This window comes from Triturus cristatus, chromosome 10 (genome assembly GCF_964204655.1).
Source record: "Triturus cristatus chromosome 10, aTriCri1.1, whole genome shotgun sequence".
In the NCBI taxonomy this organism is placed as follows: domain Eukaryota; kingdom Metazoa; phylum Chordata; class Amphibia; order Caudata; family Salamandridae; genus Triturus; species Triturus cristatus.
In genome coordinates, this window is record NC_140593.1 from 440,860,155 (window position 1) to 441,004,333 (window position 144,179).

Here is a 144,179-nt window from a genome sequence, read left to right on the forward strand (position 1 = left end):
ACTTGCAGTTAATAACTTGTCCCAAGACTCCTCTTTCAGCTGGGCTTTGCGATCCTTGAAAGCCTTTCTAAACGCAGCCCTGGTCCTTTTGACCTTGAAGAAGGTTCCAGAGGACCTTGTGGGTTTTAGAACACGGTCTGTCAAACCATCTTTCTACCTGTATTATGGGGGATGAGGCATTTCTATAAAGTGCGGATTTGATAAACCTGCTAAAGTTAGAAAATGATGCCAGGATTCTTTGTGGTGACTCTACTTTAGACAAACACGCGCGATAATTAGATTGACAAGAAATAATCACGTTTTGGACAAATACCTGAGGCAACAATACTAGTCCACCTCACCCTTCGGCCCTGATCAGTCAATGTGATGGGCTCCTTATATAGGTGCTCAGCTCCCGGAAATGTTTTGTCCCAATAGAATAAGGCTGTTAAAGGATAATGGTCGCTCAGGTTGTGTCTTAAAATCTAAAAGTGCAGAAAAGAAACAACAGGAAACAAAAATATAATCAATAACAGTGCAGTGTCCTCCTACCTTAAATGTGAGTATTCTCTCACTCAAGGTATCCTGATTCCTAGCCATTAGGTTCATTAAATTAAACTCAATGATAAGGCTATTTGCAGCGTTACCTTGGCGAGTGTGTTTAAAATGCGCCTGGTTGTCAAATAAATACTCAGAATCTGAATCTCTATACATTGCGCAGGAGTAACAGGGATGCAAGTTAAAATCCCCAGCTACCAAGATTATGGTAAAAGGGGGTTCAGATTTGTAAAAATCGTCAATAAATACTTTAAGACTGGTAACAGCGTCGTGCTCATTTTTCACTGTAACTGCATTATAAAAATTGACAAGAAGCAGTCTGCACTTGTTGGGTAATCATAAAAGGGTACCCGGAATAGTCTTTAAGTTAGACTTCAGAGCCTCTACTTTACAATTGTTCTCTCGTTTTATTAGAGTTGTAAGGCCACCACTTGCACTTCCACTAGCGGAGCAGGTTGCTGGGACTGAGAACAAGGAGAAGCCGTCTAAATGTAAACAACCCTCTATATCCTACATATACTGTATACAAATAAAGTCAAAGTTCATCAGCATACGTGGCCAACCAGCAGCTGGCTCTGTAACCCGGCGATGTTCCAACTGAGAACCGCAATTGATTCTAGACTTTTGGTCTTGGGTTCCTGGTTCAAAGTGTCAGAATTCAGAGTGTTAATGGTTGGAGTAGGGACCAGTCAGTCCGGCTCTTCCAACTCACTCAGGGATAGAAAACGGTTGCTTAGTTGTAAGGTAGTGGTATCAGTTAAGGCGGGGGTTGGTTAGCTCAAGGCGTGGCTTTTTCTGAATCACATGCCAGCCTCTCCTGACCGGGAACTTAGAGTTTAATAGTGAGTAGAAAAAGCCCAAAGACAGAACAGATATGCAGTCCATTAATGCACCTTTTTCCCCAAGGACATGAAGGATAGAGCCAGCTCGTACAGGGTTGGTAAAATGCAATCACCCAGAGATGTTTTATGGGACAGGCCTATCCAGCCCACCCTTTGGGCCATTATAATTTCTTCTGCCAATATCTGGGTGGGGGGCTGGTGAACGTTCACCCTGGTTGCCAGGCAATGGACTACTTTATTCTTCAGTTGAGCATAGCTAGCCTGTGTATCCTTCCTCAAGGGAGGTACATCCACCAACACAGCAATATAAGGGGTGACCGCCGGAGGCAGTTGGATGGTAACGTTAGAGGGGTGATTCACTAGAGGGGCGATTTGGGATGTGCCAAGAGTGACTGATACTGAGGAGGGTAACCACCCCTTTGCACTTTACTAGTTTAGAGGTTGCTTCTGTTCTTAAGTTAATCCCGAGAGGTAGGGCCCATGGACCAGATTGCATACCGGCAGACCTGTTTTTGCATGACAAAGATTCATGGGTAACATATATCCAAGTGCTTGCAAATGCAATAGCAGCCAGTGCACCACTCCCAAATACTTGGTCAGGTGCAGATATCCTTCCGATATTTAAAAAGGGTGATTGTTCCCTACCAGGCAACTACAGGCCGATAAGCCTTATTGATTCCATTAAAAAATTGTTGCTAGACTAGTGTTGGGCAGAATCAAGTCTTGGATTGACGATATGAACATCTTGTCCCCATTACAAGTGGGGTTCCGCTCACACACCAGTACCATAGATCAAGTTTTTTGATTTATGCTTATCTATTGGAGGGTTGTTATTATTGGAGGGGGTACAATCTACGTAGCGTTCATAGATCGTAAATCTGCTTTTGATTTGGTCCCTCAAACCAAAATGTGGAGTGCATTTGTGGACATGGGAATGCCATCGGAAATATTCGCTATCTTAGTCAAGTTACACAATTGTAATTATGCACAGGTTCGCTGGGGTATGCAGGGGAATGTCACGGACAGGTTACCGGTTTTAAAGGGGGTAAGACAAGGGTGCGTGCTGGCCCCCACCCTGTTCTCTTTATTTATCAACAGGGCATTTCAGTATTTTTCTACTTATCACACGGATGCCCCTACACTGGCTGGTATGAAGATTCCCCTGCTCATGTTTGCGGACGATACTTTGATATTGTCAAAAACCCAAATAGGGCTACAGTCCGCCCTATCTCGCTTCGAGGTATTTTGCCATGACAATGAGCTAGAGCCGTGGTTCCCAAACTGTGCGCCGCGGCACCCCGGTGCGCCGTTATGAGTTGCCAGGGGCGCCGCGGCATAATGTGGGATATTGCAGCCGCAGCGCTAGAAATGTAAAAATGCCACCTGCATAATCTTGGAAAATGGTTTGGCGCAAAAGCGCTCTGCCGTCATACGTGCGTACGTACGTGCTTTCAGAGGCGTAGTCTCCGTATTAATGGCATACATACGCCATACGCCGCTCTGACCATTGTTTGAGGAGCGTTATTGCATACTTGCCAACATTTCAGAAGAGCAAAGTGGGAGATTTAAAAAAAAAAAAAAATCGGGAGAATGGGGCCTTGAATCGGGTTACTGTCATGTATGGGCTTTGGAAGTGTGCTGCTGCAGAATCGAACATTTGAAACGCAAATGCACGTTTTTGTCTTACATTTGAGAAGCATGGAGCGCAATGGCAAGCAGAGAGAGGGTGATGCAAGTGTTGTGGACTGGCCTGGCAGGTTGCTGGCAGTGCATACACCCCCCCCCCCCCGTGAGTGGCATCCCGGGCTTAAACAGCTTCCCGGGCACATTCGCTTGTTAATGGGGCTTTGTTGGTTTTTCACCCCTTCTAGAACCCCAGCATCCCCACTCAGACTATTCCTGAGAGAATTAGCACGTTACACAATACCAAGCCCTGTCAGCTGAAACCCCCGAGGAATCGGGTTTGTGCTTGCAGGAATCGGGAGGCGGGAGACTAGCCTTGAAATCGGGAGGGTTGGCATGTCTGTTATTGCTGCTGCACCTCGTGGGGCCCGCTTCGCAAGGAAATAGGTAAGTAACAAAGTGAAGTCCGTTTTAAGTAACACTAGGGCCGCTGGAGTGTTGGTACTGGGATGGGAGGGATTCCTGTGTGGGGGGGGGTATTCCTGTGTGGTCCATAAAACAGTACGGGAGTAGAATGTTGGAAGCCCCAGCATAAAAGCAAGAAGGCCAAGATCGAAGCTCAGGCCACTTACTGAGCAGTTTTCAGCTCCTCGACCTCTGCGATGATGCGACCGCTTTAGTCTGTGACTGTACTTGCTGAGTTGCAATCCGCCCCTTTAAATTAATAATATTGGGAACACGTTATTCATTTTTGAATGTTCCAGATACATGGCGTTTTTATTTTATGAGTCTGAAATAATTATTAGTGCTGCTTTAAATTCAGCTGCTGCACAGTTCTTGATGGCGCTAAACAAGATGAGGCAACTTTCATAGCTACAATGCTCGGACACAAATGTACACAATTTTGAAGAATTTTGGTGAAAGTCATTCGGGGCCAGCTCACAACCACAAGCATTTGCGAGAGTTTAATAGGGTGTATTACATGAATTTCAGCGTGCGTGTTTGCCTGTTGGGTGCATTTTTCCTCCAGTATGCAATGATAACACCGAGTGGCTCCGTCTTAACTAGGTGGAATTTGACTCCAGTTTAACCGAGAGTTCTACTGGCTATGGTCTAGAATAGATTAGAAAAACAAGCATTTGCAATGCAATAGGTCTCGCATTTACGCGAGTTTGAGCTATTGGCATTGTAAATGACAATGCCTTTTATTTATGTTTTGGTTTTTAAAACATAAATAAAAGGCATTGTCTATTACAATGCCAATAGCTTAAACTCGCGTGAATGCCAGATCTATTGCATTGCAAATGCTTGTTCTCTATGACATGGGTTAAGTGTTGACCGCATAGGTTCTAAAAGTAAATGAAGAAAGAAAAGGTGTAATAAAGACACCAAAACCACTCTACTTGTCAAAGTGGTTTTTTTAAATGCATTAATCTAAAGCGCACGCCCAAACAAATGTTCTGTTCCACCGGATCATATGTACAAGCACTCTTACCAATGGTGTCTGTACATATGTTTATCATTTGCAGACGGCGCTTGCTATAATTACATCATTTAGAATTAGTCATTCATTACATCTTGCTGGTGTGCTTTACTGACGTTGATGATGATTAGTTCCCCTTTGCAAACCTACATAGGGATTATCACGATTTCTAATCTCTCTTCGTCCTGATGATGTCGACCCTTATATAACTAATTTTATCGGGTTGAAATGTCGACAAGATACATGATTCAGTGTTGTTCAACAGCAATTGTGTCCATATCAGTCACAAGTTTTGTAGATATGTTTTTTGTATAGCACTTGCACACTTTAAATTCACCTATTTCACTTTCACTGTGAAGTGGTATATTTGGGAGCACCATATTACCATAAAGTGTATGGAAAGAAAACTTTAACTTTATTGTTTTTAAACTAACTGCATACATTTGATTTGATTATTGTTTAAACCAATCTATTGATGGTTATGTATGGTGGCCAATGAAGTTGAGGCTCAAACTTCCTCCTAAGGGACCATTGATGTATTTATACACTGATCAATACAACAATTGCATCTCAAAATGAATGACGGGTCACAAACTAATCTCTGTAGAACAGTTTGTGACCTTTGCTAAGTGCATCAAGCCCACTGTTTTTGTCTAGGCAGGGGACAGTCGATTGGTTGCTTCCATATGTATATTCGAGATGGTATGACAGAATACAGACACCAAAAATATCATGCTACAAACATATCATAGCCAGAATATCGATTACCAAAATATCATAAAGGTAAGAAGATACAGGTAAGTATAGATTTACTGGTTTTAATTCCACATCAAAGTACCTTGAAGGTATATGTATATTGTCTAGGTATCGATGTGGAGCTAAGTAACTCTATATTTACAATGTAAACTTACTTTCTCAATGTTTTTGTAGTTTATATTCAACCCTAATATTTTTATAGCCCGATATTTGGGACTCAATATTCTGGTAATATACCTTAGATGAAGGATGTGACACTCAGTTGGCCAGTCCGTTCACCACCCACTTCCCAAGGCACAGAAGACTTGAATGTTATTTCATGTCACATTATTTTGATTTGAAATGCCTAGAGCCAGAAGGAGCAGAACAGGCCTCTTTGACAATGTACAGACCAAAAGTACATGGCACTTCCTTCCTTGTAGAAGCTGTTTGTAGTTCATGCTTGGCCTGTGGCTTGCTAGAAGGCGCACAGCTATTGGCACTAGTTAATTTCTTCTGTATTAAGAGCCAGGGTACACTTACCGGACTAAAATGTAAGCAGTGGATTCATAAGTGCCCCCTGAGTTGGTAAGCATTTGCATGTGTGTTTATCACCGCAGCCTGTTCTCTATTACTACTCTGCAAAAGGATATGTTTTTGCCTTTTATGGGAGAATATCATAGATGTTTTCACAGGTTTGGAAATAATTTGTGAATACCAGCAAGCAAGGATGTTTGTGAGTGCTCCTATATGTTCATGGCATTCCCACCTTAGAAAGTCTACATGAGCACCTCTTTTAAGACTCAGACCACTCAAAATCTGCGTGTAAATCTTTTATAGGTGTAAATCCATGTGTTGTGAATAGCAAAATAAAAATTGTAAAAAAACAATGTTTAAAAAAAAGGCTACATGTGGTAGTAAGATGAAATCACTAGTGCAAACACCTTTGAGGAAACGCTCGATGAGGGAAATGTTTTGGAGTTAAATGTACTATTCACTGTAGGTGCCATAGGGTAACAGACTCTGCCCAAAAGCTAATGTTTCGTATTTCAAAGCAGTATTACCTGGCAAGTAATTACAGCACAAAATCGGCATTTGGAACTTCTCTGAAATGTGCAATTCTTTGTCACAAAGAAATGTGTTGAGTTATTTTATTTAGAAACCTGTCGTTGCTCATGCCTACCCGGTATGACGGCAGACGATCGTTTTTTCGGTCTGTTGTGCTGTTTCAGAGCCGTGGAGTAGTCACACTGCAGTATATCATGCTGAGTTAAAAGCTGCCACGACAAAACGCGTTAACACAATTCAATCTTACTTTATTTCGATTTTTGTTACAAATCATAAAAAGCGTACAATAAAAAGAATAGTTATTCATAAAAACAGAAACATTCATTAAAATTACCAATCTTAAAAGAGAACATGATTATTTACAAATTAAGAAGAAAATCTTTGATTTAAGAAAATTTTCTATAAACACAACAAAACCATGAAAGTTATCGCAATAGTAACATTAAGTGGACTCAGTAGCTCTTTGTTCTAAGTTCTTACGATAGCGAACAATAGATTTCAAGAAGCTAGCTACTGTAAATACCAACAGCTCTCCCTCCAACATCTGTAAGAAGAGTAAAGCTGGACGACATTGTCTGTGACCAGTGCGCCTCAAAAACGGAATAAGGAGTTTTTTCCTAGATTCCGTGAAAAATTTACAAAAAAAAACAGTGTGCAGAGTAGATTGTGGGGAAATAAGATCACAAGGGCAAACAGAAAGAGTTTTGGCCCAATTATTTTGCACTGGAAATGCGACTATTCGATGGAAAAAATTCATCCTAAATCTTACCAAAAGGTAGCGCTCATAGCTTGTGATATTAAAAGTAAGATAGGGCTGGATTGTGGGTACCAATTGTATCATTTGACTATGAGTGACAGACGGTTTGCCAACTTCACTCAGTAGTCTCATCTCCTCCAGATGGGCAAGAGCTTTGGTTTTTAAGATCTTTCTCATGACCTCACATATTGATGAGGGATTACGAAGGTATTTATCCCAGCCCAAATCATGAAGAAAAGTTGCAATGTACCGCAGCCACTTGGACCTATGAACGTTATCCATGGTTAAGCAGTCAGACAGGAGAGACTGGGAGAGGGTAGCTTTGTCTGATGACCATATTTTACGCTAGGTCCGCCACATGAGCAAGACCCAGCTCTGTGTGGCATGCAAAAGTGCCCGTACTCCCAGGAACTGAAAGAAGAAACCTCAAAAACGAATTTTCAACTTTCTGGATACTAGCCGTACTCACAAATCCCCAAAGGCCGGCCCCATATAAAGCCACAGATAAACATTTAGCTTTGTAAATCTGGATGGTTTCAGTTGGAGCTCTATTTCCCAGTTTCCTAGTGAAGTTGAGAAGGGCTGTTACTGTTCTTAGGAAGAGAAGTTTTCGAGTTTCTACGGCCGATTTCCAGGATAATTTGTGATCCATTGTTATGCCTAGATAAGAATATGTTTGAGTGGTAGCTATTTTCTCTTGATTCAGATAGATGCCCCTCATTTTAGTTATATTTTTGTGGCAAGAACTTGCCCTCATGACAAAAGTTTTACTTATATTTATCTTCAGGTCAAGACTTGCCATAAATGTGGAGTATCTATTCAAATTTTTTTGGGAGTTCACGGGGGGTACGAGCCAATATGACCGAGTCGTCTGCATAAAGTAATGCAGGTATTGGGCGCTTATTTACCATCGGGAGATCCTGGGATCCCATCATTATCTCTTTTTACAGGCCATTTGTGTACAATGTGAAAAGAAAAGGGGACACATCCTTGCCTAACCCCTTTTTCTACTGGAAAGGCGCCCGTCAACTCTCCCCCCACCCCATAGCGCACTCTTGCAGTGGCATTAGCGTAAAGTTCCCTGACAAACATAAGCAAGTTCGAGGGAGCCCCCATATCAGCCAGTATAGCCCAGAGTTTAGAGTGGGAGACACAATCAAACGCGGCCGATAAATCCACATAGACCATATACAGGTCTCCTTTTTTAATGTACACATACTTATCAATCAAAAGCGAAAGGTTTAGGGCCTGTTCGATGGTCCCCAGGCCCTGGCGGATTCCGTACTGTAAATCCTAAATAATCCTGCCATCGTCCGCCCAATCTTGTAACTGCTCTAAAATGACTCGACCTGCCATCTTGCCCAGTGAGACTAAAAGAGAGATTGGACGATAGCAGGATACTGAGTCCCGGTCACCTTTCTTAACGATGGGGACTAGTACGGATTTTGACCATGATGGTAATAGACCTATTTTGCAGGATGCATTCAGGACTCTGGTTAGAATAGGGGTCCAGAGGTCCGCTTGATTTTTAAATAAATCAATAGGCACACCGTCTGGGCCCGGTGCCTTCCCGTTCTTACTTGCATTCAGGGCCGAGGCGGTTTGTTCCAGAGAAAACTGTAGGTCAATGGGGTAGATGGTAACTACATTCGAGGGGTTAAGATTCAGATGGTCTAAGTCCTGCGATTCAAATGACTCCCTATCAGCTGAGAAAATCTTGGAAAAGTAAAGAATCCATTCCTTTTCTTCGATTGCTAGATCTAACTTAGCATGGTGTGTATTATCAGTTAGGAAAGGAGACTTTACCACTTGCCAAAAAGCTGCAATGTTTTTTTGGGAGCAGGTTTCATGCAATTGCTCCCAGAGCTGGTTTTTTAGTTCTTTTTTCCTAGTTCTTAATGCAGAGTTATAGGCTTTCCTTAATAATGATATCTCGTGTGGAACCCTAATCGTTTTTCTCAACACCTTTTTTAGATTTGAATATGCAACCGTGCAGTCATGATTAAACCAACCTTTCTGCCTTTTTGAGGTATGATTTATTTCCACCCACAGGACTTCATTGACCGCCCTGACAATCAATTCAAAGTTTGCTATGACCTCTGAGTGGGTGGTATGTGGATTAAGACATTTCATGATGGATGAATTAGCCCTCATAATCACTTGCTTGGTTGTCTCCGTAGGGTCTACTTTCCCCCATTTAAGTGCGTAACCATTCAATCTGCTAAGCACCAAATTATTTTGCGATAGGATGGTTCCCAGGCCTCTCTTCGGTTTATAGGTCAGAGAGAGGGAAATGTTGAGGGGTAAAACCAGCATCTTGGGTCCTCTCGCCATTTGAAACCAAAATGTAATCTGTAGTTGTCGAGTGTCCTCTCCCATGAAAAGCAGGAGCCGGAATTGGTTTCTTATCGTTCCGGGTGTTTGCCTGAGCCAGGTCTAGATCAAATAGGGTTTCATTTAGGTAATTACCTAGGACAGAGTGTCTAAAATGTGGAATTGGATTTCCAGATTCATCCAAAATGCCACAGGTGTTCTTATTGTTTATGAAATGACATGGACCCAGATTGAAATCCCCCCCCAGATAATTATCTCTTCGCTTGTTGTCGTCATGATTCTGGTTTTTAATATGAGCCGCATCTGAGATACCACAATGATTGCTTCAGCATCAGGGAGGTTATTGTAAAAATTCACTATAAAGAAGCTGTCCCTATTACTTAAGGTCATCCTAAGGATCTGGAGATTTGGGTCCAGGCTCATGGGGACTACTTTCTTTATATTAAGGAGGTTTGAAACATAAATTGTTAGACCTCCTTTCGCTCTACCTGAGATGGAGGGTTGGGCAGGTGAAAAATAGGTTTTAAAACCTTCCATGTGAATCGCATCAACAGCCCAGGTCTCTTGTAGTGCTAAAACATCAAATTTAGAACAAAAATCCCTCCATATATCATTGGTGACCTTTGAGCGTTGGCCTGTTATATTCCAGAATAATACTACAATTTGAGTTTTTATCCCCTCCCCTAAACATTTCTGCATGCCTAACTCATATCCCGTAATGGGATTAAAATTTGGATGCTGTTCTATAGACAAGATAGGTTCAGATTGATTTAAAACTATGGGCTTGGGTGGTAAATCAATGAATGACAAGTGATTCTGATTACGCTTTGAGTTAGAAACCTGAGAAATATGGGTAATGGAGTTAAAGTTAACTTCCATACTAGTGGGGGGCACCTTTTGAGATCTATCAATAGCATCTTTTTCTACTCCACATAAGTTCAGTCAATCCACTCCTTCCAAGTCTGTTAATTACGCATAACGGTTATAAAGAGATAAAAAATAGTCATCCTGGTGACAAAATGAAGGGCCAGGACGATACTCCTGATGCGGCAATAAAGGTCTGAAACGAACGTCCTGATGTTGGAATGAAAACCTTGGATGACCAGACTGATAGTGAATTGGAGTGGTGGAACAATCGGGCTGAGGGTAAAATTGTGATACAGAGCAATGTTTATGATTTTGAATAAGAGGCCTTATAGCTTTGTTCCTATGTTGATAGGAAGAATTATAATATTCTTTTTGGCCTAAGAAGGGGGGCCTAAAGCAGTGCTCCGGATATTGAGATATGTGAGTGACACGGTCAACTTGACGATTGTAGAAAAGCCTAGAGCGGGCGTCCTGATGTTGGAGTAAAAATCTATTGCGATCATCCTGGTTTTGGGTTAATAAGTTCAGGTTATTTTCAACAGAGGGATGTACTCTGGGATAGAAATAGGTCAGGTCACGTACCTCAATTGAATTGGAAGAATTAAAAGAATTGAGAGAAGACCAATTTAGGATGTGTCTCACTGCCCTTTTGTCTCTAAAATTAATTATTATGATATCACCCATGATATCTTTTGTCCTACTTCCTAACCAGGAAAGACGCCTAACAGATAGGATTTCTCCATTTATTTCTGGGGGAAGAGGACGATTCTGCCTAAGCCAAAATATGACTTTGTTTTTTAGTTGGCTGTGATCTTCTCTTTTTCTGTCCTCTAAAAGAGGAACTCCCGTGAGGACCACCACAAGAGGAACTGCTTCCGGGGGAAGATCTACATTAGGAATTTTAGGGACAGGTGTCCTTACAGGGTCTTCACTCTCAGTTCGTGTTATAGTGATTTGTCGAGGATTTAATTGAGTGTTTAATTTCCCACCCGCCTCCGCCTCTTTCTCTTTAAATTGAACATTTGTACGAGATTTTTGAGGAGAAATCACGTTCAGAGTTTTTGGTTTTACCTGGCTGCTGGCTCTAACGTTCAATCCCTCTTGATTAATGGTACTTAAAGTCGATACAATAGATGGAGGGACTGATGAAAACTTTGGTAACTCCTTGATTCCCTCCTTAATCTCCCCAATTGCCTGTTCTAGGTTCCTCAATTGTCGAGCTATTATTTTTAATTTTTCTGTTAATGGCAACGTGAAAGATCTAATCAATTTCTTAATGTTCTCCAATAAATTGGAATCTGGCGTTTCAGTTGAAAAAAGGTGTAAAGGAGTAGCCAATGTAGCTGGTGTAGACACTTTTGTTGTAGGGTTCTTTGAGTTGACAGATTTGATTTTTTTTTTTCCTTATCTTTCTTTACTAGAGTCCCCCTCTTCTTCCTTTTTTTCAATGGGGAGCCTTGTAATCGAGAGCTTTTCGGGACATTAATAATATTTTGTACAATCTGCACGGAAGATAATAAATCATCCGACAAAACATCCGCTTCAGATATGGTGTTACTCAAAAAAGGAGATAGGGTAACAATTTGCTCATTATCTGGATCAGGTGGAGGAGTAATGTCTCGGAGGAGTAAGGGCGTGCCGTCACCAAAGGAAGCATCATGACCGCCACTTCCACGAGACATACTAAGTTGTGATGACATCACTAGCTGCGAGGGGCCCAGGGATAGACGGCTGTTTTTTACATGCTCAACAGAGCGTCGTCTTTCGGCCCGTAGCTCATCAAGAACTATGTCCCTATCTATTCCTGTGATAGGTCTGATAACAAAATTGTCTAATGTCCCTCGATTAACAAATCCTCCCCCCCATGGTTTCTCTTTAGAGACAGGCAAACTCATAGTACAAGTTACAAACAATGCATCCACAAAAGCGAAATGCGCGTAGCGTTTATGATGAACAACAACCACATATAATTAAACAGTTGAGAATATACGTGACAGCCTGGTAAGGGGCAAGGGGCCTTGATCAAGTCAGCTTACTATTGTCACTCGCGGGCAAGTTGAAGTTGGCAACAGGGAACGGCCGCATAGGGGATTGGCCCGGTCCGGTCTCCTCAGGCCTCTGAGGGCCACAGAGGGCCCGCCCTTTGCCCGGGCTTAGCCCGCGCGCGGTCCCGCGACGCGAGGAGTGTAGATGCTTTTAAGGCGCCTCCAGGCGCGACTGCCGGTGTGACAACTTCCGGTATTGGGGGCAAAGGAGTCTGGGAGTTGTGGTCTCCCCTCCACACAGCGGCCGCGAGAGTAACAAGCGCGGCAGCGGGAGGGAGACCCGTCCAGCAGCAGAGCAGAAACGCCAGGAAAGGAGGGGGTCCTCAAGGTAAGGACATAGTTCTAATTTCGGCCCCAAGACACAAATGTTTTCAAGCGCCCGCTCCAACACAAATACAGAACTCGATGCAAAAAACAAGCGGCCGCGAAAGTGAAAGTAATCGCGGAAAAAGCACGGCGCGCGCCCGCGCACATGCACTGTGGCTCTAGGCTGGCCTGGTAGCACTTTTTGGAGCCCTCTCAATAAGTCTCGCCAGACCAGCGCAAGCGCTGGGTCAGGCGAGACCTAATGACAATGGCTGTCTGTAAACGCACATTTGAAGATGTTTTTTAAACAAAATATACTTTCTTTTTATTTCATTGTAAATGCATATTCCATATATTCAATCTGGAATATGCATTTACAATTATATAAAAAAAAGTGTATTTTGATTAAACAACATCTTCAAATGTGCGTTTACAGACAGGGCCATCGTCATTTTTCTAATCTATTCTAGACCAAACCCAATAGAACTCTCGGATGGTCCCTGAAAGGAGAATACATTCAAATATTACTGAAACATCAGTATGGTCACTTGCTTCAATACAGCCTTCCACACCTGAGTTCACGCCACATTTACATTATCGATGAGAGAATACGTATAAGCACATTAAACAAAAGTTTGTTTTTCCCCTTTTACAAAAAAGCTAGTACCGATTACAAATACATCTCTGTGCCCTTCAGCCACAAAATAAATCGGGGCTTCAGCATGCAAGGGGAGTGGGTGGTCAGAGCTCTGTGCCCCATATGGTTTGTTAGGAAACTAGTGCAAAACAGGAAAAGTGATGCAATTCACTCGCAAATATGATTAAATACCGTAATTGCATCCCAATTAATTTAAGGAAGACAACAGGAAGTACTCCAGAGGTCGGGCTTACATCCCCCCCCACCCGCCCACCGGTAAAAAAAATGGTGGGGAGCCACGGCCAACTGCAAAAAAGTTTGGGAACCACTGAGCTAGAGGTTAATGTGGAAAAAAACAAGTTTATGGTCCTCCACAAACATAAAGTAATTAAAGGGAGAGTTTTTTTGAATAATGTCCTCCTTGAGCAGACAGAAGTTTTCACATATCTGGGGATTACTCTAGGCCGGAGACTAAATTGGAAGCCTCAGGTAGATATGTTGGCCCGTAAACACGCCCAATTAGCAGATGCCCTTATCAAAGATTATCACAGACAGAGCCCATTGCCCCTGCCTAAAAGATTTATAATTCAAAAGTCAGCTCCTCGGTATTGTACGGTGCTGAGCTATGGGGCTTTGAGGATTTGTCATCCCTTACGGTTGCACAAAACAAATTTATGAGATCTTTAATAGGCCTTCCGCAATCAGCGCCATTATTGCCCTTATATCTGGATTTGGGTTGCCAAGCAATCGAGGACATAGCGCGATTTCGGCCGGTTGCTTTTTGGCGAAGGCTTTGGACTACCCCTGAGTTGTCCTTGTATGCTAATGCACTGCACGAAGTAAGGGGGGCAGACTGTTCACGTAGAATTACATGGCTATACAAGTTAAAAACCATCCTTATTGATATGGGGATGAGTAGCCTGTGGACGGATCCTGCCCATAACCCATTTCCACCTCAAAAAGTGTAGAAAGCGGTATACTGGCATATGGTTAAGATCAAGCGCTTTTCATCTCTAGGCGTTTTTTGGAAACTTAAACATGAGGCCGAGCTTGAAACTTACTGGGAGGTGATCACTAGACCCCATGATAGGAAGCGGTATCATCAATTTAGGGTGGGTTCCCTCCCGTTAAAAGAATTTAAAAAATGCTGGGACTCAAGGTTGGATGATAAATGCTCTACATGCCAAGCACAGACTGAAACAATAGCCCATATAATGTTTGTATGCCCTGCTTACAAGCATCCTAGGATAAAATGGCTCAAACCTGTTTGCCTCAAATGGGTACTAGATCAAGCATGGCGGCATTAAGGATTTTGAAGACTAATACGCAGGATTCAATCGTAATTGCAGTTGCCAAATTTCTGAGCTGGATGTGGGTTATCCACGCTAAAAATATGAGGGGCCATAACTCTAGTCAGGTTTTTTATTAATCATTATACTAAGAGTTTGGGCTTCAGACCAGCATAGTAGTATTATGTTTGCTTTGACACACATTTCTGTGTCTAATAGTGTGCTACTTAGTGTGTAAAGTATTTTGATATACGATTTTTGGTGGTCTTATGGCCACCATTGCTTTTATGTATATATATATGTATGTATATGTATATATAAATATATGTCTATGTATGTGTATATATGTATGTACTATTGTATATTTTCATATTCTTTAATTATTATGTGTTTTATTTACTGAGGGCTCTTTACTTCTAAACCTTGGTCGTTGACTTTTATATTCTTTTAAATCATGGAATTTTAATATGACCTGTTTTAAAAAAAGTTTTTGTAACTTTTTGTCTTTTATGATTGATACAATCGAAATAAAAACTTATGACTGACTGACTGACTGAGTAGGGTAATTTTTCTGAGTAATCAGCTGTCCTGTAACAGAAGCTGGCTGACCAGGATTGCCCTTGGTTATACAAGGTGGAGCAATTTGAGGATGAGTACAGGCATTCGAGGGTGGCTGTAATAAGGCTGTGGATAGAGCCTGAGCCTGGGGCTGAGGGGATGCTCTGGCTCCTAAGTTGCCATTGGCACCACTTAAGAGGGTTCTAGTACCTGTGTTCGGCATAGTTCTGGGAAAGTCATTGAGACATCTGCTAATGGTTGAGTGTAGGTTATCCACAGAGCCTTTTAACGATCCCACTATTTGCTCCAGTGCAGTTATCCAAGTATCAAAGGCGTTTAAAGCTGCAGAAATCTTTATTTCCAGGTTTTTAAAAAGTGCCACAAGGGAACCCTCAAATGTATCCTGCCCACAAGCTGTGGGATTGTTGAGTGTAGGTGTAACTAGAGTCTTCCTAGGACCAGTTATAACCTTCCTAGTTGGTTTAGCAGGGAAAGGCTGACCTGGAATAGATGTTTTGCGTCAGGCAATCGTTTTACGAAGTTTATCAGAACATTTCGGTGTGGTGTCACTGGATGTGGGCTGTGAAGCCTGGGTGCTAGAAGGGCCCATCAAAGGGGCTTCGGTGATAAAGGGAAACATAGGGGATGCATTGGTGATAAAGTTGATAAAGTCAGCACCCTCCTCAATTTGAGCCTCTGCATCTTGTGTTATGGCATGGTGGTTGACCGACAGCTCTATTTCGGCACTGGTGATCTCATCCGATAGCACCCCCATGGCCTGGTTCAAAAAGGACAATATAGATTTGCTGGCTCTCGGCCTTTAATCAGCCCCATTAGTGGTTTCCGCCTTTCTCTTCCCCATGCTCAAGAGTCTAATTGACACCAATCTACAGGTCAAAACTAGCAGGTTACATAGGGAATAACAGTTCCCAGAGTACTGGAGGGCCACAGGGTCAAGGAATATACCTCTGCAGCATGCCCACTTACAGGGTCCAGAGTCCAGAAGTAAGTGGGGTGGCCCAATCCAAACTCTACCAGGCAATATCAGTAGAACCGGGGAGCCTGGAGCTTGTGGTTTTCTCTCCTGGTGTGGTAGATTTTTGGCAAGCTTCCCCAAGAAAAAGCCAATGAAAACAAGAGAGTCATAGTGTTTTAAATGGCACTACTCCCTCAAGTGTCCTTGCAGATCTCCAAAAGCAAATATCAGCGGGGTGGCCCAGCCAGATGGGCCTTACTTGTTTTTATGGTGCTCAGGCACCTGTGCAAGTCATCACGGCCCCTCCTGCAGGCCGGCAAGGGAAGTAACAGCGGGTGCAGCGGCGGCAGGCGAGTGAAAGACACTTGTTCCCACATTCCCCCTGTGTGTATGCCATATGCTTCATCCTTTACTTTATTTATCTTATTGATCGTCTTATTTATGTTGTTGCTGCTATCTGGTATATAAGGGAAGCACGTTTGGTGGATGACCCAACACACCCCTCCTTCCTTGGCAAGAATGATGTCTAACGCAATGCAGTTGTGAATAACTACAACTCTCATTGCGGTAAGCTACTCAGTAATATTACCTAGAGCTGCTGTTGTTGAGCTTGCTAAATTCTCAATCATCCTTCCCAGCTGGTGTATTCGATATGTTGTGTATAGTATTCTTGCACAGGGTATCATTACTCCAATTCCTGTCATCAGTGTCTTCCCACTCTGCTGTCCTTTTTCTCCTTGCTGGGCGGTGACCCTGGTGTTGTATTTGTAATAGGTCAGTAAAATGGGTCCTCTATGACAGGGTAGAGGCAGGGTAACAACTGGCGTTTCATTCAGGGGGCAAATGGAAGTATGGCCACTCACTGCAGACGAAAAACAATCCCTTTTACTCCACTAAACCTGGTGATCGCTGAAGGCTCTTTCTCACTTTTGTCTTTCTTATAATGTGTGAGCACTTTCTCTCACCCACAAAAATAGCTGGACTGTCTGTGTCTGTTCCTATTCCTAGTGCCTCGTTGTTTCTTTTCTCGCACTCCTTCCGCCCTGCCAGGTCCTTGATGTTACACCCAAACATACATTTCTTCCATTCCTTCTTGCCTCCCACTAGTTGCTGTATTGTGCATGGGGCCTTTACAAGACCCTTCTTTGGCATTTTGTATGCAAGACAGGTAGTGATCTTTTGTTCTACTCTGTGTCTTGGTATTTTTAGTTCCTCCCCCTGCTGCTTCCCTGAGGGATTCCATCATGCTTTCTCCTCCCACTTCCCCTCTCCTTCTCTTGGTGTTTAGTCGAAAGCATCTAGACTCACCTGATCTTTCCTTGTTGGCTGCATGTTCATGCAGAGTAGTTTCTTTGGCCTAGGGGCTGTTGTTGCTTGCTCAGAAGAAACTGTGCTATCTTTCCTAGTGTGTCCTACCGCTATTGACATGTAGTGCCTGATAAGCATGTCTCTTACTAGAGCACATCCTACATATTTTGAAAATGTAACTAATCCTATCCCCTGTACCTGTTGGCAGATGTGTGCAGACACAGCATCCTGATATGTTCATTATATGCGCATACATTTTCAACATTTCTACATATTTGTTGACTTCATACTCATCCCAAAGTCCTTTTTCTTCTCTTCCTCCACCAGAACCTACCCATGTTGTCTTGCTCTGTCATGTTTAATTGGGGCTCTTCGTACAGTATCTTAGTATTGTTCATGCTGGCATCTTGTACATCAAGGAATGGTATGGCCATATGTTTTCCTTATACCAACACAAGTACAGTTATTATTCCTGGAGCATGGGTCAGTACTGCTGTCAACACTGCTGGCCACTTTCTTTCCTCTTTCCTTGTTCTCTGCATTGCCCTAGCCACTGATTTCAAATGTGAAATTGGAAACGTTGTCGTTCTTGGGTGGAGTCAGTAAATCTTTATAACTACCTAGCAGGTCCCATGCTCGTATTGAGGCAGGCATTAGCATCTTTTGTTGAATATGCATGAAAATGCTATTTCTTTAGCCGCTGGTACCCCCTTTGTGTAGCATCAGAGGTTAGCCAGCACTTAATACACACAGGATACTTGAAGAAACATGAAGATCCTTGAAAGGTAGGTATCCAGACACTGGGCCCGCTTGTATTCTTCTGATCCTGTGACAGTGTGCAGCACAGGTGGCCTTCTTTAGCTCCTACTTGCTGCTTTGTTGGAGCAGGGGTTGTATCTACAGGGTACAGCTGAAGCTGCTGGTAGTGCAGGTGGTGCTTGGCATTCTTCTTTCGGTCTGGCTGCTTTCTTGGCGTGGGAGCTGTGTATCCAGAAAGCCAGCCCCCCACAATTGATTGCAGTGGTGGATGCCAGGAGAACTTGGTAGAGGACTTTCCACCTTGGCTGGAGGCAGTGTTATCTGGTGTGGGCTTTTATCCAAACCCAATCTCCCGACTGAAGTCCATGCGCTTGTGGTGGGCCTGCCCCTAGGAGAGCCTGGATAACCTGACAATGAAGATAATGCAATGTATTTTTAATTTCTTACAGTAGTATAACAGAAATCATCTAATATTGACAGTGGCCCAATAGACATGTGTTCTGGAATGTTCATGGGTCAGCCAAGCAGAATCTTGCGTGGGCTCAATTTAGTCACTCTGTTAGGGGTGCTTTTCATTGCCAACAGAGCCAGTGGCAGTGCATCTACCCAGGATAGTTCAGTGGATGCACAAAGCCTCCCTATTTTGTTCTTTAGCATACCATTTTTTCTCTCCACTGCTCCTGCTGCTGGTAGGTGATACGCACAGTGCAACTTCTGTGTAACCCCAAGCCCTTTGCATATTCTCCTATCACGTGGGAAATTGCCGCAGGTCCATTGTCTGAGCTCAGAGGTGCTGGTTCTTTCAAAAGACATTTGGCAACAGTTTGTGCATCACAGTTTCTTGTGGGGTAGCCTCTGCCCACTTACTGAGCACACACACGATGACCAACACATACTTGTACTTTTGAGTGGGAGGCATCTTGATGAAGTCTAGCTGGAGGCTGTCAAAAGGCCCATGTGGAGGTGGAAAGCTGCCAGGTGCGGTGGGTATACCTTTCCCAGTGTTGTATTGTGCACAAACAGTGCACTGATTGCAGAGGCGTCCTGCTGTCTGACGGAACTTGGAGTTGCCCCAACATTGGGAAAACAAGCCGTTCATACCATCTCGACTAAGCCTGGGCGGTAAATTCTGTTCCGCTCGCGCAATTTGCAGAATTTGGGTAATTTCGCGTTCTGCGGAGAATGCGGAATTGCCCAAAATTCTGCGTTCTGTGGCTTCGTGGAATTTTTTGCTTGCTTGCGTTCTCAAAATGCGTGCTTGCGAGATATTTCCCCCCGATCACGCAAACAGCGTTCGAGAACAGGAAAAAAGCATCGCGAAAAAGCAATTCCGCGTGTTCGCTGAATTTCTGCGTGCTCGCAAAAATATTTTACCATTTCGCGGAGCTTTGTGTAGTGCGACTGCGCAAATTTCGCCCACCCCTAGTTATTTCACCCTCGGTGCACCCGCAATAGAAGTGGGAAAGGGCCTCTATCAAGTGAGAAAGGTATGTGCTAACATGAACAGTCTATTCATAACCGAAACAAAACCTAACATTTTCAGAAACAAAACTTAGTAAAAACCATTTCTCAAAAATAGAGGAGATCAGTTTCGAACAGCCTAAAATGGTGCCTGCAAAGAAAATGGTGTAGCGAATGCTAACTAAACCATGACATTGCATGAGCATTAACGGACCTAATCTAAAAAATCCTCCTTTGAGCATGAGCTAAAAACATTTTCTAAGAAGTAAAAAGGGAATAAAAGGACATATAGACAATAGTACTGTAGCAATATCAGCATATCAGAAAGTAATGAAACATCATAATCGAAATGTAAATGAGACGGAATTATGGGCGTTACTGACAATCGTCATTAGAAAGGGTTACAGCGAGAAGGGAGGAATCCTCAAATATTCCTTCATCAATATGCATTAAATCATCAATGTCAGTCTGCAACATCATAGCGGCATTTGTAACATGAGCTGATATTTTCTGTTTGGGCATAAAAACAGAGGCACAATAGGAACAACAGAAAGGAAGACATTGAATAAGGATGCAGCAAAACACCAACACCACTATGAGGTAAATCAGTTCCTTGAAAATCCAACCCCAACTACCAAACAGAGACTAACTCCAAATCCCACTTTCCATGCCCTTGATATTTTCAATGAGGCCCAGAATGTGCTGTGTTATGTTTTTCTCAAAATTTTCTATCCCCATAACACACTGATCACCAATTAAAGCGCAAACACCACCAGACTTGGCCAATATAAAATCTACTGCCTATCTAGTCTGTTCCAAATACACCAGCATACTTTCCAATTGGGTAGTAATATCTCTCAAAGCCGCCACTGTGGTATTGGAACTCTGAAAGTGGAAACTTGGCAAGACTAAGTTTCCATTACTTGGCCTGACATTTTTCTGATGTCTCTTCAACATGTCATTATCAGTTATCCAAAACCAAACTGTCCATCTATTTTCTAGTTTGACCGTTCTCATCCAGCTACTTGGTACAGTATATTGTGAAATTTGTGATACTTCTTGAATGTCTGGATATGATGTGCAATGGGAATAAAGGGCCAGGTTTCAATGCACACAGGTTTGTTGTTAAACAAATAAGGTTGTGCACAGCACCTTTGTGTATTCTCTCTTGGATGTTTGTTATTTGATTATTTAAAAAAATATAATAACACTGTGCATTATGCATTTGATGTTTAACTCCTGCAGCCTGATTTTTTTTAGTTAAAAAAATGCATTCATACCAGCAGGTCTGTAAGCACCCATTCTTTAGCATTTGATATGGTAGATGGAGTGAAGGAGCTTACTGAGTAACAAACTTTATACTTTTCTTCCTTGCACCTTGAAGGCTGATGACAACCATTATACTCCCAGGACACTGAAAAAACATGCATTTTTATTTGTAATGCTATGTTAGCCTTGGATGCAACACCTCTAAGAGAAAATAAATCTTGTGTTCCTTTCTGCGCACCTGTCTAGATCTACACGTGTAGTCCTTCACTTGCTTATACAGTTCCAAATCCATTGAGTTTGAGAACCATAAAATCAAGCATCTGTGTGATGGGTGTCAATAAACAGACTCTCAACTATTACTCATATCTAGGGATTGTAGTAAAAAATACATTACTTTGCAATTAGCTGAATGTAAGCTCAAACTATTACTCAAGTTTTCTGTAATAATACTCATTTTTTTCATTCCCCTTGATGTATCGCATTTTCACCACCCTACTTTTGGCTATCCTAAATCTCTTTCTGGCAAAAATATCTCTCTATCCGCATATCCCTAATCTTCCTTCCCTAGTCATACTTCTGCCATTCAATTGTAGATCTATATTCACTGCTCCCATAATAAAAGAAATTCAAATGTGTTTGCTCAGTAGTTCTGAATTTTTTGGCCCACTGCTTCAATCGTCTTCATTCAGAATGTAATTCCAACATTTTCTTTCACTTACATTCACAATTTTCTATTTTATCTTGGTCTTGGCTCTCCTAATAGCTTTCCCTCCATCTCTTTGGTTTTGCAAACTCTATTCTGTCCATCTCCAGCACAGATTCACTGAACTTCAGAAATAAATATGCTGCTTTTAAAGAACTATTGCCATGGTCATTTACAAACAGCCCTGTAAGTGAAGGAGCGTTGCCATGCATTTTCACGGTGTCCTAAATGTAAAATACATAGGCACGTAAACATACTTCCTGTATGTGAACCAGGCATCATTATGGCTATTTCCACAACTAATTGCTTGGTATGTAAGAGATTTTTGTAGTGCCATATTGCTCCTTGTACATGGTCCAGTATCCACTCACTCATTGGTAGCACAAGGCAGGAAAGGTTGGCAAACTGATTTCGGACTGAAAGGAGTCACCGTGACATGGTCACCTGGTTTAGGTAAACAGATGAAGAGCGAGCAAGAGGGCAGATGGACAGTGCGTAACTGCGCAAGTTTGAGCGAAAACGCTTTGCATATTGACACTGTTCTAAGCCCACACAACACGTCTTTCCCTACACAAAAGTAGCTTGTCAGTACCTAAGGCAAAGTCAGGTGAAAGCTACCTGAGCAGTGCTTTCTCCTGGACTGAAGCCTGCAGGCAGCAATAACATAAGTGCCAGTCTCTGAAAGCATGATTGCAGCTTGTGTGCCCCACTCGAAATTCTGTCATACCAAGGCTGCTGCCTGCTGAACAGTGATGTAATGAAGGCAGCTCCATGAAAGGTGCTTTGAGAATGACAGCGTCCCCCAGGATACTCCTGTCTTTGCCAATTGTCTAATGCCCCCCATGAGTCTGTATCCAGGAGAGTAGGTTTCAATTGTTCAGCAGGTGCAGTCCACCATGTCTCAGGAGTGCCACAGGGTACTATGCAAATGTCAATATCCTTACACATGCTTCTATCACACACCCTAGCGTCACTGTACATGAAACCTTTTAGAAAGCATTTTGCACCTTTATTTTTTATTGTATTCGCACGTGAGGGTTTCTCCCTGTTTTCATAGTGAGCCATAGGAGTAATAAAGTATTATTTCGACCGACAGGCTATGATCCCACAAACAAGGCCCTTCCACCATCAGCTCAGCTTTAACAGATGGCTAAGCAGTGACTGAAAGCCACCAGCTGAAAGAGAGAGTACACGCTGGGTAGAAAGTGCAGAAGCTGCATGATTTGTTAGGAGCAGCGTGTAAAATTTTGAAGAACACTAAAGGGCGAGGGGTTGGGGCTGTGTGACCGGTTTGGGGGAGGATGAGGTCTTCTATGTACATTTATTTTTGATGCAGCTGCGGTCCCGGCATGGCATTTGGGTGTGACCATGGCAGAAATCCTAAAAAAAAGAAGATGGGAACTAACTTAGGCAGTACGTAAATGACATCATGGCACATGACATCATAGTGTGTGGCATTAAGGGTCGACATTTAGCACGTGGCATCACCGGAACTGGCATCACAACCCCAAACCTCAAAGGAAGTGACATCACAGGAAGTGTCAAAAATTGGAAATGAGCTTAATTGGTTACAAAGTCTGCATTTTAAAATATCTTATGGGGTTAAGACACCTGCTGCAGAGATGTTTTTGTGCCCAGTAAATCTCAATGAATAATAATAATAATGGTAAGATAACTCTGGAGGTTAACATATTGGCTGGAGAGATCTGGGTTTTGTCTTGTCCCAGTTTTGAATTAGAGTAGCATGGAGAGTTAAGGTGTCTCCTGCAAAGCATATCGTGTAACGTGCAGATGACATTTTTATTTTAGGTAGATAGGTAAGTGAGTTACTGCCTTTGCCTTTTAACATATAGATTCTTTGTTACTTGAAGTTCATAAATTGTAATCCTTCTAATATAACACAGTGAGCTATGAAGGACATGTGACTCTTACTCCTTGTAACCCTCAGTGCCTGATGTAACACATCCTGTACATTGATTTACATATTTGTATGATGTATTTTCAATGTTGAATGTGTAAGAATGGTGTAAAGTGATGATGCGTGGGACCCCGCAAAGCCAAAACCTCCCCATACCTGCATCCAATCATTCCATGGCAATGTGATGTCTTTCACCCCACCCCACAAGAAGAGCACAAAATCCGATCTGTAGGTATTGCAAAAACCTCAAGCTCTTATTGTGTCTTCTTTGGTCTAGGTTAACCTTTCGTGCCAGATTCCTGGTACGGTCCCATGGGACACTCTGCTGCCCTGTGACCCCTGTGTCTACTTTTGAGGAGTTAAGAGGTGGGGTGTATCAGAACTGTTTCCAAAAGTTAGGCATTGACAGCCTGCAGAACGTGGATGCATGCAGTGTGTCTCTGACCTCTGCCTTCCTCCTTCATCTGACTGGATGCAGGTGAGAAAGGGTGTTTGATAACGTCAAGGAACTGTGAATAAGAATGATGCCAGGGTTGAAGAATACATAAGGTAATGGCAATTTTGCACATGGCTTTATTGTGGGAATATGGTCTTGCTGCAAAATGCGGAATTAAGAGCTGCTTTAACATATTCAAGCTTTTCAGTGGTTTCTGCAATGTATCCAGCGGACACTAGTCTCATAGCTTATGTCATATTTTAATTATCCTCATGCACCAAGGAAGAAGTCAGCAGGTAGTTTAATGACAGGCAGCAGATAGGAAATCAGCAGAAAGGTTTTCTACAAGCACCAGAGGAAGTCAGAGGATAATTTTCCAAGCACCTCCGAGGAAATCAGCAGATTGCTTATCAACGGGAATGATAGGCAACAGAGAGGAAGCCAGCAGAAAGGTTTTCTACAGGCACCAGAGGAAATCTGCAGAAAGATTGTCAAGCACCAGAGAGGGAATCAGCAGATAGCTTATAAACAGGAACGACAGGCATCAGAGAGGAAGCCAGCAGAAAGGTTTTCTACAGGCACCAGAGTTAATCAGCAGTTAGTTTAACAAGCACCTGGGAGGAAATCAGCTGATAGCTTATCAACAGGAACAAGAGAGGAACTCAGACGGAAGGTTGTTTCCAGGTTCTAGAGGAACTCAGCAGATAGTTTAACAGGAAGCACCATTTACTAAATCAGCTGAAAGTTCATCACCTATCGCTAAAAAGGAATTTGAGGTACAGCTGCAAGTCCAAATCACAAGTGATAGAAAAATAACAACTATCTACTGCTACTTGTGTGTACTTGATGACATTTCTTGTTAGTATATCTATGGTATTTAAAATAACATACATGGGTGTTTTCTCTTAGGTGATAAATCTATAATCTAGTTTAGGCTTTCTTTCTACTGTTTATTTTATTGTTTGCCTAAATAAACACACTCAACATTTTACTCACAACACCATTTTTGGCAATGACGCATGAAGATAAACTTTGGGTGAAAAGACTAGGACCTGATAAACCTGAAATTAACATTGAACAGTCTGTAAAAGACCGGGAGAAGGGTTACACACACAAGTTTATATGAACCTGGTTTGATACAATGGGGTGGTTAACTGCCAGCTCTTCTAAGAATGCCTTGTTCTGTTTCCCCTGCTTGTTCTTTGTGGGTGAAGCTAGCTGGACTACAACAGGAGTTAATGACCTTAAACATCTGGTAGAAAAATAAAGAGGCATGATTGCAGTGAATCCCACTTGACCAATGTATTAAAGTTATCTTTGTTTTAAAAATCAGACATTGAACTGCAGTTAAATTAAGCCTACCGCAAGGGAGCAATCAAATAATGAGGAGGTTGATAAGACCCGTTATATACTATCCAAATATATTGACTGTGTAAGATTTTGTGGAGCCTTTGACTTGACATTGCGGGGCCCCGATGAAATAGAAGACTCCCTAAATCCATGCGTCTTCAGAGGGCTGGCTAATTTTGTGTCCAGTATAGACAGTGCAATGGATGCACACTTGAAAAGTGAAGGCACTTCTAAAACAATCCAGAATGAGTTGCTTGTCTGTATGCTGGAGGTAACAAAAGAAACTATCATACAGCAATTAAGAAGCACTGATTACCTAGCTATCCAGGCCGATGATACAACTGATGTCCCTACCACAACGCATTCACTATTTTTTTTCTGCTACATTGCTGGGAATTCCAAGGTAGTGGGATGATTTTATTGCTTTCCAAATCTTAAAGAATTATCTGCAGATACAATTTAGCAGCTTTTCTTAGTGAACTTAACCTTATTTTCCCAGAGCAATGTGGTAAAGATAAGTCAATTGCTCAGAGCTATGATGGTGCCAGTGTCATGCGTGCCTCTGATAGTGTTAACAAAAAATCAGGGACAGCTACCCAAATGCACACTATGTCCATTGCTATTCCCACCAACTAAATCTAATCATGGGCAGGCTGCATCGAAAATATCCAGGGTCAGAATTGTCTTTAAAGTGTTGGGTAGTATTACTGCTCTTTTTTCTGCTTTCCAAAACAGGCTGAGGTTCTTGGACAGATAGTGGCAAAAAGAATACCGAAAGGGTCTGCAACTTACTGTAACTTCAATTTAGGAAGGTGGAATCTGACTAATGGTTGCCCCCAACTTTTTGCCTGGTATTTGAGTGGTTTTTGACTAGTCTGGCTGGGATCCTGCTATCCAGGACCCCAACCTATCTGCTTTCTCCTTAAAACTAATGTGGAGTACCCTAGGTACAAACCAATTGGATGCTGAGGGTGCCCTGACAGTCCCTTGTAGATGGTACCCTAGGTACCCAGGGCATGGGTCCCTCAGTAGGCCTACCAAGGCTGCAGCACTTATTGTGCCACCCTGGGACAGCCATACAAACTGACACCACCAGACCACTACTGTAGTCTGGGTAAGGTGGTTCTAGCACCCCTTACAGGGATATAGGTACCCTATATCCCACCCCATTACAACACATGTACTCTCATAGGTCACCCCTATAGCAGGCCTTGCTAATTCTACAGGGCAGGGTGCTGAGATATGTGTGAGGGGGGACCCCTACCTGAGTAGGGCCTCTCTGCTACCCTCGTAAAATCATTGCTGGGTTGTTTGTAGTGTAGCCATACCATATACTCTTAACCGCATTATAAGTCTATCGCGATAGCGTGATAACTTGGGAATGGCTACACAGAACCATATCGTGTTTGGTGTCAAACATGTAGGAATCCTACCCCCAGTCCAGTCATGGGCATGAGGGCACGATTCCCCCCTGCTAGAGGGGCGATATGGGAAAAGCGGCAGAATTCGGACACCAATTTAAAAGTGCACAAGTAGTACAAAATGGCTACTACCCGCCACCCACACAACTCTGGCTGGCTGTTGCTGGGGAAAACCCCAGCCTCGCTAGCTGGACAATAGGGCTCCTGTGGCAGGGAGGTGCTAGCATCTCCCCAGACAGGATATGTGGATTGGAACAGGGGGGGTGCACCAAATGTCCTTTCAGAGTTGCACGTAGGCAGCTGCAGTGCCTTCATTCTGCATACACCGCTTGGATCCGGTTCAGGGGCATCCTGCCCCTCGCCGAGGCGGGAAACACACAAAGGGGAGAGGGTGTAGCCACCCTTTCCCGCCTCACCACTCATTGGTGGACACTACTCTGGACACTCCCCTAATCTTGGGGATAAAGGTGAATAACGTGGCCCCAGAGCCTCAGATTAATCTTGGACTTTACAGACTTGACCTTCGACGAGCTGCTACCCAGCTGACTGAAGAAATCTCCCTTGGGATAAAGGAGTTATCCCCCTGCTTGGCAGGCACCTGAAACACTGCAAGTGACCTGGTTGGAACTTCGCTGCTCTCACGAACTTCGTCGACTTCCAGCACCCTTGAGGTGGGTTTCCTAAGTATCCCAGAGACCAGTGAGTGTGCACAGCAAACCTGTGTACCGTGGACCGCGTGGGTGCCGAGATTCCCAATACCCCAGGACACCGGCCACCTCTTGCGTAGCACACGACCCTGACCAGTGGGGAAGTTGTACTTTGGCCCATTATTGAGCCAACCACCAAGCAGCATCCGTGCCAAAGATCAGCACCCTAGCCCTCTCCGGTGGCCCGTGGACTCCCTTTTACGCACTCCATTTTGCTGCCTTCCGCAGTCCTTTTTCTATCGACTTGTGGGCCCGAGTGGAAGACAATCTCGACAACTAAGAGTTCCCCTAGTTGCTCCAGGCCTGCTCTACAGTCTCTTCAAAGGAGACCTCTCACAGACCTCGTGGGTCTGCACCAGTAGCTGATTTGTTCATCTTGCGTGGGTTGCGGTTGCCAAGGCTTAGTGAATCCAATCCGGACACTAACACCGCAGCGACCCACATCCAATGTGGGACAATCGCCCTCCTGAAACTGGCCTTCCTTGAAGCCTCCCGGAGCCCGTGGCTACAGATCCAAGCTACACCTCTTTCCACTTGAAGCACCCGACATTGAAGGGCTCTTTGCTTTGAGCTCCCTGGTCACTGTGCCTTGACCCAGACTCTGTCCCCTCTGCTTTCAGGTTCTTCTTTACAAGTTCTACAACTTCAATCTTCACGGCATCATCGACGCTTTTGGCTAGCAGCACTTTTGAATATTTCTCCATTGAAAATCAGCCCGCGACCCGACATCGAAAACGACCTATGCACCCGGCTTCCCTGGGGCAGGTAACAGTGGTACTTCAGTACTCTCGTGGTAGTGGGCTCTTCAAAAGCTTAACTCTAAAGTTTTAACTTTGTACTCCTGCTAGAAGTGACTTTAATCTGTTTAAATCTAACCGCGACATTCTCCATAGGCTGTAATAGAGATCCCGATAGCAGCTATTTCCACTGCACGCGCCTCCCGTGGGTCCCCTTCCTCATAACCTGGGGTGGGTTCTTAAGGGGCCAGCGATCCTAAATGCCCTAGGCATTGTCTGTAGAATTATCGTGGTTCTTATACCACTTTTTTAATATATGGTTTGGTCCCCCCCTGGACTAGTGCTATTTTATTGTATCTATCAATGCTTGTTTGAATTGTAACTTTGCCTCAGCCTCATAAAGAGACTTGTGGGATTCTGTTTAGAATAAATACATATATTTTATATATACCTGTGTGGACTACTCTTTCATTTGGTCATTCAAGAGGTTATCTATGGTAAAACAATAAGCTTAACACTCCTTCAAGACTTAGCCTGAAGGCTGCTCTCCACAGCTACCACTAGGATAGCTTTCTTTAAAGGTTGTCTTAAACCTATCATCAATAAGAGTCGAATTGGACTGGGGCAAGGTGTCCCTATAACTAGGAGACAGCATATGCCAGGCCAACTTCTCACATTCAACAACCAAGCTATCAATATAATGCACGATTATAGAGATGACTTGTAGAATGCATGACATCTATTACAGAAGACAGTACATTTGATTCTACTTCTATATGTGAAGCAAAGGACTTATCTAGAACTCTGGAAAACAAGGAGTTTATGTATTTTTTTCTACAGCATAAAGCCCCATGTCAATATTTTGTACAATCAATTACAAAAACAAGACATTGATACTGTATGTGCTCAAAGGGCCACTTCAGACTTTGTGATCATCAATAATAAAGTATGGAAATCCATTGACAATCTGGACTCTACATTGCCACATGAATCTCAATTTACAAACGACAAACTGCAGATAAGTACCTTGATTCAGGAGGGAAAAGAAGTATGTGACATTGTGGTGCATGACAGGATGTGCTTTGCATTTGCAAGCATCTCGTCAGTGCAACATTACTGCATAGTGACCTGTTTCAAAAACACAGCAAATGTTTTCCTACTACAGGTCTCAATGAAACAGTGGAAGCACATCCAATGCTAAAAGTCAAGATTGCACACTGAACTATCAATCCTGTATGTAAGGTAACAGGCGATGCCATAGCTTTATACATATTATTATGTCAAAACAACTTACAGAAATCATTTTCTGAGACTTTTAAGTTATTGAGAATTGTCATTACAACACCTATAACAACATCTGTAGCTGAAAGATGTTTTTTTCACACTGAAGAGGATACAAATATTTTTAAGAAACACAATGGTCAAAGTTCGACTAAATGCATTGGCCATGCTGCCAATGGAAAAGGAACTAATAATTCAAATTCCAGAATTCAACACAAGAACTATTAAAAAGTTTGTTCACATTAAGGACCGGCTTGCCAACTTTATGTATAAATAGAAACCATGGAAATGCACGTAGTGTTGCCAATCATTGGTCGTAGTGAATATAGTTTTGGTTAACATTGTATTGTATGTAACATTAAAGAATACTCTAGGAACCTTGGGGCAGATTTATGTTAACTGGCGCATCCCTGCATATCAGGAGGGATGCGCCAATTAATATGCGCCACAGCTGCGCCACCATGGATGCGCCGCATTTATAATGCGGCGCACCATGGGGCAAAAACGGCACAGATGCGTGACGCATCTGTGCCGTAAAAGTGGCGTATTGCTGGAGTTGCGTCGCAAGCGCGACGCAGCTCCAGCAATGTTCTGGGGGGCCCTATCTGTACAATGCTGCGTCAATCCTTACGCCTGCTTCAAGCAGGCGCAGGGTTTTGACGCAGCATGGGCCTAAAAGTGACTGAGTGAAATCTTGTAGATTTCACTCAGCCACTTTTAGGAGGCGTTCCTGCGCCGGAACGCCCCCACCTGCCCTGGAACGCCTACATGTGGTGCAGGGCTTTACAACGTGACGCATCTCCCAGATGCGTCACGTTGTAAATACCCCGCACCATGGCGCAGGATTTGCGCCGCTGCTGCGTCACAAAAGTGACGCAACGGCGGCGCAAAAGTGGCGCAAGTGCAACATAAATCTGCCCCCTTGTATGGAAGTAAATGCACCATGTATTCAATGTATGTTTCAGTATTTTGCATCACCTGAGAGGAATTCAGACTTACTTATCTGTACAAAGCCATATAAGCTTGATGTTGTTTCAAGGGATTAGTTAATGCACCTTTCTCTGAACCTTTTTTCAAAGTTCCCCAGCAAATATGGCCCAGTTTTGTATTATACGCTCTGGCAAGCTTTGGACTAACTTAAAACCACAGCCAGGCAGAATGTGACCATGTACCTTCAATGACATACTTAAAGATGGTGCATGCTGGGCAACAATCAGTCTTGCAAGAATCTACAGTATTATGTTTATCGGTCTCATCTTTCCTGAGGGTATTATAGTCTTGTTTTGCTAAGTTTAACTGTACAGAAATGTATTTTAGGAGAAGGGATGTTCTGCTGGCTATCTGTTTGATGAAGCTGCAGCTGTTCGCACTTTTCCTAATCGCAAAATTATAAATTATAATGTTTGCTGTGCTGGTAGAAACCTGTATAATCCTGGACATAGTTGTGGTTTTACCATATCAATGACTATGAGCATCATATGGACTGATACTGAGTGAATTTGTTAATAATATTACTTACTTTATAATGATTTACTTCATTTATGGATGGATATGGTTTAATATATACTCATACACTGAAGAGTAGAGTAGATTATTTGACACCATTGGAAATTTTTAGGTCCACACATGACGCAGTACCTCAAACTTGATTGCTTAACACAGAGGTCAAACAATTTTATAAGGGTGGCATCACTTCATGTTGATCAAGTGCATTTGTTCAGAAGAATCTTATTGGAATCGCCATCTGAAGTGATGCAAAAACTATAAGGGTGCACTTATATTTTCATGCCAGGCGTCTGAATGTTGACTCATTTAGGAATGATAAATGATGATATAACAATGTTTGATTGTATGTTGGCTCATGTAGAATTTTCTACAAGTAAGATTTTGTGATGGCTTTTTGGGTGTCAGATAATATAAACGTGTAAACCTATGCAACTTTGGGAAAGTTATTGTTCTTCTTTACATCAATACATATTTAATTTCATTATTTACATAGGTTTTCTAAAGTATTGGTTAACCAGAATCCTTATCAGAGATGTACAAAGTATTTAACCTTGAAATAGATACATTTACTTTTGAACTATTAAACCTTCCCTACACATACATTTTGGTCATCTTTCTCTTAAAAAAATATTTAAAAAAGAATGTAACCCTACTTGGGGCCTATTATACAAATGGCATATTTTCATTGTTTGCACCCGGCACAAACAATGAAATTGTGGCGTATTAACATGAATGCGCTCCCCCAGGGCAGCTGTAAACTCATGCTACCCTAGGGGCAGCGGATTCCTGTGAAAAACGGAGCAGCTGCTTTGAAGCCGCTCCGTGTTTTCACAGTACAGGCGGCAACCCGCCTGCACTTTGAAGGACTGCAGTGAGTGACTGCACCCGCCTGCAAGGGGATGTCTGGGGGGTCAATTGTACCCTCTTTTCCCCCTCCAGAGAGCAGCCATCAGAGGCACACTGACAGTGCACCACCTTTTAGGTGGCACACAGTCAGTGTGCCTCCTGACAGCCTCTTTGCCGCTGCACCCGAGTCTGTAATAAAGCTCAGGCACAGAGGCAAAGGGAACCCCTCATTTGCATTGGCCACGCCCCCATGCAAATGAGGGAAAGCCCTCTGAAGATAACGCTGGTGCTTTATGTGTGCCTGCGCTATCGGTATTACAGAAGGGGACGCACAAGCATCTGCGGCCCCTTCTGTGATACCAAAGTGCCCCGGGGGAACGCAAAGCGTGCTCAAACACCTGTTGTGCCCCCGGGCACTGCTATAATACAGCCCATGGATTTTTAAATGTAAAATATAAATAAAGTATTCTACAGTAATCGTTGACCAACTGGATTTGGGGGGATGGATATTTACTTTTTGTTATTTGTTGACTTTTTATACGATTAAAAACAAATCTTCGAATGCCTATTTCTTCTGTTTGTAGCCTACTATATAAATATTTCTTTCACCTCCTGTGTACTTGGCTTTGAACAAATGATTCATAAAAGAAACAGACATGCACTACAGGTAGGAAAAACATTTTATGTGTTGCATGTACATATTTTATTTCGGCATGTTTCTATGTGTTTTTAATTAATGCAAGTTGCCTTTAGGCATGATATTGAGTTTCAACATGTGAACACTAACCAATATATTATTCTATGGAATAAGTAGGGTTTTGACTCTGTTGGACAATCCTGAATGACAATTTTATCGCCTGCATGCACTAGCTCAGTAGACAGCTCCAACCTATGAATGCAACAGCACCAACATTACAATTGTGATTAGTAGCCCCTACCCATTTTAGTATCCTCAATATATCAGCCTGCAATGTATTCACATGAAGATAAGAGAACTAACTTTACAAACATGTTGTGAGGGAGATAACCCCGAAACTTCTTGAGCACTCTACACTACGCTAAAGAAAGAGGTCAGGCTTGTCTAACAACCCAGCCTATGTTTTTTTGATTTTAAAAAATTGGCTAAAAAAGACAGCTTTTTATCCCATTTTTGTTTAATAAGATTTGTACAGGAAATGGTGATTAACCTGTCGAAAAAATGCTGTGCCCCTGCACCCCCTGGCCCACACCCAGCCTCACCACTCACAAACCTCACCAGCTGCCACTGAATTGTCTACTTTGAACACAGAAAACTACAAGGCGTAGCTCAGGTCAGAAAGTTAGACTGTGGATTGATTATGTACTACTCACCAATCCGTAAAGTGTGACTAGGTACCTGCACCATCCACCTGCCCATAGAAACGGAATGGTAGCAGCAATATAGAAAGAACACTTATTTCTCCTGTGAACTTCCTCCAAGTTTTCTCCCAAACTGCCTGCTCTGAAAACCATTCTTTTGCCCATGGGGTGCCTCAGGGATCCAGGGATCCATCCTCAGCCCTTTATTATTTAATCTTTATGTAAGACCATTGGCTGAGATGGCTGAGAAATCCGGCTTATCCATGTTTTCCTATACCGATGATTCTCAAATTATTTTCTCCCTATCTTCACATAACACAACTATCCCCTCTACTCTAAAAATTGGCCTAAACAATATAGCATCATGGATGCAAAAGAATTTTTTGAAATTAAATGGAGAGAAAACGGTGTTGGGAAAACAGAAAGACCTCTGGAACCAGCAACATTGGCCGTGCAAAATGGGTGATCTCCCATCCCCCTCACCACAAGTCCGTAACTTAGGCATCATAATTGATGATGCACTTAGTGTGCATCCCCAATCAGTCAAAGTCGCAGCAACCTGCTTCACCATCATTAAATGGCTGCGGAAAATGTGTTGGATGCTACCAGAAGCGACTAGAAAAACCGTAGTCAACGCCTTAATTACATCAAGGCTTGACTACGGTAATGTGCTCTATGTGGGATCAAATAAATCGGTAATTCACAGACTACAGATGGCCCAAAATGCCGCAGGTAGACTTCTATGTGGAGTCCCTAAGACCATCCCCATCTCGACTTATCGACGCAAATTACACTGGCTGAAAATCGAGAGTTGAATAAAATTCAAGGCGCTTAACTATATGCACAAAATGAAATCCCGCAATGCTCTCAGCTACCTGCTGGCCCTGGCCAAGCCATAACTTCCTTTTCGCAATCTTCGATCAGCCACCCAAGGAAGGTTTGTTGTCCCGAAATTCAAATTAGCCCAGAGGGGCGACAAATCCTTCTCACACCTAGGCCCCTCACTTTGGAATTCTCTTCCCACTGCTCTCCTTAATGAGACAAACTATATCAAGTTCCGCAAGTCGTTAAAAACCTGGCTGTTCGATAAACAGATTGCTTTCTGTCTATCACGCCTTGACTTGCTTCTGCGCCGTGAAACCCTTTTTGGGTATCTGTCGCGCATTATAAATTAAAAAACTAAACTAAACTAAACTTCAGAGCTCCACCAGACCCCTGATTCACAAAGGTAGCTTACACTTTTGAGTAATTTACACTTGGCAGTAAGGTTAATATTTTTTTGCTTATTCACAAATTCAGAGTGTAAGTTACTAACAAACACAGAAGTAAGTCCAGCACCACACATGGCCAACACACTCACATGGAAAATTAATGAGGTAGGGAATTAAAATAAAACACCATAGGAATTAATGTTAAATTAAATATAATTACTTAAAATGGTTAAAATTATAAATAAATATAATTTAGTGTTAAAAAAATATAACAATAGTACATATGTAATATTTAATTATTGTTCATTGCCCCATTTTTAATAACCAAATTAATGTAACAATAATTGTTGTTAAACTATAATTACATTAATTTCAACAAAATCTATGCGTTACTTGTAATAAATACTGATGCACAATACATGTTTTCCGACGAGAAATTGTTTTTTAAATGTAACCTTCTGAAAAAAAGTTTTAATTTAATTTAATATACTTCCATGAAATAAAGATTTATTACAAAATTAAATTAATATGGCTGTAGTATTTTGTACATTTAAAATAAATATATACAATACATTTTCATTAATATTTAACACAAAAAATATTTGTTATATTTATTTTCATGTTAAATACATGTTTTTATTTTCCCTACACTCTACCATGCGGAGATCTCCACCCTTTCTGCGGAGTCTCTCTATGGCAAAGTATGGGGAAAAATAAAAACATTTATTTAACTTGAAAATTCCTATTAATATCACTTATCCTTAAAACGTATTTTTCTCCATAAAAGGAGATAGTGAAAAATGATGGGAGATGTTTTCCAAACCGTATCTTTTCTATTGAAACATCCAATTACTCTTGCGAGGACTTGAAAACTGCAAAAGTCAAGCAGTACAAAGAGGATACCTTCCCTACTGCAAATGCTTGTTGTTCAAAACTTGACAGTTCTGCCTGACTAGAGTGTCACAAGCCCAGGTTCATCTGAAAAAGTTCTGTCTTTGAACCTGGAGCCTGTCTGAGTATAGTTTTTCTGAGGATTTGTTTTGTTAATCATTTATTGTAGGAATATCTTTTCCATATGTACTTAACTTTGGAAGCCTTTAGGAAAACTTTGCTTGAACGGGATCCTTGTGGATGAAAGACTCTTTCTTGAAAGGGCCTCGGGTTACTTTGATTAATTCTAAGACTTCTGGTTAAAATACTTTTTAGGTCATAGATTTTCATGGAAGTCTCATCTCAGAAAAAAATAATAGGTGTTGGAGCACGGATTCTCGTGTATCAGAAGTTTATTATAATCATCATACAAACCCCGCCACTGGTCGCATGAACCTTTGTTACTCAACAAGGAGAGCGCATAAGGAGCTATGAATTATAGTAATTTCCATAGACAGTGAAGACCAATTAGGACCATGCAAAGTGGTAGTGAAAGGGGGCGGGCCTCTGGTGGCTTACCAGGGCCGGCTTTTTGAAAAATAGATTGGATTATTACAGGACCAGGCGCTTGTATTTATAAAACTAGGGGGGCATGCAGTACCCCTCCCGGACCGATTTCAGCCCCAAGAGCCCACCCATTTTATTTATTTTTAAAACTAGGGACGGATAGCCACCCTTCCAGGCTAATTTCAGCCCCACGAACACCATCCCTAGGGGCCTGGCCTCTGTCACGGGTGCCCCAGGACACCCATTCCCATCTGTTGGGGACCATGGGGGGAGCCTCAAAGCCCCCATGGTCCCTGCCGGCTCCCCGCGGTTCCGGGGGTGGGGACCCCTGGGACAAGGCAGCAGCTGGCCCTGGGGGTGGCGTTCGCCAGGGTCACGTATGGCTCCTAGAGGGGGCTGCATAGCCTACCTCCTTTCTTATCGTAGGACCTGCCCTGGAGAGGTGGTGGACCCCGGGGATGAGAACGCCCTATGACGAGGGCAAAAAAAATAATTTGGCATTGGGGGAGGCGATCCCTGGTGCGAGGGAGTCTAAGATGCCCCCCATAAAAATATAGTACCCCGGGAGATGGGGGTCCCCAGAGCATGGGTGTCCTTATTGCCCCCCCTATTTCTTGTTGATGTATGGCCCCGGGTTGTGGTGGTCCCCAGGGCATAAAATGCTGCAGGAGGGGGGGCCTCTGCACCCCGCTCCTTTATATGGACAATGCCCCCAAGACCTGGCTTACCCGGGACGATAATAAATGAAGGAAGGGAGTCCGCGCTTTGTTTTTTTTTTACTTTTTGGTGGGATCCGCTGATCTGTCCCTGTGGGACCCTCCAAGAGGCTGAGGGGGTCAAAGTATTTCTACCTTGTTCCCTTTTCTTTAAAAAAAGAGAATGATTTCTGGGACCTCGCTAAAACAAAGTCCCAAGATGCTTGCCAACACTTCCTGGTTTGAAATGTTGGCAGCCAGTCACATCTCAGCACGGGATCAGGACGGGTTACGGATCCTTCATGTCCCTGTATATATGCAAATTTGGAGTTTTGGTAATATTTCCAAAACTACTGAACAGATTTACTCCAATCCTACGCTTAAAGACTTTGATAGGAAAGCAGACATTTGAGGTGAGCAAATTTAGTGTTGCTGGTGTTGAGAGTGCTCTGTACTGGAGCTGCTTTCCACCAAAGCTTGAGAACTACCCAGAGTTGTCTGCTCTTATTTTTTTGCATAATTTGTGAGTCACTGTTTTGAGATATATATCCGCAGTAACAGCGTAAACGCTGAGTTCAGCCTTCCCCTCACTCACTTACGATGGTGGTCCGCAGCGAGGTGGCAATCCTCAACTTACGAGCTCAACGCTGTAATTCTTCTTTTGCTTGAACCAACAGCAACCACGGACAACTCTTAGCTTCCAAACAGTCCTTTATTGGAGCATCAAACAAACGACCAACTTTACGCGTTTCGGGATAAGAATCCCTTGCTCACGAGTATAGCGTTAGTCAACCAGGAAGTGTTTTAAAACAGTCATGTGATTTCATTATAGTAAACAGTGAAGACATACTCTGTGGTTTTTTCGTTACTCCACGAACCCGCTATGTTTTTCAATGCAACTTTATACTTTGTCAATAATTCTTGAGTGACATTAGGTTGGTCAAAGCTAGCAAGAGAACTAGAAATCGACACATAATGTTCATTAATTTAAATGCTATGATAATTAAACATTTAAATTGTATACTGGTGTTTCTGGCTTTGTCTACCCTATTGAATAACCAATTAAGGATAAACAGACAGTAACTATTCGATCTGAAAAGCGGGTTGAATAAAATTTCAAAACTCCACCTTGAACATTTAGATATCACCCGAGTGGGCATAATGTCCGAAAACAGCCATATTGTTAACAGCAGCTACAGATTGTTTCGCCCCAGTGGGCTCTAAAAGATACTTTAGTTCTTCTGCATTCCCTCATAGTTGACCAATACTTTGTATCTAGAAAAGAAAAGGAAAAAACAGATAAATCAATCAAAAACTGACCTATATAAACCACTTAATTCTAACACAATTTTTTATTTTTTTTTCTTAAAAAACATTTTTTGCATCAGTATATCGATAAAATACAGTGGCTGCTGATTCTCAATTTAACACAGTGGATACAGTTACACGACGGTGAGATAATATATGTACCTATATTTTACCCCAAATGTACTGCCAATTCTTCATCGCAATTGTGGCCTATAGGGGCCAGGGTTCTATACTGGATTATAAATTTAGACTCCAGACGTCTGAGATCCTGAACCCTATTGCCTCCTCTCTCATTCATCTTTACTGAGTCAAGAACACAAAAACAGCCATATTGTTAACAGCAGCTACAGATTGTTTCGCCCCAGTGGGCTCTAAAAGATACTTTAGTTCTTCTGCATTCCCTCATAGTTGACCAATACTTTGTATCTAGAAAAGAAAAGGAAAAAGAGGTGTGGTGCAGCTGGCAGAGCGGCTCACTCCGGAGCGCGGAGCTCACGGTTCGATCCTCAGCTCAGCACCATGTGACTCTGGGCAATAGCTCACTGAATCTCCTCAACGGCCCCCAGTGCATTGAAACCTTATGGGCTGACATGGTCGCGCTTTACAAATATGGATCAGATCAAATATTTAAATATATGTGTGTGTTTGTGTGTATTTCAAGGTTCACTCTTTCCTGTCACATGTTCACTCTTTCAAGTCTCCTTGGTCACGGGTGGGTGGCTTCCTCGAAGTGAATTGGTAAAAAGGGAAATTTTACGTCATCGAGATAACAACATAAACATAAACAAAGGGCTAGTTGTCTAGGGACAATCCTGTGGCTGATGCTCGCCATTGTTAAAATGCTTCCAATTAAATAATTTATAATTACACCAGCACTTAACTGAGATGTTTGCACATATTTCACAAAAGAATCAATGATAATGTAATATGAAAGCATTGGCACAAACAACAATTACCACATTCAAACAGGGGAAAATTGTTCATAAATCGTAAGAGCGATCTGTGTTTACAAGCTGATCAGTACTGTGTAGGTATTCTGCTGATGGGTTGTGGCACAAGAAGTGAGGAGCAACTACAACCTAAAGAAAGTAAGTCAGTGAGATATACCAGAAGGAAATACATATACTAATAACTTGTGTTTGTATCCCCGCATATTTAACTTTGACTTTGCCGAACTTCTCACGCAAGGTGAGCATAAATACTCAAGTGAACTTCCAAACACCACTCAGACATAGCTGAAGTAATGAATATGCCAGAAAACCACAGTGGCGAGGTTCCTCCATTGAAAACACCAGGTCGGGGTTGTCTCACTCGAAGTTACGCCCATGTGGACGAATAGTGTGCTAACTCTAGGATAGTTATTGGAGACGAAAAATTTAAGGACCACAATATCATGTGTAAAAGAAAAAACTCTTTTCAAGCATAAAGAGTATATTGATGTGCTAATTGTGAAACTAAAAATCCATACAATCAATTGCCCACAGACCTGATTGGTGATGTAATGCAAATAAACCAACTCGATGGCTCCAATATCGCCAAAGATTCACCGATGCACAAGGGGACCATTCTTCCACTCGCAGTCTCCACATCCCGGTGTGTCTTAGGTTAGCCCTGTAAGGTTGTAGCCAAAAGAGAGACAATAAGCGTGCAAAGACAGAAGAAAGAAGCAGAAAATGCTTAAAAATATAAGGAAGGAGACAACAACAAAGAAATAGCTGGTTAAAACAAGTTATAATCATGAACGATTTGCAAGTACAGCAGAAAGCTCTAACATTTGTACAAAAGGAGATTCTAATATTGATAGACAAGAAGTATTTATCCCAAATGAACATAATTTCACTTGCAACATTGCAACTGTGAGCAATGTACAGGAGGACCGAACATGTAAACACCAGATTTGCATTTAGTTAAATAACTTTATAAATAAAGAGCGTGACTGGGGAGTGCAACTCGTTCCTTCTTTCTTTGTTAAGATAGAGTTTTGTCATATCTCTATGGCTCTTTCTTTCTTTCTCTCTCATATATATATATATATATATATATATATATATATATATATATATATATATATATATATATATATATATATATATATATATATATATATATATATATATATATATATATATATATATATTACCTACTGGCGGTCGCCAGTAGGTAGTTATAGTTAGGACCCTGTTTCCATAGGAAATCCGCAACATTCTATTTTGAATAACTTTGGCGCCGGTCGACGAATCCTCGCGAATTTCTCAAAATAGGTGGGGCGCTACGCTCCGCTCCTACCCTGAAAGTCTTGGGGGGATTCGTCAAGCGGGGGCTGAGATAAAAGGGGGGTCCCAAAACGCGTTTTTCCCATGCATTTTTCCATAGGACCTTTAGACAGGGCTACAGCCCGAACGGCTGAACAGAATTACTAGAAATTTGGCAGAGAGGTAGTCCTCAGGTCAAGGAAGTGCCTTTTGTAGGTTTGGTGTAAATCTGTTCAGTAGATTCTGAGAAAATAGCCTTTAAATCAATATATATATCTGAGCCAGTTTACGGTACGCTTACCGTAAGCTTACCGTACGCTTATGGTGGCGTGCGCGAGCGCGATTCTGATTGGCTGTTAGATCTTAGTAAACATTCGAATCGGCCGAAACCAGGAAGCGGCGGCCGCCATTTTGTGTATTTCACTCCGGTAAAAAAGAGTGATATCTTGAAAAGGGGGCAAGGGAGAGAGTTACAGACCCCCTAACATTTGTAAGGGGGTCAAAGAAGGACAGAAAAGTACAAAGAAAACATTTATTGATTTTAAAAAACAATCGCGGGGTACGCGTACGGTAAGCTTACGGTAAGCGTACGGTAAAAAAAAAAAAAAAAAAAGAAATGAAATTCAGATTTAAGTGTTTAGATATTAGGGGGCTCTAAAAAGAGCCGTTGTGTTTATTAAGTGATTTTTTAGTGGTACCTACAAGTAAGTACCGATGCAGAGTCTAAGGTTCAAGAGGAAGACTCTGTTCCCTTCATCATTGAAGTGCACACCATCTCCTCTATAAATGTCTTGCATGTCGTAACGCAAGTTGTTGTGGTAAATGGAACCCATACCATAGTCACGGAGGAAAGCAGAAACAGATTTGTTGACGTACTTTCTTGCTTTGTCAATCTGCGGACAGAAATGATTGGACCAGTTCCATTTTTGCCTTTGGCATATGTTAGAAAACACAAAGGCAGTTTTAGGGAAAAGTGAAAACAGTTGTGCAAAGGTGTCCTTCATAAGCATTTCCAGACCTACCCCAGTCAAAGTGCCTAGGTCATTGCCACCACAGTGCACTATTATGAGGTCAGGGTGTTGGATTTGCATGAAGGATTTCACCAATGGCATCAATTGGTGCCACTTTAACCCTCTCTGACCAATCCATTTAATGTCTACATTTGGCAAAGCAAGGTCTCTCACCATACCTGTTTTCTCTGCAAACTTTTCACTCCAGAAGACATAGCTGTGCCCTACAATCCACACTGTGAACATCTTCAAAGGAGAACTGGATGCACTCAGGAGGTGTCTTTCAGTAGAATGGCAATATGAAAAGAAAGACAGTTTGGAAATGGAGGCATACATATTTTTTTCAAAAAAAAAAGAACTGATTGGCTGTTTCATACCATTCTAGAATAAAAACTAGGCTGTATGTGTAAATTAATAGAAGCATGTTTTGTATTGGTACAGAAAAATGTGTTACCAAAGAACAGTACTATGGATTTGCTGTTAGGTTTGAAAAGTCAAGCACTCTTGCTCTGTGGAATTGAAACATTGTTTGGCGAACTTCTGACCTGACTCCACACAGCAGTGTTCCATGAGCTGTTGCTATGGTAGCAGGCAGAAGTCAAGTTGGGGGAAGGGTACTAGGCAGAAGTCAAGTTGGGGGAAGGGTACTTTTGTAAAAGGGTTGGTTTTCAACCAATAGAAATGTGTGATTACATTTGAAAAAAAGGGGGAAGCACTGAGATTTGAAACTTACATGTATATGTGTGGAAAAATAGAGGGAAACTTTGCCATTATCTGGTTCTGCTGAGAGGATAGAGGTGTAGAGAACAGAGATCCTGGCTCTGATAATCTGCTGTTTGAGTGCCACATTTCTTTCACAACTAACTAATTTTAAAGGTGAGTTTAGAGTTTGAGAGGAGATGTATATGGTAAATTAAGAAATGAATAATAGAAATGTAATTCTTTTTGTTGAAGTTGTGTTTATTATTTTCTGTTTTGGGAGAAATTTAAATGTGAGGAACATGTAAAATAATATGGACTATGTTTTCACGATAAATTAAGGTGTATTGGTATAAAAAAAGAATAGTTTAAGGGTTTGCGGTTGGACTCAGTAATGCAAATACATTCAGCATCACTAAGGCTGGTTGCCCTTGCTGGAGTGTAGGCAGTCACCCAGGATACACATGGTGGTGGTCTGAAAAAGCAGTCTGGACATGGGCTTTTTAAAAAATCTGAAAAGTGGATTCCTAATGTGTCAGTCTGTAAAAGTGATTATCACTTGCCAAAAAAAAAGAGCAGTAAGTGTGCTTTCAAATTGGCAAAGAAATTTCGTTTTGTGACTAATGTGAAAACATGACTCTGTGTGCAAATAGGAATTACAGGCAGAGATTTATTGCGTTTTGCTCTGGTGATTTCACAGTTGCATTAGTAGGAAAAAGGGGGAGCGATTTTTTGGTGCAGAAGCAGACTCTTAGCACACACCCAGCTGCTTTCCATGTATAATCATGCACAGTATTTACAAGCGAGTGGGGTTTGAGGTTTCAGTCTGTAATGCAAATACATTCAGCATCACTAAGGCTGGTTGCCCTTGCTGGAGTGTAGGCAGTCACCCAGGATACACATGGGTGGTGGTCTGAAAAAGCAGTCTGGACATGGGCTTTTTAAAAAATCTGAAAAGTGGATTCATAATGTGTCAGTCTGTAAAAGTGATTATCACTTGCCAAAAAAAAAGAGCAGTAAGTGTGCTTTCAAATTGGCAAAGAAATTTCGTTTTGTGACTAATGTGAAAACATGACTCTGTGTGCAAATAGGAATTAATGGCAGAGATTTATTGCGTTTTGCTCTGGTGATTTCACAGTTGCATTAGTAGGAAAAAGGGGGAGCGATTTTTTGGTGCAGAAGCAGACTCTTAGCACACACCCAGCTCCTTTCCATGTATAATCATGCACAGTATTTACAAGCGAGTGGGGTTTGAGGTTTCAGTCTGTAATGCAAATACATTCAGCATCACTAAGGCTGGTTGCCCTTGCTGGAGTGTAGGCAGTCACCCAGGATACACATGGGTGGTGGTCTGAAAAAGCAGTCTGGACATGGGCTTTTTAAAAAATCTGAAAAGTGGATTCATAATGTGTCAGTCTGTAAAAGTGATTATCACTTGCCAAAAAAAAAGAGCAGTAAGTGTGCTTTCAAATTGGCAAAGAAATTTCGTTTTGTGACTAATGTGAAAACATGACTCTGTGTGCAAATAGGAATTAATGGCAGAGATTTATTGCGTTTTGCTCTGGTGATTTCACAGTTGCATTAGTAGGAAAAAGGGGGAGCGATTTTTTGGTGCAGAAGCAGACTCTTAGCACACACCCAGCTCCTTTCCATGTATAATCATGCACAGTATTTACAAGCGAGTGGGGTTTGAGGTTTCAGTCTGTAATGCAAATACATTCAGCATCACTAAGGCTGGTTGCCCTTGCTGGAGTGTAGGCAGTCACCCAGAATACACATGGTGGTGGTCTGAAAAAGCAGTCTGGATATGGGCTTTTTAAAAAATCTGAAAAGTGGATTCATAATGTGTCAGTCTGTAAAAGTGATTATCACTTGCCAAAAAAAAAGAGCAGTAAGTGTGCTTTCAAATTGGCAAAGAAATTTCGTTTTGTGACTAATGTGAAAACATGACTCTGTGTGCAAATAGGAATTACAGGCAGAGATTTATTGCGTTTTGCTCTGGTGATTTCACAGTTGCATTAGTAGGAAAAAGGGGGAGCGATTTTTTGGTGCAGAAGCAGACTCTTAGCACACACCCAGCTGCTTTCCATGTATAATCATGCACAGTATTTACAAGCGAGTGGGGTTTGAGGTTTCAGTCTGTAATGCAAATACATTCAGCATCACTAAGGCTGGTTGCCCTTGCTGGAGTGTAGGCAGTCACCCAGGATACACATGGTGGTGGTCTGAAAAAGCAGTCTGGACATGGGCTTTTTAAAAAATCTGAAAAGTGGATTCATAATGTGTCAGTCTGTAAAAGTGATTATCACTTGCCAAAAAAAAAGAGCAGTAAGTGTGCTTTCACATTAGCAAAGAAATTTCGTTTTGTGACTAATGTGAAAACATGACTCTGTGTGCAAATAGGAATTACAGGCAGAGATTTATTGCGTTTTGCTCTGGTGATTTCACAGTTGCATTAGTAGGAAAAAGGGGGAGCGATTTTTTGGTGCAGAAGCAGACTCTTAGCACACACCCAGCTGCTTTCCATGTATAATCATGCACAGTATTTACAAGCGAGTGGGGTTTGAGGTTTCAGTCTGTAATGCAAATACATTCAGCATCACTAAGGCTGGTTGCCCTTGCTGGAGTGTAGGCAGTCACCCAGGATACACATGGGTGGTGGTCTGAAAAAGCAGTCTGGACATGGGCTTTTTAAAAAATCTGAAAAGTGGATTCATAATGTGTCAGTCTGTAAAAGTGATTATCACTTGCCAAAAAAAAAGAGCAGTAAGTGTGCTTTCAAATTGGCAAAGAAATTTCGTTTTGTGACTAATGTGAAAACATGACTCTGTGTGCAAATAGGAATTAATGGCAGAGATTTATTGCGTTTTGCTCTGGTGATTTCACAGTTGCATTAGTAGGAAAAAGGGGGAGCGATTTTTTGGTGCAGAAGCAGACTCTTAGCACACACCCAGCTCCTTTCCATGTATAATCATGCACAGTATTTACAAGCGAGTGGGGTTTGAGGTTTCAGTCTGTAATGCAAATACATTCAGCATCACTAAGGCTGGTTGCCCTTGCTGGAGTGTAGGCAGTCACCCAGAATACACATGGTGGTGGTCTGAAAAAGCAGTCTGGATATGGGCTTTTTAAAAAATCTGAAAAGTGGATTCATAATGTGTCAGTCTGTAAAAGTGATTATCACTTGCCAAAAAAAAAGAGCAGTAAGTGTGCTTTCAAATTGGCAAAGAAATTTCGTTTTGTGACTAATGTGAAAACATGACTCTGTGTGCAAATAGGAATTACAGGCAGAGATTTATTGCGTTTTGCTCTGGTGATTTCACAGTTGCATTAGTAGGAAAAAGGGGGAGCGATTTTTTGGTGCAGAAGCAGACTCTTAGCACACACCCAGCTGCTTTCCATGTATAATCATGCACAGTATTTACAAGCGAGTGGGGTTTGAGGTTTCAGTCTGTAATGCAAATACATTCAGCATCACTAAGGCTGGTTGCCCTTGCTGGAGTGTAGGCAGTCACCCAGGATACACATGGTGGTGGTCTGAAAAAGCAGTCTGGACATGGGCTTTTTAAAAAATCTGAAAAGTGGATTCATAATGTGTCAGTCTGTAAAAGTGATTATCACTTGCCAAAAAAAAAGAGCAGTAAGTGTGCTTTCACATTAGCAAAGAAATTTCGTTTTGTGACTAATGTGAAAACATGACTCTGTGTGCAAATAGGAATTACAGGCAGAGATTTATTGCGTTTTGCTCTGGTGATTTCACAGTTGCATTAGTAGGAAAAAGGGGGAGCGATTTTTTGGTGCAGAAGCAGACTCTTAGCACACACCCAGCTGCTTTCCATGTATAATCATGCACAGTATTTACAAGCGAGTGGGGTTTGAGGTTTCAGTCTGTAATGCAAATACATTCAGCATCACTAAGGCTGGTTGCCCTTGCTGGAGTGTAGGCAGTCACCCAGGATACACATGGGTGGTGGTCTGAAAAAGCAGTCTGGACATGGGCTTTTTAAAAAATCTGAAAAGTGGATTCATAATGTGTCAGTCTGTAAAAGTGATTATCACTTGCCAAAAAAAAAGAGCAGTAAGTGTGCTTTCAAATTGGCAAAGAAATTTCGTTTTGTGACTAATGTGAAAACATGACTCTGTGTGCAAATAGGAATTAATGGCAGAGATTTATTGCGTTTTGCTCTGGTGATTTCACAGTTGCATTAGTAGGAAAAAGGGGGAGCGATTTTTTGGTGCAGAAGCAGACTCTTAGCACACACCCAGCTCCTTTCCATGTATAATCATGCACAGTATTTACAAGCGAGTGGGGTTTGAGGTTTCAGTCTGTAATGCAAATACATTCAGCATCACTAAGGCTGGTTGCCCTTGCTGGAGTGTAGGCAGTCACCCAGAATACACATGGTGGTGGTCTGAAAAAGCAGTCTGGATATGGGCTTTTTAAAAAATCTGAAAAGTGGATTCATAATGTGTCAGTCTGTAAAAGTGATTATCACTTGCCAAAAAAAAAGAGCAGTAAGTGTGCTTTCACATTAGCAAAGAAATTTCGTTTTGTGACTAATGTGAAAACATGACTCTGTGTGCAAATAGGAATTACAGGCAGAGATTTATTGCGTTTTGCTCTGGTGATTTCACAGTTGCATTAGTAGGAAAAAGGGGGAGCGATTTTTTGGTGCAGAAGCAGACTCTTAGCACACACCCAGCTGCTTTCCATGTATAATCATGCACAGTATTTACAAGCGAGTGGGGTTTGAGGTTTCAGTCTGTAATGCAAATACATTCAGCATCACTAAGGCTGGTTGCCCTTGCTGGAGTGTAGGCAGTCACCCAGGATACACATGGTGGTGGTCTGAAAAAGCAGTCTGGACATGGGCTTTTTAAAAAATCTGAAAAGTGGATTCATAATGTGTCAGTCTGTAAAAGTGATTATCACTTGCCAAAAAAAAGAGTAATAAGTGTGCTTTCAAATTGGCAAAGAAATTTCGTTTTCTGCCTAATATCAAACCATGACTCTTTACATTTTTTTTAGAAAAATATGTAAATATGTGTACTGTATTATAAAATGTTTTATTAAATATTAATACTTTTTTCTTTTTTTTCAGATTGAGATAAAAAAAAATCGAAAACTAGAACCATTTTTAAAGCAATTAAAATTAAATTTAAATTAATAAATATTTTTTTGAGTGGGTATGGTAAGTCAAAAATTTCATGGTCCCTTTTTTCCACTTCTCTACAATCACATTTTCAATTTTTAATTGTAGTCTCTCAAGGACCTTGTAATGTGATAATTGATTTTTAGTGTTTTTTAAAAAAAAAAAAAAAAAAAAATTACGCGCACCGTACGCGTACGGTAAAAAAAAAAAAAAAAAAAAGTTTTTAAAAACATATATAAAAAAAAGATGAAAGATAAGGTTGGCTCTTAAAAGAGCCGTTGTGTTCATGCAGGGACAGAGGAAAGAAAGATTGGGAAAATTAGTCTCTGAGACAAGTGTGCTGATCTATTTTGTTGTTCACTAGGGAAACACTGGTCTCCCTATGACAAATTAGATCATGACAAGAGGCGCATCGAATATCAACCCTCAGAAATCGAGGGTTAATTTCCTGAGGGCCAGCAAAAGGAGATGCACCCCCCACAGATGAAGGGCTCACCTGACCTGCAGAAGAAGGACTCGGCACTGCAGATGATGGTCCAGGCTGAGCTGCTGTGGATGTGCTTGGTTGATTTACTGAAGGGTTACCTCCAGTAAGTCGAGCATGTGTCCTTTTGTGTACATCCTTGAGGTGTCTCATCATGGTATGATTCCCAAAGGAATACTTCCTGTCAGGATTACCTCTTGAAAGTACACGCTTACACAGCTTACAAGTTACTAAGGGTGCATTTACCTTTTGCTGGCCTTCAGGAAAAGTAAAATAATCCCATACATAAGAGGTCTTTTGTTTCCTCGCTCTCTGCCTCAAGGTAGTGCTGCTAGTGCTAGCCTCACTCTCAGAAGGGCTCTGCTGTTCTGCCATCGTATCACAAAGACAACCCAGCTCCTTCTCCTAAGGGATCACAAGCAGAAATGAGGGGAATGGGTGTGGTGTAGGAGAGTTCTAGAACTGAAAGTAGTTTCAACCAATCAAAAGTTGTGTTTCATGATCACATGACCTACCGTACGCTTACGGTACGCTTACGGAAAAAGTACGCATGCGCGTAAAAAAGACACGCGCTTGCGCGCATGCGCTTAACAGTCACTCCCCGACACTTCCGCGTAACGTGCGCGTGTAGCGTACACGCGTACACGCCCACGCAGTGTACGCGCAGCTACGCAAATTGCGTAAATATGCGCAAACAGCGTAGATAAATTACGGACGTTGCGTAAACCGTACGCTTACCGTAAGCTTACGGTACGCGTACTAAAAAAAATAAAAAAAAGGAAAAAATGTATTGCAAATAAATTTTACATGTTTATTTTATAAAATATATTAAAAAAACATATTAGAGAATTTTAAAAATTTAACCATAGACAATAAAAAAAGGATAGAAAATTAAAATAAAAATATGTTTAAAAAAATAGAAGAAAAAAAACAAAATTAGCATTTAAAAAACCTTGCAAATTCACTGAAAAAACCATGGGTTTCACACACGTTATAGTTAGGAATTAGCATTTAAAAAACCTTGCAAATTCACTGAAAAAACCATGGGTTTCACACACGTTATAGTTAGGAATTAGCATTTAAAAAACCTTGCCAATTCACAGAAAAAACCATGGGTTTCACACACGTTATAGTTAGGAATTAGCATTTAAAAAACCTTAGAAATTCAATGAAAAAACCAAAGGTTTCACACATGTTATAGTTAGCTGGACATTTCACTCGTAAAAAACCATTGAAATTCCCCCGTTATAGTTAGTTCAGCTAACTATAACTCGCGCGCCCGCAATGCACTGCTGATGACGTCACATATTACATCACTCATGACATGGTCAGTGACATCACTCATGACATCACTGATGACATCTCAAATGACATCACTGATGACATCACTGATGACATTATCCAGTGAATGTGTGTGTTTCTGAAAATTAAATATGTTTTATATATGTATATCTCAAGGTCGATGGAAGAATAAATGGGTATATAAGTGTCTAAATGGATGATTTGTTTAATAAAAATTGATTGTGTAACTGACTGATTAAGTGTATCATAGTGAATACATGGCTTAGTGAGTAATGTTTAAATATGTAAATATCTGTATCAGTCTCTCACTTTGTGTATAAGTGGCTGCATGGGTTGGTGAGTAGCTACATGGGTGTCTATATAGGTTATTAGTTGGTTTTTTGAGTATCAGTCTGAGTGTCTGCATGGTTCGGTGGGGGGTATTATGTAGTGCATAGGTGCATGAATGAGTGACTCACTGTTTGCATGTGTTGAAGACAGCATGTGTGCAGGACTGTATGGGTGGATGAGTGTGTGTATGGGTGTGTTAGTGAGTGAATGACTGTCTCAATAGTGTCTTTATGAGTAACTACATATGTTTTAAACTAGTATATGTGACTATTGGTGTATATAAGTGAGTATATGTGAGAGTGAGAGATTGAAAGAGTTCCTGTATGAATAAGTATGTGTTTCTATAAGTGATTGTTTAAAAGACTAAGTATGTGTAAGTTTCCGTAGAAGTAAGTGTGGTGGTGTGTATATAACTGTATATGCAAGTAAATGTATGTTTGATTCTTTATTAGCATGAGTGACTATGTGTGTGAGTAACTCAATGGATGAGTGGCATTGTGTAACAGGATGTATAGGTGTATGAGTACATATGATGAGTGAGTACATGTATGAGTGACTGTATAGGACTGTTGGTGAATGAGTGGATGTGTATGTGGATCTTAGAATTACTGAAGAGGTTGTTGTAACTGGTATTGGTATGTCCATTGTTTTGAAAATTTTAGTCTCTATTTTTGAATGTGTGTATCAAAGGTTATATTAGGGTGAGAGGAGGTCTGCCACTCTATCACAAGGATGATCTCATCAGTGATGTCATCAGTGATGTCATTTGAGATGTCATCAGTGATGTCATGAGTGATGTCACTGACCATGTCATGAGTGATGTAATATGTGACGTCATCAGCAGTGCATTGCGGGCGCGCGAGTTATAGTTAGCTGAACTAACTATAACGGGGGAATTTCAATGGTTTTTTACGAGTGAAATGTCCAGCTAACTATAACATGTGGGAAACCTTTGGTTTTTTCATTGAATACATATATATATATATCACCAAGTCCTCTGTACAGTGTCAAAGGATGACGACGCCGTGTCCAGGTTCAAAAAAGAGATTTATTGCTTACACAATCCGGCTGTGTAAGCAATAAATCTCTTTTTTTGAACCTGGACACGGCGTCGTCATCCTTTGACACTGTACAGAGGACTTGGTGATATGAAGCGGGCTTTGCTGGGGTAGCCCGTGGCAGACGACGCACCCTCTGGTTTGGTGTGTGGCGGCAGTTACCTGAGCGCGGAGGAGCAAAAAATATATATATGTTATAGTTAGGTGGATATTTCACTCATAAAAAACCAATGAAATTCCACTGTTATAGTTAGTTCAGATAACTATAACTCGCGCGCCCGCAATCCTCTGCTCATGACGTCACATATTACATCACTCATGAGATGGTTAGTGGCATCACTCTTGACATCACTGATGACATCATCCTTGTGATAGAGTGGCGGTCGCGCGAGTTATATTTAACAGCCTTACTTATGACAAAAGTGTGGCAGACCTGACGCCATCTTGATTGAATCAAACTGGTAACATTGTAAACATTTAGGAAGGGACAAACTGGGGTTTATTGTGGACACATTTAAATGAGTTCTCAAATATCTACCTCGTCTGTTTAATGAAAACACTTTAATATACAGACTAAGACATGCACTTTCAACACCAGCAGCAGACTGCCTGTTAACTTGTGGTGATCAACTGCTGCTTTACCACATTGTTCTAATAAGTGTGGCACATCTGAGCGCCATCTTCATGGAAAACTGAAAGCATTTCCTACTGAGGATACTGCAGTAAATAAGATATTTAGGGAACTTCATAACAAAAAAGTCTCCCAAGATGGCCACAGAGGCGTTCCCGACTGCGGCGGAGCTTTTTCGAGTCTGATTGAAAACCTAAAAATAAAAAGACATCAGAACAAATGAGGATCTTTCATATACGGATCTCCATGTAGGAGTTACTTTGTCAACAATTAGATTCATCCAATACGGTTTGACAAAAATATATAAAAACGAAGATTGAGCTGTTGGCTCTTCCCGAATTCACAAAGGGTTATTTGTGCAAATATTAACTGTCCTGAAGATGGTCTAACGGACTTCTGCCACCAAGATCGAAACGTCGACACCATCATCTAAATTCCGTATTATTTGATAATTACAGCTGATTTCTTTTCATTTATGAAATTAATCTCTGTTAAAACTACCTGGAAATAGATGTTTTTTGATGAAATGTGGATTTAAGTTAACCCATCTTTCATGTTACACTGCCTGAAATTTATTGTTCCCTTGTGTATCCCCCTTATCTTGATTTTGATTGATATATAAAAATACTTGTGTTTTATTCACAATCATTCCCGTGTATGTACTTTTCATCTTTGATAACATTTATTGTATGTGTATAATTGATCTAAAATACACTTTCAATCTTAATAACAAAGAAATAGAACTAAGTAACCTCAAGTAAAATCCCTTGTTGGCAATCTCACTATTTCAACAGAGGAAAAAGAGCACAAATGTCCCAGAAATATCACCCAAATGTAGGCCAAGTATAGCCAAATGACAGGAATGTACAAAATGCGTAATTAAAAAAACAATGTTTTATATAGCGCAGATTTGACCCCAAGGAATTGGATTGCTTTACATGAGCATAAGTTACATTACACAAGGACACATTCATTTTGGTTTTAGGCATGGGAGATTAAGTGATTTTCCCAGAATCATAGGACGATGAGCCAACGTCGAAACTTGAACCTCAGTCCCCAGTTGCAAAGTCGGAAGCTCTGCCCCTAACATCACACCCTCTCCGCTGTTGTGTAGTTCCTATATATCCTAGACAGGATCTGCGCGTTCTGATAACATAAACTGTGGGTTTGGTGGCAGCTCACAGTGCCACTAGAATGTCCTCTTATCGCGGAGAGAATAGTTTCTGGCAACCCCAGAACATGACAACCCTGATCCCTCAGAATTGTGGAAACAATATACTACTTTTCGCTCAGTCACTCGTGCTCACTTAGTTGGTCTGAGAGGTACACAGAATAAACAGTCTGGGCGTTTCAATAAGGATTTATTGAACAGTTGTTATTCATGTGTAAAATAGATTTGCTGTAACAACCATTAGACAGTAGCAGAGATATGTGATTAGCAGTACTACGAAAGTAAAGGGATGGTACAGTTCTACTATTTTGCAGTAATCATGAATATCTACAAGTACATAAAACACATGATAATAAAGTGCGTACTCCTATGATGCTTCCCTAACTAGATGTACCTAAATGTACCTAGCATTGGTGTAGGTGTTATGCATTATGCCAAGAATCCCTCTAAGGTCTAGTCAACCATATTACCTGAGAAAGGAGAGAATATGGAACCTCGTCCTGGTCTTGAGTTGAACAACCCGCGAGGGATGTTAGACCACTGCTAGCTGGAGCGTCTGCATGCAGGAACCTCAGCGTCTCTGGTCAGTGTGTCAGCCAGGAAGTCACGGTCTCCTCTGTCTGTCTAAGCAATCATGATGTATATATACCCACAGGTCTCCCCAGGGGTCCTACCTTGCTGTGTTACTGTGTCAGCCTAAAAGATGACATCGGACTTGAACTTTAACCCAGATATTATACAGGAGATGTTCGTCCTGCTGTGAGTCCTACCAAGAAGCCTCATGCATAATGTATGAGTTTCGAACCAGGGACAAACCCTCGTTCTGAATGCAGTGTCGTATCTAGGTAAAAGGTCAGTCCCTATGAACCGTTATGTCTGTAATGTAGGGAAGGATAAAGGTGAAAGGTTGCAGTGATTCCTGCGCCTATATAGGGTACCTATATGGCATATAACACCCAGTCCTCTTCCGACTGGATGACATATGTAACCTATAAGCGTATTACCATACGAACTAGACATTGGTACGCACAAAGTGTTAAAAAAAATTCTTCAATTAAAAATGTTTAAAAAGTCTAAGGATTTCTAAAGAGTCTTAAAAAATGTAAAAAGAAAAACAATTTTGCAGGCCTTAGCTCTAAAAAGTGTCAGTTGTTGTCAGGATTGTTAAACCTAACTATGGAAAAAGACTAATTATCAGCACTTTGGTGTTAAAATCTAGAAGTAAGACCAAGAAATTCGAGGGCGGTACAAATCCTTATCAAGCATTATACCTAAAATGGCCACCAAGAGTCGACCGCTGGGGCAGCAGGTTAGCGCTCTAGCTTCCAAGGGAGATCATCAAGATTCAGGTGTTGCGCCCGTTCTGTGGCGCACTTCACCTGATATCGTCGGAGAGTAGGACGTTTGGCAGTGAAGCGTCGCAAAGTTAGTTTTAGGGAAAAAACTTCGTTGTGCCACTATATTCGCTACGGTGTTGGAGTACGAGTCCTTTGTGCAACAGTGAAGCAGTAAGAATTTTCCATGTTATCGAGTTCTGAGCATGCGCGTTAACTGAGGAGAAAAACTCGTATTTAATCTATGCGCATTAGAGTGTAATAAATACTGAGCATGTGCGAGTAGGAAACGCTGCTTATTCCCTGAAGAGAAAGTTAGAGTCAGCACTAGTTCAGAGAATAATACGGCAGCTCATTTCTTGTGAGAGAAAAAACGGGCTTAACTTAAACTAACCAGAAAACGACTACATATTTTATTTTTAGTTCTTGCAAGTTGTGATTTGGAAGGAAGCAACTCTCAAATCGTATATAAATATTCTGACTGAAGTATTTTTGAGCTTATAATCTAATAAATCAGAAAAAGAGCAAGGATTTATTTTTAACAAATATATTTACAAGTTGCCAGACCTTAGTACACGTCAGCTGTAGCAAGGAATAGGTGAGGAATCTGTAGAAGAATAAATATAAGTAGAGTTAGCAGGGAAGAGTTTGAGAAAGAAAATAATCAAATAATTTTTAGTTACAGCACAAAGAAGCCACAAAACCACTATAGAAGAGAGGCAAAGGTCACACCAAGACGGGGTAGGTGAGCAAGGAAGTGGATTCATCTAGATGTTTAGGAGGAACAGAAATGTTAATGTATGTCATTTCCTTACAGTAAAATCACACACCCGTGCTAGCCAGAAGAAGGCAAGAAGAATCAACGTCTGAAGCTGTAGAAAGAATCAGACGCGGTGCGACTGTCTCTTCTCTGTCCCATCCCCTTTCCCCCCTGGAGTTTCAGAGGCGTTCATGCTAATATCTACGTGGCGCTGAGGAATCTTAGGGGGGCGTTGGGAACTTGCGACATTCTGCTCCTGTGCATTAGAAAGAGCTTGCAGTCAGAAAGCCATTCATGCCCAATAAATGAAAAGGAATGTCAATTTTGTCACTGAGTTCCAAATTGAGCTTGTAATAAAAGGGCACATTTCTTCCAGCACATGACAAGCCAAAATTAGTCAATTGTTTATGTGTCCTGGCTGGTAGATCCAACATTTACGTTGCTTACTTCCGCAGTAGATGGCCCCTGTAACACCTCGCAGAGTACGTCAATTGAGAACATATGATCTTCCACGCTGTCCGCAGCTGGTGCTGGGGCAGCCTGTGCGCGGTCCAAAGCCTGGGTGTCAGTGGATGAGCCGGTGTTTATACCCACAGGTGCAGTTACAACCTGGGGTGGCTCAATGAATGCCGCCAACAACATAGGGATGCGCTGAGGACACCGCAGAACATGGGCCGTTTTCGGGTCCAGTAGAGCATTCATGTCCAGTTGCGCACATAATGGGAGTGTCAAACAAAGATCTAACACACATTCTTCTCCCCAAAACAGGCATTGGAGGACAGGTAAGATGAACTCCTTCCAGACAGGTCGAAATGACAGGAATCAACATGAACTTAGTTCTCTCAGGCGAGGCGTGCATAGGTGTTGTAACATTTGGTCATGCTATTTCTGCTCCAGGAGTGCATTTTCCATCTCCTTGGTGGCTGGGACGTCCATTGCGTAGCACATAGAAGACAATCAGGATACCTGCTATTAGAAACAGGATTAACGGAAGTCTGGCTGGTATACTTAACATTTTCATTGCTTGCTACCGCAGTAGACGGCCCCTTTAACACCTTGCATAGTACGTCAATTGAGCACATATGATGTTCCACACTGTCCGCAGCAGGTGCTGGGGCAGCCTGTGCGTAGTCCAAAGCCTGGGTGTCAGTGGAGGAGCCGGTATCCATACCAACAGGTGCAGTTACTACTTGCGGTGGCTCAAGGAAGGCCGCCATCAACATTGGAATAGGCTGAGGACATTGCAGAACATGGGCCGTTATAAGGTCCAGTAGCACATTCACGTCCGGTTGCGCACATGATGGGAGTGTCAAACAAAGGTCTACCACAGATTCTTCTCCGCAAAACAGGCATCGGAGGACAGGTAAGATGGAGTCCATCCAGACTGGTCAAAATGACAGGAACCAAGATGCACTTAGTTCTCTCAGGAGAGGCGTGCCTAGATGTTGTACTATTCGGTCATGGTATTTCCTCTCCAGGAGTGCTTTTTCCATCTCCTTGGTGGCTGGGACGTCCATTGCATAGCAAATAGAAGACAATCAGGATACCTGCCATTAGAAAGAGGATTAGCGGAAGTCCTCCAAAGATGCTTCCGAATACGGAGTATACGAAGTTTGGTATAACTCCAAGTACTGTCTAAAAGGTGCCTAGAAGTCCAGAACCTATGGTCTTAAATAGGTGGACAATGCCAGTCGTATCAGACATGTTAAAGATACGATTTACCATTTCTACGAAATTGAAAGGGAAGTTTGTATGGATAAGCGCCTGTATCTCGCTGAAGACCTTGTGATCTGGAGATCAAAAGTCTCTCGAGCGGAGGTTAAGGGCAAAGACTTCTGTAAAAGCATGGCTTTCATTCTGCTTAGAGTATCAAACCGTATTAAGGAAACATTCAGTGAAGGCCATAATGGCACATCCCTGACTGTATGTGTCGGTGGAAACAATACTTGCATATAATAAGTAACCCTCGAGCTCACGGTTACCAGATATGCGATGCCCGCGAGTATTTCGCAGCAGCCTTGACTGTTCAGCATCAAGTAATTCCCATTCGAAGGTAGCCCAAATGCTGGAGAAATCACGGCAGCTGGGGCACCACTCAGATGACAGGACAAGTTCGCCACGAAACCATTACAAGCCACGTGCAGTAGAATTTCCTGACATATGAGCGATCCACTTAAGGCGCTCTCACAGTTTATACCACTGAGAAACACTTCTCAATCCCCACGCCGTCATCAAAATCTGTATGGTAATTCCCAAGATTCCTTAATGTATTCCTGACCAATTTTTTCATATTTGCCTGCCTGCTTTTATTCAAGGCAATATTGAAACCGAAAAGTAGTGACCGGTGGAGTTATGTGGTCATGGATTAGCCATTCTGTGTGCGGTGATTCTGTCATTTTGAACGGTAATCTATCCAGTTTTTCGATACACAGCATTGTATATTTAGCTCCCCTTTGTGCCGTTTCTATATGTTTATCTGTTACATTGTATTCAGAAAACAGAGACGTACTGTTAATGAAACGCCAAGACACATGGCCAGCAGAGTCCAACTCAATAACATGATAGAACGTAATTGAGATTTCCCTTGTTGTAATATGGCCAAATCTTGTTCTAGGATGTCTATCGCAGAAGATACAATGTTGCCTATGGAATATATCCTGGAGGTTAATGTTTACCAATGCTAGAGATTTTTCTAAGTTAATACGGTCTATTTCACTATGTTCAGTAGTCGAGTCCTCAGAATTCTGGGCATGTCTGATCTTTAGACCTGCAACCTTCTTCTATTTGAACTGTGGCTTTTGCTTTGGTTTCTCTTCGTTTTTAGAAGTGTAATCTTGAGCGTGCTGCTTGTCTCTGGACTTTGTACGCTCTTCTTGTCTCTCTGATCCTCCTTCCCTCTCTAAATTTTTCGATGATCCCTGAATGGAAGGGGAGGAACGTGTATCAGTATCCTGATACCTGTCAGGTTTCCTAATATTATCCCTATTCTTGAGATTATACCTCTTTTCAGGGGGCTCCTGTGGAGAAGATCTACCTCGGGATTGAGATCTGTTTCCCTTAAATGTTTGTTGTTGTTTATTTTCCCACTTCTTTTTAGAAGAAGTTGGTGTTTGCTTGGTAGTGTCCTTTTCAGGACTGCCCACTAGCTTTGGTTTTAAAGCGTTCCCACCCAAACCGTCTCTGCCTAATTCTGCATATGCAGTTTCAATTATTTTTGGTAGGTTGCCATGAGGGGGCATGACCACCAGATGTGGAGGAAATCACCAGTCAGCAAATTACATCTCCAGTATAGCAGAGAAACTGTTGAGCACATAGGGCGCGAGCAGGCCAGGGTATAGTATCATCGGGTTATCGATTTATATGCGGTCGCGTGTTGAGGCACACTCCTATACAGCTTGGGGATATCTTGCCAAAGCTGGTCCCACTGCTTGTCAGAAATACCCTCAGTACTATCTGTATGCCATTGGGTTTGGTAGGTATATGTCTTGGGCAGGAGTGAGTGTTGGAGTACTTTATAAGTGCGAGAGATCAAGCCCCTCGTTGCGCTGTAGGACTCAACCATGGTCTCAAAGGGTGTGAGAGCACGCGTGGCCCCATGGGCATTAACAAGGAACACTGCCCAGTGTCTCAACTGATAGTATTGTAGTTGAGCTGACTCTGGGACCCTAAAGTCGTGTTTAAATTGCTCGATGATTTTGATCTGGTCGCCTTCAAATACGTCTCGGAGTATGCTGCAGTACCCCTCCCTCTAGTCTGCAAAGGAGTGTGCCTGTCATGCTGGGGTGAACTCTAAGTTGCAAGCTAGAGGAATATTGAGCGAGGGGAAGGTAGTAAGATGTTTCTTGAGAGCAATTCTGTCCCAGATGTCGAGGACCATTTTGGTGGGGATGGCTACGAAGATGCTCCAAGAACAAGCATGTTTAGAGAGCCACATTAAGTATAAAAGAGGTCTACAGGCTCCTGCGGGGTCCATGTGGAACCAGTGCTACTCTCTCTCTAACTACCCACTCCAAGAAAAAGTGGAGGTCGGCTGCCCAGTAATATCAAGGAGATTGGGGCATGCCAGGCCTCCCTGGTCCTCAGGGATCATCAGTATGGAATTAGAAAGCCTAGAAGCATGCCCCCCCAAATGAAGTTGCGGATGTCAGGTTGAAGGTTAAGGATAGCATCTTTGGGGATAGCGGTGGGGAGTGTCTGGAATAGGTAAAGTATTTTGGGCAAGAGGGACATTTTGACTGCGTTGAGTTGGCCCAGCCAGGAGACCTGTAGCGACTTTCATCAATGAAAGTCTTCCAGGATTGAGCTCCAATACTCTTGCCAATAGGCACTCGTCCATGATGCGAGGCTCGGGGTAAACTTAAGTTGCAGCTATTTTATAGATTTGGGAGCCCATTGGAAAGGGGTGAGGGCACTCAAATGAGGGAGGTTGACTTTAGGGATTGTCAGGTTGAGAGCCTACCATTTAATCATATTGACTTTAAAGCTAGAGACTTCTTCAAAGGCAGTTAGTACGGAAACCAGGGCAAGGAGAGAAAATCCAGGGTAGGCAAGGGTCAGCAAGAGATCATCTGTGAAAAGGGCTACCTTGTGTACGTGCCTGCTGAAAAGGAGACATTTGATATCTTCCGCCTGGCGAACACAGATCGCGAGGGGTTCTACTGCCAGTGCAATGAGTAAAGGCAATAACGGGCAGCCCTGTCTAGTACCCCTTGCCAGGTAGATCGGTGGGGAGGAGTGTCCATTGACACAAATAGTGGCAGTGGGTGCAGAATAGGCTGCCAGGATTTTGGAAATCAGGCCAGGGCCCAGTCCAATCTTAACAAGGGTTGGTGTTAGAAAGCTCCAGTCAACTTAATCAAAAGCATTCTCCGCTGCTGTTTGTCCTGAGGGAAAACCCTCCTTTTCCACCCTGAAACTGCCAAATACAAGTTAACACCGTTGGATTTAAGTATTTGGGGATCTTTATTTCCCTCAACCCTTCAGTTAGGTATACACAGAACCTTCTTCCCCCTCTTCAGAAACTCAAAAGTGACATTGCCAACTGGAGGAAGCTCCCCATCTCACTCCTGGGCAGAGCAGCCCTCTTCAAAATGATGGCCCTGCCAAGATTCCTCTATGTCCTGCAAAACACTTTAGATGTAGTTCCAGCGTCTTACTTCAGGGAAATTGAGGGCCTGCAAAGAGACCTATTATGGGACAGCAGACCTCGAATTGCATTGAACAAACTAACGCTAAATTGGTATGATGGAGGCATTAGTCTCCCAGATATCAGGAAATACTACTGGGCCTCCCAACTTGCGGCTATCAACCAGGGCACGTTCGGTCGTGCAGACAACCTGGGCTACGCCATGGATAAGTGGCTCCTTCCGGGTGGGAACTATAATAGAGCTCTTTACTCCCGACCCAAGCGATTTTTATTATCGGGCTCCACAAAACACTCAGTTCAAATTTGACATGATGCCACTGGCTCTCTGGGATGGAGACACAAGTAAACATTAGCCACCCCTCTTTGGGACTCAGAGAAGCTGGGCGATCTCAGGAAAACGAAGGGCTTCGACAGGTGGGATCTTATTGGAATTTCAGTTATCAAGGATATGTAGGGGAAGGGAGGGGTCAAGATCTTCAAGGAGCTTCAAATTGAATACGAACTGGCAGACTCGGAGTATTTACGTTATATGCAGGTTCAACACTCACTCCAGTCATCGTTACCCAAAGGGACCGATCACCCGGAGGCTTCCGTGCTGGAGGACATAGTTTTGGATGGTCATCTTCCCGAGAAAACGATCTCACTAATATTTAAAAAGTTAATTAACCACATGGCAGACCCTCTTCAAACACTGAGAGACAAGTGGATGCAGGACCAGATAGAATTGGATGACAGGGACTGGCAATTGGCGGTATATTCTCCCAGAGTGGTGACTATTCCAGCACGCTTAAGGCTGGTTCAACTAAAAATCCTTCACAGAATTTACATAACGGGGCCCTGATTAGTGAGCATGGGGTGGGCTGACACGGGAGAATGTAAAAGGCAATGTGGCCTTACCAGCACATACACGCACATTATCTGGGAATGTACACATATCTGCTCTTATTGGCTTCAAATACATGATATGATCAGCAAGGTTTTACTCATCACTCTCCGTCCGGAGGCAAGGAGATGCCTTCTAAATATATGGGAGCCCACGGATTTGAACGCCTCACAGACGCAGTGGGCCACTTTGGGGTTCATGTTAGCCAGAAGAAATATTGCTCACTTATGGGGGTGGCACATCCGCCCACCCTGGAGGCCTGGGAAAGGAACCTCGATTGGTGTATGTTCAGAGAAAAAACAGTATATCTGGCAAGGGGGTGCCCCAAGAAGTGGTCTCACGTCTGGGGCTCGTGGAATAGCTATAGAGGAGAGATATGTACACCACCTCGTAGCATTGAACAAGAAGACCCTATCTCCCCGTAATGTTCCTCTCCATTGTAATGTATGTATATCCTTCCACCCATATGTATTGTGATATATAATTAGCCCGATCCTCTGTACTGTACAATTTGCCGAAGTTTGTTAATAAAAAGAGTTATAAAAAAAGAAAAAAAAGCATTCTCCGCATCAAGCGAGAGATGGCAAGCTGGGATGTTGTTCCAATTGGCTTTTTCTACCAAATGTGTCAATTCTGCAGATATTATACGTCCCCTATCGGTGCCAGATAAACCCCATCTGGCCCGGGTCAATGAGCTCAGGTAGATAGAGCTCCAGTCGATTGGCAAGTATCTTGGCATTGATCTTGGCATCCATGTTCAAAAGAGTGATTGGACGGTACGAAGCACACAGAGTTGGGTCCTTACCAGGTTGGGGTGTGAGTACAACCTCTGCCCCTGCCGTAGTGGGTGTTAGGCCTGTGTCTGCCGTGAAAGAGTTGAAGAGAGCCAACAAGTGCTCCTGGAGTTGAGGGAGGAATTTACGGTAAAACGATACTGGGAGGCAGTATGAGCTAGGGTTTTTGCCCACCGGGAGGTCCCAAAAAGCACACTGAAGTTCAGTCGTTGTGATGGGAACATCCAGGAATATCGAGTGAAGAGGATCTAGGGGCTCCCAAGGCAATTGTTAAGGTGTGTATCTGCACTCTGATGGGGCGTGTTGTTCCCCCGTATAGAGTGCTTGATAGAAGCTATGGAATGCCTGTTGTTTCACTGTTTTCTTAATAGCCCATGTCCCACCCCAACCTAATTTTAGAAATGTGTGTTCATGCAATTTGTTGGCGCAATCTGTTAACAAGGAGGGAACCCACCTTGTCGTCTACCCCCCAAACTCTTTTAGTACTTCTGCTTTAGCTTCAGCTTTAGCAATGATCGTTCCGCTTTGTTCGTTCGGAGAGCACAAAATTGACCCCTAAGTGTAGCTCGTTGCGGTTTGGTGCATCTAGATGGGGTGGAGTGGTTAAGGCGCTCCAGGGCCTTAATGTCTGCCACTAAACCAGATTTGAGCAATGGGACTTTCCATGTACAGGCGATGGTGAAAGTGGAGTGAGTACCCTGTATTGTGGCCTTGAAGCCATCCCACAGGGTATGACCCGAAAGTTCAGGGAAGCTGTTGGGTTCAAAATACGCAACAAGTTCTCTTTGGATGTCATCAACATGGGCAGGGACACTACGTAAATGAGGTGGAAGCCGCCAGCTGGAACATGTAGGTGCAGAAGAGCTTGGGTTGGCTAGAATAATTTCTAGGTGTGCATGATCGGAGAAGATGATATCTGCAGCAGTTGTCTCCCAACCTACTCTGAGGTTCAAGTTGGAGCATGTCACTGGGCTCTGCTATAGGTGGTACTCACTGGAGAAGTGAACAGGAGGCAACATATTTGAATGGTCTGCTGCGACAAGAAAGTACAGTTACCACATGTGTTTCTACCGCACAAACGATACTTGCTTGCCACCCAAATGTTGTTTCACTACCATCTCGTGACAGCTGGCATCAGCTGTACCATTGGAATGAAAACTGCTGACTCTATAACTGGTTAACGAGTAATAATAGAGGCATGTACAACAAAAATGATATCGCCATCGCTCCATCCCTACAACGATAAATGTCCAAACCCCAGATATCCACAGAGCTCTTACTTTCAGAAGTGGTGAAAAAAATATCTAGACCCTGAATGAAGACTCAATATGGCATTAGTGTTGCTTGACTCCCTAATGAAAGAACTGAAATACATTAAGGCCCTATTGACCTCAGTGGAAAAACCTGAGATGGAAACCATTAAGGAACTAAAATCCATACATTCAGAAATGTCCATGTTTCTCATGCAGCCAGATCATTCTTCTGACCTTGGTGCAAAAATGACTTGAAACACTGGACAGGGGAACAGAAATCTGTAACCTCGAAAAAAAAGTCACAGGCTTGGAGGGACTCAGTAGACGCAACAATATTCGCATGTACAAATTGCCAAAATCTGAAGAAGGGAATGGTATGTTCAAGTTTCTGATAAATTACCTTCCCAAACTGCTGAAGGTCCCTTTGTGACCACCAGTTGAGTTCTAAATAGCTCATAGAAGCATGCAAACAAAGTGCAATAGCATTGTGGCAGCTAGACCTACACTTATCAACTCACTGTGATAACAACATGTGCTCTTAATCTTTTGGAATACCAAATGACATGTTCCTTTTGTTACAAAGATCCTGAGAAAATAATTCTCAGTATTACAACCACTTAAAAAAAAAAATAGGCAAACGTTATGGCCTACTAAACCAAACGATGATGATCCTTATAATCAGCAGCAGAACAAGGGAATTTCATAACCAACAAGACATAGGATCTTTCCTAGAGAATATGGACATGGAAGTCACTGCCACCTTTGGAAAATGCTACTCAAATTCTTACAGGGGAGCTTTTCCTGCTCCACATCACTAGGGACCCTTTGGTCCTTTTGCTGCGTTTAGGGGGATGGGGGCGGGGTTGGGGAAGGGGCTTGCCTAGGGGGCCCTTGGGGGGGGAGGGAGAGGTGGGGGGGGGAGGGGGAGGGGGAGGAAAAACACAATTTTTTGTTTGGCTTAAACGATGGAAGTTTAATATGTTTTTGCAAGTTCAGTACAGTCAGATGTGTGCAAGGCCTTTCTTTAAACTGTTATTTGAATTTTGAATTTAGCAGGTTTATTGCTGTCTTTGGTCCTGATCAAAGAACTAGATCTAGATTAGTATGCTTTTACATAAAACTGATGGAAGCAATAATATGTAATTATGGCTAGCCCCTATCTCCGCATAGCTACTATTAATATATGTGGCCTTAATGATAAGAATAAAAGAAGAAGGGCACAAGAAGACTTTAAATTTTTTGGTGCAGATCTATTATGTCTACAAGAGACCCATATATCTAATAAAGATTGTAGCCTGCTAGATACTATGGGATTTAAGAGGCTAGCATATACTACTCAGGACTGCAGGACAAAAGGAGTTGCCGTGCTATCAAGGAATAATAGTCTGGTCTGTGACCGCAAAAGTGTGGATAAATTGGGTAGATGGATACTTATGGTCATTAAGGCTGGGTCTGGCCAATTCACACTGGGTTCAGTCTACTCTTCGGTATTAGATGATCCCTCAGTACTGAGATACCTATCCAGTGAGCTTCCGTCTTGGCCAGAGCCGTATATACTGTGTGGCGATTTTAATATTAATGGGGCTGAAACGGTAGGCAATACCGGAACTAGTGATCGTAAACCACAAGTACGCAGGGCACTAAAAGATTTAATAACAGACATGGGGCTAATTGATGTCTGGCCTAAATTAAGGGGCAAGGATCCAGGCTTCACTTATTATTCATCCCCGCATCAAAAATGTGCCAGACTGGACTACTTTTTGGTTTCACCATCACTTGTTAAAGCCGCAAAAATTGAACTACTCCCGAGGGTTTTATCTGATCACAATCCATTGATTTTTGAATTTTCTGTTAACTGTATGGTAAACAAACACAAAAAATGGTCATTTGAAAGGGCTATTTTACTAGATCAAGATTATAAGATCTATATGAGAAGCAGGATGGATGAATTTTTTAGTATTAACAAGGGCACGGCATCTTCAGGTATGGTCTGGGACACATTTAAGGCCTGGAGCCGTGGGGAGACCATTAGCTATGGAGCGGATAGTAGGAAGAGATATACGGATCAGGTGAAGGGTCATTATCAGAAATTGTCTCAACTTGAGTCTGATCTAATAACAAAAATAAGAGGCAAAAGCGAAACTACTGAAGTTTTAGATTTAATCATGGTGACCAAATCAACTTTAAATGATATCTATTTAAGCAAGTCGGCCGGTTTATATCTGGTCAAACAGCAGGAATGCTATGAATATAGCGAATCTGTTGGGCGACTGCTTGCGGTTAGGACCAGACAACAAATTTCTGCCCGCCATATAAGTCAAATAAAAAATATGAACGGTGCTCTGATCACTGATGAGGGTGAGATTAGAAATTCCTTTAAAGATTTTTATAGAGCCCTGTATGCTGCAGAAGTGGTCCCAAGTGAGGGCTGGGATCCTCTGCTCCTACCTAGAGTTAAACTGGCAGACGAGGAGGCGTCTCTCCTCGATGTGGAATTTACAGATCAAGAACTCCAGGAGGCATTATCTGATCTACCATCATCTAAGGCTGCCGGCACTGATGCTATACCTTTGGAATTTTATAAAACCTTTTCTAAGGAGCTGGGAGCGGAGCTTCTTGACCTCTTTAATTCCATAAAGAGGGGAGACGTCCCACCGCCCTCATGGGGATCGGCAAATATTGTTATATTCTTAAAAAAAGACAAGGACCCGCTAAATATGGGCTCCTATAGACCTATAACACTTCTAAACAGTGACGCTAAGCTATATTCTAAGATTCTCGCTTCCCGTCTCAACAAAGTTATGCCGCGGTTGGTCTCCCGGTGGCAGCATGGATTCATACATGGAAGGGGGACAGAGGATCACATAAGAAGACTTATTACAGTACTTGATGCTTCTGATGTCCTAAAACTCCCAGTAGCCGTGGCTTTCTTAGATGCCGAAAAGGCATTTGATCGGGTCTCTTGGAGCTATTTATGGAAATGCCTTAAAGCTAATAATTTTGGGGAAGGCTTTATCAGGGCAATGCAGGTTCTGTATTATAAACCATCAGCGCAGGTACAGATCATGGGAGTCTCCTCTGAAACCTTTCCCATAGAACGAGGGACAAGACAAGGCTGTCCATCTTCCCCCTTGCTATATGCGTTGTATATGGATCCATTTCTCAGGGCTTTAGAAACTTCTGAGCATATTTCCCCCTTTAGAATAAACCATATGGACATCAAAATCTTGGCATATGCTGACGACGTCGCCGTTGTTACGTCGGACCTGTCCTCTGCATTGCCTGAAGTCGAAATGTTGGCTGAGAAGTTCGGTCAAATTTCCGGCTATAGGCTTAATAGGGATAAAACCCAGATCTTAGTTAACAAATATATGACTTTTATAGATGATAGAATAGTGGAGGAGGCGGTATATCTCGGAATACGTGTCAGGGCTAAAATTGAGGAGATAGTTGAGGTAAACATAACCCCTGTATTACATAAAATCAAGAAGGATATGGGCCGATGGGACAATTTGAAACTTTCTATTATTGGAAGATGCAACTTGGTTAAAATGGTAGTTTTACCGAAATTACTATATATTTTCCGCACAATACCCTTAGAAATACATAATAGATGGTTTCAGCTGATCAAGCGCGAGATAGCAAGATTCATCTGGTCATATAGAAAAACGCGTCGCGCAAATCGTTTTTTAGCCCTACCAATTGAAAGAGGTGGACTTGGACTACCAAATTTCAGATTATATTATCTGGCTGCGTCACTTAAATATTATTGGCCCCTGTTTCGACCCCTAGATAACAGGAATATGCTACCTAATGCTTTGCCTACCATATATGAGATGCTAATGGGCCCGGGAGTACGGGGATGCTTTTTAAAAATGTACGAGCCCAGCTATTACAAAAGAACTCGATTTAAGATTCTGGTCACCGCATATCAAATCTGGACTAGGGTTAGAAATAAATTAGGCATGGGCAGGTTTAGTCGATACACTCCATTTGTCGACAATAGTCAGGTCCCCGAAATATTGCTGGATCGATATTTTGACCGGTGGTTACAGGCCGGAGTCCGTAATGTAGCAGACCTGCTGGATGGAGACCAGCTAGCCTCATTTGATGTACTTAAAAGAAGACTTAATCTTACTAATAGCGACTTTTTTAAGTTTCTACAAGTAAGGGATTTCATCACTAAGAAAACCGGAGGTACCATAGGGCTTACCGCTATCCCGCTGTTAGATACTATCACTGCCCGTGACCCTCCTACAATCTCGAGGCTCTATGAGATACCTATGGATGGGGTACCTGACGATATCGAAAAGCAATCCAACAAATGGCAGGAAAGACTTGAGGTTACCGACTCTTGCCTGGAAAATGCCATTGTGTTAGCTAATACTGTATTGTCTACAGCTAATCTACATGCACAGTGTTTTAAAACATTTTTTGATCTCTATATCTCTCCTGCTAAAATCATTAAGTGGGGTGGCTCTGAGGGTATTCACTGTTTCAGATGCCAAACTTTGGGCGCAGATCTGGTGCATATTTTTTCCACATGCCCGGAGCTTGATAAACTTAGGTTGGAGATTGTCTCTTTTCTGCAATATGTTCTCAATAGGAGGATACTGTTATCTCCCCAACTTATGTTATTGGGGGTATCTGTACCAGAGGACGACTGTAAGGAGTTTCTGTTTATTTCAATGTCTATACTTAGACTATGTATTGCCTCTTCGTGGCTTGATCCACAACCTCCAACATTTGGGCAATGGAAAATGCGTTTGCTACATGTATTTCATTTGGAGAAAGCCCTTTATGCTAAAAAGGGGAAAAGAGGGAGGATCAAGGGCTTAAAGATCTGGAAACCACTCAGTGATTGGGCTAATAATTTGAATAGTAATAGTTAATTATGGATAAACCTGCTTAAATGTATTTGAAATGGTTTATATTGTCCACATCTATTGTTTGTGCGTATTTGCATTTTAAGTAAGGCTGTAATTGTGTTTTTCCTTCAATAAAGGTGTTGAAAACTAAAAAAAAAAAAAACAAAAAAAAAAAAAGGAAAATGCTACTCAAAATGAAATGACAACATTAACTGAAGTAGGCCATAGTAAAAGTAAAACATTGTTGTTGCACTACATAACTTGACATCTATATGAAACAAAATTCAGGTGGATCTTCTACCTAAAGAAAGGGACAAGTCCAGATAACCCCCTCAAATCATAGAATTATCTGTGAAGAAGTTGGACCAATGAATACCAATCTTCAACCACGATTCAACACAAACTTCAGTGCACCTCTAATAATTTGTAAGAAATGATTAATATTGGTCAGTCATAACATAATGGAGCAGACGGTGATACACATAAAAGAAAGATCATCCATATGAAGGTAAAGTCTATAAAGATGCTCATACAGTCCTCTCCTCAACAGTTATTGTGTAACATTTAAACAAAAAAAGGGACATACATTTTGAAATCGATTAATATATGGTCCTAGAATGTAAATGATCTGACAGAGATATGTCCAGATAACCCATCAAATCATAGAGATATTGATGAAGAAGCTGGACCAGTGATCACCAATCTTCAGCCAAGCTTTGACATGAACTTTAGAACGCCTCCAATAATCTGTAGGACATGGTTCATATTAGGTGTTCATAACACCTTGGAGCAGACTGTGATACCCCTAAAAGAAAACTCACTTGTATAAAGGTAAAGTTTATAAATATACTCGTACAGTCCTCTTCTCAACAGCTGTCATTAAAAAAAATTAGGACACACGCCAAGAAACCTCTCACAATATGGTCCTGGAATGTAAATGCTTTATCAAACTTTGTGCAACAAAATACAGATACTGATTTATGTGAAAGTCCAAAAACCTGATATTGCTATAATCCAAGAAACCCACAAATCTCAATCAGAAATTGACAAACTGAAAAAAGACTGGGTAGGAACGGTGATCATGACTTCGAGAATGGCAGACTCAACTGAACCACCTGATGGAAGCACAGAAAAAATTATTAGCGATTCTTATTCAGAAAAACCTTCCAACCCAAGAGACTAATAATAATAATAATAATAATAAAGCGTTTTATAAAGCGCATGGCTGCACAACTGTGTATCCCCGCGCTGATTGCTGACAAAAACTCCTTACAGCTCACCGAGACAGAGAGACAGGGAAATGTTAATAAGGGAAGAGATGAGTTTTTAGTTTAGCTCTAAAGAGGATTTCTGATGGTTCCATTCTCAGATGAACTGGCAGGGCATTCCAATGCTTTGCTCCAAGAAAACTAAAGGAGCGACCGCCTAGTCTTGCTCTATTGATCCGGGGAAGTTTGAATTGTGACATACCCGAGGATCTGAGGTTTCTGGTAGGGCGGTGGATAGTAAGAAGATTTCTCAAATAAGTGGGTCCTTTATTGTGTGCAATTCTGTGGGCATAGCAGAGAGCCTTAAATCTGATTCTTTCTCTAACTGGAAGCCAGTGAAGCTTGGATAAGGTTGCTGTAGCGGATGTTCTTTTTGGTAAACCTAGTACCATGCGGGCGGCCGCATTTTGAATGCATTGAAGCTGGTGCAGTTGTTTTTGGTTCGCACCTAAAAGGAGAACGTTTCCATAATCCAGGTGGGGCGTTATCAATGCATGCACTAACGTTTTCCTTGCTTCCATGGGAACAAGATCAATAGTCTTACGCAGGATTTTTAACGTACCCATACATTTGCCAATTGTTTTATTGACTTGTGTTCTTCCCGACAAATCCGAGTCAATCATTATTCCTAGGTTTTTGACCATTTCGACTGGGTGAGGACAATCGCCCAGTGTAGTAGGCCACCAAGCCTGGGACCATATGGAGGTTTTTTTCCCTACCACTAGCACCTCCGTTTTGTCGCCATTCAAACGGAGGCAGTTATTATCCATCCAGGAGGCGACCGCTGCCATACAGCTAGAAAAATTGGTGGCAAATTTTTCGCTGTCTGGGGTGAGTTTGAACATGAGCTGGGTGTCGTCAGCATAACTGACAATGCCCACCCCAAAATTCTCTACGACTCGAGCTAGGGGTTCCATATAGATGTTGAACAGGGTAGGGCTCAAACTAGAGCCCTGTGGGACCCCATAGCTGATGTCGCGAGAAGATGACTTGAAGGGTGGGCAGTGTATTTGGAAAGATCTTTTGGAGAGAAAAGATTTAAACCAGGCAAGGGCATGATCCCTTACTCCAATGTCTGATAGTCGGGACAACAGGGTGTCATGAAGCACAGTGTCGAAAGCTGCACTTAAGTCAAGCATGACAAGTGCAGCTGTCTCCCCCTCATCTACCATCTTGCGAATGCACTCCGTGGAGTAAAGAACCGCGGACTCCGTGGAGTATCCAGGTCTAAAACCAGATTGTGTCGGATGAAGTATGTTTCCTTCTTCTAGAAAAGTCATCAGTTGTTTATTGACTATTTTTTCTATAATCTTAGCGCATTGTGGCAAGAGGGAGATGGGTCTAAGATTTTGATATTGAGTAACCGGAATGTTTGGTTTTTTTTTGAGAGGGATGACTTGTGCTGTCTTCCATGCTTCTGGGACGTAGCATTCTTGAAAGGACAAAGTGATCAAGTGTCTGATATGATCAATAAGACCGTTGTTCATAATGTCTTTAATTTTACCTAAAGGGCACACATCGTTAGGGGATCCTGAGTGGATACTAATGATAATGCTGATCAACTTTTCTTTGTCAGGAGTGATAAAACGTGTGAGCGTGGTTTTTTGGATAGGGAGTGGTTCTTTCCCTTCTACTAAAACATAGATAGACCCTCAAGGTCACAATTTATTTGCCAACCTTCTACTATATTATCAATTAATACTACAAGGATCAATCTCCACTCCAAAAACATTACAAAAGCCAACTTTTTATTATTTAAACAGAATTTCACTTCATGGCAGTGGTAATTGGAGAGACTGAGACCACTCTAACGACCTGATTCACGACCAATCAACTCAGCCAGATCTGAGAAATTACAATGGGTAATTGCCCAAACATCTAATGTTTGACCACTCCCTAACAGCCTTGTGGAGATTTCATCATCCCGTGGACAGAGAATATAATTTTTAGACAGGCTAACCCTCTTGGAGAACAAAGGGTCAGATCTATGAACATCTGGTTACAAAATATTGATTGCAAATTGCCACCAGTGTATATGTGACCGATATAGCTTTTTAAGAACAGACCAATTTAATAATAAGTTGGTCTTTAAAAATCCAAATAGTAGTAGGTCACAATCCAGCTCACCTCATGAATATTAATGACCTAGGCTATAAATTGGGACACAGTATGATTTTTTGTTGTTGTTGAGTTTTATATAGCGCAAACCAGACCCGAGAAATCGGGTATCAGAGCGCTTTACATGAGCACCAGTTTTGTTACAGAAGGACACATTCATTTTTGTTAGGCACGGGGAGATTAAGAGATTTCCCCAGAATCACAGGATGGTGAGAGTCGGTGCCGAGACTCGAACCCGGTTTCCCAGCTTCGAGGTTGACCACTCTAGCCATAAGGCTACATCCTCTTCCCTATGATTGGAAGCCATTTCGGGTGTGGCAGCATAAAGAAGCCAACAAACCACCACATCTGTGACTGTTTTCCATTAAATTAAACATATTTTTTAAATGCAGTCCATTTTCCTTAAACAACCCAGGATGGTGTTTAAATGGAAAAATATACTTTTTTTTTGTTTTTTTAATAGTTGGCAGTGGTCCCATGAGACACTGTCTACTCTTCAGCAAACTTATTTTTTACACTCACCAAGGGGAAGGGGTCTCTAGAAGACAATTTCCTTTTTGCAAATGCATTACCACCTCCTTTGAGGTTCAGTACAACATGAATATTTTGCAATCGGAACTCGTTCACAAAACATTGATACATTAGATACCGATTCGATTTGGTCTGTGATACTAAATCAATATCCATTTGTAATCCCATTTTAGGAGCCAAAACAACTTTTCGGACTCCTACATAGGGATTAGTAGATACCAAAAAGCATTTTAAATGTCACAAATAAGGAATTGGAGCATTTGAAACCGGTGCAATACTTAGTACATCTGGTCCATTATCCCTAATATTTGGTCTGCTTTCCATATTACTGTCATATAAATCACAAATATAAAAAAAGAAAGGACACTGATTCTCCCTTTGTTACTGATATCTGGCTTAAGGACTACTGTGACCCCGATATTGCAACCACAGTGCCCCCACTATAAAAAAAAATCTCAGTATCTCAACATCATTCTCAATTTGTGGCCTGGTGTCCAGTTGGGGAGATGGCAAGGTGTATTCTTTCATCACCAGGGTGAAACAGTATTAATATAATGTGTATTGGTTTCTCAGGTAAGACTTTTTCAATTTGAGAGGGCACTAGGCCAGTTAGTTGTGCACCCTGTCACTGAGCTCCTAAAACCAATTACATGGCTGTGCTCACTGCCACTGACCTAAGAGGTGTGAGGGGATTAACAGGTTTACATTGCTAGAAGATGAGCAGGGAATTAAATTAAGGATGCAGATAGCTCTTATTAAATATTGGGTATTCACTATCTTTTCACAGTTGTCTGTACTAATGTTTACTTCTTGCAAATATAATAGCCTCACATCTTCAAGGGTCGACATTACTGCCACATTAGAATTTTTAAAATATGTAATTGTAGTTGTCTTAGACTTTTCCAAACAAAAGGTGGAATTCCAGTTATCTTAAATGCACTGTGCAGAGAGTTTAGCGGGTCAAAGGTAATCTCCATGTGTGTTCATCCTCATGAAGAATGTGCAGAAGAGTTTGGTGAGATTCATGTCTCTTCTCCCAGCTCTCTGGCCCCACAGCCTAGCTACAGTGCTCCAAGAGCTAGGGGATATCTAACCAGTGGTGGCTACTCCGCTAAGGCAGAGGAGAGTCGCCCCACTGATTCACAGCAGTGCCAACTTTAGAAACATTAAATGATAATAACTTAGTTATTATCATTTTATGGTTCATGTCCGTCTGCGTTACAGGTGGGAGGGTGGGCGGTGCTGCTTTGGGAGCTGGGGAGAAGTGGTTTGCCCACTCCTAAGTGCGCAATGACTGTTTGGTCGGCCCTCTCAGGCCACCAAAACAGTCATGCGCACTTCCTTGTTCTCCATGCAGGCTGCAATACAGCGTTGTGATTGGCTTAGGGAAGGGAGCCTGGCAGCCTGCTTCCTGTTTCTGTAAGAGGCAGGAGAGCAGGAGCAGAGAAGACACGGAACTGGGCCCGAAGGTAAGTTTTGCTTTTTTTGTATTATTGCTCCATCTTCCCCCGTACAACACCCCCAACTTCACCTCCCAACCCCCACGCGGCCCCCTCTCGCAACCCCTGCACCCTGACCCCCCACCCGCGAGCCATGCTGGCCACCCCTGTATCTGAATGAATGAATGAATGAAACATATTTGTTATAGCACAAAACGGCTACTCAAATTAGTGTCCCGGCGCTGCCAAAAGCGGTAGAAGAGCAGTAGGAGGCTGCTCGATTTTAAAAAGCCACGTTTTCATGTGTTTCTTAAAGCCCAGGAGATCTAAAATAGAACGTAGGCAAACTGGGAGCCTGTTCCAAGCCTAGACCCCCAAGAACACAAAGGATCTGCTGCCCATCCAGGCTAAATGTACTGTAAGAGTGCAGGCGCAGTTTGTTGAGTGGGATCCTAAGGATCGCGCAGGTATATACTGCTTGACTCATTTGGTAAGGTATCTGGCTCATAACCCACAAAAGGCTTTAAAGAAGACAACCAGAGCTTTGAATTTGATCCTCTCCTTCAGTCTCAGCCAGTGAAGTGACGTAAGGAGGGGGGACATTGGAGACCTTGGTTGTGGTTGGAGAATCGCCCTGGCTGCGGCGTTCTGTACCACTTGTAAGCACTGTATAAGATAGCCCGGAAGACCCAAATACAAAGCATTAGCGTAGCCCAGTCTTGATGTCACCAAGGCCTGGACTACAATTTTCCTGGACTCGGTTGTCAGGAGAGGAAGAAATGTTCTCAATGAGCGCAGAATGCCAAAGCAGGTGCCAACCAGAGCCAGGACTTGAGACTTCATAGACAGGGTGTTATCCAGTAAAACTCCAAGGTTTCTTATGACTGATTGCTCTGTGTGAGGCAGCGAGTATTCTTCAGGCTACCAAGCGTTGCAGTTACTAACAACCGGTTGGCCTAAGAAAACAATCTCAGACTTATCCGAGTTGCATTTGAGCTGGTTTGCCTTCAGCCACTAGAAAACCTTTGAGAGGCAAGTCCTAATACTTGTCCTGTCAAAATCTGCTCCTTTTCCGTAGGTGAAAATCAACTGCGTATCGTCTGCATAAGATACGATCTTAGCACCATTTGCTTCTGCTATATATGCCGGGGTGGGGCAGGTACAGATTAAAAAGTGTAGGGCTGAGAATAGATCCTTGGGGAACCCCGACCCTTATTCCTGGCATAGGGGCTGAAAAAGGGGGGTGCCATATCTCCTGGGTTCAAGTTAATACTGTCCCACCAATTCCCAGGTTCCCCAGTCTGTCGATGAGTCTTTCGTGTGGGACAGTATTGAAAGCTGCCGACAAATCGAGTAATATCAGCACAGCCCTTCCACCCTGATCCAGCGTATCTCTAATATATTCGGTTACCTCCAATAGGGCGGTTTCAGTGCTAAAATTAGCTCGGAAGCCGGATTGGGAAGGGTGCAGTAGATTGTGTCTTTCTGCATGGTCAGATATAACTTTATTGACATGTTTTTCTAGGACTTTAGAAAGAGCTGGAAGAAGGGATATCAGCCTATAATTGGCTGGATAGTTCTGATTGGCCAGAGGTTTTTTCAAAAGAGGAAGACTTTTGGCCTGTTTCCATCTGAGAGGCATCTTACCAGCAGAGAGAGAGGAGTTCAATACCATGTTTACTGTGTTCTTGATTGTGGGGGCAAGGGAGGCGAGTAGTTTCGCTGGGCAGGCATCACTTGGAGAGCCGGACCAGAGGCCTTCAAGATAGTGGAGAGAGTCGGCTAATGGAATTTGCAGGAAATCTGCTAGTGTAGAACGTCAAGAAAGGTCAGCTCTATATGTCAGAGATAGATCTGACACTAGATGTTCTCCCCTAATTTCATCAAAGATTTGTTGAATTTGAGAAATCTTATTGTGAAAGGACGAGGCAACCTGCTGCGTCCATTCGGCTGAGAGTGGGGATTCCTTCTTTATTGCCTCAGGGGCCGTGAAGGATTTTACTATATCAAAAATTACTTTTCCCTTATTTTGGGCCATAGTGATCTTTGGGGCAGATCTATATTGGAGATGCGCCACTTTTACGCCGCCGTTGCGTCACTTTTGTGACGCAGCGGCGGTGTAAACCCCGTGCCACGTTGCGCCATATTTACATCGTGACGCATCTATGGAGATGCGTCACGATGTAAAGCCCTGCGCCACGTAAAACCTGCGTCAGGTTTCACGTGGGCGTGTTGACAGAGGGGGGATCGTTCCGTCGCAGGAACGCCCCTGAAAAGTGACTCAGTCAAATCTATAAGATTTGACTGAGTCACTTTCCCAACGCTGATGCGCCAAAACCCTTGACGCACCATGTTAGGGATAGGGTAGGTTGGAACAGTGGTGGAGTTGTGTCGCGCTTGTGACGCAATTGAAGCACTGCGCCAACCTTACGCCATCGGATGCGTCACGCATCTGTTTATTCCTGCGCCATGATGCGCCGCATTGTAAATGCGGCGCATCATGTGTGGCGCAAGGGTAAACTTGCATGACGCATCATTCCTGGCGCATCCTTGTTGATTTGCAGGGATGCGCCAGGAAACATAAATCTGCCCCTTTGTCTGTAGATAGTTCATCTTAGCCTCCTTTACTAGACGGTAATGGGATTTCTGGGCGGTTGAGTTGATTTTCCTAGCATCTAGTGTTTGCGCAACTTCCTTTCTAGAACCCTGCAAGACCTTTTACTTGCTCTTAGAGCTTCGTCAAACCAAGGAGCAGATGAAAGGGACCTCCTAGAGGTCCGTGATGCCATGGGGGCGGCCTTTTCCAGATTGGACTTGAGACATGCGGTGACGTCACATTCAGGGTCGCCGACCAGCCTGGGAGCTGATGAATCGAGAGCCTCCCTCAACGAAGGTAGAGATATTTTATGTAACGGTCTATATTTGTATACCGTCCTTATCGGCACAAGTTGGGGGCAGAGGCTCGATTGGGTATTCTTAGAGTGATTACAAAATGGTCCGACCAAGTGATGAAAAGCAGAAGGTCAGTTTTTAGATCTGTGCTACAGAATATCTGATCGAGAGTGTATCCTAAATTATGGGTAGGAGCCGAGATGGATGGTAACAGATTACATGCCGCCGTAATTTCAAACAGGGAGATAGTGTTAGGATCAGTATGCTTCTCCATATGTAAATTAAAATCACCCAAGAGGAGGAACTGCTCATATATAATTGCAAGGGGAGTAATAAGTTCATTCAGTGAAGGCAAAAAATTGCCCAAGGCACCAGGTGGCCTATTAATTAGTATCCCTGCCAGGCACTGCTGTGAAGATAGAGCAGGGTGAAAACCTATGTTTTTCAGCACCCTCCATTGACTCTAATGAGAGAGGGACAAAGTCCAATTCACTTTTTAAAATGATGGCCACCCTGCCACCTCTCTCATTTGGGCGGTCTTTCCTTATAATTTTATATCCCTGAGGAATGGCTGCAGCAATAGAGGGGTTTGAGGACTCAGACAGCCACGTTTCAGTAAGGAACAAGAGGTCCAGCCCCTCATCTACCAACAGTTCAAATATTTGGGCTGTATGTCTGTGCAGAGAATGAGTGTTCAATAAAATAGCTCTAAACTGGTTGGCATGTTTAGGCATCTTGGTCGAAGGAAGAGGACACAGGCTCTCAGCTGGGGACCCTAAAGGTGTCCTAGACACCGAGGGCATAATCCATTACCCGATGTCCCCATACTGGTGGTTAAAGTAGAACAGGTTTGGCGAGTTCAATGTCAGCAATTCATCACAGTTGTAACGGAGCCTTAACATTCTTGTAAAGCTAAGTGGGGCAGCATGACCGATGCCGTCCGCCTCCGGGACGCTGATGGATGCAGACGGGCTTACCTTAGGCGTGCTGCGTGCTCAGTCTTCCATGATTGAAATAGGTGTCGGAATGCGGAGCTAGACTGTGCACCCGCACCCCACCGGAAGTGAGTGAGAGGGCAGAAGAAGGCAAAATTATTTTCCTATCGCAGCCGTCCGCACAAACGGCAAAGCAGCCGGGGTGGACCGAGGCTTGATGCCAAGTAACAGAGAAGAAATCAGCAGGTAAAACTAATTTAAGTATAAAAACTCAAAAAAGTTAAAAGTTAATATTAGAAGTAAAATTTAACACACAATGCAGTCAATATGCTAATTAAAAACCCCATAGGGAGTGGAGTCTTAACGAGGGAAAAAGGCAGCCAAACAGCAACGGTACCTCAATCGCTATCTAATCAAGTGGCAACTCTTTTGGCACACTTCTATGGTGCCATCATGGTGGAACCCTTACTTTGTACACTGAAGGGTTATAAGTCTGAACAGTCAAGGTAATCATACTTATTGCACCTATGTCTGCAAGGAACTTTATTAACTCTTTTGAAAAAGGAAAATGCATTGTTTATCCTCCAAAGTTAGCAGTTAAAAGGAAGTACCAATTAGTGGGTAATAACTTCCTTAAAACTGGGAGATGAATTTACTGCACAACTTTTAATTTTGGCCATTGCAGGGGGATGTCATGTCCAAAACGGGGTACAGAGTTCCTCAATTGCTAGAAGGAAGAGATGCGGTCAGTAAATGGAAAGCTCATTTACCAAGGTTTGTTGGTAGAAAATAAAGGACCCAGGGAAATTCCTTTAGGTGGAACTAATGCTCTCACACACCCAGCAAGTTAGGTGTCATGCTTCATCATATGAGCATTGCCCCTCGTCACTCTATAGACATTTTCTGGAATCACACCATTCTCCCGACTCAATACATTGGATTATTCTAGAATCTCACACTAACATTTCCAAAAATGCCTTATTTAGAGTAGAACAAAGATGGGTGCATAGACTGTCATGTGATACCGTCGGACTCAATGATGATATCCCTTGGAGTGCTCTTCCATAAACTAGACACTCAAGGCCATGGTCCCTGACTAGTCGATGTTTTCTGAAAGTGAACTGCTATTAATCATGACCACACTAACGACTAGACACTGACAACCCTCTGCCCATGGTCTACCCACTCTAACATCCCTTTTCCTGTGAGTTAAGAAACCCCTCCGAATGAACGATCTACATAACATCTGGATGCTCACTCATGGGGTTGAAATTACTTTTAAATTGATCCTATTAGTTAACTACAGACACTGCCATACAATTCTTGTTTGTATCGCAAACTAGCCTTGCGTTCAATACGAGCCACCTAATGTGTAGATATTAACCCCAGGGATAACATGACACAAAAACCGGTGTATATTTCCAAACCAAAGTAGCATCTATCACCTTTCAGTCCTGAACATAGGTCCTGAAACAACATGAACAATCACTAGTTGACACCCTTGCAACTGACTTACTCACCCGAGTGGCAATCGTAGAGTGTAACCCACGGTGCTTTAGATATTGGACGGAAGTGTAATACCAATTATACGGGTATATTAACCCGATGTGTCACCCCGCCCTTTCCCCATTCCTTCACCACTGTCGTTAAGACAACCACGGGACGCTAATGATTGCATACCCAGCAGCCAATAATGTTCAACCTCTAGACGCCATAGTAACACGTACTAGCGTCGAAATTCCCCATTCCTTCACCACTGTCGATAAGACAACCACGGGACGCTAATGATTGCATACCCAGCAACCAATAATATTCAACCTCTAGACACCATAGTAACACGTACTAGCGTCGAAATTGGGCTCCTAGCAACCAGTTTAGTCATCACGCGACGTGAAACGTGATGACGTCAGGCTCACACCCACTTGTTGCCGGATATCTTCACGATAGCGGCCTCTGTCCATTACCACCCCGGACTCTGGCGGCTTGGGTAGGTCTGTATGTGAAGCGCTCGTCAGCGCTGGTGAGTACAGCTCATGTCTTGTTCTCTTGTCATATACTGTGTTTATGTGGTCGAACTTGTTTTATGTGGTCGAACTCATTTGATTGGCTACGGCCGTTTTGAATTCGATCTTGTCAGTCATTAGACTCGACAACTCTAGTTAAATGACAATTGTGATGTATTCTGATTCCGAGTTTTACCACTTTAATGGTACTAGTACCAAAACTTACCTAGAGGTAACGATTTTGTTTGCCCTGTCTTGTGTACCTTGATTGTTAGTAGATGTCCTTTTCTCTTTCCCCTTCCCTCCCCCTCCCTCTTTTTACCCTAGGACCCAATTGGTGTCCTTTAAAGCCGCCAGCTCCGTTGCGAGCGCATTTAGTCAATGTATTAGGTGAGTGAACCTTCTTTCGTCACGGCTTTAGCGTATTAGTAGTTCTAGTACACCAAACACCCCTCTCACTTACAGTGCACTGTTCCTTCAAATAGTGCACCTTGAAGCAGGTTGCTATCATCACGTTATACACGGTGCTGTGTGCACACCATTGTTGACATTATGTGTTCAAGGTAGAGATGCCATTGTTTTTACTATTGATGTTGTCACTTCATATTCACAGGTCGCAGCATCGGACGTGGTATGTAGAGTACACATCACCATTTTTTAAATGTAGACAGCTACTGATCCTGAAGAATTGCCTAAGATCCTCCTGACTAACATGGCGAGAAACATGTCGATCATTTTAGAGTAGAGCTTCACGCCTAGACACCTTACTTCTAGCATCTAGCCTCTCTACACATTTTAATAGGGTAGTCTACCTTATGAATAAAGTACTATTAGGACTGACCAACCCTTTTTATTACACACTTCTGCTACATTTTCCTTATTAGGCCCCTCACACCCAAGCAAATATCGGCAGGAACAAAAGATCCCCGACAAAGAGCCCCGGTTTCGGGTGCCCGTCAAGGATTGCAGCGCCGACTTGACGAGGGGCAATGCTCATATAATGAAGCATGACACCTAGCTTGCTGGGTGTGTGAGAGCATTAGTTCCACCTAAAGGAATTTCCCTGGGTCCTTTATTTTCTACCAACAAACCTTGGTAAATGAGCTTTCCATTTACTGACCGCATCTCTTCCTTCTAGCAATTGAGGAACTCTGTACCCCGTTTTGGATATAGTCTGTTGGGGCCTGTACATTGGACCTCCTTAAATATAGCCCCTCTGTCCCCCCTTTTGGATTACTGGTTTTGCACGGTTCACCCCGTGGGACATTAATAAAGAGGTTACCAGCGGCATAACAATTAGAGCCAGCCTGGACCGAAAAGAACAACCCCCCCCCCCCCCACCTTCTTATAAAAATTTCCCCCCCTCTCCTTCTCCATGGACAATCAAGGCCTCAGCTTTGGAGACGAGGTTGTCTCGGGTATACTTGATAGTACTCCCTCCCTCCTTGGTGCTGATGGGAGTGTTGCATCAGGGTCCCAGTCAGAGGACTGGAACACACTGACTGCTTTGAAAAGAGAGTGGCTTAGGATTACTCTGCATGGCGCTCTCATGACAGAATATCTTCGTGCCAACATCGCACCCACAGGGTTGATTGTTAACAACTTCCCCAGACTGTTTCTTGATGACGCTACCTTCAAGAAGGAGTGGTCCCTGATTGCATGGAAATGCACCAGGGACCTCTTAGTGCTCATCATCAACACAGCAAGACGCTTGGCAGATGCCCTATTGGTGAGGATACAGATCGCTGAAGGTGCACTTAAAACTACCATCACGATCTCGGCTTATAAGAGTAAGCTTGCTGAGATCAACGCAGAGATTTCTGAGAACAAAGAGTATCTCATGAAACAAAAAATCACTAAGCTACAGAAAGATATTCAAAAATTCGACAAAGAAAAAGTATACCCCTACCTCAAGTCAGACTACACATCAGTTAAGAACAGCTATTCTTCCGATGACAACTCGGACAGGAGAAGTTCTTCTGACAGTAATTCCAGCACGGGTAGTTGGGGCCCCAACACGGGCCGACGTAACCAACGTGCAAATTACAATTATAATGTCCCCACTTTTCAGGGACCCCCTTTATTTCCAGGCCCTCCTCCACCACCGTTCTGGCAGTATCAACCATTTCAACAAGGACACCCGCAATTTTTCAACAATGGCCCTCCTTTTTTAGACAGAGGTTGGGGCAGAGGAAGAGGTCGCAACAGAAGAGGTGCCCAAAAATAGGTTCACTGGCAGGACCCCTCCATGGGAGGGATGAACACCAGGAGCAAAACCCAGAACAAAAAGGACTAGTGGTTAACTTATCACAACGCAGTCTGTCTGACCTCGAAACTTCACTTTTACAGAAGGGGTTAGGCTTTGTACCTACCCCTAATACTGACAAGTTTAGAGATGTCTGCGAGATTCAGAAATTGTTCCGCAAAATAAGATTACATGCATTTTTCTTAGACAAACCAGTCCACCAGGAAGATGACTCGGGATTGAGCATCCCCTCAACTTTTACACCTCACAGTGCCATGGTACCGGTTGAGATTTTAACCTTTGAGAAAGCGGTACTAAAGGATTTGGCCCTTACTCCCTTATCAACCTCTTTCCATAACCTATCTAAGAAAGAAATGCAAGCAGCAAACACTTTGGCTGATGATGACTCGATTATCATCAAACAGGCGGACAAGGGTGGGGCCACTGTGATCCAGGCTAGAGAAGACTATGACATTGAATGCAAACGTCAATTAAACAATGATAGGTATTATGCTCCTATCTCTGTTGATCCCACACCTCGACTTGCTAATACCATCTCGATATTAGTTAACGAGGCACTTGCCAATGGGTGGATAAGTAAGAAAGAGGCAACATTCCTAAACGCCATAGAACCTAGGACCCCCTACTTTTACACCTTGCCCAAAATACATAAGGGTACCAGTCCGGTTCCAGGGAGACCCATAGTGTCAGGGATTGGCTCCATACTTGAGCCTTTATCCAAATTTGTGGATCATTTTCTTCAACCTTTGGTGAAACAAATACAATCTTTCATCAGAGACACAACAGACATCCTTCGAACAATTGACTCAATAGAAGACTCTACTTGCATTGATTTACTAATAACCCTTGACGTGAAGGCCCTCTACACGAATATTCCTCAGGGTGACACCCTCACAGTAGTAGAGATGGCTTTAAACTCATTGCAATGGTCTTCCCCCACTCCGGTCACATTCATAATGGACCTGGCTTCCATAGCATTGACCGAAAACTTCTTTGAATATCAAGGGCAACTATTCCATCAATGTCAAGGAACTTCGATGGGGAGCACCTTTGCTCCTAGTCTAGCCTGCCTTTATATGGCAGCCTTTGAGGCACAAATCATCAATACTGACCGGAATCCGTTTCGAGAACATCTTGTTCTGTGGAAACGGTTCATTGATGACATTTTAATCTTTTGGAAAGGTTCCACTGACATCTGTAGAACCTTTGTACAGTGGATAAACCAACAGAATCCTTTTCTTAAGTTTTCCCACACGATCTCGGACACAACAGTAGTCTTTCTGGACCTTAACATTAGACTAACAGAGGGACAGCTTTCAACCAATCTATTTAAGAAACCCACTGATTGCAACAGTCTTCTTTTATATCAAAGCTACCATCCCAAAGCCCTTCGAGACAACCTCCCTGTTGGTCAATTCTTACGTATTAGACGTAACTGTACCACGACCAAAGACTACAAAGCAGAAGCAACCTCTCTAGCCATTAACCTCAAGACTAGAGGCTATCCTCATAAAGTAGTAAGAGACTCTATGAAAAGGGCCCTCAATAATCCTAGAGAATCCTTACTTGAGGTACACCACAAACCACCTGAGGACATTATGACATGTGTCACATCATTCACACCTAATTCGACATGGACCAAGAAGACCATTCTGAAACATTGGGGGATCCTCAATACAGGAAATCTTCAGATACCGAGACCCAGATTTGCTTATAAGAGAACAAGTAGCCTTCGAGACATGCTAATTCACACTAGACCTAAGAGAAAGGCTACCCCAACACAGACCACCCTTTGGGGTCTACCCCCAGTCCATGGCCATTTTCCATGCGGTACGTGCACAGTCTGTGATCTAACCACAATCACAAAGGAGGTCACGTTACTCCCCAATTTCAAATGGCACATTAAGAAACATACCAACTGCAATACCAAGCAATGCATCTATTTGATTACGTGTCCATGTGGGTTAAAATACATAGGTATGACAATGCGAACAGTCAAAACACGTATAATAGAACACAGGAACAACATACGTTGCCAACGTACAACAACCAAACTCTATAGACATTTTTTGGAATCACACCATTCTCCCGACTCAATACATTGGATTATTCTAGAATCTCACACTAACATTTCCAAAAATGCCTTATTTAGAGTAGAACAAAGATGGGTGCATAGACTGTCATGTGATACCGTCGGACTCAATGATGATATCCCTTGGAGTGCTCTTCCATAAACTAGACACTCAAGGCCATGGTCCCTGACTAGTCGATGTTTTCTGAAAGTGAACTGCTATTAATCATGACCACACTAACGACTAGACACTGACAACCCTCTGCCCATGGTCTACCCACTCTAACATCCCTTTTCCTGTGAGTTAAGAAACCCCTCCGAATGAACGATCTACATAACATCTGGATGCTCACTCATGGGGTTGAAATTACTTTTAAATTGATCCTATTAGTTAACTACAGACACTGCCATACAATTCTTGTTTGTATCGCAAACTAGCCTTGCGTTCAATACGAGCCACCCAATGTGTAGATATTAACCCCAGGGATAACATGACACAAAAACCGGTGTATATTTCCAAACCAAAGTAGCATCTATCACCTTTCAGTCCTGAACATAGGTCCTGAAACAACATGAACAATCACTAGTTGACACCCTTGCAACTGACTTACTCACCCGAGTGGCAATCGTAGAGTGTAACCCACGGTGCTTTAGATATTGGACGGAAGTGTAATACCAATTATACGGGTATATTAACCTGATGTGTCACCCTACCCTTTCCCCATTCCTTCACCACTGTCGTTAAGACAACCACGGGACGCTAATGATTGCATACCCAGCAGCCAATAATGTTCAACCTCTAGACGCCATAGTAACACGTACTAGCGTCGAAATTCCCCATTCCTTCACCACTGTCGATAAGACAACCACGGGACGCTAATGATTGCATACCCAGCAACCAATAATATTCAACCTCTAGACGCCATAGTAACACGTACTAGCGTCGAAATTGGGCTCCTAGCAACCAGTTTAGTCATCACGCGACGTGAAACGTGATGACGTCAGGCTCACACCCACTTGTTGCCGGATATCTTCACGATAGCGGCCTCTGTCCATTACCACCCCGGACTCTGGCGGCTTGGGTAGGTCTGTATGTGAAGCGCTCGTCAGCGCTGGTGAGTACAGCTCATGTCTTGTTCTCTTGTCATATACTGTGTTTATGTGGTCGAACTTGTTTTATGTGGTCGAACTCATTTGATTGGCTGCGGCCGTTTTGAATTCGATCTTGTCAGTCATTAGACTCGACAACTCTAGTTAAATGACAATTGTGATGTATTCTGATTCCGAGTTTTACCACTTTAACGGTACTAGTACCAAAACTTACCTAGAGGTAACGATTTCGTTTGCCCTGTCTTGTGTACCTTGATTGTTAGTAGATGTCCTTTTCTCTTTCCCCTTCCCTCCCCCTCCCTCTTTTTACCCTAGGACCCAATTGGTGTCCTTTAAAGCCGCCAGCTCCGTTGCGAGCGCATTTAGTCAATGTATTAGGTGAGTGAACCTTCTTTCGTCACGGCTTTAGCGTATTAGTAGTTCTAGTACACCAAACACCCCTCTCACTTACAGTGCACTGTTCCTTCAAATAGTGCACCTTGAAGCAGGTTGCAATCATCACGTTATACACGGTGCTGTGTGCACACCATTGTTGACATTATGTGTTCAAGGTAGAGATGCCATTGTTTTTACTATTGATGTTGTCACTTCATATTCACAGGTCGCAGCATCGGACGTGGTATGTAGAGTACACATCACCATTTTTTAAATGTAGACAGCTACTGATCCTGAAGAATTGCCTAAGATCCTCCTGACTAACATGGCGAGAAACATGTCGATCATTTTAGAGTAGAGCTTCACGCCTAGACACCTTACTTCTAGCATCTAGCCTCTCTACACATTTTAATAGGGTAGTCTACCTTATGAATAAAGTACTATTAGGACTGACCAACCCTTTTTATTACACACTTCTGCTACATTTTCCTTATTAGGCCCCTCACACCCAAGCAAATATCGGCAGGAACAAAAGATCCCCGACAAAGAGCCCCGGTTTCGGGTGCCCGTCAAGGATTGCAGCGCCGACTTGACGAGGGGCAATGCTCATATGATGAAGCATGACACCTAGCTTGCTGGGTGTGTGAGAGCATTAGTTCCACCTAAAGGAATTTCCCTGGGTCCTTTATTTTCTACCAACAAACCTTGGTAAATGAGCTTTCCATTTACTGACCGCATCTCTTCCTTCTAGCAATTGAGGAACTCTGTACCCCGTTTTGGATATAGTCTGTTGGGGCCTGTACATTGGACCTCCTTAAATATAGCCCCTCTGTCCCCCCTTTTGGATTACAGGGGGATGTCATGCTCATATTTCAGGAAAATAGCCATTTTACCACTAAGATGTCCTACACATGAGTGACATTCCCTATGGTAGTTGGAGCAACTTAGGGCCTGATTTAGGGGTTGGTCGTTGACTCATCCATTTGCCAGGGTAGCGGAGGGCATTACCTCCACCATCCTGGTAGACTACCTTCCACTCTATTTAGAGCACATCCCTGGTCCAGCCATTGCAGCAGTATTTCTGAAGGCATTGCAAGTTTGATGCGTTATGTTATGTTATGAAGATTTATACAGCGCACGAATACCAAACGGTCCAGGAAGCAGGCAGGTGAACTATTCATTAAATAGCCAAGTCTTTAGGACCCTACAGAAGGATGGAAGATTTCTGATGGAGAAGGGGAGGGCGTTCCAGAGTTTTGTAGCTCCCACAGTAAAGCTTCTACCGCCCCAATTAGCCTTACAGAATCTTTGAAAGAGCATCAATTTTGCCCCTTCGGACCTAAGACATCTGTTTGGGACGTACCAGTTTAATGACCACCTCAAAAACTGAGGGCCGATGTTGTGGAGTGCCTTATATGTGACACATAAGGCCTTAAACTTGATGCGACCCTTGACTGGAAGCCTATGCAGTCTCCTGAGATGCTTACCTATTGATTGAAACTTAGGGATCTCCAGCAGAAGCCTAGCTGCTGCATTCTGGATCATCTGCAATCTATGAGTCTGCTTCACGGACATTCCGAGATAGAGCCCATTGCAGTAATTTAATTTAGCCATGACTATGGAGGTAATCACTGTTTTTCTGCTGTCTATTGGGATTAGAGGTAGAATTTTCTTGATCCTCTTGAGTAAAAAGAAACTAGCTGATGATACGGCCTTGGCTTGTGCTTCAGAATTTAGTCTCTGGTCTTTGAGCACTCCTACATTTTTTGCTTTGGTAACCGGGGTGGGTACTGCTCCCAATTCATCAGGCCACCAGATCTGTGACCAGTTAGGGGAAAAATTCCCAAACAGAATCACCTCTGTTTTTCCTGAATTAAGCTTGAGGCAATTGAAACTCATCCATGCATTGACTGCCAGCATACACCCTCTAAATCTATTTACTGGTGAGATGATGCCTCTGTAGATAGACAGAAGGATTTGCGTGCCATCCGCGTAGGATGTGAACGCTATCCTGAAAGACTGAGGACTAAAAGCGACCAGGAAAGGGTAAAGTGCAATGTGCGGTGTACTGCAAAGCTTAAAAGCCAGTTAGCATGCTGTTAAAGCGTACAAACAAGCAAAATACTTTAAAAACAGGTAAAGTGTGATGTGCTGTGAAGATTCAAGGCCAATTAAAATGCCGTAAGAACATAAAAGAAACAGGTTAATTTTAAGAGGAAAAAGCACTCCATCTAAAATAAACTGCTAATAAATAGATCACGGCACGCTGCTTACTTTATGCTGCGCGTCCGGCAACACATGCGGTTTAATTATCCCCGAAGCCTAGCAACTGCTGAAGTTGGTGCAGCTAAGGGGAGGAGGTCCGTCCCTCCGCACAATCGGCAGGAACTGCCGTGGCGGACCGGGGACTAAAAGAGACCCAGAAATGTTGAGGCAGTCGGAACTCATCCATGAATTGACTGCCAGCATACAATCTCTAAATCTATTTACTTGTGAGATGACGCCTGTGCAGATAGACAAAATGATTTGCGTGTCATCGCGTAGGTTGTTAACGCCATCCCGAAGCGACCAGGAAAGGGTAAAGTGCAATGTGCGATGTGCTGCGAAGCTTAAAAGTCCGTTAGCATGCTGTTAAAGCGTACAAACAAGCAAGATACATTAAAAACAGGTAAAGTGAAAAGCACGATGCGCTGTGAAGATTCAAGGCCAACTAAAATGCCACATAAAACAAACAGGTTAATTTTAAGAGGAAAAAGCCCTTATAATAAATAAATAAATAAATAGATCACGGCGCGCTGCTTACTTTATTTGTGTCCACTGTTTTTCAGGAAGCTGCACACCTAACTTTTCTGTTTTTCAAACCTCAACTCCAAAACAGTGAGTTTGTTATTAAAACACAAACAACTAAAGACCCCCACGCCGTGGGAGTTTTAACCCACAGTTTAGGGGTCATTTTTCTTTTATTCTGTCTGGTACAGGAGGCTTGTCCTGGCAACGATGGACAGAAAACTAATGACACCCGCATTCTTGGAGTTTTTTCCCACAAGATAGGGATCTTTTTTTCTGTCTAGTATCACCAGGATTGTCCTGCTTTCTGACAGCGGAGCCAGTGGCAACACCGCCATTCAAAAGATGAGTGGGGACTCAAAATAGAATGGGCAGGCCAAGGGTTTGATGGCTAGGGTACTCTGTCATGTTTGTAATGGAGTGTCCTGTCGCTAAATCCTAAATCTGCCCCTTAGATTTTGCCAAGGTACTCACAAGCTGATGGACTTCATCGTCAGCCCATATAGGTGTCTAGAAAAACTATTAACACAACATTAACATAATGTCAGGACACAGAGCCCCCCACATCGGTTGTCCAAGGACCAGGCCTCACTTGTGCCCACCTCACACTGACTCACAAAATCAAGGGCTGTATGAGAGACAAAGCAATGGTGTTTTAACTAACACTTTGCAATGTCCACAAGAGGGAAAAGTAGCTTCAGTTATGGTTCTTGTGAGAGGGAAGGAACATGTTGGTTGCTTTCCCCTTTCAAAGCCAATTCTGCACCATAGGTTATTGTAGAAGCACTGTGCAAGCGGTTGGACAGTGGTTTTCTTGGCAAAATGTGAGCAGAAGCAGGAAGATTTGGAAGAGCTCCAAGAGTAACAGTAGCAGACTCCTGTGTTCCCTACTTTGATCTTCAGGGTGGTTTTTGCCCTTAAGAAGCCGACATGCTTTACTGAGTGAAGAACGAGTGAGAGTAAACTGAGTGAATCTTGGCACAAGTGCAGAGGGGTGCCCCTCCAATTATATTTAGGACATTGTTTGGCCAAATAAAAACACAGGAATGTGACAAATTCAAGAGCATGATGGACATCTGTAAAGGGTGTGTAGAGACTAGGGTAAGACCTAACAAGAAATTAACAAGCTTCTGGTGCAGATTAGGGCATACAAATTCTCCCTACTTCCACGGATAGAGTAATTTCACAGATACACGCACATGCACTCATCATACACTTGGGCCCATTTCACTAACATATGCTCGATTACTCTATCAGCACTGAACCTGTGGAGAGAAAACTCCTAAACACCCTGTATCTACACTGAGGCCAATAGGATCAGTTTGATACTGTCCTGAGTCATGATCTAAACAATCTAAACAACAATAATCAAAATAGAGTACTCAATAATTGACAAGAAATAACCACCAACACTGTATTTAAAATAATGGTACTTTATCTAAAATTAGTTCAAAGAAATTCAATCAAAGTATATCATTATTCTCATAATTACCTATTCTAGCTAAATGTCATGAATGGGTCAGGACAGGTCTCTCAGTAGAAGTCTCCCAAGTCGCCGTCCTCACAGCATCGATCCTCACCAACGCAGGTTTGGGAAGAAGTGGCCTTAGACCCTCTCTAGGCTAACAATACTTATAGTAAATCTTGCAAATTAAAGAAACATAAAATGTTCTAAATATCCGCTGAACCGCTGAGCAGAGCGAGCAGGAAAGGATGTAGCATCGCTACATTTGGAAAAATCTCCGCTCACAAAAATCACAAAAAAAAAAGACGGAAGAAGGAAACTCGAGTTTTGCAAATGTTTCTTTCACGTTCACATTTCCTCGGAACCAGCATTGTAATCACAAAGTTCATTGTGGCTCCCTTGTCCTCCAAGGACACTTGGACTCTCGCCCAGAGCTGCTGTCCTCACGGAAAACTTTTAAACCAGGCGAAGACTGTGGTCAGATGACTCTCGACCATGTTCAGCAAGGCCCTCTCATCAAAATTCGATCACTCGAGCGCAGGCTTTAAACGGCAGCCATTTTATGATAGGCCAAAACAGACCATCTTAATTAAAAGAGACAAAAACAACATTACCACAGCATAGTGATTAAACAGTGTTAACCCCACTAATACCCTTATGTGTATGTAATTATCTAGCCTCTTGCAACACAGTAAAGCATTAGTACACGTTATTTCAAAAGCGTTTTGTGCTTTAAAACAAACAGCACTTAGCAACATTCATTTAATTAAACCTGCACATTATTATTAAGCAACATGAATGCATTCCCACGTGTAGTTTTCTCTTGTTAGTTCGTGTTGATTAATCAGAATTTCACACAAAACAAATAATTAATAGTTACAAATTAATATTTTTTAATTTTCAACATATAGACAAACCGGAGCTTAAAAACCCAATAGATTTTCAACAGAAAACTCTGCTCCAGCAATCCCCCCTTTGGTGATATTATCACCAAATAAACAACCCAAAAAAAAAATTTAGTAAAATGTTGTCCCATTTTAGGAGAAATTGGAAATGTCTTTTTCTCCTTACACAACACTACACACCAGACTCCCTTTCATCATCCCTCTTCGTTTCCAAGTAAACACTCTCCCTCAATTCTTCTAATTCTATTTCTTGTGGTTCTCTTTTTGACCTCTTATTTCTCTTTTCAATATTTCTTTTGATTAATTTCTTTTTCCCTCCCCTGTTTTTACAACACAAACACACCAATCTTAGTATCAATAAAGCAACAATTATACAGGTCAAAGGAAACAATATCTTACCTATAATAGTACTACCTATTTTTGCAATAAAACTCTTAACAGCAACTATTTTATTAGCTATTTTGGTCCAAATACTCTCAGCTTCTAGTGGTACCAATTCTTCATGCAAATCAGTAATATTTTTGATATAGACCTTCAGGTCTTTACTTTCGTCTGGAATGTAAGTGCAACAATGTTGAACTTTCAGCATTCCACAGACTCCACCCTCCTTGGCCAATAGAATATCAAGGGCAAGTCGATTTTGCATAGACATGGCACGTACGGCAATCATCTCCGTATTCACCAAAAGAAACCCTCCAGCGGTATTTGTCGATAAGCGATCCACCACTGTTGACAGTTTCCGAATTCCATAAGCATTCAAAGAAATTCCCACTGCTGGAATTAAAGCTCCAAAAATATCACCTACAATTTCAGACCAAGTTTCTCTCTTAAAACGTGTTAGTAAATTAATATGTTCTACATCTTCTATTCTATCTATATGAAAGATCTTTGGAAAGACCAGGCCCACATAACACGTGCCATACCAATGGTCAGGCAACCTGTAATAAGCCTTGTTCCCACAAACATAATACACTCCTGGGAAAATTGGATCTTCTCCTCCCTTGAAACCCCATCCTGTTGCAATGAAGTATGTATCATGACACTCAATAGTCCCAACAAAATATGTATCATATTGGGATTTCCTTCTTGTAATGCACAGCTTACCCTTCTGTGGTGCATCTAGAGCTAAAGTTGGACTAGCCCCACTTCTCAATTCTTTTCCCATCTCAATGTCCCAAATTGTCTCACTTATTTTATATTTCCCTGCCTTTTCATGCATGCTCATTCTCCTTTCCTCCACCATATTTAGGAAAGCCTTCTCCTCTTCTTTCAGACTGCAAGTTAAATTGTTCTTAAAAATGTAATCTAATGTTAATTCTTCTTTTTCAATAAAAATCTCACCAAAAATATTAGCTTCTTTAGCTGGATTCAGCTTTTTGTTCATAGGCAATTGCCCAAAAATGTTATCTTTGTTAGACATCTCATAATCTATTTTCCCTAACAAATAAAAAACACTACTCAACACACTACAAGAAATTCCATACGTAGCTGGTAAATGGTGATAAGTAACACCCTCTGAAACGGATGCAGGTAACTGCATACATACGTAGCAATCCCTAACTTCCATTGTCTTCACATATTCATATAACAATTTTGAAAAAACATTACTAGAAAAATCATTAATTGACCTATCTTTATGTATGTAAGTATTACTAATTCTAGTTGGAACTACTTTTTGTGAACTCTTCCCTACATTAGTCACATTCTCCGTATGCATCTCAAATGTACCTATTGTAACTCTAAAAGTAACTAATAAAGCTAATACACCCCATAGTAGAATTAATAATCCAGTACAGCAGCAGCACATTTTACACCATCTTCTTAGAAAGGCACATCTACTTTGGTTATTCTCTATGTTAGCCATTTTACTACTTTGACCGTGTCTTTTGACTTAGCCTCTACTACTCCACTACTGAATCTCTAAAACTCTGGATTACTTCAAACAATTAATTTTCAGTCTCTCTTCTTTTCACTTTTCTCCAAGTGATTTCTTCTGTTCACTCAATTTGGATACTCATCACTCTTTACTTCATCTTCTTCAACATCAAATTGTATTAAATCTCCAACATCATCCTCAGTATCCGACTTTTCTCCAATGTCAGTCAAGATTACTTTCAGGATTTCACCTGTATCTTCCTCAACCACTTCTCGTACGGTCTCCTCTGGATTTCCTTGACTTTCTGCCTCTTCACCTTCAGACAGTGCCACGTACGTCCATTCCGGCGACCTATACTTCTGGTTAGGTTTTCTTATCCTTTTGATCTCCTCTGGTTCTTTTGACTCTTTTCGCTTTTCACCTTTTGCTGGATTATGACTCGACACCTCATTCACTTGTTCAGCTTTCGAGGTATTTGCTCGTATCAGTCTGTATCTCAGCCTCTTTATTCTGTTGTTAGGCCAAAGATCTCCTCTTATAACCTTTTTTGGTCTTGTTTCTTTATTATTTCTTTCTCCAATCCAAGTTCTCTTTCTCAGAACTCGACCCTCTGATTTCTCATTCTCACTTTCATCCGATTCTGTTTCAAATGCCTCTTGTTCTTCAGCAGTTTTCTTTCGCTCCACAGTCTTTTCCACCACTGTTTGAGACTTCCCTATTTCTGTCCCTCCTCGGGTCTCCGACACGCAATCTTCCTGCTGTCTACTTGTCCCTTCACCTAGCTTATCAAGAATGTTCCCTACACCTCCTCGGGGGTCTTCCGCAATCTGTCCCTCTCTATCTTCTTCTAACCCTGCTTCTTCAGGTATAATCTCAAGTGGTTCTTCAATCTCCTCTTCTGATTCAGGAGTAGTCTCTGTGGAATTGCTTTTTTCTCTTCTTTTTCCTCCACTGCTTTTTGGAACTTCAGGCTTTCTTACAGAATCTGATCTCCCTTCTGAGACTCTCAATGGTTCACTTGAAGCCTCCCCTGATTCTCTTTCTGAACTTCGATTTTTCCTCACTGGTTCTGTGTCTTCATCATCACTAGAATCTGACTCTTCAAAATACTCCTTACCAGTCCCATCCTTTGGGTTTGGAACTCTCAGAGTATGACTTGCATGTACCCAGTTTTTCACACCAGCACACTTCACTGCAGTTGTCGTAGTCAGAATAACTTGTCTTGGCCTTCCCCACCTTGGAACCAAGCAATTTCTTCTTCTGTGTACTTTAATCCTCACCCAGTCCCCTGGACTCAGATCATGAGCTTGCTTCTTCTCAAGTGTGGTAGCGTCTTCTCCAACCTGGTGAAACACAGAATGAACTGCTTCAGCCAGGCCTTTACAGTAATCCAAAATCATGTCATCAGTTATTGTCATCAACTTATTGACAGGTACAAATGCATGACGCATTGCACGTCCCATCAAAATCTCATGTGGACTTAAACCAGTAGTTCTATCTGGAGTAGATCTAATAGTCATTAGCACTAGAGGCAAGACATCAGGCCATTTCATTCCAGTGGCTAAACACATCTTACCAATCCTGTTCTTGATCGTGCCGTTCATCTGCTCCACCACGCCAGAAGCCTCTGGCCTGTATGCACAATGTAGCTTCTGCTGTATGCTCAATGCTTCACAAATCAAACTCATGAGCTCATTATAGAAGTGTCCACCTCTATCAGACTCAATCGTTACTGGAAACCCGTACCTAGGAATCAACTCCCTTAACATTAACTTTGCCACTGTTACTCCATCATTTCTCCTAGTCGGATAGGCCTCCACCCATCTTGAGAACAAGCAGACTACCACTAGAACATACCTCAATCTGTTCACCTGGGGCATTTCAATGAAATCAATCTGCATTCTTGTGAAAGGACCACCTTCTCTGCCTATCGTTCCCAGACTCACCACTGTCTTTTTCCCAGTGTTAAATTGCTGGCAAATCAAACATCTTTGACAGATGCTCTCTGCAATTGTCCTGAACTTTGCATTGTACCAAGTCTGCTTAAAAGACCTGATCATCGCATCCCTTCCCAAATGTCCCTGGCCATGATACATCCTTGCCATTGTTGACAACATAGAGTTAGGCATGACTGGTCTACCATCTTTATAGACCCAAACATGGTCTGTTTCTCTTGGGGCACAACCTGCCTTGATCCAGTCTTTCTTTTCTTCCTTTCCTGTCTCATCCTGCAACTGTTTCACCTCATCCCACGTCTCTAGGACATTAGTAAACATCACAGAACAAAAAGACATTTCCCCTTCTCGTTCCCTATTAATCGAGTGATTATTTTTCGCACAATACTGTGCAATGTCATTTGCAAACCTGTTCCCAAGTGTTACAAAATCATCTCCTTGTCCATGAGCAGCACATTTCACAACTGCTAATTCTTTAGGCAACTGTATCACCTCAAGTAATTTTCCAATCACTTCAGCATTCTTTATTGGAGTCCCACTCGACGTCAAGAAACCTCTCTGTAGCCAAAGCTGGCCAAAATCATGCACAACTCCAAATCCATACTGACTATCAGTTATCACAGTCACTCTCAGATTCTCTCCAATTTTGCAAGCTTTTGTCAATGCCACCAATTCAGCAACTTGTGCAGATTTCACTCCTTTCAATGGTGATGCTTCCATAACTTCTGAAACCTTGCACACTGCATATGCTGCACTCAGCACACCCTCATCATTCCTCAGACATGATCCATCCACAAACAACACATGATCACTCTCAAGCAATGGAAGATCTCTTATGTCTGGTCTCGGTTTTGTACAGTAATCAAGCACATCCAAACAATTGTGATCATCTTCTGTCTTCACACCCACATTTTCAATATCCGGCAACAATGTCGCTGGATTCACATTCACACATCTCTCAAGAGTCACATTTGATGCTCCCAGAATGACTTTTTCATATTTAGTCAGCCGACTGTGTGACATGTACTGGGTTCTGCTTCTTGTCAAAAGAATTGCCACATTATGAGGTACGAATACCCTTACAGGATATCCCATTATGATTCCCTCACTCTGTTCCAGACTTCTGCATGTCGCAGCCACAGATTTCAAACAACCTGGTAAACCTACAGCTACAGGGTCAAGTGTCGATGAGAAGTACGCAATAGGCCTCCTCAGCTGTCCATGCTTCTGAATTAACACTGAAAGTGCACATCCATTTCTCCCACTGCAGTACAACTCAAACTCTTTTTCATAGTCTGGCATACCCAAAGCAGGGGCTTCACACATTCTGCTCTTCAGCTCCTCAAATGCTGCCATCTGTTCTCCATCTAGTTCCAATGGGTCTTTTACCTCACTCTTTGTCAGCTTAATCAGTGGTCTTGCTATCAGAGAGAAATTACTAATCCACTGACGACAATAACCCACCATCCCCAGGAACATTCTCACTTCCCTTTGGGTCGTTGGGACCTTCATTCCCCTGATGATTTTGATCCTGTCATCAGTCACCTTTCTCAGACCTTTTTCAATGTTGTGTCCAAGATAATGCACCTCTTTCTTGCAAAATTGCAATTTGGCTGGAGATACTTTTAACCCTCCATCTGCCAGATGATTCAGTAAAGCTATGGTATCTACTTCACAAGCTTCACGTGTCTTTGATGCCACAAGTAGGTCATCAATATACTGCACTAGTACTGAATTTTCAGGCATGATCAGACTCTCCAATGATTTTTTCAATAACTGATTGAATATCGAAGGACTCTCTGTATACCCCTGTGGGATTCGACACCATGCTAAAATACGCTGGCCAAACCTAAATGCAAAAATCGGCTGGCTGTCATGATGCAATGGAATTGAAAAGAAAGCATGACACAAATCAATTACCGTGTACCACTCAGCATCATGTGGAATCTGATACAGAATCACTGACGGATTTGGCACAATGGGACAACATGCCACCACAATTTTGTTAATTTTTCTCAAATCTTGTACAATCCTGAACTTCCCATTAGGCTTCTTTAGCCCCATTATCGGTGAGTTACACGGGCTACTCAGTAGTTCTCTCAAAACTCCTTGCTGAATCATTTTCTCAATAATAGGAGTTATTCCTTCAATTATTTCTGGTGTCATTTTGTACTGAGGAATGTTAGGATAAGTAATTCCCTCTTTCACTGAAATTTTCACAGGATCTACATTATTCATCAATCCCACATCCTCTCCAGTAAAATCCCAAACTGTCCTTTTCACTGTGTCTCTCAGCTCTTGAGGCAAATCCTCCGGATCAAACACAGCATATGCACCAACCATTTCACTCTCTCTATTTCCTAGAGTCATTCGGTACAAAACATCCTCATCTGGTGTCTCAAAAGCTATTCCAACCGGCGTACAAAAAATTGTACAGTTCATTTTGCATAGCAGGTCCCTGCCTAACAAGTTCACTGGACTAGTGTCAAGGACTACGAATCTGTGCATGTCTGAAAATTTCCCTATTTGTACCCTTACTGGTTCAGTAAGACGTGTCTTGATTTGTGTATTTGCCACACCAACCAAATTGTCTCACTTATTTTATATTTCCCTGCCTTTTCATGCATGCTCATTCTCCTTTCCTCCACCATATTTAGGAAAGCCTTCTCCTCTTCTTTCAGACTGCAAGTTAAATTGTTCTTAAAAATGTAATCTAATGTTAATTCATCTTTTTCAATAAAAATCTTACCAAAAATATTAGCTTCTTTAGCTGGATTCAGCTTTTTGTTCATAGGCAATTGCCCAAAAATGTTATCTTTGTTAGACATCTCATAATCTATTTTCCCTAACAAATAAAAAACACTACTCAACACACTACAAGAAATTCCATACGTAGCTGGTAAATGGTGATAAGTAACACCCTCTGAAACGGATGCAGGTAACTGCATACATACGTAGCAATCCCTAACTTCCATTGTCTTCACATATTCATATAACAATTTTGAAAAAACATTACTAGAAAAATCATTAATTGACCTGTTTTGTACAGTAATCAAGCACATCCAAACAATTGTGATCATCTTCTGTCTTCACACCCACATTTTCAATATCTGGCAACAATGTTGTTGTACATTGGCTTTTTGATTTATTGATTATTGATTAATGTTGGTATATGTACTAATACTATATGTTGGAGTCGTTGTATTGAGTTATATGTAGTGCTTCTGGAACTTGGGAGCTAGTAGCAGTTCCGTAGTAGGGCAGAGGGAAGTATATACTGCTCTCGGGAAAGACGGGATTGTTGGTCCTGTATGTATGCAGGAAAAACTTGTGACAATTGAAGTTGCGCGTCACATTGTCTGGGTTCGGAATCAGTGACATCGTCGTATGTTACTATTAGAAATATATTTCTGGTATAAAAGGAGTGTGTATGGTAGCGAAGGTTATCTGTGAAACTCTGGTCTTAAGTCCCAGGGATCCGTAAGGTTCACCGTTAAAGATTATCGCGGGAGAAGTAATAGGTATTCTCTGAGCTTGTTTGAAGGACTGGGCAGAGGTAAGCTGCTTGGTTAACGTGTGTTATAATTCTGTAGCGGGACAGATTGTTCGCTGTTCTCGGGAAGGATTCTGTGTGTATGTACTACATTTTCTTGTATGAATGTGCGTGAATGTATGAGCATTTAATTGATTGTAAGACTCTTTGGAGCAGTCCTAGAGGAAACAATTAATGAATGCATGATAGAAGGGCAGAGTAGAGGGATGTGCTACTGTGTCAATGAGAGTATTAATTCCGTACTGGAACAGAAGTGAGTGAAAGACGGGATTCTTGTGAAATAGATTTTCTTTACTATTCTGTGGTTAGCAAAACAGACAATGGAGATGTTTTTATGTTGTAACTAATAGATTTTGTAGAATTTGACGCAAAGTCTACTGAAAAGTTTTGTAAAGGAGGGGTAGACGAGTGACAGGAGACAGGAGTAGGAGCGACTGCAGCGACTGCTGACGTCAAACAGACCGCGCTCTGATTGGATATTGGATCAGAACAGTGTTCGTGCTGGGATTGGTGCGTTGGTGTGAGCCGCGCAAGGATTGGAAGGGGTACAGGGTGACGTAGACGCTCTAGGATTGGTGCGTTGGTGTGAGTCGCGCTGTTATTGGATGAAAAATAGTACTGTACAGTTGTAATACGGAAGGGATTAGAAGGGTTTGGTAAACGTTAAAATGTATTACCAAGAAGAGAAAAAGAGAAAATCATTGTTTGGAAAAATAAAGCGATGGTTTGACAAGGATAAAGATGTTAAAACAAGAGAAGGTGAATTGTTACCTCCAACGAAAACGCCTGCATCCTTCATGGCTGCGAGATATGGGTATCATACCTGTATATGGTTGGAGAATTGGGTTAGGTATACTAAGGAAGATGGTGTCCTAGCATTCCCAGAACATGGTTCATTTAATCTAGCCGTGTTGAGAAATTTACGGGAAAAGATGTTGTGTCTTGACCCAAGACCAAGGCCGACACAGTTTGAGGCTTTAGTGGAATGGGAAGAGGAAGTACATGAGCGAGAAAAACAGAGGTCTGGAGGCAACTACAGATACATGTTAGGGAGGAAACATGATCGTGAAACTCATCATGATCGAATGAAGAGATGGCGAGATGCTAGCATGTCAGAGGGATTATATCCTATGAGAACAGTTGACGAGAGAGAAGAAAGGAAGGGTGCGGAAAGGGTTCCTGAGGCAGAAGTGAAAAGATATGGAGTTAATGAGTATGAGGATGAGGTCTTGAATGACATGATTTACAAGAGACCCCCTCCATATAGACCAGAACCAGAAGAGAGCACACCAGTTGTTTCTCCGATAAGAGATACATTGCGTATCATTGAGACAGAAATTGTGACACCTGAGTTAAGAAGTGGTAATCCTTTCAGGGAAAAAGAAAGAGAGAATCGATGTGGTGACGAGAATACGAGAGAATTAGCCAGAACTACATCAGAGCTGACTGAAAAGATTAGAGAGCTGACAAAGAATCTGGAAGCTGTTACGGTGCCTGTAACCATAGGTCCAGTAATGCTTATTTTTGATAAGCAGAGGACGAGTGAGAATTGTTTGGTGGTTCCATATGTTGGGAATAGGATAACAAGTTTGGCTGGTCCTTCAGGAGACTCAGGAAAAAGGACAGAAAGTAGTGATCTGAGACAATCCAGACATGACACATGTAGTGAAGGATTAGAGGTACAGTCTAATTCGAGATTCGATGCTAGTGAAGCTAGTTGTTCAGGGATGCCAATTTTAGAACCACAGAAGAAAGTGGTTCCAGTGAGAAAAACTACTGAAATAACAGCTGAAGATTTGAATGATTGGATGAGAGTCCTTCAAAAGAGGAATAAAGATTCACAGGCAATTGATATGGCCAGGTTACGTGTAGAATTAGAGGAGCTTGTTGCAGGAACAATTCCTACAGAAATTCTAAAAAACCATCATGATGGCGAACTATTATTTATGTGCAAAAAGATCACCTGGAGAGCAAGAAATACACATGACAGGTTAAGAGCAGTAGCGAATGAGCAGGGAGTTGACATTGATAAGGTGAAAGCCTTGCAGAAGTCTTACAGGATGGATTTCACGGACAAAGATATTGAAAATCTGAATGGTGCTGGTAGAACAGGACAGATTAAGGAAATGGTCGCATTGTTGCGAAAATGGGGTGATGTAGAGAAGTGGAAGGATAGGTGGTATAAGAAAAGGGAAGAATCAGCATTTCCTGTGAGAGAAAAAGAGAAAACAGTGGATGCTTATCCTATGAGAGAAATACCTGGAGGAGGATATGTACATGTTCCATGGACCAGACAGGATATTTTATCATTTACGAATGATTTCCCTCGACTGAGAGAAAAGCCCGTCGAGTGGTATAGGCAGGTAGATAGGTTTGTGAAATTGTCAAAAGTGCTGTGGATTGACCTGAATAGTCTGTTTGATATAATTGTTCCAGCAGACTTGTGGGCTGAGTGTAAAATAGTTGTAAGTTGGCCTACTGAGGAATATCCAAGAGATCAGAGAACAGGAGCACCAGATCCAGAGGTAATGAGGAAGTATGATCAGGTGATTGTATACCTGAAAAGTAAAGTACCTCCAAAAGAGACAGACTCGGTTAAAACAGATCGAACACATCAGGAAGCAAAAGAATCAGTTCATGCTTTTTATGAGAGGCTGATACTGGCTTTTAAACAATTCAGCGGGGATGAGCACCTGGGTGACAAAGATTTGAGTCATTTTGTATACAGATTTGTATATGGCCTGAGACCTGAGATTAGTGAGAGAATTCGTGAGCATACAGTGGACTGGCAGAGTAAGAAAATAGATGAGATTCTGAGACATGCAAAATACTTCAGTGATGAAATTGAAGCAAAACAGAGAAAGCTGAAAGAAAAGGCAATGTGGGCACAAGTGAAGGTTGCGGAAAGACAGGAAGCACAGTTGGTGGAACAGGCAAATAATGCAGGGAAAGTGCCCAGATATGCAGGGAAAGGAAAGGGGAATCTTGAGGAAGCAAAAAAGAAGTTTCCTTGTCACAACTGTGGCCAACTGGGACATTGGAGATCTGAATGTACCAATCCACCATTAGCGAATAATGAGAGTAAAACCTTAAATCAACAGGTGCAGAATGAGGGGAATAATCAACAGCAGCAACAACAGAAGGTTGTGAGACAGCAGAGCCAAGAGCCAAAACCGCCCTTGCCGCAGAATAGAGGGTCACAAAAGTACAATCAGGATTCAGGATTCTACAATGATGAGCAGGTAAACAAACGAAGGCGTTCTAACCAGGTACAACAGTATTTGTTAAAGAATGAAGGGAGTGAGTCTGAAGGTGACTATTGACGGTGCCGAGGAGAGGAGGAAGAGTGCATACTTGGTGCAACTCTAGAAATAGACCAGGCAGGACCATTTGTAGATGGGAAAATAAATGAAGAAAGTGTTACTTTTTTAGTAGACACAGGTGCGACAAGATCAACTGTCAGGTCAGCAGATGTTAAAAATCTTCCTCTCTCGGATGAAGCAATCCAAGTAGTTGGTGTGGCAAATACACAAATCAAGACACGTCTTACTGAACCAGTAAGGGTACAAATAGGGAAATTTTCAGACATGCACAGATTCGTAGTCTGTGACACTAGTCCAGTGAACTTGTTAGGCAGGGACCTGCTATGCAAAATGAACTGTACAATTTTTTGTACGCCGGATGGAATAGCTTTTGAGACACCAGATGAGGATGTTTTGTACCGAATGACTCTAGGAAATAGAGAGAGTGAAATGGTTGGTGCATATGCTGTGTTTGATCCGGAGGATTTGCCTCAAGAGCTGAGAGACACAGTGAAAAGGACAGTTTGGGATTTTACTGGAGAGGATGTGGGATTGATGAATAATGTAGATCCTGTGAAAATTTCAGTGAAAGAGGGAATTACTTATCCTAACATTCCTCAGTACAAAATGACACCAGAAATAATTGAAGGAATAACTCCTATTATTGAGAAAATGATTCAGCAAGGAGTTTTGAGAGAACTACTGAGTAGCCCGTGTAACTCACCGATAATGGGGCTAAAGAAGCCTAATGGGAAGTTCAGGATTGTACAAGATTTGAGAAAAATTAACAAAATTGTGGTGGCATGTTGTCCCATTGTGCCAAATCCGTCAGTGATTCTGTATCAGATTCCACATGATGCTGAGTGGTACACGGTAATTGATTTGTGTCATGCTTTCTTTTCAATTCCATTGCATCATGACAGCCAGTCGATTTTTGCATTTAGGTTTGGCCAGCGTATTTTAGCATGGTGTCGAATCCCACAGGGGTATACAGAGAGTCCTTCGATATTCAATCAGTTATTGAAAAAATCATTGGAGAGTCTGATCATGCCTGAAAATTCAGTACTAGTGCAGTATATTGATGACCTACTTGTGGCATCAAAGACACGTGAAGCTTGTGAAGTAGATACCATAGCTTTACTGAATCATCTGGCAGATGGAGGGTTAAAAGTATCTCCAGCCAAATTGCAATTTTGCAAGAAAGAGGTGCATTATCTTGGACACAACATTGAAAAAGGTCTGAGAAAGGTGACTGATGACAGGATCAAAATCATCAGGGGAATGAAGGTCCCAACGACCCAAAGGGAAGTGAGAATGTTCCTGGGGATGGTGGGTTATTGTCGTCAGTGGATTCGTAATTTCTCTCTGATAGCAAGACCACTGATTAAGCTGACAAAGAGTGAGGTAAAAGACCCATTGGAACTAGATGGAGAACAGATGGCAGCATTTGAGGAGCTGAAGAGCAGAATGTGTGAAGCCCCTGCTTTGGGTATGCCAGACTATGAAAAAGAGTTTGAGTTGTACTGCAGTGAGAGAAATGGATGTGCACTTTCAGTGTTAATTCAGAAGCATGGACAGCAGAGGAGGCCTATTGCGTACTTCTCATCGACACTTGACCCTGTAGCTGTAGGTTTACCAGGTTGTTTGAAATCTGTGGCTGCGACATGCAGAAGTCTGGAACAGAGTGAGGGAATCATAATGGGATATCCTGTAAGGGTATTCGTACCTCATAATGTGGCAATTCTTTTGACAAGAAGCAGGACCCAGTACATGTCACACAGTCGGCTGACTAAATATGAGAAAGTCATTCTGGGAGCATCAAATGTGACTCTTGAGAGATGTGTGAATGTGAATCCAGCGACATTGTTGCCGGATATTGAAAATGTGGGTGTGAAGACAGAAGATGATCACAATTGTTTGGATGTGCTTGATTACTGTACAAAACCGAGACCAGACATAAGAGATCTTCCATTGCTTGAGAGTGATCATGTGTTGTTTGTGGATGGATCATGTCTGAGGAATGATGAGGGTGTGCTGAGTGCAGCATATGCAGTGTGCAAGGTTTCAGAAGTTATGGAAGCATCACCATTGAAAGGAGTGAAATCTGCACAAGTTGCTGAATTGGTGGCATTGACAAAAGCTTGCAAAATTGGAGAGAATCTGAGAGTGACTGTGATAACTGATAGTCAGTATGGATTTGGAGTTGTGCATGATTTTGGCCAGCTTTGGCTACAGAGAGGTTTCTTGACGTCGAGTGGGACTCCAATAAAGAATGCTGAAGTGATTGGAAAATTACTTGAGGCGATACAGTTGCCTAAAGAATTAGCAGTTGTGAAATGTGCTGCTCATGGACAAGGAGATGATTTTGTAACACTTGGGAACAGGTTTGCAAATGACATTGCACAGTATTGTGCGAAAAATAATCACTCGATTAATAGGGAACGAGAAGGGGAAATGTCTTTTTGTTCTGTGATGTTTACTAATGTCCTAGAGACGTGGGATGAGGTGAAACAGTTGCAGGATGAGACAGGAAAGGAAGAAAAGAAAGACTGGATCAAGGCAGGTTGTGCCCCAAGAGAAACAGACCATGTTTGGGTCTATAGAGATGGTAGACCAGTCATGCCTAACTCTATGTTGTCAACAATGGCAAGGATGTATCATGGCCAGGGACATTTGGGAAGGGATGCGATGATCAGGTCTTTTAAGCAGACTTGGTAAAATGCAAAGTTCAGGACAATTGCAGAGAGCATCTGTCAAAGATGTTTGATTTGCCAGCAATTTAACACTGGGAAAAAGACAGTGGTGAGTCTGGGAACGATAGGCAGAGAAGGTGGTCCTTTCACAAGAATGCAGATTGATTTCATTGAAATGCCCCAGGTGAACAGATTGAGGTATGTTCTAGTGGTAGTCTGCTTGTTCTCAAGATGGGTGGAGGCCTATCCGACTAGGAGAAATGATGGAGTAACAGTGGCAAAGTTAATGTTAAGGGAGTTGATTCCTAGGTACGGGTTTCCAGTAACGATTGAGTCTGATAGAGGTGGACACTTCTATAATGAGCTCATGAGTTTGATTTGTGAAGCATTGAGCATACAGCAGAAGCTACATTGTGCATACAGGCCAGAGGCTTCTGGCGTGGTGGAGCAGATGAACGGCACGATCAAGAACAGGATTGGTAAGATGTGTTTAGCCACTGGAATGAAATGGCCTGATGTCTTGCCTCTAGTGCTAATGACTATTAGTTCTACTCCAGATAGAACTACTGGTTTAAGTCCACATGAGATTTTGATGGGACGTGCAATGCGTCATGCATTTGTACCTGTCAATAAGTTGATGACAATAACTGATAACATGATTTTGGATTACTGTAAAGGCCTGGCTGACGCAGTTCATTCTGTGTTTCACCAGGTTGGAGAAGACGCTACCACACTTGAGAAGAAGCAAGCTCATGATCTGAGTCCAGGGGACTGGGTGAGGATTAAAGTACACAGAAGAAGAAATTGCTTGGTTCCAAGGTGGGGAAGGTCAAGACAAGTTATTCTGACTACGACAACTGCAGTGAAGTGTGCTGGTGTGAAAAACTGGGTACATGCAAGTCATACTCTGAGAGTTCCAAACCCAAAGGATGGGACTGGTAAGGAGTATTTTGAAGAGTCAGATTCTAGTGATGATGAAGACACAGAACCAGTGAGGAAAAATCGAAGTTCAGAAAGAGAATCAGGGGAGGCTTCAAGAGAACCATTGAGAGTCTCAGAAGGGAGATCAGATTCTGTAAGAAAGCCTGAAGTTCCAAAACGCTGTGGAGGAAAAAGAAGAGAAAAAAGCAATTCCACAGAGACTACTCCTGAATCAGAAGAGGAGATTGAAGAACCACTTGAGATTATACCTGAAGAAGCAGGGTTAGAAGAAGATAGAGAGGGACAGATTGCGGAAGACCCCCGAGGAGGTGTAGGGAACATTCTTGATAAGCTAGGTGAAGGGACAAGTAGACAGCAGGAAGATTGCGTGTCGGAGACCCGAGGAGGGACAGAAATAGGGAAGTCTCAAACAGTGGTGGAAAAGACTGTGGAGCGAAAGAAAACTGCTGAAGAACAAGAGGCATTTGAAACAGAATCGGATGAAAGTGAGAATTTGAAATCAGAGGGTCGAGTTCTGAGAAAGAGAACTTGGATTGGAGAAAGAAATAATAAAGAAACAAGACCAAAAAAGGTTATAAGAGGAGATCTTTGGCCTAACAACAGAATAAAGAGGCTGAGATACAGACTGATACGAGTAAATACCTCGAAAGCTGAACAAGTGAATGAGGTGTCGAGTCAGAATCCAGCAAAAGGTGAAAAGCGAAAAGAGTCAAAAGAACCAGAGGAGATCAAAAGGATAAGAAAACCTAACCAGAAGTATAGGTCGCCGGAATGGACGTACGTGGCACTGTCTGAAGGTGAAGAGGCAGAAAGTCAAGGAAATCCAGAGGAGACCGTACGAGAAGTGGTTGAGGAAGATACAGGTGAAATCCTGAAAGTAATCTTGACTGACATTGGAGAAAAGTCGGATACTGAGGATGATGTTGGAGATTCAATACAATTTGATGTTGAAGAAGATGAAGTAAAGAGTGATGAGTATCCAAATTGAGTGAACAGAAGAAATCACTTGGAGAAAAGTGAAAAGAAGAGAGACTGAAAATTAATTGTTTGAAGTAATCCAGAGTTTTAGAGATTCAGTAGTGGAGTAGTAGAGGCTAAGTCAAAAGACACGGTCAAAGTAGTAAAATGGCTAACATAGAGAATAACCAAAGTAGATGTGCCTTTCTAAGAAGATGGTGTAAAATGTGCTGCTGCTGTACTGGATTATTAATTCTACTATGGGGTGTATTAGCTTTATTAGTTACTTTTAGAGTTACAATAGGTACATTTGAGATGCATACGGAGAATGTGACTAATGTAGGGAAGAGTTCACAAAAAGTAGTTCCAACTAGAATTTTTTTTTTTTTTTTTTTTTTTTGAAACCGTTTATTACATGTTAAAAAGGTTGCAAGTATGGGCCTACAACCATCCGGCCGGCCGCTAGAGTAACAGAAGCATATGACATACCTACAGTAAGAGTCTCTTGGCGGTGCAGAGCGGTAAATCAGGAGATATCAATAGCGCAGGCCCCATAACTCCAAGCCCACAATACGGTTTCCTTTTTCCAAACAGAACAACACAAAAAACCACACCCGCAAGGCAACCCGCCATCCAAAGTGACAGCACGTGCTCCTTAAGTGGGGGATCCCAACCAGCAGCCAAACTCTGAAGAGGGGAATGGGAATAGATCAGGGACAGGGGAACCACATGCCCGCGGCTGGGGGAGGGGGTCGGCTAAGGGGACGGAGCCGGTGAGGCGGCCGGTAGCAGTGGCGGCTCACAAATACCCCCGCGATAGGCGTTCCAGGGGCCCCAGATTTTCACCCACGCCCCAGGCTTACCCCTCGCAACATACACCACCTTTTCACGAAACATACACCAATCCATGTGTTCTTTCCAGGCCGACACCGCCGGGGGTCTCTGGGATCCCCACAATTGAGCAATGTCACGCTTAGCTATCATGTATCCCAGAGTCACCCACCGCGTCTGCGGGACCGAATAGTCATTGGGTTCCCACACATTCAGCAAGCATCTCCTCGCTTCAGGCAACAGCGCAACACGCGTCACCACACGCAGGACCTCATGCACACCACGCCAGAATCGCTCCACCTGCGGGCATTCCCACAGAATATGCATGAAAGTTGCCAAGGCACCACAGCCACGCTTACACAATCCGTCACCAACAAAGCCCATACGTAGAAGCCTTGGCCCCGTCACGTAAACCCGGTGGAGGATCTTAAGCTGGACGAAGCGAAGGCGAGCCGGGATGGCCACCTCCTTCGGAGAGGCCACCGCGGAAATCCAGTCCTCGTCGTCCAGTTCCAGCCCGTCGGCAACCCAGGCCTCGCGGAGACTAGTCAGCAGGCACGATCTGTCGTTGATCAGTTTTTTATATATAAGGGAGATCGTGCTGTCTGGGACATGGCCATCCAGCACTCTGTCCTCCAGGGGGGAAGACTCCGGAATGGACGCGACATCAGGGAAGACGGAGCCCAGCGCGTGGCGGACTTGTAAGTACCGAAAGTACTCACTGCCTTGCAGCTGAAATTCCGTCTGCAGCGTCTCAAAAGTTTTAAATCCACCCCTTGTCCAGAGGTCGCCCACTGTGCTGATTCCGATCGTGTCCCACTTCTCGAAGCCCTTCGATGTCCACAGGGAGCCCAACCTCTCAGACGCATATAGCGGTGTCGCCCGGGTCAAACGGGCCTTCCACCCCATCGCTGCATTAGCCGCGTGCCAGACACGCACCATGACACGCGTCGGTCCCGTCAGCCGGGAGTCGGGCGCGCCAGAGTAGAGCGCTCGATTGTAGTCGCCACCGGGCAGGAGCATCTTGTCCATTTCAAATGCCGGGTTCAGGGCGGGCCCGTAAAGGCCATGATTAATCGCAGCTAGCTGGGAGGCCCAGTAATACCGTTTAATGTCCGGGAGGGCAACCCCCCCATCGTACCACGGGAGCGTCAATTTAGCCAGAGCAATACGCGGCCTCCCGTCCCAGAACAGGCGCCGCTGCAGGCTCTCCACCTCACGGAAGTAGCGCGCCGGAACCAAGTCCATAGTGTTCTGAAGCGCATACAGGAAGCGCGGCAAGGACATCATCTTAAACAAGGCCGCTCGGCCAAGCGGCGAAAGCGGAAGACGCCGCCAGCGCGCAACGTCCTCCCGCAAGCGCTGGAGGGGGGGCAGCAAGTTCCGCTCGTAGCGGGCCTCCGGGTCTAGAGTAATATATATACCCAGGTACCGGAACCCCTGGGAGGCAATCTGGATCGAACAGTCCCGTGGTAGGGCCGGAGCCTCCCCGGAGAGCACATACACGCAGGATTTCGCCCAGTTGATGACAAGGCCTGAGTTACGACCGAAGGAGCGCAAAACATCAACCAGGACAATCAGCGAGTTACGCGGGGAGGCGAGATACAAAAGGATATCATCGGCGTAGAGGGACACGCGGTCCTCATGCTCGGGGGTCCAGCGGAGACCACGGATGGAGGGGTGCCACCGCAGCCACTCCGCCAAGGGCTCCAAGGCCAATGCAAACAGGAGCGGTGACAAGGGGCAACCCTGACGCGTGCCCCGCCCCAGCGCAAAGGGGGCCGAGATTCGCCCATTCACCACCACCTGCGCCAATGGGCCCGAATACAACAATTTGACCCAGCTAATGAATCCCGGTCCAAATCCAAATTTCGCCAGCATCGCCCAGATGTATGGCCATTCAAGCGTGTCAAACGCCATAGTGGCGTCCAAGGACGCCAAGATGGCCGGCTCCCGCACAAACGGGACACGCGCGAGCACCCCATGCAAGCGTCGCAGATTAAGAGCCGTGTTGCGATGGGGTATAAAGCCAGATTGGTCTTGGTGGACCAAATCCCCCACCACGCCAACCAGCCGGTTGGCCAGTACCTTGGCGAGGATTTTGGGTTCCGCGTTCAAGAGCGAGATAGGCCTATAGGATGTAACCCGCTCACGGGGTCTCCCCTCCTTGTGGATCACCACGATGGTAGCCAGACGCTGGTCCGGCGGGAGGGAACCCTGCGAGTGGGCCGCCAGGAACATGGCGCGCAGGTGGGGCGCCAGTACATCCGGTCGCAGCTTGTAAAGCTCGATGGGGATACCATTGGGGCCCATGGCCTTGCCGGATGCGACCGAGCGAATAGCCAGGGCAATTTCGTCCGAGGTGGGAGGAGCGTCCAACAAATCCCTGTCCTCCACCGTAAGGGAGGGCAGCGCGATGTCCCGAAGCAGGGCATGGGAATCTTCCTCCGAGCAGGGGGAAACCGGGGAGTACACCTCGCGGAAGTAATCCGCGAAGCAGGAGACAATGGCTTCCGGCTCGGTGACAGGCACACCATCCATCCCCTCAATCAAAGGAACCACACGACTCGCTCTCTCCCTCTTGTCCAACCACGCAATCAATTTACCAGCCTTATCACCCACATCATACAGTCGCCCCTGTTGCTCTCTACTGAGGCCCCTGGCCGCCTCCGTGACGAGGGCCCTATAGGCCGCCTGCTTGAGGTGCAGAACATGCAACTTGGCGTCTGTTACCCCGCTCCCCAGGTCACCCTCCAGCTCCGCAATCTCGGCCTCCACCCGGGTTACCTCCTCCCGCTCGCGCCTCCGGGCGTGGGAGATAGAGGAGAGGGCCTCCCCTCTGAGAACTACCTTAAAAGCCTCCCACAGGGAGATGGCCGAAGGGACAGACCCCACATTCTCATCAAAATATCGCTGTAAGGATTTGATCAAGTCGGCACGAATAGTGGGGTCACGCAAGTACCAAGCATTGATTGGAGCCACCCTGCCCTCCCCCCTAGGGAAGACATCGAAGTGTAACAGTACTGGGGAGTGATCTGAAATGCCCCGCGCCAGATGGCACACCTCTCCCACCCTCCCAGCATAGGCCGCCGGGACAAGGATATAATCAAGCCGCGAGAGGCTACCATGGGCACCCGAGTGGAAGGTGTATTGCCGCTGTGCGGAATGCTTTAGTCGCCAGCAATCCACCAGGCCCAAAGTATCTAAAAGGCCGGACAGCCAGGCCTGTGCCCGGGGGAGGTCCCTAGGGGGATGGCGATCCATGGACCCGGAAACTACCGCATTAAAGTCCCCCCCCACCACCAGCAGGCCACCCGGGAGGTCCAGGAGGAGGCGCCCCAAATCCGCAAATGTAGTAGATTGTAACCCAGGCGGGACGTACACTGATATAAAAACAAACACTCTACCCTCCATTCTACCCACCAGAACAGTGTAGCGTCCCCTCTCATCATGGCGCACCTCATCGATCTCCAACGGGAGCGAGTTCTTAATCATGATACCCACCCCCCGCGAGCCCGAGGTGAAGCCCGAGTGGGCCACCAAACGATAGCCTCGCCGATTCATGGCATGGAAGGAGTTACCTATAAGGTGTGTCTCCTGCAGGAAGATAACATCTGGTGAGATACGTTTCAGGTACTGCAGGACCACACCACGCTTAATCCTGTCCCCCAGGCCGTTAACATTCCATGACAACACAGTCAAATCCCTACCCCCGATCATACGTAGAAGCAATCAGTCGTCCCCCACAGAGCCTCTCGAGAGCAACAATACAGTAAAGGGCTTGCCTTGCGGTACAAACAAACAACACACCCCCCCCACCCCCCCATCCCAACAGAACTCCCCCCTCCCTGCACCCCTGCATGAGCCCAGACAGCCCCCCCAAAGTGCAGTGTGCCTGTCGCCCCATAGATGAAAACTAACTAGTCCCCCAGAGGAGGAGGGAAGCCCCCAACAGACCCCACACGACCTCCATCGGAGGGGAACCTAAACGATCAGTAAATGGTAAAGGAATGTTGTCCAGAGCAAGGCCTATTCTTCACCCCTCAGTTCTGATCCGGCGGGCCCTCCCCGCCAACCGCACCCCCCCCACCCCCTCGGCCCCGATCTCCAGGTAGAGTGTCCAACCAGTCCCCAGCCGCCTCGGGTTGGTCAAAAAAGTGCGTGCGTCCATCCACCTCCACCCTTAGCTTAGCTGGAAAAAGCATTGAATACTTAAGGTTCAGGTCCCGTAGGCGACGTTTAACTCCGAGAAAACTCAATCTCAGTTTTTGGACCGCCGGAGTAAAGTCTGGGTAGAAATGCACATCCATGTTATCAAGCTTGACCGGACCCTGTTGCCTGGAGGTCTGCAGGATAGCGTCTCTGTCCCGAAAATTAAAAATCCGGGCAATGAGAGGCCGCGGCGGGGCACCGGCCTTAGGTCTGCCCCCAGGGACCCGGTGAGCACGTTCCACCGCAAAAAGCTTACTCAGCCCCCGGGGCTGGAGATGGGTAAGGATCAATTCTTCCACAAAAAGATCTGCCGCCTCCGCCTCTCGTCCCTCCGGCACTCCCACAATACGAACGTTATTCCTCCGGGCCCGACCCTCGGAATCCTCCAGTCGCCGGTCCATCAGGGCGCTCGCCTGGCCAAGCCGGCGCACCTCCTTTTGGAGGGCCGCCACGTCCGTCGTGAGGCTCGTTGTGGTGTGGGCCAGGGAATCGACCCGGTCGTTGGTTTTGGACAAGTCAGCCCTCACGAGGCTAACATCCACCAGGACCGAGTCTATCTTTTGCGCTAGGGTGTCGAAGCGCTGGTCCACCGAGGCCTTCATCTCTGCGATGGCGCCCATGACGTCCCGGAGGGTCAGATCCACCGGTTGAGCAGATGCCTCCGTCGGGCCCGCCGGGGATGTGCGCGATGTCTCCGGAGATCCCTTCTGGAGGGTGTAGCGGTCCATACTGTTGGATTGAGGCGCCGGGCCGCGGCGGGTCGTCTTCACCTTCGCCCGGTCGCCATCTTGTTTGGTGGACATGCCTGCTCTCCCACCGTCGTACCAATCTCCTCGAAAGGGCCGATAAACCAGTTCACGGGTTCCGGGGGGGGGGAGGGCGACCACTGGGCCGCGGGACGACTCGCGGCCGGCGGGTCACCCGGGCACCTGGACAAGGCCACACCACCGCACCCCGCTCCGCAACCCTACCTCGCTTGAGGGCAAGGAGAGCACAAAAGCGAAAGTGAAAGCACGGGGTACGCGAGTCGCCCAGCCCTGCCCGCCGCTGTTGTTCGCTTTGTCCCCGGATCACCCCACTACTCCAATCCGGGGGGCCAGCGCGGAGAAGGCCGCAACCTTCAATCAGTGCTCCCACCGGTGTCCGGGGTCCGATTCGAAAAGGAAAAACGGATGGCGCCTCAGCTCGGGTTCACCGATGCAGTCCCCGCAACAAGGACAGGATATAGCCAGGATTAATTCAGGAGGTCGTGGTGGTCCTCGGGAGCCTCGCACCTACGCGGCCATCTTGGTTGCGCGCTAGGCTCCTCCTAGTTCCAACTAGAATTAGTAATACTTACATACATAAAGATAGGTCAATTAATGATTTTTCTAGTAATGTTTTTTCAAAATTGTTATATGAATATGTGAAGACAATGGAAGTTAGGGATTGCTACGTATGTATGCAGTTACCTGCATCCGTTTCAGAGGGTGTTACTTATCACCATTTACCAGCTACGTATGGAATTTCTTGTAGTGTGTTGAGTAGTGTTTTTTATTTGTTAGGGAAAATAGATTATGAGATGTCTAACAAAGATAACATTTTTGGGCAATTGCCTATGAACAAAAAGCTGAATCCAGCTAAAGAAGCTAATATTTTTGGTGAGATTTTTATTGAAAAAGAAGAATTAACATTAGATTACATTTTTAAGAACAATTTAACTTGCAGTCTGAAAGAAGAGGAGAAGGCTTTCCTAAATATGGTGGAGGAAAGGAGAATGAGCATGCATGAAAAGGCAGGGAAATATAAAATAAGTGAGACAATTTGGGACATTGAGATGGGAAAAGAATTGAGAAGTGGGGCTAGTCCAACTTTAGCTCTAGATGCACCACAGAAGGGTAAGCTGTGCATTACAAGAAGGAAATCCCAATATGATACATATTTTGTTGGGACTAGTGAGTGTCATGATACATACTTCATTGCAACAGGATGGGGTTTCAAGGGTGGAGAAGATCCAATTTTCCCAGGAGTGTATTATGTTTGTGGGAACAAGGCTTATTACAGGTTGCCTGACCATTGGTATGGCACGTGTTATGTGGGCATGGTCTTTCCAAAGATCTTTCATATAGATAGAATAGAAGATGTAGAACATATTAATTTACTAACACGTTTTAAGAGAGAAACTTGGTCTGAAATTGTAGGTGATATTTTTGGAGCTTTAATTCCAGCAGTGGGAATTTCTTTGAATGCTTATGGAATTCGGAAACTGTCAACAGTGGTGGATCGCTTATCGACAAATACCGCTGGAGGGTTTCTTTTGGTGAATACGGAGATGATTGCCGTACGTGCCATGTCTATGCAAAATCGACTTGCCCTTGATATTCTATTGGCCAAGGAGGGTGGAGTCTGTGGAATGCTGAAAGTTCAACATTGTTGCACTTACATTCCATACGAAAGTAAAGACCTGAAGGTCTATATCAAAAATATTACTGATTTGCATGAAGAATTGGTACCACTAGAAGCTGAGAGTATTTGGACCAAAATAGCTAATAAAATAGTTGCTGTTAAGAGTTTTATTGCAAAAATAGGTAGTACTATTATAGGTAAGATATTGTTTCCTTTGACCTGTATAATTGTTGCTTTATTGATACTAAGATTGGTGTGTTTGTGTTGTAAAAACAGGGGAGGGAAAAAGAAATTAATCAAAAGAAATATTGAAAAGAGAAATAAGAGGTCAAAAAGAGAACCACAAGAAATAGAATTAGAAGAATTGAGGGAGAGTGTTTACTTGGAAACAAAGAGGGATGATGAAAGGGAGTCTGGTGTGTAGTGTTGTGTAAGGAGAAAAAGACATTTCCAATTTCTCCTAAAATGGGACTAAATTTTACAAATTTTTTTTTTTTTTTTTTTTGGGGTTGTTTATTTGGTGATAATATCACCAAAGGGGGGATTGCTGGAGCAGAGTTTTCTGTTGAAAATCTATTGGGTTTTTAAGCTCCGGTTTGTCTATATGTTGAAAATTAAAAAATATTAATTTGTAACTATTAATTATTTGTTTTGTGTGAAATTCTGATTAATCAACACGAACTAACAAGAGAAAACTACACGTGGGAATGCATTCATGTTGCTTAATAATAATGTGCAGGTTTAATTAAATGAATGTTGCTAAGTGCTGTTTGTTTTAAAGCACAAAACGCTTTTGAAATAACGTGCACTAATGCTTTACTGTGTTGCAAGAGGCTAGATAATTACATACCCATAAGGGTATTAGTGGGGTTAACACTGTTTAATCACTATGCTGTGGTAATATTGTTTTTGTCTCTTTTAATTAAGATGGTCTGTTTTGGCCTATCATAAAATGGCTGCCGTTTAAAGCCTGCGCTCGAGTGATCGAATTTTGATGAGAGGGCCTTGCTGAACATGGTCGAGAGTCATCTGACCACAGTCTTCGCCTGGTTTAAAAGTTTTCCGTGAGGACAGCAGCTCTGGGCGAGAGTCCAAGTGTCCTTGGAGGACAAGGGAGCCACAATGAACTTTGTGATTACAATGCTGGTTCCGAGGAAATGTGAACGTGAAAGAAACATTTGCAAAACTCGAGTTTCCTTCTTCCGTCTTTTTATTTTTGTGATTTTTCTGAGCGGAGATTTTTCCAAATGTAGCGATGCTACATCCTTTCCTGCTCGCTCTGCTCAGCGGTTCAGCGGATATTTAGAACATTTTATGTTTCTTTAATTTGCAAGATTTACTATAAGTATTGTTAGCCTAGAGAGGGTCTAAGGCCACTTCTTCCCAAACCTGCGTTGGTGAGGATCGATGCTGTGAGGACGGCGACTTGGGAGACTTCTATTGAGAGACCTGTCCTGACCCATTCATGACATTTAGCTAGAATAGGTAATTATGAGAATAATGATTTACTTTGATTGAATTTCTTTGAACTAATTTTAGATAAAGTACCATTATTTTAAATACAGTGTTGGTGGTTATTTCTTGTCAATTATTGAGTACTCTATTTTGATTATTGTTGTTTAGATTGTTTAGATCATGACTCAGGACAGTATCAAACTGATCCTATTGGCCTCAGTGTAGATACAGGGTGTTTAGGAGTTTTCTCTCCACAGGTTCAGTGCTGATAGAGTAATCGAGTATATGTTAGTGAAATGGGCCCAAGTGTATGATGAGTGCATGTGCGTGTATCTGTGAAATTACTCTATCCGTGGAAGTATGGAGAATTTGTATGCCCTAATCTGCACCAATTTCCTGGTAGCAGAATTTGATGGTTTTGATTATTGTCTTGATCTGATTAGATTGTTTAGATCATGACTCAGGACAGTATCAAACTGATCCTATTGGCCTCAGTGTAGATACAGGGTGTTTAGGAGTTTTCTCTCCACAGGTTCAGTGCTGATAGAGTAATCGAGTATATGTTAGTGAAATGGGCCCAAGTGTATGATGAGTGCATGTGCGTGTATCTGTGAAATTACTCTATCCGTGGAAGTAGGGAGGATTTGTATGCCCTAATCTGCACTAAGCTGACAAAGAGTGAGGTAAAAGACCCATTGGAACTAGATGGAGAACAAATGGCAGCATTTGAGGAGCTGAAGAGCAGAATGTGTGAAGCCCCTGCTTTGGGTATGCCAGACTATGAAAAAGAGTTTGAGTTGTACTGCAGTGAGAGAAATGGATGTGCACTTTCAGTGTTAATTCAGAAGCATGGACAGCTGAGGAGGCCTATTGCGTACTTCTCATCGACACTTGACCCTGTAGCTGTAACTAATAGATTTTGTAGAATTTGACGCGAAGTCTACTGAAAAGTTTTGTAAACGAGGGGTAGACGAGTGACAGGAGACAGGAGTAGGAGCGACTGCAGCGACTGCTGACGTCAAACAGACCGCGCTCTGATTGGATATTGGATCAGAACAGTGTTCGTGCTGGGATTGGTGCGTTGGTGATCATACTTCCTCATTACCTCTGGATCTGGTGCTCCTGTTCTCTGATCTCTTGGATATTCCTCAGTAGGCCAACTTACATCTATTTTACACTCAGCCCACAAGTCTGCTGGAACAATTATATCAAACAGACTATTCAGGTCAATCCACAGCACTTTTGACAATTTCACAAACCTATCTACCTGCCTATACCACTCGACGGGCTTTTCTCTCAGTCGAGGGAAATCATTCGTAAATGATAAAATATCCTGTCTGGTCCATGGAACATGTACATATCCTCCTCCAGGTATTTCTCTCATAGGATAAGCATCCACTGTTTTCTCTTTTTCTCTCACAGGAAATGCTGAATAAGTCCTGTCCACTGATTCTTCCCTTTTCTTATACCACCTATCCTTCCACTTCTCTACATCACCCCATTTTCGCAACAATGCGACCATTTCCTTAATCTGTCCTGTTCTACCAGCACCATTCAGATTTTCAATATCTTTGTCCGTGAAATCCATCCTGTAAGACTTCTGCAAGGCTTTCACCTTATCAATGTCAACTCCCTGCTCATTCGCTACTGCTCTTAACCTGTCATGTGTATTTCTTGCTCTCCAGGTGATCTTTTTGCACATAAATAATAGTTCGCTATCATGATGGTTTTTTAGAATTTCTGTAGGAATTGTTCCTGCAACAAGCTCCTCTAATTCTACACGTAACCTGGCCACATCAATTGCCTGTGAATCTTTATCCCTCTTTTGAAGGACTCTCATCCAATCATTCAAATCTTCAGCTGTTATTTCAGTAGTTTTTCTCACTGGAACCACTTTCTTCTGTGGTTCTAAAATTGGCATCCCTGAACAACTAGCTTCACTAGCATCGAATCTCGAATTAGACTGTACCTCTAATCCTTCACTACATGTGTCATGTCTGGATTGTCTCAGATCACTACTTTCTGTCCTTTTTCCTGAGTCTCCTGAGGGACCAGCCAAACTTGTTATCCTATTCCCAACATATGGAACCACCAAACCATTCTCACTCGTCCTCTGCTTATCAAAAATAGGCATTACTGGACCTATGGTTACAGGCACCGTAACAGCTTCCAGATTCTTTGTCAGCTCTCTAATCTTTTCAGTCAGCTCTGATGTAGTTCTGGCTAATTCTCTCGTATTCTCGTCACCACATCGATTCTCTCTTTCTTTTTCCCTGAAAGGATTACCACTTCTTAACTCAGGTGACACAATTTCTGTCTCAATGATACGCAATGTATCTCTTATCGGAGAAACAACTGGTGTGCTCTCTTCTGGTTCTGGTCTATTTGGAGGTGGTCTCTTGTAAATCATGTCATTCAAGACCTCATCCTCATACTCATTAACTCCATATCTTTTCACTTCTGCCTCAGGAACCCTTTCCGCACCCTTCCTTTCTTCTCTCTCGTCAACTGTTCTCATAGGATATAATCCCTCTGACATGCTAGCATCTCGCCATCTCTTCATTCGATCATGATGAGTTTCACGATCATGTTTCCTCCCAAACATGTATCTGTAGTTGCCTCCAGGCCTCTGTTTTTCTCGCTCATGTACTTCCTCTTCCCATTCCACTAAAGCCTCAAACTGTGTCGGCCTTGGTCTTGGGTCAAGACACAACATCTTTTCCCGTAAATTTCTCAACACGGCTAGATTAAATGAACCATGTTCTGGGAATTCTATGACACCATCTTCCTTAGTATACCTAACCCAATTCTCCAACCATATACAGGTATGATACCCATATCTCGCAGCCATGAAGGATGCAGGCGTTTTCGTTGGAGGTAACAATTCACCTTCTCTTGTTTTAACATCTTTATCCTTGTCAAACCATCGCTTTATTTTTCCAAACAATGATTTTTTCTTTTTCTCTTCTTGGTAATACATTTTAACGTTTACCAAACCCTTCTAATCCCTTCCGTATTACAACTGTACAGTACTATTTTTCATCCAATAACAGCGCGACTCACACCAACGCACCAATCCTAGAGCGTCTACGTCACCCTGTACCCCTTCCAATCCTTGCGCGGCTCACACCAACGCACCAATCCCAGCACGAACACTGTTCTGATCCAATATACAATCAGAGCGCGGTCTGTTTGACGTCAGCAGTCGCTGCAGTCGCTCCTACTCCTGTCTCCTGTCACTCGTCTACCCCTCCTTTATAAAACTTTTCAGTAGAATTCGCGTCAAATTCTACAAAATCTATTAGTTACAACATATAAACATCTCCATTGTCTGTTTCGCTAACCACAGAATAGAAAGGAAAATCTATTTCACAAGAATCCCGTCTTTCACTCACTTCTGTTCCAGTAAGGAATTAATACTCTCATTGACACAGTAGCACATCCCTCTACTCTGCCCTTCTATCATGCATTCATTAACTGTTTCCTCTAGGACTGCTCCAAAGAGTCTTACAATCAATTAAATGCTCATACATTCACGCACATTCATACAAGAAAATGTAGTACATACACACAGAATCCTTCCCGAGAACAGCGAACAATCTGTCCCGCTACAGAATTATAACACACGTTAACCAAGCAGCTTACCTCTGCCCAGTCCTTCAAACAAGCTCAGAGAATACCTATTACTTCTCCCGCGATAAGCTTTAACGGTGAACCTTACGGATCCCTGGGACTTAAGACCAGAGTTTCACAGATAACCTTCGCTACCATACACACTCCTTTTATACCAGAAATATATTTCTAATAGTAACATACGACGATGTCACTGATTCCGAACCCAGACAATGTGACGCGCAACTTCAATTGTCACACGTTTTTCCTGCATACATACAGGAACAACAATCCCGTCTTTCCCGAGAGCAGTATATACTTCCCTCTGCCCTACTACGGAACTGCTACTAGCTCCCAAGTTCCAGAAGCACTACATATAACTCAATACAACGACTCCAACATATAGTATTAGTACATATACCAACATTAATCAATAATCAATAAATCAAAAAGCCAATGTTCAAGCAATCTAATCAGATCAAGACAATAATCAAAACCATCCTCTGCTACCAGGAAATTGGTGCAGATTAGGGCATACAAATTCTCCCTACTTCCACGGATAGAGTAATTTCACAGATACACGCACATGCACTCATACACTTGGGCCCATTTCACTAACATATACTCGATTACTCTATCAGCACTGAACCTGTGGAGAGAAAACTCCTAAACACCCTGTATCTACACTGAGGCCAATAGGATCAGTTTGATACTGTCCTGAGTCATGATCTAAACAATCTAAACAACAATAATCAAAATAGAGTACTCAATAATTGACAAGAAATAACCACCAACACTGTATTTAAAATAATGGTACTTTATCTAAAATTAGTTCAAAGAAATTCAATCAAAGTAAATCATTATTCTCATAATTACCTATTCTAGCTAAATGTCATGAATGGGTCAGGACAGGTCTCTCAGTAGAAGTCTCCCAAGTCGCCGTCCTCACAGCATCGATCCTCACCAACGCAGGTTTGGGAAGAAGTGGCCTTAGACCCTCTCTAGGCTAACAATACTTATAGTAAATCTTGCAAATTAAAGAAACATAAAATGTTCTAAATATCCGCTGAACCGCTGAGCAGAGCGAGCAGGAAAGGATGTAGCATCGCTACATTTGGAAAAATCTCCGCTCAGAAAAATCACAAAAATAAAAAGACAGAAGAAGGAAACTCGAGTTTTGCAAATGTTTCTTTCACGTTCACATTTCCTCGGAACCAGCATTGTAATCACAAAGTTCATTGTGGCTCCCTTGTCCTCCAAGGACACTTGGACTCTCGCCCAGAGCTGCTGTCCTCACGGAAAACTTTTAAACCAGGCGAAGACTAAGGTCAGATGACTCTCGACCATGTTCAGCAAGGCCCTCTCATCAAAATTCGATCACTCGAGCGCAGGCTTTAAACGGCAGCCATTTTATGATAGGCTAAAACAGACCATCTTAATTAAAAGAGACAAAAACAACATTACCACAGCATAGTGATTAAACAGTGTTAACCCCACTAATACCCTTATGTGTATGTAAATATCTAGCCTCTTGCAACACAGTAAAGCATTAGTACACGTTATTTCAAAAGCGTTTTGTGCTTTAAAACAAACAGCACTTAGCAACATTCATTTAATTAAACCTGCACATTATTATTAAGCAACATGAATGCATTCCCACGTGTAGTTTTCTCTTGGTAGTTCGTGTTGATTAATCACAATTTCACACAAAACAAATAATTAATAGTTACAAATTAATATTTTTTAATTTTCAACATATAGACAAACCGGAGCTTAAAAACCCAATAGATTTTCAACAGAAAACTCTGCTCCAGCACTTCCACAAAGGAAAGATTTGCATGGTTTGAGACATGCCCCTCACCTATACGAACAATACAATGTTTAAGTCACATATGCTATATCAGCTGAGCAATAAGTATTAACAGGTGACAAAGACACCATGTTCTGCAACTCAGTTGTACATGTCACCTTATGCCAACACCTCAGAGAACTACTCCGTAAGCCATTAATCGAGAAACCATATAGGCTGTGTTGGGGATATGTGAAACTCAGACGAATTAGATTCCTTCGTGGATTGTATATACAATACATCTTTTAGATGCAGAATATCTACATATCAGCTCTCAATAGAAGCATTTTAAGGAAGACTATTATCATCCTATAGGGATGGAATCCCCCCCAATATTCTGCAGAGACATATTTACTATTAATTACTCTACCAAACATGTCAACCCATCTATTGAGTACTTACAATTGTCTTGAAACCAATTAAAGAATACCACGTATCTTTGCATGAAGTTAATGACCAAGTTACAGAAGTTATTCTAGGTAACACAAATAGTAAAGCAGCATTCTTAGTGATCCGAAAATAGGGATAGTAGCTGTAGCAGGAAGGGAATGCAAATGGGCACAATAACATTCCCATGTTTATACTTCCTTTTAAAGGGACAACTAAACCATGTAAACCTCAACTTATACCTCATGCTGAAGTACAAACACCCCTAGAGAGAAGGGGTAGGATCAGAAACAAGCGCAGAACTCTCACAAGGATATCAGGGAAGAATATGAACATATTTCCTACAAGGAGATTTAAAATAATTGAAGTTACTAATGAAGGGATAGTAAAAAAGATTGGATGGCCTGAAAAGTATAGCAATTCAGACTAGTGCTGATCCCAGTAGCCACAGGACAAGGGGTATACCAGATACCCAGATATGTATTCTGAAGACTGAAGGAGTGATTGAGTTGCCCTATCTCTGCAGAAGTGGCCATTCTTCACTTTTGAGAACTTCAGACAAGTGACAAGTCTGATAGTGAAACCAAGGGCCCTATTACACATAGGGTGCACTTTCCCTGTTGCACACCTTTAAATAAGTGTGCCGTGCACAAACAGGGAATGTGAGCCATATACCAGTGAAAATGCTGCTCTCAGGGCAGTTGCGAACTCGTACTGCCCTCAGGGTAGCGCATTCAAGTGAAATACAGAGAGACTTCTTCAAAGCCGCTCCATGTTTCACTGTGCAGTTGGCAACCCGCCTGTACTTTATAAAGGGATAAGAGATCCATTTGCAGGTGGGTGCAGTGAATCACTACACCCACTTGCAAGGGGATGTCTGGTGACTCCCAGACCCCCCTCCAGAGGGCTGCTATCAGAGGGTGCACTGACAGTGCGCCACCTTTTTGGAACTCATTCAGTGCATCTCCTGACAGCGTCTTTGCCTTTTTGCCCACGTCCATTATTCTGCACAGGTGCAGAGGTAAAGAGATTCTCTCATTTGACTGAGGCCACGCCCCCATGCAAATAAGGGAATGCCTCTTGAGATAGCGCTGGCACTATATAGCGCTATCTGTATTACAGAAGGGGCCGCTAAAGCACATTGTGTAATACAGCCCACTGGACTACACAGATAAAAGGAAAGCAAAGAGTTCAGTTCAAAAAGGTCTAGCTGCAGATATGTACCAGATCATGCACAAAAGATGAAACACTTGTAAGAGCCCATTTTATCCCCATTTTCAGACACACATTGAAAGGGAGAATACAATAAGCTTCTGAGTGAATTGCAGGCTGGCATACTGCACGCTAAATGCTTACAAATCAATTATACATTTATATTAGTTATACAGGGGGTGCCTTCCACATCAGGTCACATGCAGTTTTTTATAATAAAGAAAAGACCATATCTACTGCATAGAAATCGTGCTTAAGCACTTAAGCTGCAAGGAATAATTGATCCTAATAGAGAAAATACAATTGTTCAGACATCTACATTGGCAGCTGCCACAAAAGTTACCATTTCAACTTCCAAAACCACACACCTTTATTGGGTGCAATGGCCTGCAAAGAAGAGTGCACTTGATATATATTCAATATGATGCAACACTTAGGGATCAAGAGTTTCTACAGTATCAGTACCCAAAGATCCTCATAAGTTACCTTTACAGTCTGCTACATTGTTTTTATACAGACTGGTCAACCCACAATGGTATATGGGCAAACCAGAAACATTCTTCTGCTTGCATAGACGTGTGGCAAAGTTTGATGTTTTTAAAGTAAAACCTCTCCACACGTAAAAAAACTCCAGTAAAATACTGAAGAAGGGAGAACATGTCTACAAAAACGAATATACTGATGTACATACTCAAACTAATGGTCTGTGGATTCTAAAGAAGATATGAAATGAGACTTTTCAATTAATTGCTGACTTGAAGACTGAAGCTTTGGGATGTCTGGAGAGTAAATTGATGCCAGAGAAAAGTAGGTGTGTTGAAAAAAAACCTGGATGATTCCACTGCTAAATTTGCCAAAAACAAGCATTACAGAAAAGCCAAGATTCAAAAGGAAGCCTAATACAAGTAAAACAGTAGGTGTGTTTAAAAAAAAAAATTACACTGTGTGTGTCAAGGAGGCTAGATCCACTACAAGGTCAGAATCCATTGTAGAGAATTTGAACGGTGAATGGTGAGTCCAGGAACTGCGAGAAATATTGCCTGGGTTTTGGCCCAGAAGGAGCGTGTGTATGATAGCCAAGTTGACCAACTCACCATTCACCTGTTGTTTATTTACTTAATACGGCACTCACTTAAAAAGTAAGTCACTCAGTAGCCATCACCAGAAGGTCATCATTTCCCTATATATCTTTAATATTCCTTTGTTTCCTGCCTATCTTCCCTTTTTCCACTTTCTCCACAGGCAGCGTATTACTTCAGGCTTGCATTTTTTCCGTCCTGATGATGATCCTAGTATCTAGTCATGGATCGAAACGTTGTTGACTTGTCTAAACAGTGTTGCATGTTAAACCAATGCGTTTAAAGTAGTGCAATAACTGTTTATTTAAAAGCTCGCCCATATCATCTGTATTGGCCATAAGCTACTTTTTGTTTGGCCTGAAATGTGTTTGTCCAACTGTAATTGTTTTGTGCTTTTGTAGGATACAGGACTGTGTTCCACTCTATCACTGTGCGTTTGATCGTTACAAATTATTTTGATTAATTAAATCAGGTGTCCGGCTGGACATCGCTAATATAGTACTGATTCGAGTCTATATTTATTGTCACTGTTTGTTTGAAGGACCGTTTGTTCTCCGTAACTAATTGATACCCAGGGTCCTTCCTACCTTGCGGGTTGTCTTGTTTGAATTAAATATGGTTAGTTTATGGCATTCTCTTGAAAATCGGAATTTGTATTGGTTATTTATATAGATAGCACTTTCCATAGCCCGCATGAGGCCTAAAGCGCTTTCTTAGATAGTCCAGTTTATTATATATAGGACCTAATTTGCTTAGCAAGGACATCAAGTGCTCTGTTTTGCATTACTGTGGCTAGGCACCCTTAACCGTGCATGGTTGAAAGAGGGTTGTTTGAGGTTTGATGTATTGGGAACAGATTGCTTAAGTTTGTGAAGTTTGATGACGTGGTGGGTGCACAGTGCACTTAGTGTTGCTGCCCATGAGTGTTGCAGGTATGTGAATAAGTGGGGGGTGATACGGGACTCTAATAGCACCTAGCAGATTTCTCTTAATCAATTTCTAGGTCTGTCTATTTGCGTGTGTCTATCCTTTTTATGGCCTGATTCTATGTGTTTAGTCATGGTCTGGTTTTAATATTTTCGATTTAATATGGCAAGGCTCTAAGAGCACAATGATATTTATGAATGTGTTACCCTTGGCATTACTTGTCTTGTAGATCGCGAGCAATAGATAAAGAACCTCTGTAAACATGAGAGGTGATGTGAGGGTGTGGTGCTGAAGCTAGGTTGAAAACAAATAGGTACTATGACTTGCATCATTCAACAATGAGGCAATACATCTGCTTTATGCTCTTATCGCTTTAGAACATGGGGAGGTGCAGTGTTGTGATGCAAAAGTTAAAATGAATCACCAAGAACCAATATAATGGGATACAACCTATACAAGGAGATTACAATCATTTGTGCTCTATTTCAGCAGACCACATTCAAATGGCTCCAGCTTCATGACTGAATATTAATTGGTCTTGAATCCCAAACAGGGCAAACTTCTGTGAATAATAATTTGCGTATCATTAAACTGGGAAACAGTAAAATCATATTTGCAGCATTTTGAATTCAGAACTACAGTATTGGGTAGTTTAAACAAGCACTGACGAAGCCAACATGTTTGAAAGTATGTAGTGCAAGCTCACAAAACAAATCCATAGATTCATTTACATAGATAATACATGCATGAAAATATACAGCCATAAGAAAACCCCTACATGGCCATAGATCAGCAGATAAACATGCATACAGACCTACAGGCATCCATAAATATAAACCACCTAGCAATAAATCACCCATTCACAGAGACCACATGGTGTGTTATGTTGATTGCTTGAATAGCACTTTCAGCTGTGGGAAGGATGTTTACAAGTGCTAGATGTGACAGGAGAGTGGAATAATGGGAAGAAGAGTGAGGGAGCAGTAAGGGCCTAATGAAAGGCATGATCTTTGCCAGCATGAAAGTCCGCAGTAATTGATAAACAACATTTTGTGTGTGCTTGTCCTAGAGGAAGGATAAAGGAAAGGAAAACAGGCTACAGAGGAGGAAAGAGGAGAAAGAGGGGGTTGGAGAAATAAATTGGGGCCCAACTGATGTTTAGGAATAGTATATTACTAGAAAGATTCCATGGCAAGATAAGTACCAATATCTCTTTACCAAAACACTGAAGCTACGATGCAGCAAATCAACATTGAGGCACACATACACTGACCCACAAAACATAGATAAAGTCAATCAGTACACAAGTAGGTATTCGAAAGAGTGTCAAGGGAATGAACATTTGGAAAAAATATGGACAGCTTTCAGGATACAGATTTTGGTCCACTTAGGGGAACATGCATCAAAACCAGAATTAGCGATTCCTAAATAGCGATTTTTAAGGAATCGCTATTTAGAAATCGCTATCCGCAATGCATGACCCCACTAGCGAATATTTACAGAATCGGCAAAATTCGCAATCGCTAATAGCGATCTGACAATAGAGACGCGCAAAAACCGATAAAGCTGTTTTGCGATTTCACTTTTAGCAAAATCGCTAATAGCGAAATCACAAATAGCGCGTCACATTGGAAGCATCCTGATGACATCACAACCAGGAAGTCCTCCAGCCCATGCTTCATTCAGTGCCCAGAGAAAGTGAGAGGAGCAAGCTCAGTGCTGGAGCTGAGCAGAACTATCATCCAACTTTGCTTGCAGGAACTTCCAGTGCACAAAAATGGATCCACCTACATCAGGGGAGAGTGCAACACCCAGGAAGCGCAAGTTGAAATTAGTGAGAGGGAACTTGAAAACCTCATAGAGGAGGTGGCCAAGAGCAATGACAAGCTATTTGGCAAACTCACACTCAAAGTGCCAGAGGCAGAAAAAAGAAAAATATGGCTCGGGATCAAGAGCAAGGTAAATGCAGTGGGGGTCACACACCGCAGTATAGATGACCTCAAGAAGCGATGGTACGACCTGCGCAGCCGTGCCAAGGAGCAAATAGCAGACAGGGGGAGGGAGGCCAAGAGTACTGGATGGGGCCCATCAACAGTTCCTGATAATACAGCCCTGGAGGACCTGGTTGAGTCCACAATGCAGCCAGAAGCAGTGGGGGGAGTGTCCCAGCTGGATATATCTGGAGCGGCCAGTACTTCACAAGGTAAGATGCATGCAACCATACATATCAAAGTACTGATCAATTGTGCACATCCCCTCAGTCCAACCCCAGTGTACAGATACAAACTCCAGTAAAGAACAGAAAAGGGAGGTACCCTTCTATTCAGAATAGGGACAGGGTAGTATAGACAAAACAGAATTTCGGTGATTTGGTAAATGATCACCTTCCTCAGGACAGTTTTCTAGACAACAGAAACATTTTGTAATTAATCATCTCAAGTGTTGCTGACTAAATCTTACATGACTTTACTAAATTACAAGGTTTTATGTATATGATAAACTCTTGTTAAGACATATGTATTTTGTTTACAATTTATGTACAGAGCGACAAAATGGCAATACTTTCCAGAACAGTCTAATTTCACATTACACTTCAAACACTGGCCATACAATTTTCTTATTCAGAGACAAGCATTAATATTTTGTTAAAACATACCTAAACATTAGGAAGTTGCTTGGATGCCACTTTAAAGAAGTAAGATTCTAAAATTCATGAGGTAAGGGGTTGAAGATGTCCCACCTATTGAAAAACCTTTGGAGTAAAGAGAACCAGATCATTAATTGCTCTTCTCAACAGCACCTCCAAAGTATATCTATGTTTCTATTTCTTTTTTTAATTATTTATTAAGGAATTCACAGGGCTTCTACATACCTTTAGATAAGAAATCAATTGATGGTGGTTATGTTTGTTGTTGCCACCATAATATTACTGTTCTTCAGATGAGAACAAAGATTCTAAGGGGAATATATAGAGAGTATTAAATCAGGTTTATTTTTCAGATATTGAGCCAGTGTGATTACCAGAAATGGTAGGCTTACCCAAGATCAATGGATCAACTGGTATGTCAGTCCCCACAGCTGATAAGCCGCGATTGGAGGTAGAGAACCTAAAATCCAGGCCTACACCGTTATATTATAAGTGCATGGCAGGTAGGCTATTATTGAGAGAAAAAATAAATGAAAGACAACATCGTCACTTAAATTGTACCCGCATTCATATGACGGTAACCTTAGAAATTCTTCAGATGTTTACCTGATTATGTTGCTGTGTTAATCATGCACTCGTAAATAATTAAAACCTATAAGAAAAACGTCATAATATATTTAGATGTCTCATGGAGTTAAGAAGATACAAACTCCAGTCCACCTTTTCCCTCAAAACCCAAATGCATTATGGGAGTTGTAGGCAGGTCAGGCAAGTGTGTAGTCAAACACAACAATGGCAAGTAAAACACGTCAACACTGCACGGCAGTCAGTGATTACAGTCAGTAATTTAATGAGAGCCAAGTATGCCTAATGTCACACAACAGTAGCCTTACCACAAATTAACATTGCACTGTTTCACATCACAGATGCAGCAGAAGGAGACACTGACGAGAGCGAATGTGTAGACATCATGGAGACTCCTGCAGAGGCTGACGTGGAGACATATGTGTCCCCATCAAGTATACCCCCTGCACCCACAAAACGCAGGGCCCCAGTTACATCACTGCAGCCCATGGAATCTGATCTGGATCCTGAACCTGCTCCTGTGACTAGCCAGCCTTGTGTGAGCCCCACAACTACACCCCAGGCACCAGTCCGACAAAGAAGGAGGCACAGGTCAAGGGCCCGCATTGCAGCATAGGATGATGAAACACCAAATGTGTGGGGTGGCGTGGAGTCCCAGATGTTGAGGGTGCAGCACCTGCAAACGAGTTATATGGGGTCTATACGGCTGAAAATCACCAAGTTGGCTAGAAACATCACAGTAATGACTGATGCTGTGCGCGAACTAACTGCAGCGGTGGTGGAAGGAAACAGGCAGACCAACGCAACCATACAGGAGCTGACCTGGGTGATGCAGGGGGTCCACGACACACAGAGGAGAAGGCATTGGCAGTTCATGATGCGCCTTGCTGGCTATACCAGGTCAAACAATAACCTTTGCAACACCACTGCACTGCTGTCACGTCGGTCCGTGGCCATGCAAATTGACATGGGCCATTGTTGTGGGGATGTGTCCAGGGCCCATGGCCTAGTAACCACTGCCATGGAACAGATCCAGGCTGCCACTGTTGGGGGCAGCAATGTTACGGGGGAGGAGGGGAGTGAGGGGGCATCCAGCCGTAGCAGCCTGTCGGTGCCAGTTACCACTGGCAGGAGGCACAGTACTCACAGCACAACACCTTCCGGTGCACCCATGAGGGATGTCGCAGATGCAGGCGAAAGGCGTTTGGGGTTGCGTGGCAGGAAGCGCTAGACTGACTTATCCATCTTTATTTGCCCATGGTGACGTAACCATGGACAAAACCATAACAGTGACTGGGTTACAGGTCCTGAGGATAAGTTTATTTGCTCTTTTGTGCATGCAATCACTGTGCTACTTAGCACCTTCTATGTTTGGCTACACACTACTACATGGTCTCATGGTAGTAACACTTTTTTGTTCAAACATGAAGTGTTGTGTCTCATCATTACATACCTCAGAAATAATGTTGTGTGATGTCAGCACGTCTCCTTTGCCCTTCTGCTGAGCTTGCCCCATGCGCTTGTCGTAGTTGTGCCGGTGGCTGGTTGTCCCCCTCAGACTCACTGTCAGACACTTCAATGGGTATGCCTCTCCTGGTTGCAGTATTGTGCAACATGGCACATGCAGCTACAATCCTGCAGCAGGTTTCTGGCCGGTACTGCAATGCTCTGCCAGCTTTTTGGAGGATGTGAAAGCGACTTTTCAGCAGTCCAAATGTGTGTTCAATTACATTCTTGTGCTGATGTGTGCTGCATCGTACCTCTGCCCATGTGGGGTGGCTGGGTTCAGGTAAGGTGTCAATATGTAGTTCCACACAGTGTATGCGCTGTCACCTACAGGGTAGTAAGCAAAGTGTTAGCGACAGTCATGCATTGCCATTTAGTATATTTGTGTGGAGAAAAAGTATATGTGTTTACCAAGCAGATGTCCTTCGCCAAATTCACCCCTGATCAGACGGGTGTGAATGCCACTGTGTCGAAATATATAGGAGTCATGTGTGCTTCCAGGGTATTGCGCCACAATGTCTGTTGCACACTGCTTGTAAATTGATGGAATGATAGGATTTTCTGTTCCTGAAGATGTACTAATCATCTGCTGGGGACAAATGGCAACATGCGTACAATCTATGCAACCGATCACATGAGGGAACTGTGCTACCTGGTAGCAGTCCATTTTGGTCTTGTTCTATTCCTGTTGGTTTGTGGGGAAGGTGATGTGGCTGTGGATCCTTGTCATCATGGCATCCAGGAAGGACTTGAAGAAACGTCAAAGGGAGCTTCGTGACACCCCACCAGCTACAGCTACTACCCCCTGGAAACTGCCTGATGCAAGTAGGTGCAGGCAACATAGGAACTGGACAGGAGTGGCGATGGCATGGGTCCTACGGGTCTGGCGCCGCATTAGGGGTTCCAATTTTGCTATTAGGTGAAGGATCATTGCACCGTTCAGCCTGTACTTGTCGTAGATTTCATCTTCTGTTTGTCCCAACAATGTGATGTGCACTCTGAACATTCGCTCCTGTATTCTCCTTCTGCGCTGGACTGCTGCCTGGATCCTCATCCTCCTCGACCTTAACGTAGAGCACTGCCATAGTGAAAAGGTTTAGAGGCCTCCTGGGTCAGTTTAAATAGGTTTCTGAGTTGTTGCACCTGTGTATTTTTTTTACTCCTGTTTACCGCCTGATTGTGATTTCCCTTAATCTGTACTTGCTAAATTGCGATTTTCGTGCGAATCGCTAGTTGCGATTTTACATGCATTGGTTTGCGATTCTTTATGTGCTTTCGCTATATGCTTTCGCTAATAATGAACTCGCAGATAAGGATTCGCTAATTTGGCTTTTGCTTTTTTTTTGCGATTCCTGATTTTTGCGATTTTTACTATTTTTCGGTTGATGGGTTCCTGTATTGGTAATGGCTAAATTGCGCTCGTAAATGGCCTTTTTTTTTGTGATTCGCTATTTGTGCGAGCCCAATTTAGCTTGATGCATGTGCCTGTTAATCCCTAGACTTTTTACAGACAAATTCGTATTTTTAGTTAAAGTAAAGATTTATGAAAAGGCCTGTACGATCACTGGCCTCTCTTTTGAGCAATCCCTTCCAATATCTGACTGGCTGACAAAATATGTCAATATTCCCTCTTTGAAATGATCACCTGTTATATAGTTGTATGCATGTGTGGGTACTTATACACTGCAAACAGCTGGGAAACAATGGAGTGCTGAACAGAAGTGCAGAAAACAAGATACATTGTTGAAAAGGTTGACAGTGAGAGAGAGAAAAGGCGGGTAACTAGCAATGAGGGGATTTAGATCTATGAACACATGAGTCTTCACTTCATTCCTGAAGTTCAAGGGAGAGAAATTAATGAAAGCTCTAAGAATCGACAGACTGTTAGGATGCTAATGGGTAGTCTGTTGCAGATGAGTGCGTAGATTGCTAACTTTTGCCTTCTGTTTTTTTCTGGTCTCTTTTTCCTGTATTTTCTTATTTCAAGTTTGGAAATGTCTTTCTACTTTGTGTGGTAGGTTCCCTCAAGATGGTGAGCTTCTCTGATAGGTACACTAGGGGTTTTGTTTATGGTAAATACGTAGATGATACACCGGGTCTTGAAGATGATTCAGCTTTCTAGGACAGAGGCCACTGACTGGATTACAGACCTGATGCAGTCTCCCCAAGTCCTTACAGTAGTTGCTGTGGTAGCATGAATGCCCAAGTGCAGAGAGTGCTAGGAGTCCTTATCACATTGATTTAGGAGGGTGAACTGGTACAACACTGTCCCATTTCACAGTTCACCTTTTCACTATGGTCTTACCTATGTAGTACTGCAATTCAGTGACTTAATTTGTATAATAATACATGACACACAATGTTTCCAGACATTCCATAGCCCCTAATCACTGAGGGCTCCATTCTCAAAGTTTAAAAAATGTACAGCTGAGTTCAAACCTAGGTTTCCTTTCACCCCCTAACATTTAATTACCACCCTGGAAACAGATTCATACTGCAGTTGACAGGATTAACTCTCCATGCATTTATAGGTTGTGAATGGATTGCACAAATGTTTGTTGGTGTACAAAATCGTTACAGGGTATTGCCACACTAGAATGCCTGCTGTACACCTTTAGGTTGAAATGTAATTCCTTTACAGTGCAGATTCATCGACTTTGAATAGCAAAAGTGCATTTGATCTCACAGAGCAATAAAGGGGAGGTCACAATACATCATTTTTAAAGTAAGTGGAAACGTTCCTTATCTGCATTAGGATATAAGACCTGTAATATATGCTTAGTTGCCTTCCAAAGGCTAGTGCCATAATGTTGTCGGCTGGGTGATCACTATAAGTGATTTGTTTATGTGGAGTTGTGAAGGTTAGTAGTGATCATATTTGTGGCCTCAGCAGGAAACTTGCACTGATGTGAAATATTTACAGATATGATGTGTATTATTTCCATGATCTCACACTGTAAATGAATGTATAGAGTGTTTTAATGCTCAGTGTTATTGCATAATCTCATTAAAACATTGTAGAGGGACAGATCACACTACAGTTGCATGTCAGTTGCATGTCAGAATTTTGCTAAGAAAATATTCTCTGATGTAAATATAGTGACCTAAACATTCCTTACAAAAATGATGCACTATTTCCTGTAGATTTTCTATTATTAGGTCTAGAGTTAGCCCTATCCATCCATTGCTCTGTTGTTGTTTCATTCACTATTTTCATCCGCCTACTATAGCACAGAGCATGGGGCAAGAGGACAGCCCAGTTCTGCATTGTCTGAATTCACCGTGAGTGACAGCATTACACTTTTTCACAACCAACACATATGCACCAAGTAGTCCTCTTCCATGCAAGGATTATGTGCTTTTTGAGACTAAAACTGATTTGTGTTTAGCCAGTTTTTTCTCTATATATTGGCAAGTGCCTGGCAGCTTCCACAGCAATAACATTGTACACAAACTATGACAAAACAGGTATTGACAAAGTCAAAAAGCTGGGAGTCAACGCCAGGCCAATTGGCTTTCCCGACTGGCTCATGCTAGTGATGCAATGCTCTCATAAACAACATTTAGAAGAATATATTTTTGATAAATTATACCTGGGCTATGATATTCTAATTTGATACTCTCACTACCTTGTGAATATGGACCATGCTATTCTCTTCATCTTATAACTGAGGGCCATGCCACCCCAAAAAATTCCTGGCTACTGGCCTGAGCCCACGCCTGTTTTTTTTTTTAGCCTCAAATTCGCGAATATACCAATTTTGCGGCAAAGTTTAATTTTTTGAAATGCTTTTAAACTGTGGCTAGGTCCCAGATGGACCCCAAGACCAAGTTTGGGAGTCAGGGTATTCCTACCCTAACCCTTTTCTTATTTTATTTTTGGGGGGGACTGAGCTGAATCTGAGTCCTAAGATGGCTGCCAACACTTCCTTGGTGAACTGTTGGCAGTCAATCAAAGCTCTGGATTTCCCTGCATGAGCTTGTTATTATTCCTCCAGGTCACCGTGGCCACAGATGTCACTAACTGTATTTTCATAAATTTCTGAACAGTTACTGAACGGGTTTACATCACATAAGAAAAACCCAAATCTGCGTAACCAAATCTACCTTTCTGCTAAATTTGGTGTAATAACGTCCAGCGGTTCGGGCTGTAGAAGTGTTCACAAGTCCTACAGGAATTAACATGGCAAACACACCTTTTGTTTGACCCCCTTATTTCTCAGCCGCCACTTTACTGATCACCCTGAAACTTTCCATGTCACCAGCACACTTTTTTGGGATAATGTTGTGAAGATTCATCAAATGGCTCAAAAGATACAGGCAAGTCAACAAAAAATGATTTCCCTATTAAAAAACATGGCCCTAACTATAACTACCTATTGGCAACTGCTAGTTAGTCATATATACAACAATATGCAATATATTCAGATAGTTTTTTGCTCCCTTTGTTTCCCCTTTAACGTTTTACTGTAGATTTCCTCAAAAGAATGCATGATGTCAAATGGGGAAACAATTATATTATGATTGCTTTGGATGTAAACTCTTTATATACCTCTATTGACCAATCAAAGGGCCTCACTGCTTGCATGCATTTTCTTAGAGGAAGACCAATCACTTTCTATGACCATACCAATATGTTAACATGATGAGATTCTGCTTAATACAGAATATTTTTGTTTTTGCCATCACCGATTACTGACACATTTTTGGAACAGCTATAAGCACCTGCTACGTTCCCAGCTTTGTAAATTTGTTTTTGTGCTGGTGGAAGAAGCAGGTGGTCTGGACTGAAGCCAATACACATGTGACATCTTGTATACCAATCTGGATAGAGTACATTGATGACCTCTTCCTGACCTGGAAAGGCGACAGGGGATACGCAGTTTATTTCATAGATTGTCTGCAACAAAATGACCTCAATTTGAGTTTTACATAAAAAATGGATACCAACAGGATTGAGTGTCTTGACATTCTGCTGATAGTAGAAAATAGTAAATTGACCACACAACTATACAGAAGAGAAACTCCAGGCCTCAGTATTTTACATGCAGATTGTCATCATCCCACTAATTTGAAGTGGAGGATCCCATGTGGGGAGCTGCTCAACGTAAGAATAAACTGCAGTGTAGACAAAGTGTATAAGAAGGAGGAACAGATCATGTTAGCCTGCTTTGAGAAACTTGGGTAACCACGCAAATTATTACACAGGCCACTAAAAAATGAAACAGAAAAGAAGAGAGGATATTCTGTTTAGGATAGAGAGAAAACAGCATAAAATTCAGATATACTTCATTGCAAGCTATAAAACTCAGGCCACTAGGATTGGATAGATTTTTTGTAAATATTGGGGCGTATTAATATCTGACAATATGATCTATTCCTTGATCACCCGTCATCATTCTATTACTTTTAGAAAGGCTAAATCTTTGAGGGATTATTTGGCACACAGTAATTTCCAAGAACCAACACAGGACCTTTTTGGATGAAGCAAGGAGTGGAATTTCAATGCAGGATTACCAAACATTTATCTTGCAGGTCAGGCTTTTGCATATATGTGCTAGAATGTCTGTGTGGCCTCCGGTATGTAGGCAGCCAAACAATTCCCATCTGCAAGAGGATCTTTAAGCACTTTTGTGCTATCAAGAATAATGATGTGACCCATCCAGCGGCAAGACACTTTTTGGACAACATAAAGCCAAGTTTAATTTCTCCAATGATTTGCCATTGATATGATTTATTTATTTATTTAAATAGTTTTTTATAGTGCGAACATGACCCTTGCATGTATCAAAGCGCTTTACAGAGTTTCAGCAAGCAGAGTAGTACAACAGTAATATCACATTCAGTAAAAATTCAAAATGAAGTAACAACCGAGTATCATAGTTCCGTCATTAAAAACAACATATTGTCATAGTTCAGACCAATGCAAATATCAGGCAGTGTAGAGTAGCAGGGAAATAAAGACGTTACTGCATGGAAAAGCGCAAAAAAGTAATCGTAGATAAGTAATCATGTGAGCGCCTAAGGAGACTAGGATCTGGGGAAGGAGTTTGTTCATAAGGAGTTCCTTGACTTTTTTCTTGACTGATATGATTGAGGGATTCGTTCTGATTTTGAGAGGTAGTGAGTTCCAGATTCTTGGGGCAGTCCTAGAGAGGGCAAGGTTGTAGATTTTGTTCTTGTGGAATCTTTGAGGTTTCAGAAGAAAGGTTTTGGAGCTTCTGGATGTTCCGGAACCGCCAGAAAACTCAAGCTTCTGAGCGAGATAGTTGGGAATATTGTGAGGGGCTTTATGAGTCATGCAGGCAATTTTGTGTTGGATTCTTGCTTCGTAAGGGTGCCACTTAAGGGATTTGAGATCCGTGGTGACGTGGTTGTATCTTTTTGAGCCAGTGATGAGTCTAGCGGCAGAATTGAGTGAGGTCCTTAGATTGCTGCCATGTAAGACTGTGCCTTGCTCAAAACTAATTAAAATAGCCCTTCTTTTAGGCAGAAAAATAAAGTCTATATAGGTTTCCAAAGTCGTCCTTTAGCACCAAATATTTAGTTAACAAAACACTACTTGTATCTGCAGATTTTTGCCACAAAAAATCCCAGTATATCCTTTTCACCAATGGTAATATACATTTACTTATGTTTTCGGGATGAGACCAAAGGTCTAAACAAACATTTGCTTTTAATAATTGGTCCATATGCCTAAAACACTGCAATTTGTTGTAGTTTGTTAATCACAAAATATCCCTCAGACCCTTTTGGTACTCTAGAAGATCCGGTGTTGGCCAAAGACAGGTTCAGTAGCTTATAGGGTGAAAATCAATATATTCTGCCACAGACCTTATTCCAAGCTCAGCTCTGAGTGGCACCATTGGAGTTCCTGGGCCTAGGTGCAAGAAGCGCCTCAGGAAGGCATTTTCTACTACTTGAATGTCCTTTACATCAGTATATCCCCATATATCCACACCATAGGTACTTGGGTCTAATGCTGTGGCTTTATAAGCTGTCAGGGTGGGAAACATCATTTACAACGCGGGCATTACATCGCGATGCCATTACATCGCGGTCTTTACAACGCAAGTCGTTACAACGACTTGCGCTAGATGGCGCTCTAGGACAAGGAATAGTATAATGTACTATCCAACACCTTCCCTACTGTACGTAGACTGGAGTTGGAATAGTAAATTATACTACTCCTAAGTTCTATTCCTTGTCCTAGAGCGCCACCTAGCGCAAGTCGTTGTAACGACTTGCGTTGTAAAAACCGCGATGTAATGTACCGCGATGTAAATGTATGCGTTGTAACGTCATACATCCCTATTTTGGACTTTATAACTTGACTGCCCAGAGTAGCTGTCATCAATCCATATGCTCAAAAGTTCGTATCTGTTCTACTTGATTGCCATAAATCCTAAAGGTTGATTTTAATTTTAGATTGGCCCTTGGCTTTATTATTATGAACTTGCTTTTTTGAACATTTATTGTTAATTTTCTGGAAGTGCAAACGCGTTCAAGCCTTCCAATAGGTGGTGCATTGACAGCGTCTCCCCTATATTGTTGATGTAGATGTTAAAAAGGGCTGGGGCTAGCACACATCCCTGTATGACCCCTGAACGTATTCCAAATATATTTGTGCACTCACCTTTAGGTTCATATTTTACGGCCACTGTGTTTCCGATATGAAGACTTGTTAACAACTTCAGTAAGTATTTAGGAACCTGATGATCTTCCAGATCAGCCAGACTGTAGTCCGATCCACGCTATCAAAAGCGGTATTTAAATCGATAAAAAAAGAAAAAGTGGTGCATTCCTTAAGATATTGTAATTTTAACAGATCATATACCAGGGAAAAACTTGATCAATTGTGCCTTGGCCCCTGGAGAAGCCAGCTTGCAGAGGAGACATTATGCCTTGGATTTCCATCCATGTTAGCAGGCAGGTCAACAGTAATTTTCCAAAAATGTTATGCACACCATCCAGTAATGAAAGTGGACAGTAGTTCGAGAGGTTGTCCCTAGGCCCTTTTTTGTAAATAGGGACTCTAATAGATGTTTTACATGAGTCAGGAACCACTTCTTCCAGTAAAATGTCATGGGCCCAACCACACATCTAGATTCTGTTTGAAAATATCTGTGGGAACCTGATCAGGGCCTAGATCCTTTCCTGGCTTTTGATACTGAATGGCCTGCGCTATCTCCAATTTACTAAATGCAACACCATCAGGGAGATAATTCCTCCATGGTGCCACACTTACGGTTTGTTAAAGGTCTTTGGAATTTCTTTTCCCCTCCTGCGCCATCCACCAAGATTACTTGACATAATCGAGAAAAATACACTACCCATCGTAAGGAACTTATATTGTGTTCTAGATTCTTGCACATACCTGAGATACCCCATCCTCCAATCCCCCAAAACCTTTTAGCATCCCTTGTGTCAATTGCATACGGCAAGGCTTTCCAAGATTTGATGCACTGGGTCTTCTTTTTGTATCGGATAAGGTGTTTATAGACTCTTCGAGCATCCATTAATTAATCCACGCCCGCTGGCGTCTTCCTTCTATTTCTTAGTGTGGAAGTAAGCGCTTTCTTCTTTTCATGCCAGTCGTAATGAACATCTTGCACTAACCTACCCCTGCTAGCTTTATGCTCGAGCAAGACTTGCTTGGTGAGGGTAAGGAGTGATCTAAAAGATTCGACTGCCCCAGGGCCACCATCCTTAACCTCCAAACTAATTTTTGTCAAAATTGCACTCCATTACGGAATAGTTTAAAAGTTTAGTGTGTCCCACTCAATTGATCCCCTGACTAGTTTATTCACTGTCCCACTTAGTCTCAGCTTTGACAGATACACTTGCTCTACCTGATGCCAGTTCTCAAAATGGGAATCAGCAAGGCCAAGCACCAGGAGAAGTGGGTCATGATCCCTCTCTATTCTTTTTTCGACCCTCATGTTGATTATCCGATAGCAGGCCTCCAGGTTAATAATAAAATAGTCAATTACGCTAGCAAGCTTCCAAACCCTATAAGTTGGTCTTAAGGGGGAATCAGAGATGGTACGACCAATCAATGGTCTTAGACCGACAATTACAATGATCGTAATCACCTGCTCTTCCTTCTTTCTTGGTATGCAATCTTTGCATAAAATATATGAGGGAAGCCCCCAGGCTTGATTGTCAAGCAATACTTCTTGGTCCTGCTGGGCTGGGTGTAATCTAGTGTTTAAATTCCCACATAGAATTATTATTCTTTCCTGCTTGTTTAAAGGATGATGTTAATCCAGTCTGTCATGCCTTAAGGAAAAGAGTAATGACTTTAATGCTTCCAAGAATATTGAAGTTTCAACTTTTCCACACGGTGGAAGATGGATGTTAATAAGATTTATCATTCCCTTGCCTCTTTCGAGCCTCAACTGCTGAATATTTTTACCTTTAGAAGAGAAGGATAATATATTATTAAGTGTGCATGACGCCTTAACCCACATGTGTAGGCTTCCATTTGCCCTTCCTACCAAATGGGCTATAGCAGGTGTGTTAACAGACACAAACCCCTCTAAGTCAATAGTTTCCACTGCCCAGGTTTCTTGAAAACAGCATATATCCTGTAACTTCATATACGCAACCCAGTCTTGATCTTCCATTTGCCTGCTTAAACCGCAATATTTCAACTTATTATTTGCATGCAATGAAGCACTACATGATGAGATTTCTGTATTTACTTATAAGTGACTGCTTGGTTGCCCAGCAGTACCAGTGAGATCCCTTCCTGAATGGGCTTGCTGTTGGAAAACTTTAAAGGCAACATTTGAATGCGTGTTTAGCAAATTTAATGAGTAGGGCAAATGGGACAAGAATGGAGCATCCTCCACTACAGCATGGCGTGGTGTTACTTGGAACCTTAGTTTTCTAAGATCAGCTATAGGTGGAAGAGGGAGTGTAAGGCCACAAGCTCCCATTTAAAGTGGCTGGTGGCTTAGTCACACTCAGGCGCTCTGATTTTAATACATTTCCGAACCTGCCATGAACATTGGCGGATAGGGCTCAGCAAATTGTTTAGCAACTGAAGCACCCCAGGATGCAAATGTTTTACCATGCTATTTCATTTTCTTTTATACAAACTTTATCGAGCACCAGACAAATGGTTTCAATGTTTTTAATAGGTACATTACGGCATTTTCATTTTTTGTTGAGGCATCTGAGCCAAATAATTTCAAATTTGTAGGATAAGACGTTTGAGTATAGATCACAATACATCAAAGTAAATTCTGTGCACATGTACAACCAGTAACGCGTGCTTATAAGGTACAAAGTTATTATTTGGAGCAATTACAGTTTGAAACACAATTTAAACTATTACATTAACTAAAACATTCCCTTACCCTCCCACCACCCTCCCTCCTTGTCTGCTTTTTTGTTGTTGTATCATTCAGTCTATCACCATACATCTGTCTAGGTCATTTTGCTACCAGTTGTTACATTAAAAAGGATAAAAGATTGAATCAATCCATCAAACATTTATAGAGCATGGTAAGTCACCTGTGATTTAAAATGAGTTAAAAGTCCTATTAAAATACATGTGAATGAATATCTTGATTAATGAACACAGAGAACTTATGTACCTTTTCGCTCATTGCCAATGTCAAACGTTTACTGACCCAGATTCCCAAAACTAGTTTGCAGATCTGCAGTTGCTGAGATCACCTTTTCACAGGAGTTGATTTTAGTTAATTCACAAAGGTTGCATGTGTATATATTAAAGTGAACCAAATCCGCATAAAGAAGGGCCCAGTTAAAGTATCAAGCATTCTGTAGGGTCATGCATTGTTGAGCTGCCAAGCGTTTTCTGTCTTCAACCCATAGTAGTTTGGGAATTAAACAACGTGTGTTTGTACAGCATACATCTACCTGGGGATTTCTTGGAGCTATAGGAGATTTTGGTACACATGCATCAACCTAATTTGAGAGCGCAAAAATTGCAAATCTGTAACACAGGCCCTTAGCGCTCGCAAATTAGCCCTTTGCAATGCATCAAAACAAATCTGCGAAAAATAAGAAAATCACAAAAATAAGGAATCACAATTTTGCGAGGCCCAAACCTGTGATTCCTTATTTGAGAATCGCTGTTACAGAGTTGCAAAGCTATTCTAGAAAAGTCGCAAATAGCGATTTCCTAGTAAATTGCAATCGCAAATTACCGAATTTTACAGGCAGGTGGTAAACAGGTGAAAACAATCAAAACAGGTGGTGAACATCAGCAAAGTATTTAAACAGGCCCAGGAGGCCTCAGAATGTTTCACAATGGCAGCACTCTACGTCATGGCGAGGAGGATGAGGCTACGAGCAGCAGCACAGAGGAGAAGGAGGATACAGTAGCGCATTTTTAGAGTGCGCATTACATTGTTGGGGCAGACAGAGGAAGAGATATAAGACACGTATAGGTTAAATGCTGGAATGATCCATGATCTGATAGCTGAACTAGATCCCCTACTGCAGCGCCAGACTCCCAGGACACATGCCCTTCCCACTCATGTGCAGGTCCTATGTTCCCTGCATCTACTAGTCAGGTAGCTTCCAGGGTGTTGTAGTTGACCAGGATACACCACCACATTAGCTTCCCCTCAACCCCACGAGATTAGCTTAAAACAAAACTAGACTTCAATCAGGTAGCCCGGTTTCCCCTTGTAGTAGGTTGCATTGATGGAACGCATGTAACCATTTGTCCACCATCAGTGAATGATACATCTTTAGGAACCATAAATCCTACCATTCACTGAATATCCAAGTAGTCTGCAATGATAAAAACATAATCACTGACATAGTGGCACAATACCCTGGCAGCACACATGACTCGTACATATTCCGGCACAGTGGCATACACACTCGTCTCCTTGGGGGTGAATTTGGAGAAGGATATCTGCTAGGTAAACAGATGTTGTAATGTCTCTGACAGTATGTACAAATGTTGATGCATATCTGTCACTTACTGTTTGCTTACTACCCTGTGGGTGACAGCAAATACTCCGTGCGCAACTACATCCTGACACCATACCTCAACCCAAGTACCCCAAGTGAGCAGCGTTACAATGCAGCACACATCGCAACACGAAACGTCATCGAGTGCACCTTTGGCCTACTGAAAAGTAGGTTTTGCTGCCTCCACAAGAATGGAGGGCCATTGCAGAACCGACCTGAGACCTGCTGCAGAATTGTGGCCACCTGTGCCATGTTGCACAATATCGCTAGTAGGAGAGGCAGACCCCTGGAAATGTCTGACAGCGAGCCTGAGGAGGACAACCAGACAGGGCAACCCCTACAAGCAGCAGCTGGGGAAAGCTTGGCAGAAGGGAGAAGGAGACGTGCAGAAATTACACAGCATTATTTTTGAGGTGGGTAATGATGAGACAAGACACTGCATGGTCGAACTGTATAGGATTTATTTTAATGTAGAAATGTGGTAGTGTTAATGCACACATACCAGGTGCTTAAAAGCACAGTGGGTGTAAACCAAAAAATAAAAACAAGACATCATCCTTGGACTTGATTGTCAGTCACAACTTTGGTAATGATAATGGTTACATCACCATATACAAGGTCGTCTGCCAACGCCACCCTATTTTTATCATCCAGGCATTCCCAAACGCCTTTCAGTGGCCTCATCCACCTCCCTCATCGAGCCTTCAGAAGCTGTGGTGCTCCTAGTACTGCGCCTCCGGCATGTAGTCACTGGTACCAAGAGACTACTGAGGCTGGACACCTCCTTGCTCTACCCACCTCCCAGTACATTGCTGCCCCCCTAGATGCAGTCTAGGTAACACTTTTTCTGGTGGAAACAGTATCTGCCTGTGGATTCCTCACCTTATGAATAGAATCCCACAGCAGTACCTCTCCCGGAAGTGGGTGTCCACCCTTCTCTACCATCATAGTTTTTTTATGTATTACGTGTACTCAAGACTTTGTTACCTCTGTTTATTTACTATTGTCTTGTTTGAAGTGCAAGCTTTCTTCTTTCTTTATACACTGAGTGTATTTGTGTGAATTCTGTATACTATGTATACGTTGCCTCATGTCGGACCGCCCGTTTTGCCTCTGTGGCACGGAAAATATGGGTGGAACTGACATCATCATGGTGGCGTGGTCTTCTTATGGCTCCTGTGACGTCATGCGGAGTCACGTGCGGAGCTATGACGATGTGACAACCTCGTTGGCGCAGAGAGCTACGAAAAATTTCCGGAATGCTGGCGCAGGGGGATATTCGAATTTGTATTAATTATTTTATTAATTATTATTAATTATTATTAATTATTTTTCATAGCTGTCTGAGCCGACGAGGTTGTCGCATCGTCATGGCTCCGTACGCGACTCTGCATGACGTCACAGGAGCCATAAGAAGACCACGTCGGCGTGATGACGTCAGTTCCTTTTTTTTCCGCGCTACAAAGCTAACGGATTTTCTGGGACTGTCCTATCTTTCTACTGCTACTTTGTTTTGAGACTTTACTTGCTACTGTTTTCGACTATGCCTGTTCCTAGGAAGTCGGGTTTCAAGCCCTGCAAGGAATGCGGAGGTCACATGTCGATTACATGTCCCGCATGATGACTGTCTTTGGTGCCTTTCGAGCGATCACGACGTCGAAGGTTGTTCATCCTGCAGGAAGATGAACCCTAAGGCGCTGAAGGAAAGAGAGGCTAAGCTCCACATGTCCAAGGTGAGAAAGGAGAAAAGAGGTCGTAAAAGATCGAAGTCGAGGTCGTCGACTTCGCATGGATCCAAGAGAAGGCACAAGAAGAAGAAGAGACATGGGTCTCAACGTCGTTCGTCCAAGTCTTGAGCTTTGAAGTCACCTTCTCCTGCTCCTCCGACGTCGTGTCAAGGACTTTGTTTCTCCTTCACCTTCTGAATCTCCACAGGCGTCACCGGGTCGGTCTCCTGATGTGGGTACTTGGGCAAGCACCGGCTGATAGAGACACAAAAAAGCTTGAGCAATCGGCAATTAATATTTTTTTGTCGGCCAGTATGGCATTGAAATCCACCAATGCAACTTGTCTATTGGGTAGATATATTCACGTCCTTATGGACTCTGCAAAGCAGATTCTCCCTAAGCTATCGGATGAGGATCGGAGCAATGTAAGTGAGGTCTTGACGGACTCTCAGGCGGCTGCTCGCCAAGTAATCCAGTCGGGTCTGGACACTGCAGATTCGGTGGCAAGTGTGATGGGTTCGTCTGTTGCTACTAGGAGACATGCATGGTCAAGATCTTCAGGCTTTTCACCTGATGTGCAAGCTGCTCTTTTGGATCTTCCCTTTGATGGTTCTAAGCTCTTGCAGAGATTTAAGGACAGTAAAGCCACAGCAAAATCTCTGGGTTTACAGTCTCAGTCAAGAGGGCATGGTTACAGAAGATACTGTGGTTTTGGGAAATCTTCCTTTCGTTCCCGTCAGCCTCAGCAACAACAACAACAGCAGCAAAACCCTCTGTATAAATCCTATAGAGGTAAAGGCAGAGGTCACCTTCGTGGAGCTGGACGACATCCCTCTTCCGCCTCCTCCTCTACCTCCCTTCCCTCTCCCGGTAATGCAGGAAAGCAGCCCTAGATCTGCCATCCTGGCTCATGTAGGTCCTGTGGGAGGCCGGCTTACCCATTTTCTACAAGACTGGAAATGAATAACTTCGGACCTCCACGTTCTAGATCGTATGGAAAATGGGTACGCCCTTCCCTTCAGGGAATTCCCTCCTTAGCCTCCTTGTCAAGGGTTTTGCATGGAGGAACATTTGCTTCTCCTTCAGAAGGAGGTTCTTACCCTGTTACAAAAAGGTGTGATAGAGGTGGTTCCGGAGCAGGAAACGGGTCAGGGATGCTACTCCCAGTATTTCCTGATTCCCAAGAAGGATGGCAGGCTACGTCCTATCCTGCACCTCAGAATCTTGAAACTATTTATCAAGCAGGAGAGGTTCAAGATGCTCACTCTAGCGCAGGTTCTTCAGGCACTGCAACAAGAGGACTGGATGGTGTCCATCGACTTGCAGGATGCGTATTTCCACATCCCAAACCTGAAGTCGCACAGGAAGTATCTCCGTTTCATGGTTGGGTCGTAACATTACCAGTTTGCCTGTCCTTCTGTTAGGTCTTACTACTGCACCTCGAGTCTTCACCAAGGTGATGGCAGTGGTGGTAGCCCATCTCAGAAGGTTGGGGATTCCGGTTTTCCCATACCTGGATGACTGGCTTCTGAAGGCAGAGTCTCCGGAGATGGTGTGTCGTCATCTGCAGATAACAACCCAGCTGTTGTACAAATTGGGGTTTTCAATAAATGTACCCAAGTCTCACCTGGTGCCCTCACAGCGCAACCTGTTCATAGGGGCAGTACTGGATACCACTGTGTGTCGAGCATTCCCTCCACCTCAAAGGATTCTCGACATACAGGAAATGATTCCCTTGTTTTACAATGGAGCGGTTGTTCCAGTTCTGAAGGTCCTTCGCCTGCTCGGTCTGTACACTTCCTGCATCCTGTTGGTCAACCATGCATGCTGGTACATGAGGGCACTCCAGTGGTGTCTCCGCAGGCAGTGGTATTAGCACAACGGAGATCTCAGGGAGTCTATGAGGATCTCCAGAGAAGCTGCAGCGGATCTGTCTTGGTGGAGCATGGAGGGCAATCTGTCTCAAGGAAAACCTTTCCATCTTCCTCCATCGGTGGCCACAGTGATAACGGATGCCTCTACCCTAGGGTGGGGAGCACATCTGGGGGATCTGGAGATCAAGGGTCTTTGGTCTCCAGAAGAAAGGTTGTTTCACATCAACCTTTTGGAATTGCGGGCGATACATTTGGCGATCAAGGCCTTTCTTCCTTCCCTTCACAGTCAGTCGGTTCAAGTCCTGACGGACAACACTGCTGCGATGTGGTATGTCAACATGCAGGGAGGAGTAGGGTCATACCGTCTCTGCAGAGAGGCGTTGCGACTCTGGTCCTGGGCTCAGGACCATCGGATTTGCTTGATGGCAAAGCATCTGGCCGGGATGTTGAACGTGCATACGGACAGTCTAAGTCAGCAGTTTTCCACCGATCATGAATGGAGGCTTAATCCAGAGGTAGTTCAACATATCTTCCTGACATGAGGAACTCCTCTGGTGGACCTGTTTGCCAGTCACGAGAACGCGCACTGCCCATCATTCTGCAGTCTCCAGTTTCCGGGGCAGGGAGGGTTGGGTACGTGTTTCAATTGAGTTGGGGCTCACAACTCCTTTACGAGTTTCCTCCCATACCCTTGATTCTTTGGGTTCTGAGGAAGATTCGCCAAGACCGGGCCCAAGTTATATTGATCGCCCCGGATTGGCCAAGAAGGGGGTGGTACACGGACCTTCTTCACCTCTCGTCCCACCCTCCACTCCGTCTCCCTCTCAGGGTAGACCTCCTCTCTCAGATGGAGGGGCAAGTTCTACACCCTCACCTCCAGAGTCTGCACCTTCATGCCTGGAGATTGAACGGGGCAACTTGAATTCTTTTTCTCTCCCGTCTGACGCGGTGGACGTTATATTATTGGCCAGGCGACACTCCACCAAGTCTGTCTATTCATACAGGTGGTCTAAATTTGTTAAGTGGTGCGGAGAGAATTCTATTGATCCGTTAAAAGCTCATCTATCTGATGTTCTTTGTTATTCTCTTCATTTGGCCCAGCAGGGTTTTGCTGTGGCCACTGTAAAAGGGTATTTGTCGGCTTTGTTCGCTTTTTGTGTTTACCTGATCAGCCTTCTTTATTTAAGTCTCCTATAGTCTTAAGATTTATTAAGGGGCTGACAAAAATGTTTCCTCCCACTCCTTTTATTATGCCCCAGTGGGACTTGAATTTGGTGTTTTTAATGGGTTCGTCATTCGAACCGATGCATAGTTGTCCTTTAAGACTTTTAACTTTTAAAACGGTCTTCCTGGTAACTATCACCTTGGCCAGGAGGGTGAGTGAACTCCAGGCTTTGAGTTCCACAGCCGCCTTTTCTTACCATATATGCTGAAAGGATGGTACTTAGGACCAAGGCTGCTTTTCTGCCTAAGGTGGTGACTCCCTTCCACCGAGGTCAGTCCATTACCCTTCCTGCTTTCTATTCTCCCCCTCACCCTTCCAAGGAGGAGGAGAGACTTCATCGTTTAGATCCAAAGAGGGCGATTAGCTTCTATTTGGACAGAACAAAG